This window comes from Chiloscyllium plagiosum, unplaced genomic scaffold (genome assembly GCF_037043375.1).
Source record: "Chiloscyllium plagiosum isolate Xiang-an unplaced genomic scaffold, Cpla_swu_hap1 HiC_scaffold_3, whole genome shotgun sequence".
Taxonomy (NCBI): Eukaryota; Metazoa; Chordata; class Chondrichthyes; order Orectolobiformes; family Hemiscylliidae; genus Chiloscyllium; species Chiloscyllium plagiosum.
In genome coordinates, this window is record NW_028270141.1 from 61,333,334 (window position 1) to 61,477,512 (window position 144,179).

The window sequence follows — 144,179 nt, forward strand, 5'->3', positions numbered from 1 at the left end:
CTCTGATGTAGGACAAAATTGACGTACAGCAGTTACCAATCATTGTACAATTGTCAATTAAGGCCTGCACCAGAGGAAAGCATGTAGATCCATCAAAGCCACATGCTCATTCCACCTGCTTGTCTCTGATAAACAAGGAAATGTTAGTAAGCAATGAATAAAGTATCAATGACCCCTGTTAAACAACACTGTGAAATGTTACAAATTCCTCCTGCTGCAATCTGGAAGGAGTTAGATGCATAAGAGTTCATGGCTACATTCACTTACACAGCCAGTGGCAATGTTAGACCATAAGACATAGGAGCGGAAGTAAGACCATTCGGCCCATCGAGTCCACTCCGCCATTCAATCATGGCTGATGGGCATTTCAACTCCACTTACCCGCATTCTCCCCATAGCCCTTAATTCCTTGTGACATCAAGAATTTATCAATTTCTGCCTTGAAGACATTTAGCATCCCAGCCTTCACTGCACTCTGTGGCAATGAATTCCACAGGCCCACCACTCTCTGGCTGAAGAAATGTCTCTGCATTTCTGTTCTGAATTTACCCCCTCTAATTCTAAGGCTGTGTCCACGGGTCCTAGTCTCCTCGCCTAACGGAAACAATTTCCTAGCGTCCACCCTCTCCAAGCCATGTATTATCTTGTAAGTTTCTATTAGATCTCCCCTTAATCTTCTAAACTCCAATAAATACAATCCCAGGATCCTCAGCCGTTCCACATATGTTAGACCTACCATTCCAGGGATCATCCGTGTGAATCTCCGCTGGACACTCTGCAGTGCCAGTATGTCCTTCCTGAGGTGGGGACCAAAACTGGACACAGTACTCCAAATGGGGCCTAACCAGAGCTTTATAAAGTCTCAGTAGCAGAACAGTGCTTTTATATTCCAACCCTCTTGAGATAATTGACAACATTGCATTCGCTTTCTTAATCACGGACTCAACCTGCATGTTTACCTTTAGAGAATCCTCAACTAGCACTCCCAGATCCCTCTGTACTTTGGCTTTACGAATTTTCTCACCGTTTAGAAAGTAATCCATGCTTCTATTCTTTTTCCCAAAGTGCAAGACCTCACATTTGAATTCCATCAACCATTTCCTAGACCACTCCTCCAAACTGTCTAGATCCTTCTGCAGCCTCCCCACTTCCTCAGTACTACCTGCCTTTCCACCTAGCTTTGTATCATCGGCAAACTTCGCTAGAATGCCCCCAGTCCCTTCATCCAGATCATTAATATATAATGTGAACAGCTGCGGCCCCAACACTGAACCCTGCGGGACATGTTCATGTCCTGCTCAAACACTTCATTGTAGCTTCAGGAGGTGACATATTTCAGTGAAGATGACCTTAATGAAAAGCAGATGTCATAAAACTGTACCTGGCTGAAGTACTGAGAAAGGTGAATAGCTCTTTTAATGAGTTAGATTTAGATTTTATATATTTTTGTTACGTGTACTCAAATACAGGAGTATAGTGAAAAGTGTATAATGTTGCCACACATGGCTCCATCTTTCTGGCTTTTATTGGTAGAGGAATCGAGTTCCGGAGCCCTGAGGTCATGTTGCAGTTGTATAAGTCTCTGGTGCGGCCACATCTGGAGTATTGTGTGCAGTTTTGGTCGCCATACTATAGGAAGGATGTGGAGGCACTGGAACGGGTGCAGAGGAGGTTTACCAGGATGTTGCCTGGTATGGTAGGAAGATCATATGAGGAAAGGCTGAGGCACTTGGGGCTGTTTTCATTGGAGAAAAGAAGGTTTAGGGGTGACTTGATAGAGGTGTACAAGATGATTAGGGGTTTAGATAGGGTTGACCGTGAGAACCTTTTCCCACGTATGGAGTCAGCTATTATGAGGGGGCATAGCTTTAAATTAAGGGGTGGTAGGTATAGGACAGATGTTAGGGGTAGATTATTTACTCAGCGAGTCGTGAGTTCATGGAATGCCCTGCCAGTAGCAGTGGTGGATTCTCCCTCTTTATGGGCATTTAAACGGGCATTGGATAGGCATATGGAGGATAGTGGGCTAGTGTAGGTTAGGTGGGCTTGGATCGGCACAACATCGAGGGCCAAAGGGCCTGTACTGCACTGTATTTTTCTATGTTTCTATGGTACCAAGGTACCTAGATACTACGTTGTACCTAAGCTTTTTATGTAAGAGAAAGAAGTTAAAAAGTTAAGCATTACTTCATAGAATAATAGAAAAATAACGAAATAGATAATAATTTATGCTTAAGTCTTTCGTAGTTTAAACTAGGAAAATAAGGGAATAAGCTAAAAGTTGTAGTCTTTGATGAATCCTCTGCAGATACTATCGCTGCTGCTGAAATTGCTGCCTCTCTGATTTCCTTCGGTGCCTCAGGAACATGCCCGACCAGGATCCAATTGCACACAGAATCGAGACGCCGCCAAGAGACTGGCTGACATACCACTGAGAGGCCAGGCTGAGAGCCACCATAAGCTGCCAAAACACCAGGCCGAGAACCACCATGACCCTCCGAGACACCAGGCCAGGAACCACCATGAGTTGCCGACAGACCAGCCTGACTTCCATCACAAATTGCTAGGAAGCCAGGCCAGGATCCACCATGGGCCAAGAGACCAAGCCAGGACCCACTACAGGCTGCCAGGAGACCAGGCTGAGATTAAGAGGTACAGCCTATCAGATTCTGTCAACTTTGACTGTAGAGAGGCATTCCAAACAATGGAACATCCTAGAAAACCGCAAAAACCAGTCACGTGAAAAAACTGCAGCCTTTTGAACAGGACATTCTGTCTCTAGTTCTTAGTCTAACACATGGTCTGCATGAACGTACGGGTGCTGTAGGGCTAAGACTTCATATGATTATGACCCAAACGATTTGGATCATTTGTGAGCTATTTGTGAGCAAATAATAATGAATACTTGCAATAAATGTCTCTTCTAATTGAAGACTGCCGACTCATCAATAAGTGAGATCTTATGCCATCTCAATAACCTGCTCACTAACCTTCAGATTCAGTTCCACTCAGGCCACTCAGTTCCTGGACTCATTACATGTTTGGTCTGAATTGTGGATAAAGAGCTGAACTGCAGTGTAAGGTGAGGGTGACTGCCCTCAACGCCGACACAGTATTTGAATATTCGTGGCACCAAAGAGACTTAGCAAATTAGAGTCAATGGGAACTAGATGAAAAGAAAATCAAGGCAGAAATAATTGATTAGTAAAAGGAGATATCTTGTACTCATGCAGATTATGACATGAAACAAACTTGAAAAAGGGGAAAGTGAGGTCTGCAGATGCTGGAGATCAGAGCTGAAAATGTGTTGCTGGAAAAGCGCAGCAGGTCAGGCAGCATCCAGGGAACAGGAGAATCGACGTTTCGGGCATAAGCCCTTCTTCAGGAATGAGGAAAGTTTGTCCAGCAGGCTAAGATAAAAGGTAGGGAGGAGGGACTGGGGGGAGGGGCGTCGGAAATGTGATAGGTGGAAAGAGGTCAAGGTGAGGGTGATAGGTCAGACTGGGGTGGGGGCGGAGAGGTCGGGAAGAAGATCTCAGGTTAGGAAGGCGGTGCTGAATTCGATGGATTTGACTGAGACAAGGTGGGGGGGGAGGGGAAATGAGGAAACTGGTGAAATCCGAGTTCATCCCTTGTGGTTGGAGGGTTCCTAGGCGGAAGATGAGGCGTTCTTCCTCCAACCGTCGTTTTGTTGTGGTCTGGCGATGGAGGAGTCCAAAGACCTGCATATCCTTGGTGGAGTGGGAGGGGGAGTTGAAATGTTGAGCCACAGGGTGGTTGGGTTGGTTGGTCCGGGTGTCCCAGAGGTGTTCTCTGAAACGCTCCGCAAGTAGCCGGCCCGTCTCCCCAATATAGAGGAGGCCACATCGGGTGCAGAGGATGCAATAGATGATGTGTGTGGAGATGCAGGTGAATCTGTGGCGGATATGGAAGTTTCCTTTGGGGCCTTGGAGGGAGGTGAGGGGGGAATGTGGGCACAAGTCTTGCACCTCCTACGGTTGCAGGGGAAAGTGCCGGGACACAACTTTATACAGCATGAGAAAAGGATGCTAATTGGCTCGACCATCATTGGCATGGAAATGCAGCAAGAACGGTCAATCTGAATTCTAAGATCAGGCAGGCAGACTCTGATTGGTCAGAGTATTGCCAAGGGATGCAGCAGAGATTGACAGTTCTATTCAAGAAAAAGATACAATGCATGTAAAAGTTCCTTTTGTCTACATAAACTAGGATCTTGTCGATTAACACATGTAGCTTCCAGCACAGATAAATGCAACACACTGCAAGCCCAACTGATGATCTTAAATTGATTTATGGTGTACTCCTAGCACAGTTCAGATTATTTAATAAATGATGCTCAGCATCAGAATCATATCTAACAGTGGTGTACTTTTATGAGACTTGAAAGAATGGGCTGGCTGATCACAGTCAGCATGCTGCCTGCTGAGAACGGTCAAAAGCATTGTTGCTTGATATGCTCTACCTGTCTTGGAATGCATGGCCTCCATATCTGGCATCACACCAGCATCCACATCCGGAGGATCATTAGCCACCATTTCTGCCATCTCCAGTGAGATGAAAATACCAGATAGATATTGCCCTCCCCATCAGCTTTCTGCAATGACTGTTCCCTCTCGGGCACCCTGATCCATTCCTCCTTCACCCCCAATATCCCCCAAAGCCCCATAATATCTTGCCCTGATTATGCAGAAGATGTAACAATGACCATTTAGTTCCACTCTCCTCAGTATCCAAGTACCAAAACACACCTCCAGGTGATGCAGCACTTTACCTGTTCTTCATTCAACTGATAAGGTTCCCCACGGTAGGCTCATTCAGAAAGTAAGGAGGCATGGAACACCGGGACATTTGGCTGTCCGGATACAGAATTGACAGGCCCATAGAAAACACAGGGTGGTAAGTGATGTAAAGTATTCAGACTGGAGCTCAGTGACCAGTGGTGTTGCACAGGGGTTTGTTCTGGGATCTCTGCTCTTCGTGATTTTTATAAATGACTTGGATGAGGAAGTGGAAGGGTGGGTTAGTAAGTTTGTTGATGTCATGAAGGTTGGTAGAGTTGCGGATAGTGTAGATTGGGCAGTTGTAGACTGTAATGGGATATTGACAGGATGCAGAACTGGGCTGAGAAGTAGCAGATGGAGTTCAACCTGGAAAAATGATTCATTTCGGAAGGTCAAGTTTGAAGGCAGATTACAGGGTTAAAAGGCAGGATTCTTGGCAGTGTGGAGGAACAGAGGGATCTTGGGGTCCACATCCATAGATCCCTCAAAGTTGCCACACAGTTGATAGGCTGGTTAAGGTGTGTGGGCTTTCATTAGTAGGGGAATTGAGTTCTAAGAGCTGCAAGGTTATGCTGCAGCTCCATAAAGCCCTGCTTAGACCACATTTGGAATACTGCGCTTAGTTCCTTATCGGAAGGATGTGGCAGGTTTAGAGAGGGTGTAAAGGAGATTTACCATGTTGGTGCCTGGACGGGACAGCATGTCTTATGAAGAAAGGTTGAGAGAGCTAGGGCTTTTCTGAGTGAAGCAAAGAAGGATGAATGGTGACTTGACAGAGCTCTACAAGATGATGAGAGATATAGATAGAGTGGATAGCCAGAGACTTTATCCCAGGACAGAAATGGCATTAACAAGAGGGCGTAATTTTAAGATGATGGGAGGAAGGTTTAGGGAGATGTCAAAGGTAGGTTCTTTATGCAGAGAGTGTGGGGGTGTGTAGAATGCACTGCCGACAGTGGTAGTAGAGTCTGATACGTACGGACAATTAAGCGACTCTTGGATAGTCAAATGAATGACGGTAAAATGTTATGTATGGAGGTTAGTTTGACTTTAGACTAGGATAAAAGGTCGGCACAACATCGAAAGCCAAAGAAACTGTATCCTGGTCTACTGTATTCACTGCTCACACTGTGGTGTCCTCTACGTTGGAGAAAAAGCGTAGATCAAGTGACCACTTCATAGAAAACCTATGTTCTGTCTGCAAAAAAGACCCTGTGCTTCCAGTTGCCTGCCACTTCAACACACCAGCTTGTTTCCTGGACAACATCCCTGTCTCAGGCTTGCTGCAGTGCTCCAGTGCCGGTCAGCATATGCTAGAATATGCACTTCATTTTCCACTTAGGATTTCTATGGCCTTCTGAACTCAATATTTTAGGGTTTGAGGCACTTTCTCCCAACCCCCAAACACCAGGCCTTGTTTTCACATGGTCTGCTACTACACACAACCCATTGTTCATCACTAATTGCCCCCATTAGTCACTATTCATTTTCCTAGGCTGATTATTATCCACTCCATTGACTGTCCAACTGATTTTCTCTCTTTTAGCTCCATCTCCACATTTCATTTATTCCTTTCCCCCTCCCCCATGTACCACATAAAAATCAACATTTTCCTAGCTAGGAGGAGTTTTGAAGGGTCTAGATCCAAAATGTTAACTCTGATTTTTCTCCACAGATGCTGTCAGACCTGCTGAGCTTTTCCAGCGATTTCTGCTTTCATTTCCAACACCCATTTTTTTTTTTACATGGAATGTTGGATTGGGTGGAGATTATGAAAGGATGGCAGAGAAACATGGGGCAGATGCAGTGTAATTTAAATAAATGAGAGGTTATCACTTTGGTAGCAAAAATAGGAAGGCAGGTTATTATTTGACTGGCTGTAAATTGGTAGGAAGGTTGAATGAGACCTGGGTGTCCTTATATGGTTACTTTCAGTGAAGGCTGCACAAATGCAGCATCAGTAAAGAAAGCAAACTGTATGTTGGCCTCCATTGCGAGAGAATTTAAGTATAGGAACAAGGATGCCTTGTTGTAGTGATACAGGGCACTGGTGAGGCTACACCTGGAATATTGCATGCAGCTTTAGTCTCTTTGCAGGATGCTTGTGCTAGAGAGGCAGTACAGCAAAGGTTTACCAGATTCAAATCTTGGGATGATAGGTCTGATCCATGATGAGGAGTTGAATCAGTTTATGATTATATTGGTGGAGTTCAAAGGAATGAGGAAGAATCTCATGGGAACCTATAAAATCATAATAGGACCAGACAAGGTCGATGCAGGGAGAATGTTTCTGATGGTAGAGAGTCAAGAACCAGGGGCTACTGTCGAAAAATAAGGGTAAACCATTTAGGAATGAGATGAAGAAAAATTGCTTACATCGGGAGCAGTGAGCCTATGGATTTCACCACCAGGGAAAGCGGTTTGAGGCCAAACCATTGCATGATTTCAAGAAACTAAATAAAGCATTGGGGGTGAAAAGGATCAAAGGATATGGAGGAAAAGCAGGGTATTAAATTGATCAGCTATAATCATAACGAATGGTAGAGCAGGCTCGAAAGGCCAAATGGCCTACTTCTGTTCCTTTTCTTTTACTTCAACGAGTGTTGAAACCAACAGTTTCCTTTGTTACATTCTGTGGAGTACAGTCAAGGGCATGAAACAGGATCCAAAGGAAGATAGTGAGATTGAGGCTGGAGATGTGAAATGAAAATGGCTTGGCATTGTAGGTTTGCTGTTGTGGACAGTCAAGCTAAGAAATAAGGGTTAAAGAACATTTGCAACAGTACTGTTAAAATGTAGAGGCCCCTGGCATTGTCCTTACAGGGTGTGGAGACCATTGTCAATATTTCAATTATTCACACTGATTTGTTCTACATTTCAATTGTTCCCAATGAGAGTACATCTGGACAAAAGTTTCTGCAATGGAATAGATGGGAAGGCCAGTCCTGTCTCCGTAGTGACTACAGCAATGGCTATTAAAATATATATCCAAAAAACAACAAGGTACATTCCCACCCCCTCCCCCATCACAATAAAGAAATGCCCCTAATTCTCCTGTAATCAATGTGCGTCAACCATGAGTCATGCCAGTAAATTTAATTCTCTGAGCTAACCTTAACAAATAATGATGATATATGTGAATAATTAGATTAGATTAGATTACTTACAGTGTGCAAACAGGCCATTTGGTCCAACAAGTCCACACTGACCCGCCGAAGTGCAACCCACGCAGACCCGTTCCCCTACATTTACCCCTTCACCTAACACTACGGGCAATTTAGCATGGCCAATTCACTTAACCTGCACATTTTTGGACTGTGGGAGGAAACCGGAGCACCCAGAGGAAACCCACGCAGACACGAGGAGAATGTGCAAACTCCACACAGTCAGTCACCTGAGGCGGGAATTGAACCTGGATCTCTGTGAAACTAATTTAAAGTGAAATTTAAAATTAAGATGACACCATGCCATTTTTGTGCTTTCTACCTGCACAGTTTCCACAGATTGAATCTAGATATTCTGATCTTTATTAGATGAATGCCAGGTGGGATTTCCAATTGATCAAGTTGAGGGTGTAACCCATCACCATAGAAATTTGCAAGCTCTTTCAAAGATTTTGGCAATAGTTATTCATTTACCACTTCGGATAAATTAGGGGCAAGCAAAGCAGCACATGATCCATTATGACGTGCAGCCTCATCTTTAATAAATACACCTACCTTGGCCTGGAATCTGTGACAATAACAACATGCACCATCCTCTACATGAAAACGTTGCCCCTTAAATCCCTTTTAAATCTTTCCCTCAACCTATGCCCTCTAGTTCTGGACTCTGCCAACTCTCTTTTTCTAGAATGGTCCTAATATTGCATCCGCTATATTTTGCTTCTCTTTTCTTGATTTGCTGCAAGAAATCTTTTAACTTTTTTAATTCTCACAGACATTGCTCACTGGCCAGCATTTACTGCCCAGTAGTCCTTGACAAGGTGATGATGGTGGTGGTGGTGAGCTACCTTCTTGAATGGCTGCAGTCCAAATGCTGTGGGCAGACCCATAATGCCTTTCGGAAGGGAATTCCAGAATTTTGACCTCTAGCAGTGATAAGTCCAACAACAGAGAATCTAACCATCACCCCAAGATGTTCAATGGCAACACCATCACTGAATTCCCTCATTATCAATATCTTAGGGGGTTACCATTTCTAGAGCGGAACTGGAATAGCATATAAATAGTTTGGCTACTAGAACAAGTCAGAGGTTAGGAAATCTGCAGCGAGTAACTCATCTCCTGACACCTAGAGGTTTATAAAATCATGAGGAAAACGGATAGGAAAAATAAACAAAGTCTTTTCCCTGGGGTGGGGGGAGTCCAGAATTAGAAGGCAGAGATTTAGGGTGAGAGGGGAAAGATATAAAGGGACCTAAGGGGCAACGTTTTCCACACAGAGGGTAGTGCATGTGTGGAGTGAGCTGTCAGAGGTGGAGGAGGCTGGCGCAATTGCAACACTTGCAAATGGGTATTTGAATGGGAAGGGTTTGGAGGGATGTGGGGCAAGTGCTGGCAAATGGGACATCTGTTCGTCATAGATGAGTTCGACTGAAGGGTCTCTTTGCGTGCTATACATCTCTATGACTCTAAAGCTTGTTAAAAAAGCACATATCAGAAGTATGATGGAATACTCGCCACTCACCTGGCTGAGTGCTGCTCCAACATCACTCAAACAGCTTGATATCATCCAGGAAGAAAAATGTGCTTAGCACCACATCCACAAACATTCACTTCCTCCACACTGATTTTCAGTAGGAGCAGTGTGTACCATATATAACATGCACTGCAGACATTTACCAAAGCTCCTTAGGACAGCACCTTCCAAACCTATGGTAACACCAACACCTGTAGGTTCCCCTTCAAGCCATTCTCCGCCCTGATTTTGAAATATATCACTGTTCCTTCAGTACAGCTGGGTTAAAGTCCTGGAATACCCTCCCTAAATGATACTGTGGGTATATCTACACTGCTGCAGTTCAAGAAGGCAGCTCACCATCACTTTCTCAAAGGCAAGTGGGGAATGGGTTCGATTCCAGCCTCCTACGACTGTGTGTGGAGTTTGCACATTCTCCGCATGTCTGTGTGGGGCTTATGCCCGAAACGTCGATTCTCCTGTTCCCTGGATGCTGCCTGACCTGCTGCGCTTTTCCAGCAACACATTTCCAGCTTCCTCCCACAGTCCAAAGGTGTGCAGGTTAGGTGAACTAGACATGATAAATTGCCCATAGTGTTCAGGAATGTGTAGGTTAGGTGCATTAGTCAGGGGTAAATATAGGATAATAGGGTAGAGGAATGCAACTGGGTGGGTTATGCTTCGGAGGATCGGTGTGGCCTTGTTTGGCCAAATGGCCTGTTACCACACAGTAGGGATTCTATGATTCTAATGGGCAATAAATGATAGACCAGTCAGCAGAGCCCACATGCCAAGGATAAATTAAAAAAAAAAAAGAAACTAAATAGGTTTCAAGCCAAATTTAATTGGGAGAGGCTTTTTGGACCTCTTGCTTCAAAAACATTTGCTCCAGAAGTAAAAATGTAGAATAATAATTAGAAAAGGCAATTGTTTCTGAAATTGCAAACTGAGTAAATGAGTGAATGATCAGTTCTCCATATCCAAAATATATTTACAAATTTCATTTTATGCATTTAAGAGAAATTGTTATAACTTGGTTTTAAACACATTGCTTAACCAGTCGGTTCTCAATAATCAATCTTGCTGCTTATGCTTAATTAAGAACAGCAGTTGCATTAAGACCACTGTTTGATAAAGAAGTTTAAGTACATATTGCTTGTAAAATAATTCATCGTTTGGAAGGTTTTCAATAAGAAATGTGCACAGTTTCTGCAAGCCTCAACACTTCTGTTTCTTTATTTTCTTCTTCCTTCTTTCTGTTGAATCATGACAAGATTGAGAAATCTCATTCGTCAAATATGGCACCTTCTTAATCTTCTTCTGTTTGTTCTGATCCTCTCTGCATTCCTGTTCATTGTGCATCTCTGATGACTCATTGACCATTGAGTACTGATCAACTGGAATCATTGATTCAACTTCTTCTAAAGGACAAACTTTCTGATCGAATGACACCAAAAGTTTTGCACTATTTTTTCTGGACGACTTTTTACTTCGGCAATTTTCCTTAACCGAGCTATCTTCAATCAGATCATTATTTATCTCCACATATTCTCCACTTTTGGCTTGCTTTGAGAGTATGGGCTGTTTGTCAAGACTGCAAACCCTGTTGGCATCTCCTCTGCTACATTTCTTTCTCTTCCTTTTTACTTCTTGAAATGAACTCTCATCATCTCCTGCAAGGTCTTGAGTAGCACAAACTTGATGGATCTCATGCTTTGCTTTAGGTTTTTTCAGTTGTGCCATCCTATTAGCAAAGTACTCCTGCATTGTAAGAGAACTGGTCACAGTATTTATTTCAACTTTGGGCTCTGAGTCACCAGGAACTTCTGGGTCATTGTCAGGCATGAAACAGGTGTCACTCTGAAATTTCAACACAAACATATATCATTAAAACATACTTCTTTGAATATCAATGAACAAATTATGAATATAAACCATAACTTCCACAAGATTTAATATGCTTAAAGCAATATTTAGGATACCTAAAGGTTCAACACCTCACATACAAAAATCACTTGCTCAAGAATCTGTTATTTATATTTGGTAAAATCAGTAATAATACACAAGTCTAGTGCATAAATATATAATACAAACAATAAATTCCATAAATATATATATCAGATTTGGCACAGTATGTGGAGAGAGGAAAACTTAATGTCTTAGGTTACTGAACTTTTGCCAAAATCAGAAGAAGATATCGATGTAACAAATTTTAAGTTCAGAAGTAGTGGAGGAGGGAATAAAAGAACAAACAGAAAAGTCTATGGTCAGATGGAAGGTTGGAGTGATCAAAATAATAAAAGGAATAATCGTTGCAAATTGAAAAAGAGATAGAATCAGTCAAGAAATAAAGGCCAATGGGAACTGCAGAATAATTGCAATACAAAAGTATGGAGAAATAATTGAGTTCAATAGTTTCAGATCGTAATGTTGAGTCTACAAGGTTCTAAAGTGTCAATGAGATGCTGTCAAGCTTTCTTGGAGCTTGACTAGAAGGGCATAGGAGACTGAGAGCAGTCAGAGTGGAAATGTACACAGAATTAATGTGGTAAATAACCTGAGTTCAGGGTCATACTTGCAAGATGGTCAGAAAGTAATTATCCAATCTATATTTGGTCTCCCAAAGTTTATAGTGTGACAGTGAGGTCTAACATTTTCCTCTAACATCAAAATTGAGAGAAGAACCTTTGGCCACAATCTTTGGCACAATTGACTCATGTGCAACCAATGAATGTCTCCACATCCAGTCTAATGATGGAAGGAAAGTTGTTGATGAAGCAACAGAACAGGAAGTGATGGCCTCATGGTATTATCACTAGATTATCAGATCAGTGACTCAAATAATGTTCTAGGGACCCAGGTTTGAATCCCTCTACAGTAGATGGTGGAATGTAAATGAAATTAACAATATCTGGAATTAAGTGCCTAATAATGGCCATAAAATAATTGATTGTTGGAAAAACCATTACCCTCTGGGTAATTCAGGATGGACGACTGGTAAGGACAAAATCAAGTAGATTTTTGTTGCTTGTTGTCGTCTAACCACCTGTTGCTGGTCCTGTATGGCAGTTACAACTTTCTAGACTTAGTGAATTTGGTCAGCAGAGATACTGCAAGCTATAATCCAAGTCTTATTGCCCTCTGTGCTTCTTCCAAGTGGTGGTCCACATGGAATAGTGATTAATCAGTTAAGGGAAACCAACAAACAATATTACCAGGTGGTTTTCTTTTCTGTGCTTGGCCTCAATTTAAGGCATCCCAACTCAATATTGAGGACTCCGAGAACCATTTCCTCCTGACTATATAATCACTGTGTTGCCATCTCTGATGGGCTTGGTGGTGTCATAAGACATACCAGGAATGGTGAAGGAGCAATATGCAGTATCAGGTGTAAGGGATGAATCATTGAATAAGACGACTTCAGGATTTTGCTCAAATAGTCTGTGTTGCAATTTTGGCAGAGTTTGCAGGGTTACAGGTTAAGAACGCAAATTTAAATACCACTTTGATTAGATTAGACTACTTACAGTGTGGAAACAGACCCTTCGGCCCAACAAGTCCACACCGACTCTCCGAACAGCAACCCACCCAGATCCATTCCCCTATATTTATCGCTTTACCCACCACTACGGGCAATTTAGCATGGCCAATTCACCTAACTTGCACATCTTTGGACTGTGGGAGGAAACCCACGCAGACATGAGGAGAATGTGCAAACTCCATACAGACAGTTGCCTGAGGCAGGAATTGAACCCTGGTCTCTGGCACTATGAGGTAGCAGTGCTAACCACTGTGCCACTGTGCTGCCCACTTTATGCTGTATAGAGAACAATTTGTTAAAACCACAAGCTCCTGAGATGGGGGAAAAGATAGGCAAAGAGAAAAACATTAAATCACATCTCGCATCTCCAAACTATGCAAATTTTACTTGCCTTCTCTAGATCTACCAGCAAGTAATGCCAACAAACAGTGGTTCCCAAAGTTGAATAGCTCACAAGGGCATGGTGCACTGCATGACTGTGGGTGGGGGGAAGCAGTGGCACATGCATTAAAAAATGCTATTGCCCTACAACAAATAAATATAGACACAAAAATACATTTGATCAGAGAATTTTGCTGTAGTTACCATGGCCACTCAAAGAATAGGCCTCAGCTTTAAACAATTTGGTTTATCTTAACATTAAAAGATAACAAGTGTTAAGGTTTCAGATAGGATTCATTCCTAAAAAAAAAGAAAGATCTAAACTTCAATTTTTCATTCAATTGTCAGAACATAATTTTAGATGAACATTGTAATTTGTATTAAAATATTGAAGGGATTATCAAACATCAAGATCAGGAGATTGAAATAAGTTATTCACAAATCCACAGTGATACGAGCGAATCAGGATATCAGGAATACCAGCAAAACTGTAGAGTCTGAATTATATTACTGAAGCAAGCTGTTCAGTATTAGAAGAAACCACAAATTTCTGGGAGGGTAGGAACAGAAGCTGAAGCAGACAAGCACGACTGAAGTCACAAGTCCTGCAAGTTTATAAAATATTCTTGTAAAGACAGAACTTTAGGCTACAGGAAATGTGTACAGCACTTTGGCTTCAACCATAAGTACAATGTAACCAATCTGGATGGCATTCCAGACTTGCTGTCTGGTTTGATTATAATATATCGAGTACGCATTCACCAAGTACACCTTCATCTCTTACTTTTGGATGAAAAATTCCACAGTAAGTAATTGTAATGAATCACCAAGTACGTTTAACATGACTGAAGCTGACGGAAGATCCAAAAGAACACAAATGGTGGGATTTTCCTTTGGCTTGCAAGTTGTGTACTTTTGTACTTCTTAAATCTCAGTACTGATTTGAGTATGGGGGAGAATCTGGAGGAGACATTTGGATGCTTACCTGGCCCTGGGTCAACTGAGGTGCTTAAATGACTCACATGCCTGCTTGGAGTGTCCCGTGCCAACCAGAAGCATTCCCCATCTTTCCCTAAGGTCATGCTCCCCTACTTTTAAACTTGCCTCACCACCTTCATCACTGGGTTGTCTAGCCAGTCAAAACCTGCCAATACCCCAAACCTAGCTCCATTCACTCCTCCTGTTCACAAACTGCCTGTAGGTCCAGCATGGCCATCACTCAAACCAGCTGGATTAGCTGGCAGGACTGCAAGGCAGTAGCTCAGTTAGATTAATTGAATTTTTGGAGGAAATAACAGGGAGGATTGATGAGGATCGTGCAGTGGACATTTGCGACATGGATTTTGACAAGGTATTTGACAAGATCCCATGTTGCAGACGAGGACACAGGGGAACATGGCAAACTGGATCCAATGCTGGCTCAGTGACAAGAAAAAGAGTAATCGTCAACAGCTTGTTTTCCATTTGCAAGAGCAGATTCCAGTGTGATCCACAGGGCTCAGTATTTTATTACTTGATGTTTGTGACATTTATTAATGTGGAAGGCATATTTGGGAAATTTAAAGAATACAGAAAAATTGTCTTATAGCTAAATTTTGAAAAGGTTGGCTGCTGACTGCAATAATGTATCACTCAATTAGTTGACTGGGCAGAAAAATGGCAAATAGAATTCAACCCAGAGTGCAAGTTTACGCAGTTGGGGAGGTTCCAACAAAAAAAGGGAATTGGAAGGTACTGAGGGAGATAGCAGAATGCATGTTCACAGGTCCCTGAAGGTGGCATAACATGGACATAAAGTGGTAAAGACATAAGGATGCTTTACTTTACGATGCAAGGTATCAAATACAAATGCAGGAACCACAGAAGTCATTAGTTAAGCCACAGCTGGAGTTTCATGTACAATTCTGGTCATCACATTATAGGAAGGACATAATTCTATAGACAGGTGATTTACAAGAATGTTGATAGGCTTGAAGATTTCATCAATGAGCAAAGCTAGGAGAGGGTTCTTTTCCTTAGAACAAGAGGAAGCTGAGGGGCAACTTAAGTGATGCGTGCAAAATGATGATGAACTTGCAGAGAGTTAAATTATCAAGGGACACAGATTTAAGGTGATTGCTTTTTGTCACCCTAAAGGGTGTTGAGTGTCAGAATTTGATTCCCAGTTTGATAGTTAAGTTGTTTTTGATAAATGCCCAATGAGAAATGATTGGAAGATGTAAGAGATATAATACGATATGGTAATTTCCTAAAATTTCAGTATTTATATATCTTAAAATATTTAATGTCGAAAACATTAAATCCTCTCACCTTTTCAGTCATCATGCCATATTTTTAAATGAATATAACCTAGTCAATTACCGCCCTAAAAGACCAACACTCAAACATCGGTAAATGAGATTTACCAGAATGCTGCCTGGACAGGAGGGCATGTTATATGAAGAAAAGTTGAGGAAGCTATGGCTTTTCTCATTGAAGTGAAGAAGGATAAGAGGTGATTTGATTGAAGTGAACAAGATGATGAGAGGCATAGATAATGTACAGTCAGACACTTTTTCCCAGGGCAGAAATGGCTATCACAAGGAGACATAAACTTAAGGTGATTGGAGGAATGTTTAGGGGAGATGGCAGAGAGTGGTGGGTGCATGGAATACACTGCCAGTGGTGGTAGTAGAGTCAGATACATTAGGGATATTTAAGCGACTCTTGGATAGGCACATGGATGATAGTAAAATGAAGGGTATTAGGATAGTTTGATCTTGAGTAGGATAAAACGTTGACAACATCAAGGGCTCAAGAGCCTGTACTGTTCTATGTTCAATGATAGATGTAATTAACATGATTACAATAACCTGACAACCTTCAACCAATAACCGGTTTATAAACGCCAGTGTGAATTCTCCAGGACCATTATTAAAGCCTTGGTCTGAACACTGACATGGACAGAATACAGAAATTCCAGGAAGTTGCCTGTAATATAGATTGCATTTGAAAAACCATGACACCAAAAGAATCCTGGAAAAATTGATTGATGGAATTTTTTTTTGATTGGGGGTTGCGGGGGGTAGACACACAGGGGATGCTGCACAGGTTTAAGGCATAGCTGTCTTCCTCTGTGCCAGCTATGTTGTTGATCATCAATTATTTTTTACCTCAGGACTTCGCCACAGGAGATTTTCGTACCATTTTATTCCCATTGTCATTTTCTTTTAATTTCCAAGAAATGGTTTAAATATTAGTGCCCTACCAAGCCAAATCTTAATCAAATCCAGCTCTATAGCCAGAATGCATTGACCACATTTCCTTGCAAGTTCAACTCGTGTCCAGAAGCGAAGGCAGTAACTTGCCAAAATAGCTACCTAACGACAGAACTATTTCTAAAATAAACTCTTGCTTTTTCACTGCTATATAAAGCAGCATTATTTTTCTAAATATGCAAGGTTCATAGATGATATTAACACTCCAAATCTGATCTAGGCATATTATATGATTGTTTTCACTAAAAAAAAAATCACAGAATCATAGAATCTCTGAGCGTGGAAGCAGTCTATTCAGCCATCGAGGAGATAACAACCCTCCGAAGAGCATCTAACCCAGATCCACCCCTGTAACCCTCCATTTCCCATCGCTAATCCACATAGCTTGTATATGCCTGGACACTAAGGGCAATTTAACATGGCAAATCCACCTAATCTTTGAATTGTAGGAGGAAGCCAGAGGACCAGGCAGAAACCCATAAAGACACAGAGAATGTGCAATCTCAACGCAGGTAGGCTGCAACCAAACTCGGGTCCCTAAGCTGTGAGGCAGCAGTGTTAATCACAGCAGTGCGAGTCACCATGCCATCCAATGTTGTACTAACTTCCAACAGTAATATAGCACTGCAAAGCCATGATGGTCAAAATAATGTTATTAAATTACTAATTTTGTGCAGCACTGCAGAAATGTCATGGCCAAGCTGTTCTTTATCAGTACTGTTCACATTATTCAACTGCAAACCGCTGCTTGAAAATAGTTCAAGTTTATATCTTAAAGTAGAAAAGCTTGATCACGCGTAATGTGCTCTCAGAAAAAAAGTTAACTATCTTTTCAGGGATAAAGATCAGGAAAGGCTTTATAAGAATCAACTACTGGTGATTTGTTTACCACATCCCATAATAGTTACATGATCCAGAAATGGAACAAAAGCCAAAAAAGCTCTTTAGCATTAGTTACACAACAGTAATTGTTTTGATCTCTGATATAGTAACTCCAGTAGCATACACCTGAATTTATGGGAATGCTGGGATTTACGCTCCACTAAGCACAGAGCTAGCAGGGCATGGAGACAGGTAGGGGACACCTCCCTATAGTCAAACAAATTCCTGGCAGATGAATATGGAATATTTTAAGTTATCAGGGAACAGTTGAGAGTTTGTTTTAAACAAACAAAAGCAGGCCATGGAATATTGTGACTATTATAAATTGAGTTCACAATCATTAAATACTTAAACTATAATCTTCAAAGTTTCACTGCAACCACGGGGATCATTAATGTACGAATGTATTCTAGGCTATAATATTTTCAAAGCTCTGCTTCCTTAAACAACTTCAATCCAATACCTTTTTAATTATGCCTCGCTGAAGAAGTTGGGGTATAATAATTTTTACATCATTATATAAATGGGTTGTTGCTGTCCTTGCTTTCCATAAACTGTTTGATTAAGCACAGACTGGAACATCTTGTTTCATAGCTCTACAGACAATTAAAAACAACAATCTTGGTTCAAAACAATAACCACTTTCTGCATGGTTATTACATTCGCAAAACATTAATAGGTTGAAATTGTTCAGAGCAAGTAAAAGTTCAGTTTTTTTCTACCACAATTAAAATAAATAGATTAAGAATAGTAAGCCAAAATATCAACCCTATATCTCCTAGCTCAATCTGAACCTGAGACACAAAGAAGTCTGTGTTGGTCAACAGAGGTGTTTTAATGAACAGCTTAAAACTAAACTAGTAGTAATAGCACAGCACTTTAGGCAGCATCCGAGGAGCAGTAAAATCGACGTTTCGGGCAAAAGCCCTTCAATAAAGCTTTATTCCTGATGAAGGGCTTTTGCCCGAAACGTCGATTTTACTGCTCCTCGGATGCTGCCTGAACTGCTGTGCTCTTCCAGCACCACTAATCCAGAATCTGGTTTCCAGCATCTGCAGTCATTGTTTTTACCTAGTAGTAACAGCAGAATACAGGGGACTCTTCCACCAAGTGTGAAGTAGGAACAGAATGTCAGACACCAATAGGAATACACAGCAGTCTGGGAGAGTGTGACATTTTAAAGTCCTCCACCTGCAACTCTGAAGGCTTTGGGCTCTGACTTGTTGCCTACTTGACAGGGAGCAATTGAGGTGTTGAATGGTCCACCCATTTTTAGACCTCCTATGGTTCTATTTGGCCAATTAATGGATTGGTAGCCCAGCAACATTAATTACCTGTGCTGAAAGTGGGATAGGAGAAGGAGGGGAGGGAAGCAGAGCATGAACTCAGAGGTGTCCAACACCATAAGGAGACAACTCCCACAAGACCTGACACCCCTTCAAACATCACCCCCGATCCTCTCAAAACTGATCCTTCACTCCCCACTTTCCCCTGACTGGGTTAGCCAGCTAAGTTTTGTTGATTGCCCAGATTAACCTGAAGTCACATTCCCAAAAATAATCTTGTGGTTCTGCCTCTGATCCAGCTGTCTGAAGGGCTTTTGCCCAAAACATCGATTTTACTGCTCTTCGGATGCTGCCTGAACTGCTGTGCTTTTCCAGCACCTCTAATCCAGAATCCAGCTGTGTCAGCCTTATCTTACACATGTGGCATACAATCAACCAGTCTGATTGGCTGCTAGTTTTGTAGTCCCAACAGCATCAGTTTTGAGGGGTGACCATTGCTGGGAGAACAAAACTAGTGCCCAATGAGACCAGCTGGTACATCTCTTAAGACAGGCCTCCCTCCTCAGATAGAAGTAGTAGTCTCTATTATAGGCAATTGACACACATGAAATGTTAAACAGCTGTCAATTCTTCAGATGGCAGGGCGAGAAACCCTACCATTCAAAATACCTTCCTACTGGGAACGGCAGTTGCTGCAGAAGCAGGACAAGGCCATGGAGAGGTCAACAAAAATGGTGTCTGCTGGTACTAGTGATCAGTGAAAATATGGTGATGATGATTCTAAAAGACCAAACACTCCCCACCCACCTACAGCATGAGACTGGGTGTGAGACTCTTTCCTATTCTCCAGGCTACTGTTTGCAATTTGGTCTACCTGTTCTTAGTAGGAGGGAATAAATTATTTTGCAAGTACAACATTAAGAAATTCAAAAAGAATTACAAAACAAGTATTCATTATTGTTTGAAATGTAAAGGCTAAATATTCTACAAGTACAAACAGAGTTTCCTTTAAATAAATAACGCATTGACTAAGCAAGGTCCATGTTAAAATAATGAGCTTTAACCACCATAGCTACAGGGCTCTACTGGTCTTTTGTATTTAGAAGAGCAGGAAAAAAAAAATCAGCAAGAATCTCTTTGCTAATACAGTCTATGGCAATTTGTGACTTCCTACTTTCAGTCAAAAAATTGTGCCTCAATTTATCAGTAAACTTGGACATACAAGATCAAGCTATTAAGTCATACAATTCAAAATCATTAATGTAAATAGTATAAAGTCGCACCCAAAAGCAGATCCCTGTGGAACACCATGTTACAATCAGTAAATAAACCCATTATTCTTGTACTGTCTTCTAGCTCTCATCAAATCACCAACACTTCCATTTCGTACTAGGTACTCTATTGTTTACTAGTAATGTTTTGAGCTGAAGATCAATGTATATCTTCTGCAAGTTCACACACACAGAATCCATAGACAATCCCCCTATACACAAATTACCACTAAAAATTCAACTAACGTAGTCAGACACTGTTAACCTTCAAACATCTCTGGAATCAGTTGATAATTGTCCAAGTGCTCAGCCACTACCTCTGAAACATTCCTGCAATTTCCTTACAGCTGATCCTATAATGAAGATGTACATAATTACTTGGCATCTCCTTTCTCCTTAGATAATGGAGTGGCATTTCTATTTTCCAATTCAAATGCACAACTGCTGGAATCTTTTAAATTATTAAATTTCCTCACCAACTTATCGGAATACTCTGCAAATCTTCAAATTCTAAAGTTTTGCCTTTAACTTAAGCCCCACTCATTTTCTCCATTACCATTTTAAAGAGAACTGTTATTAAATCTGCTGAGTTCCATTACTGATGTATTTTTTAAGTCTTCTGTACTGCTACCATTTTGCCTCTTCCTTTGCTGTGAAGATGGATACATTTTAATAAGCATTACATTGCCTTATTCATTATATCACATTGAGGTTCTATTGGACCTTTGTGAGGCCTCTTCTGCTGTACAGTGTCCAGTTCTAGTTGTCCAGCTACAGGAAGAATATTATTAAGCTGGAGAGGGGTCAGATGAGAATTACCAGGTATGGAAGGTTTGAGTTATAAAGAAAGGCTGAATAGTCTGGGACTTTTTTCACTGGAGCGTAGGTGGTTGAGCGGCAACTTGAAAAGTAGTTTATAACATAATGAGGGATAGAGAAAGTTAGTGGCAGTTGTACTTTCCCTAGCATGGGAGATTTCAAGAATGGGGTGGGGGGGGGTATATTTTAAGGTGGGTGAGAACGAGAGCGCGAGATGTAAAAAAAAAAAGGCTTTTTTTTTAAAAAAGGAAGGAAGGTGGTGTGTATTTGTGGAATGAACTTCCAGAGGACGTGGTGGATGTAGGTACACTTATAACATTTAAAAGACATTTGGTGAAGTACATGAATAGGAAAGATTTGGAGGGATATGGGCTAGCAGCAGGCAGGTAGGATGAGTTTAGTTTGGGATTATGGTCAGCATGACTAACTAGACCGAAGGGTCAGTTTCCATGCTGTGTAGCTCTATGACCCTTGCCTGCATCCACCTTTAACTGGGCTGCATTCCTTTTTCATCACACACTTACCCTAAACTGGAAACTTCAAAAAGGGTAGTCACTAATGACCTGAGGAATTTAGACAGGTACCATGGCGAAGTGAACCTCAGAGAAAGAAATTGGCCAGTGAAACCAAGTCATGTTCTTGTTGTCATTTTAAGGAATCATCAGGATCAAATGCAATCAAAAAAAGGTACATAAACACCCTTAAAAAGAAAAGGCAACTGAATTGGCTTAAACTTCAAGTATTTAAAAATTCATCCTAAAAGGGAGGATGGCAATAAACTGGTTAGGTCATTATAATAAAAAGTGATGACTTTGAAGTTGAGGAGGCTCTTACCTGACAAATTTACTACAGTACAGAAGAAAATTATAGGTTTCCTTGACAGCATATACTCAGTGTAACATGTTCACAGATTCCAGCAAAGCTTTTGATTGCACTTCAGCAATCAGTCTGGATGATAGAAAAAAGGTAGATTAGGAAGCAGATGTTTGAACTGGACTAAAAAGTGACTACAGAAAGCAAAAGGATGCTTACGAATGGAGCTGCTGTGAACAATCAAGATGCAACTCACATGTTGCCACTACTTTCTACAATGAACATGAACTTTACAGAAGTGGGGTCATCATTATACTGTGATACATTAAATTTGGCCAAAGATATGACCGGAGATTGGGAACAGACCAAGTCACTCTATTTCCGTCATTTAGCACTGAAACTGATACGTTATTTTCCAATCTAATTAGGCTTGTACTTAAGATGAATTTTATACCATTTTATCATGCTTGTATAATGTGAATTTTGTCTTAAAAATTGTTAACTTTGTTTGGAATATCAATTATGAATTCACATTGGACATTAGTGGTTTCCTCTGGGTGCTCCGGTTTCCTCCCACAATCCATAGATGTGGAGATCAGGTGAATCGGCCTTGCTAAATTGTCATAGTGTTAGGTGCATTAGTCAGGGGTAAATATAGGGTAGGGCAAGGGGTCTGGGTGGGTTACTCTTCAGAGGGTCAGTGTGGACTTGTTGGGGCGAAGGGCCTGTTTCCATACTGTCAGAATCTAATCTAATCTAATTAGTTATTTAGAAAAGGGCTAGAAAGTGGGCTACATGTTCATATCTTATTTGTGAGTGACAAGACTCTGGTTTCATATTAGTGATGACCAGAAGAAAAAACCCATGAAAATCATGATCTGTAATTAATTTGGGATTTCACATTTAGATCAGGTTTTTCTGGATTATACATTTTTAAAAAAGCTATGGAAAAAGGTGCAAAATTATTTACAAGGATGATAGCAGAACTGAGAGGTTTTACACAACTGGAATGATTGATAAGCTGAGACCTTAAGACAACTGAAGTGACTTAGTACAGGTTTTTAAAATGATAAAAGAATTTGAAATGGTTGGGATAGAAAAGTGGTTTCCACTGTGGAGGAGAAAGTCTATAGCATAAGAAAAAAAAGCCAGTAGCATATAGAAGACACAAATAATCCCAACAGGGATTTCCACAGAAATGTTCTTTATCCAGAGAATGGTTAGAAAGTGAAATTTGCCATCACAAGTAACAGGTGATTTGAGCAGTAGAGCCATATTTAAGGGGAGGCAAAATAAACACATGATGGATAAAAGAATACAGGAATATGTTGAAGTGGTTAAGTGAACAAAAGAAATATGCTGTTTGGATTAAGTGCAGTGGAGAAAGGGCTCTGAAAAGCATAAACATCAGCATGGAACAGTTGGGCTGAATTGGACTTCTTTCACTGGAGCATGGGAGATTGAGAGGCAACCTTATAGTAATTTATCAAATAAAGAGGGTTATAGATAGAGTTAATAGTAGTTGTACTTTACGTAATTTTACATGGTTTGAAGTGAAGGCTAAATATCTTCAGCAGCAACAGAAAGCAGGTTTTTGATTGAAAGGAATGGAAGTTACAAAGTCACAGATATTGGTTTAAACGTGTCAAATGGTATTTATTGAAATATTTAAATTGGTGAACCAAAAGCTCCAACAGACAACATATCCAGATAATAACCATATTTCCTTTGTCGTCACAAGCCAACCTATGTGGTGACAAATAAGACGAACTGCTAAAATCTATGTTGTATGCAGGAGGAAGCTTTATTTGCGAGTTAAAAAAGGAAATTAAAATCACTGGCTATCATTACCAACATATTCTTCCTGTGCTTTCATCCTTCAAAAACTGCTGATTCCAAATATTTCTTGCAAGAGTTTAACATATTATGCTTGAAACAGAAGACATCCATCTCACATGTATACAAGATAATGAGTGGAATAGATAGAGTAAATAGCCAGATACTTTTCCCCAGGGCAGGATGGACTGGTCCGAGGAGTCATAGTTTGAAGATATTAAGAGGAAGGTATAAAGGAGACGTCAGAGATGGGCTCTTTACGCAGAGAGTTGTGAATGCATGGAATGTATTGCCAGCTGTGGTGGTGGAAGCAGAGTCATTAGGGACATTTAAGCGACTGCTGGACATGCACATGGACAGCAGTGAGTTGAGGGGTGCATAGGTTTAAGTTATTATATTTTACATTAGGATTAAACCTTGACACAACATTGTGGGCCAAAGGGCCTGTTCTGTGCTGTACTTTTTTATGTTCTATTTCTTGTTGCTGTTTAACTCCAGTAATATCAGTTACCAAATAGCTCACACTATCAACAGAAACAAATGCAATCACCAGGCTCCATCAGATAAAACTAGATACAAGATCACATGACATTATTTGAAATTGCACATTTCCATACTTCACAAATACCTGGTAGGCAAGGAGTGATGAGATGATTTGTAAACCACATTACGGCTAAACATATGAAACAATCCAAAGTAACAACTAAAAATGTAATCATAATCAAAACAACTAGGTGTGGTTTATTTTAAACAATCCTATATTTTACCATCTCATCCATGCTGCAAATAATCATTGAAGTGCCTATTTCATAACATTACTTTTATAAATTAAAAATTAACATTGCAGTACAGGATTCTGAGGAATGCAGCAAAAACAGAAAAATACAACCACCAGAACATGACAATGTTCGAAACCATAATGTACACACCTTGGTCAGGGGCAACAAGAGTTAGGCTGAAATTCACATGAAATGAATACTAATTTAAATTTCAAACTGGCAACAGATTTTTCCCAAGATTCAAATCATCTAAACCAAATTGTTAATTTGGTCAGGATTAAACTTGCTTTCAATCTAGGAACAGTAGCAAGATACCCCACATTTGATTGAAGTTCTGTTTTCAGTAGTGGACTTCAACTGTTATTCTAGATTGCACCTGCTTTCTATGGCCCAAAAAGCAATAACTCCCACTACGGATCTAGTTTGCACAGTTTCTATTGCACATGGGTGATTACTGAATACCATCTTCCCTGGTCCTCCTAGCAGTTCTCAAGTCCACACCAGTATAGTGCAGCAGGACCAACCACAATGAAATTCACTGTGACTGCAGTAACCCTCCTGTTTGCTAGATTTCCATAAAGAAAGTCTCCATTTATCTTCGGAACAGCCTGAGTTTACTACTACCTCCCCATTCTGAATGTCTTGACAAACCAATAGGGAGAGAAAATGCAAGCGTGCTTTAAATGTAAAAAAAGGAAATCACCCTCAGTCTTTTCATCAATGGTCAGGAGCTGCTAGTTTCAGACAATATAATGTTCCAGTTTACTGCTCAATTACAATTTAGAGACTTCAGTATTTGCTGCTTTCTGTACCTGCCCTTGGAAATTGCTAGTGTACCAGGCTGAAAAAGGTTGTTGGTCTGATGTTCTACAATTTACTTATTTTGAAGTTTGTGAAAAATCAATAGGCAAGACATTTTGCTAGAATGCCTGGCCTGTTTGCAAAAAGGGTATTCTGCTGCAGGTTAATTAAAGGGAAATTTTACTTATGTGCCAGAAAAAGTATATTAAACTGTTAAGACAGAGTTTGGATGAGTCTTTCTCTCATCCCACTCCCCCCTGGGCACAACATAAATATAAACGCGTCACCCATTTACTGATGAAGCCAGATATATACTTTATCTAATTTTGGTTTAGAATAAACAAGGTCCATCAACCAAGCTTTTTCTAAATAAACATTGATTTGTAATAGAACCAGACCTTTTGACAAGGATGCAAAGCTATTTAGCAGAGTTTGATATATGCAAGTATAAATATTTATCCTTCTAAATAACCTACACAATTAAAGAAATAGCCTTCTCTGCAAAATTAATTTTGGAAGAAGTTGAACATTAAGCTCTTGAAGGAAAAAAGGAAAGGGTATGAAATGTTCAAGTGGCTTGCAGTTGGCATTATAGTACACTGACTAGTGCCACTAAAAACAGGCAGTTGTCACGGGAACTTTTGAAAATTCAGGAACTTTCCATAAGTAATGGAGGTTTCAGATGTCACACAGACCCTCTTGAAGAGCTTCCTAAAAGGCAGAAAAGCAGCTAGAATGCTTTTCTTTCTCTCTCTCTCTCTCTCCCTCTCTCTCAACGGACTGAAATGGTCAAGAACACCAGATCTGGACAGCTCTTGTAGCCATACACCCAGATATGTGACATCCAGTAAATCCGGCAGCTATCAATCTTAGCTTTAAGAATGTAATTTCCACTAAGTACTTTTAATTTAAAAATGCTTACTGTCATTTTAATCATTTTACCTTAAAAGAAAATCAGTTCAGGCACCTAACATTCCCTCTGAGCTACACAGCCAAAGGATCCACTCATGCCAGTCAGGGGGCTGACAATGCCCCAGCATTGATTTCATATTTGCAAGTCACTGCCATGCATGGAGGTCCATGCAGGAGAAAACAAATTAGAAGGAACATAGCAGGTATCTTGGTCTTTTGAAAAGAACCGCTATCCACAATCCTTTAAACATTGACCCCCAAATAAAAAAAAAAAGCGCTGTCATAAAGTGCATCCAGAAAATCTCGCTTACAGCGTGGCACAGTGGCTAGCACTGCTGCCTCACAGCTCCAGGGTCCCAGGTTTGATTCCAGCCTCGGCCGACTGTGTGTGGAGTTTGCACATTCTCCCCGTGTCTGCGTGGGTTTCCTCCGGGTACTCTGGTTTTCTCCCACATTCCAAAGATGTGCAGGTCAGGTGAATTGGCCATGCTAAATTGACCATAGTTGTTAGTCAGAGGGGGGTGGATTACTCTTCAGAGGGTCGGTGTGGACTTGTTGGGCCAAAAGTCCTGTTTCCACACTGTAGGGAATCTAATCTAATCTTCAACATCATCCCTGAGACAGGCAGAAACTTGCACAGGATCACTCTGTATAGTACAGATAGCAAATGCAACGGATTGTCAACAGGTCCTGGTCAACAGGAAACACAAGGTGGTGATTAGATCTTCTGAGCACGCAAGTTCTTGGGCAATACTAAGTAAAGCTATAATCAGAAATTGGTAGTCAAAATATAAAAGGGCCGTATTGTTCCAAAAGGAACATCTTTACCAAGAATGGTGATTAGCATAAGTACATTTAAGGGTAAGCTAGACAAGTAAATATGAAAAAAAAGAGATAAAATAACTTTGACAGGGTATAATTCAAGAAGGTTCATGTGCAAGACAAATACCAGCATAATCTAGTTGGGCTGCATGGCCAGGTACTGTGCTGCAACATTTTCATTCTTTGTAAAACAATTTGACACTGGGGTAGTAACTTAGTTGCCAGTTATCCCAGTGGTATAACCTCAATACCAATTAATGCACAGCATTGAGCTGTTTTGTATACAATCTCCAACATGAATAGACTTCTGGGAAATGAAAGTTGGCATTCTGGAGAAATAGTGCACTATCACAGACAGAACAGCACTATATTTTTCAATAGTTAAATTCAACAACCTGTAACATAAACTTTAGAATCAATCATTCACATGCTGATTATTGCAGAATACCAAACGAAATATGATCGCGAGTCACAAATCCATAATTCTCATTACCCATAGGAGTTGAAAATATTATTCCTAGAAAAGCAGGTCAAAAAAAAGCACTGAAGCAATAAAAGTAATGGTTCAAACAGCTCACACATAACATGAAATAAACAAGATGCATATTTTAGGTGTGTATAACTCTGTGTAGTTTGATGATCTAGCCTCACACTATGAACACTAAATAGTCAGCTGAATATCTTATGAATGACAATGGTTCTCAACTGCAAGAATTGCTGCAGGAAAGCCTGAAATAAGAGAGACTGCTCACAGCACAGATCCTGTCCTTGATGACCAGGTGGACTTTCCACAGAGTTAAAGTGACCTGTTAGAAATAGCTGTTAAACAAAAAAAGATTTACAAGGATATTACCAAGGTTGCTATAGGGAGAGGCTGGTTGGTTGGTTTTTAACCCCTAGAGCATTGGAGATGGAGGAGTGATCTTATAGAGGTTTATACAATCATGAGGGGCATGGGTAGGGTGAATAGCCAAAGTCTTTACCCTAGGATAAAGGAGTCCAAAACTGGATTTTGGTTCAAGATGAGAGGGGAAGATTTAAAAAGGTTGAGGGATAACACTTTCATGCAGAGTGGTGTATGTATAGAATAAGCTACCAGAGGAAGTGGAGGAGGCAGGTACAATTATGATAGTTAAAAAGCATCTGGAGGGATGGGTTTATAAATAAGGATTTAGAGGGATATGGGCCAAATAGTCTCCCAGAAAGATGTTGTGAAACTTGAAAAGTTCAGAAAAGATTTACAAAGACATTACCAGGGTTGGAGGGTTTGAGCTACAGAGAGAGGCTGAATAGGCTGGGACTATTTTCCCTGGAGTGTCAGAGGCTGACGGGTGACCTTCTAGAGTTTTATAAAATCATGAGGGGCATGGATAGGGAGAACAACCAAGATCTTTTCCACTTTTATGGGAGTCCAAAAACAGAGGGCATAACTTTAGGTGAGGGGGAAAGATTTAAAAAGGGACCTAAGGTGAAACACTTTCATGCAGAGGATAGTGCACGTATGGAATGAGCTACCAGAGGAAATGGTGGAAAGTGATACAACCACAACATTTAAAAGACCTCTGAGTGGGTACATAATTAAGAAGGATTTGAGGAGGATATGGGCTAAATGCTCGCAAACGGGACTAGATTAATTTAGGATGTAAAGTCGGCATAGAGGAGCTGGACCAAAGGTTCTATCTCCACGATGTACATCACTATGACCATATAAATGGGACTAAGTCAGATTGAGACGTCCGATTGGCACAGATGAGTTGGACCGAAGGGTTTGTTTCCATGTTGTATGACTCCAAGTCTCTTGTGGTACAGTGGTAGCAGTTGGTTGATTTTTGGTGGGTCCAGTTTGAAAACCTTTGCCTCTTTTCAGTTCAAAAATCTGTACCAGCTAGGTATATTCTAATTGTTAAAACATGTTAAAATCTTTCAGACAATTCTGCTGACATCAAATTGTCAATGTGAGACATTAACAGTATTTGTCTGCATGTTATGTATTAATCAGACAAAATGCTTAAAAAAAATACGAGAATTAATTCTATAATCAACAAATGGACATTTGAGTCCTCCTAAGCTGCAGAGAAGTGTGCATCAGACAACATCTTATTAACTTTGGAAAAAACAGGGTTAAACAGCAGACCAATTAGCACTTGACTGCTCCTAGACTTTAACTCACAGGAGGGAGGAAAGCCTGATAAAGCTGATGTGCATTTTTAAAAAGCTTATCTCTGAGAACCAAGCAAGAAAATGAAAAATGACCCCTTCCTCTCTAGGATTAAACATATAAACTCTCCTACTGACAAAATGTATTTGAAAGGTCACTTTAGATTGTTTTGAATAGGATTAATCCCTTGGGAGGTTTCCAGCTCTCAAAAGTGTACACAGGGGAGTGGGATACTGATAAACCATTTAAACTTTGCAAGTTCAAAAATAATCATTGCATTATGTTGTACATGAAGGTTGCTGCAAACTTTCAAGAAATCAACAATATCTTTGGCTCCGTTGTCCGATTAAGGCTATATTCCTACTGTTTGAAGCACCAGTTACTGATCGCAAAATAAGAACAGCAAATTCTAAGAATATGCATCTTGTCAATCAGCTTCCAAAATCACAAGGAGAAAGGTTAATTTGTCTAGCATCTAGCAATACGCAAGGAGGTACTACGTCAATGATCTTTTCCTCATCACTGTTTTGGATGGAACCTTTGGACAGATGAAACAACCAATCAGATAATTTAATCTGTAATTGCTAACCTTAATATTGACTAATCTGGTGTAAATTTTCAAAATGTGGTCTGTTCTCCCGCATTTGGACACTTCCTTTCAATCATAATTATTCCATTAGAAAGAAAGAATGTGAAAAAACAGAAATGCTTAATTTAGATTAGATTCCCTACAGTGTGGAAACAGGCCCTTCGGCCCAACAAATCCACACCGGCCCTCTGAAGAGTAACCCACCCAGACTCATTTCTTCTGACTAATGCACCTACCACTATGGGCAATTTAGCATGGCCAATTCACCTGACCTGCACATATTTGGACTGTAGGAGGAAACTCACACAGACATGGGGAGAATGTGCAAATTCCACACAGACACAGTTGTCCAAGGCCAGAATCGAACCTGAGTCCCTGGTGCTGTGAGGCAGCAGTGCTAACCGCTGAGAGCCCACTTTAAAAAGTCTTTGGTACATTCTGCAGAGCCATTGTTTTTCAAAAAAAAAATTTACAGATCTTGAGATTGTCCCCTCTTAGTTGACTCACGCCACAATGCTTGGTTTTCCATTCCCATTGATGGAGAAGTATAAACAGAGAGGAGGTGGTCCCAGATATGCCACCAGTGGAATGGTTTGCAATCTAAAATGTGGCCATTCATAGAGCCAAGCATAAAAGGTAGTGGGGGTAGAGACTCACCAAGGCCAGATCCCAGACGGCTGTTATGATAGTGAAGAGGTGATTCTATGTGAGCAGGATTGGGTGGGTTGGGGGGAGAAGGAGATGAGCCTTCAAAGTGGGCACAGGGGGTCCATTAAAGACTTATGCTGCCCTGCCATCTGCCCAAGCAGGGAAACCTCCCCTCCCCCAGGATCCTGATAAGAATGAAAACGTGCTCCTGAAATAAAATGTTCCAAGTTATGTATGTCATCAAATCTCACGTTTCCAACATAATTGTTGCTGGTCAAGCATAGGTAAAAACAATGACTGCAGGTGCTGGAAACCAGATTCTGGATTAGTGGCGCTGGAAGAGCACAGCAGTTCAGGCAGCATCCAAGGAGCTTTGAAATCGATGTTTCGTGCAAAAGCCCTTCATCAGGAATAAAAAGGCAGTGAGCCTGAAGCGTGGAGAGATAAGCTAGGGGAGGTAGGGGTGGGGAGAAAGTAGCATAGAGTACAATAGGTCAGTGGGGGAGGAGATGAAGGTGATAGGTCAGAAAGGAGAGGGTGGAGTGGATAGGTGGAAAAGGGGCTAGGCAGGTCGGACAAGTCATGGGGACAGTGCTGAGCTGGAAGTTTGAAACTAGGATGAGGTGGGGGAATGGGAAATGAGGAAGCTGTTGAAGTCCACATTGATGCCCTGGGGTTGAAGTGTTCCGAGGCGGAAGATGAGGCGTTCTTCCTCCAGGCATCTGGTGGTGAGGGAGCGACGGTGAAGGAGGCCCAGGACCTCCATGTCCTTGGCAGAGTGGGAGGGGGGAGTTGAAATGTTGGGCCACGGGGCGGTGTGGTTGATTGGTGCGGGTGTCCCAGAGATGTTCCCTAAAGTGCTCTGCTAGGAGGCGCCCAGTCTCCCCAATGTAGAGGAGACCGCATCGGGAGCAACGCATACAATAAATGATATTGGTGGATGTGCAAGTAAAACTTTGATGGATGTGGAAGGCTCCTTTAGGGCCTTGGATAGAGGTGAGGGAGGAGGTGTGGGCGCAGGTTTTACAGTTCCTGCGGTGGCAGGGGAAAGTGCCAGGATGGGAGGGTGGGTCGTAGGGGGGCGTGGACCTGACCAGGTAGTCACGGAGGGAACGGTCTTTGCGGAAGGCGGAAAGGGGTGGGGAGGGAAATATATCCCTGGTGGTGGGGTCTGTTTGAGGTGACGGAAATGTCAGCGGATGATTTGGTTTATGCGAAGGTTGGTAGGTGAGCACCAGGGGCGTTCTGTCCTTGTTACGGTTGGAGGGGTGGGGTCTGAGGGCGGAGGTGCGGGATGTAGACGAGATGCGTTGGAGGGCATCTTTAACCACGTGGGAAGGGAAATTGCGGTCTCTAAAGAAGGAGGCCATCTGGTGTGTTCTGTGGTGGAACTGGTCCTCCTGGGAGCAGATCCGGCGGAGGCAGAGGAATTGGGAATACGGGATGGCATTTTTGCAGGAGGTAGGGTGGGAAGAAATGTAATCCAGGTAGCTGTGGGAGTCGGTGGGTTTGTAAAAAATGTCAGTGTCAAGTTGGTCGTCATTAATGGAGATGGAGAGGTCCAGGAAGGGGAGGGAGGTGTCAGAGATGGTCCAGGTAAATTTAAGGTATGGGTGGAATCTGTTGGTGAAGTTGATTAATTGCTCAACCTCCTCGCAGGAGCACGAGGTGGCGCCAATGCAATCATCAATGTAGCGGAGGAAGAGGTGCGGTGTAATTACGGAAGATCAACTGCTCTACGTAGCCAACAAAGAGACAGGCATAGCTGGGGCCCATACGTGTGCCCATGGCTACCCCTTTGGTCTGGAGGAAGTGGGAGGATTCAAAGGAGAAATTGTTAAGGGTGAGGACCAGTTCGGCCAAACGAATGAGTGTGTCGGTGGAAGGGTACTGTTGGGGACGTCTGGAGAAGAAAAAACGGAGGGCTTGGAGGCCCTAGTCATGGCGGATGGAGGTGTAGAGGGATTGGATATCCATGGTGAAGATAAGGCGTTGGGGCCGGGGAAACGGAAGTCCTGGAGGAGGTGGAGGGCGTGGGTGGTGTCACGAACGTATGTGGGGAGTTCCTGGACTAGGGGGGATAAGACAGTGTCGAGGTAGGTAGAGATGAGTTCAGTGGGGCAGGAGCATGCTGAGACAATGGTCGGCCAGGGTGGTCAGGCTTGTGGATCTTGGGAAGGAGGTAGAACCGGGCAGTGCGGGGTTCCCGGACTATGAGGTTGGAAGCTGTGGGTGGGAGATCTCCTGAGGTGATGAGGTTCTGTATGGTCTGGGAGATGATGGTTTGGTGATGAGGGGGGTGGGGTCATGATCGAGGGGGCAGTTGGAAGAGGTGTCCTCGAGTAGACGTTTGGCATCAGCGGTGTAGAGGTCAGTGCGCCAGACTACCACTGCACCCCCTTTATCCGCTGGCTTGATGTTGAGGTCGGGATTGGAGCAGAGGGATTGGAGGGCTGCGCGTTGTGAGGGTGAGAGGTTGGAGTGGGGGAGGGAGGCAGACAGGTTGAGGCGGTTAATGTCCTGGCGGCAGTTGGAAATGAAGAAGTCGAGGGCAGGTAATAGGCCAGCGCGGGGTGTCCAGGTGGATGCAGTGTGTTGGAGGTGGGCGAAGGGGTCCTCGGAAGGTGGGCGGGAGTACTGATTGTGAAAGTAAGCTCGGAGGCGGAGGCAACGGAAGAATTGTTCGACGTCACGGCGTGTATTAAATTCATTGATGCATGGACGGAGGGGGATGAAGGTGAGTCCTTTGCTGAGGACTGATCGTTCGTCCTCAGTGAGGGGGAGGTCTGGGGGGGATGGTGAAAACTCGGCAGGGCTGGGATCTGGGATGGGTGTAGAGCTGGGAGTGGGGGCGGAATCTGTAACTGGAGTGGGTGTGATGGTGGGGGGAAATGGGGGTGCAGTCATGAGCAGGGGTAGTGTTCCCCTCAGGGTTCTGGGGCGTTGGGGATAGTGACAGTGGGGTCTGTGGGGGGCGTGTCAGCAGAATGCAGGTGAGTGGCGCTGGTGGGGGCGGAAGTGGTGGTGACCATGGCAGTAGGGGTGGCGGAAGTCACTAAGCATGTGGCATCAGCGATGATGTGAAGGGCGGAAGTGATGTCACGTGTGATGCATGAGGAATTGTGAGGGGTGGAAGTGGCCATGATGGGGGCAGAAGTGACATCAATCAGCGAGGGGGTGGCAGTTGCATCAGCCGCATGGCTAATGTCGTCTGAGAACATTCTGAGGCCAGGGGAATCTTCTGGAATGTTTGAGGAGCGCTGGTTATGGAGGTGGGTAGATAAAAGTTTGTTGTACTTCCAGTTTTTGATATTTGAGATGGAATTGAAATACTGTTTGTTGAGAGTATGAATTCTCCTGAGGATATAGTACAGAGTGGGTCCTTTGCAATTCTGAGAGAGTGTGGCTCTCAGCTGAGGCAGGGATGACTGTAGAGAGGTTAGGTGCTGGTGCATTGCTGCAAGCGTGGGGTGGAGGATCTTGAAGGAGAACTGTTGCTGGTGTTTTCTATACTACTCTCTCCCCACCCCCACCCTCCCCTAGCTTATCTCTTCACGTTTCAGGCTCACTGCCTTTATTCCTAATGAAGGGCTTTTGCCCGAAACGTCGATTTCAAAGCTCCTTGGATGCTGCCTGAACTGCTGTGCTCTTCCAGCACCACTAATCCAGAAGCTGGTCAAGTACATTCTACCCTCCATAAATTTGAACCATATGCTGTCCATATTTTAGTTCACAACCAAGTCACAACCCTCTATCACTCTTGTTCTCACTGACCTTTACTAGTTCAGAATCAAAATGATGGGGAGGCAATGGCCGAGTGGTATTATTGTTGGACTGTTAATTCAGAGATCCTGATAGTGTTCTGGGGACCTGGGATTAAATCTCACCATGGCAGATGGAATTTGAATTAAATAAATTCTGGAATTAAGGATCTAATGATGACCATGAATCCATTTTCAATTTTGAAAAAACCCATCTGATTTGCTGATGTCCTTTAGGCACAGAGACTGCCATCCTTACCTGGTCTGGCCTACATGTGACTCCAGACCCACAGCAATGTGATTCACTCTTAACTGCCCTCTGGGGCAATTAGGGATGGGCAATAAATGGTGACCTGGCCAGTGATGCCTTCATCCCATAAATAAACAACAAAAAAACAAGGTCTTTATTTTAAAATTTGTATCCTTGTTTTCAAATCTCTCCATGGTCTCAGTCCTATCTCTAATTGCCTCAAGCCTCTCAACTTATCTTCCACTCCTTTAATTCAGATTTCCTGTACATCCCTTATTTCAATTCCATCACTGGTAGCTGCACATGAAGTTACCTAGGCCCTGAGCTCTGGAATACCATTCCTTGTAAAAGAATGTAATCAGCACAAGAAACAAATATCTGAACATAAATAAACGTGAAGCTTGAAAATGATTGTAACCAGCCTGGGCTCAGCCTCGTGAACCTTATCCTGACCGCCTCCGATGTCAATATATCTTGGGTAAGGGTACCAAAACAAGTTATCTATCATACTTATTACCTCAAGTTTCAATAAATTTATCAAGCATGATTTAGGTGTTTATTGTCTAGAATTTAGTAGGTTAAGGAGTGATCTAATTGAGATTTTCTGAGACATTAACAGGGAAAGAAAGGATAGATAAAGGTAAACTATTTCTACTGGTTGAAGATTCTTGAACCAGGGAACATAGTCTAAGAATTAGGGCCAGACCATTCAGAAAAGATGTTAGAAAGCACTTCTATATGCAAGGAACAGTGAAGGTTTGGAAGTCTCTTTTCCAAACGACAGTCAGTGCTAATTCAATTGTTATATTTAAATCTGAGAAAGACTTTTTTATTGAAATATGGGCCCAAGGAGTTAGACTACAGATCAGCTATGATCTTATTGAATGCTGGAGCAGGCTCAAGGGCTAAATGACCTACCTATGTTCCTGCGATTTCCCCTTTGTAAAGCTATGTTGACTCTGCTGGATTATACTATGTTTTTATAAATACTCTGCTATTACATTCTTCATAACAGAGTCTAACATTTTCCGAATAACAGATGTTAAGCTAACTAACTTTTTTGACTCCTCTTTTAAAATGAAGGGCCCTTTTGCTTCTATTGCAAATCACATCAAATGAATGTCCTCTCATTTTTGCTCCATTTACAAATGGGAATAGTTTCTCCCTTTCTCTTCAACCTAGCCCACCCATGAGTTTGAAAACCAATATCAGATCTCATCTTAACTTTTTGTCCAAGGAGAACAGCCCCAACCGTTCAGAAAAGATTTACAAGGATGTGGTTAGGGTTGGAGGATTTGAGTTATAGGGAGAGGTTGAGTAGCTAGGGCTGTTTTCCCTGGAGCATTGGAGGCTGAGGGGTGACCTTATAGAGGTTTATAAAATTATGAGGGGCATGGACAGAATAAATAGACAAAGTCTGTTCCCTGGGGTTGGGGAGTCCAGAACTAGAGGGCATAGATTTAGGGTGAGAGGCGAAAGATATAAAAGAGACACAAGGGCAAACTTTGCATGCAGACATTGGAATGTGTATGGAATGAGCTGCCAGAGGAAGTGTTGGAGGCTAGTACAATTGCAACATTTAAAAGGCATCTGGATGAGTCTATAAATAGAAAGGGTTTGGAGGGATATGGGCCGGGTGCTGGCAGGTGGGACTAGATTGGGTTGGGATATTTGGTCGGCATGGACAAGTTTGACCAAAGAGTCTGTTTCCGTGCTGTACATCTCTATGACTCTATGGATCTATTCATCTTTAGACTCTCTCTTCTACCAGTCCACAATAATTTTGAGGTATAATGATTCAGCCTCATCTCTCAGAACGTATGTAAATCATAAATATATTGGTTCACTCGGATTTCTATAAATTATTTACTATATTTATTTATTGGATTTGAGTATTTTATAGACACTTTGTACATTATGGACCACATGGGATGTTTTAAATTCTGTTTTGCCCTGCTAAGGGCAGATAATACTGCAAAATGGATTTTGTTTCTGGTCGAATCACTAATACTCAGTAATCGATATTAACAATTTTCGCAATTGAGAGATATGGAGCAAAAGAAATGCCCTAACATCAGATTATGTCAGGACTACATGAGACGTCACATATAGCAGCATAAAATTTGAACTACCGGGGGTTTGTTACTTTGAACACAATGTGCAAACAGAGAAGTAAATTATATATAGAGCTCCCTTGAACCTGGAATTGTATTTTATAGTGTCAGGAACAATGAAGGAGCACAAGGGAGGGGGCATCCTGGGTAAAGAATAACACAGATCTAAACTGGGAGGAGAAGAAAACAACATTTCCCAGTATTCTCCCCTCTCATTTTGATAAGCAGATTTTATAATTCAACAAAGCCATATGCCAGATACATACAGCAACTGTTGTTCTGCCATTCTATGCAGTAAAAAAAAACTACTGGGATTTTCAACTGTCTTTCAAAAGAACCTTTCATTTCAAGGAAATAACCAAACTCAATACTGCTGCCAAGTCACCTTTTCACCTCAAGCTACATTATTAATACAAAATCTGAAATTCATGACAGGACCAATGAAATTAATCATTTACTGTTCTCAAACTGTGCAACAACACATGATAAGTTTAACTGTCATTTTCAGAGGCAGTTGTCCCTTGATTTGAAGATGGCACCTACTCAGGCTCAGCAGTTTGTGTCTTGGGTCTTCAAATGACTGAACATGCTGACTTGTCACCTCTAGTAATTTTGGGCATGTAGGATGCCCACAAAGTAGTGAAATCCAAAGTGCAGAATCTGTTTTCTCTTCTTTCCTTCTCTGCTGTCGCTCATTGTTAAGATATGGTGACTCAAGTCAGGATACAACTTGATGGACAAGCTATACCATTCTAAATGACTGGTATAATTTTCCACCCATTCATGTTAACTGCTTAATTTCATCAATTTAACATCTCATTAGAAAGACAGAACCATAAACTGTGCGGCATGGCCTTAATACTGCAGAAAATGTCAGCCTTGATTTTGTGCTCAATCTGTAGAGTGAGGTTTGAACTCAAATATCTGACACCGAAGACGGTGGTCAACTTTGAATGAAGGTTAACATAATTGAAGAGAATATGGACCAACTACTAGAGAAAACTGAAGAACTGGTTTGATAAAATAGAGACAGAAGCAACACAACCCTCAACAAGCGCATTACATTACATGACTGTAAAATAGTTAATGTACCATTGTTGCTGAAACGGAGAATAAATGGTACTGTTCAAATTGAGAACTGGTTGAAAATGGTACATCCAAGAGGATCCAAGTTGAGTCCAATATGACTCTTCCTCGGAACCACCATGTGTAGATCACAGGAACAAAAGGCATTTTGTGGTGGAGTCATATCTGACACAAAGGAAGATGCTGGTGGTTGTTGGAGGTCAGTTATCTCAACTTCAGGGCAACTCTAAGAGTTCCTCAGGATACTGTCCTTAGCCCAACATCTTCAGCTGCTTCAATGACCTTCCCTCCATCGTAAAGTCCGAGCTAATGACTGAAGTGTTCAACATCATTTGCAACACCTCATATACTAAAGCAATCCATTTCCAATGCACCAAGATCTGGACAATATCTAGGCTTGGGCTGACAATTTCCAGGCAATGATCATCTTCAATTAATGAGAATTTAACTATTATGTCTTGACTTTCAATGGTATCACTAATTTTGAATCGCACATTACCACTGACCAGAAACCAAAGTATTCTGGTTACAAAAACTAGTCAGGCGATAGGAATTTTGCAATGCGGAATTCACATCCTGATTCCCCAAAGTCTATCCATTACCTACTTATGCCATTATAGATAATGGAATATTCCCCTGGATAAATACAGTTCCAACAACATTCAAGATGCTTGACACCATTCAGAACAAAATGGACCACTTGATTATATCCACTATATCCACAAAGATGCAGTCCCTCCATCACATTGTAGCAGCACTGTAGAAATTGACCAAGGCTCCTTAGCAGCTTCCAAACCCATAACTGCTATCTAGAAAGGCAAAGGGCAGCAGCTGCTTGGGAACACCACTACCTGCAAGTTCCCCTCCTTGCCACTGGGATACTGTAAACTTCAAAACTTTAACAAACGCAGGCAAGTGAGATCAGTTTAGTTCGGGAAACTTGGTTGTCGTGGACAAGTTGGACCAAGGGATCTGCTTCTGTGCTGTATGACTTTATGACTGTTCAGAGATTGAAGGAGTCAGCAATAACTCTTTCCAGAATAAATTGCTTAAGATGAAAGGTCTAAGGATAAACTTAAAGGAATTAAAAGCAACATGCTAATTAATCTTTGCAAGAAGGAGTCATTGAAGCAATATAAACAAGTTGTTTCCTGGGACAGAGAAGGTAACACTACTTGATAATCTGCTGCCTTGTGACAAATGGGCAATGCCTGCAGAAGATGCCTTAAGGGAAAGGGGTTAAATTGCAGCAAAGTTGTGTTTTGAACAGACAGTTAATGCTAAATGTAACAAGGAACAGGAAAGCTACTTCTGATAAAGGCAGCAAGCTGCAGGCTTGATGACTCCAGATAATTTAATCAATGTTAAGGATGAACAAATATAAAGGATCAATAATGCCACAACAGAAACTTCACAATACAGAAATTCCTGTAAGAATTCAACTTCTTCAGTACCAGAACACTACTGCACAAGTACCAAACCCTGGACTAAGTCCAGATAGCTAAAGTCCACTATTAATTGGATAATAGTAAGGTTGGGTTGTGAGGCTTAACTTGTTTACTAGAGGGGCCTTATTTTGTTTGTTATATGCAATAACTATTTCAGTATTTGTCTGAGAGATTTCTTAATGAGTAGCCAAATTAAAAGGTAGCTGATAGAGGTTTATAAAATCATGAGGGGCATGGATAGGGTGAATATCCAAGTCGTCTTCTTCCTAGGACAGGGGAGTCCAAAACTAGAGGGCATAAGTTTAAGGTGAAAGGAGAAAGTTTTAAAATGGACCTGAGGGTTAACTTTTTATGCAGAGGAAATGGAACAAGCTGCCAGAGGAAGTGGTGGTGGCTGGTACAATTACAACAGTTAAAAGGCACTTGGATGGGTATATAAATAGAAAGCGTTCAGGGGAATATGGGCCAAATGCTGGCAAATGGAATTAGGTAAGATTGGGATGTCTGGTTAGCACGGATGAGTTGGACTGAAGGGTCTGTTTCCATGTTGTATGACTAGCTTGTGGTAATTAACAGAATACCACTCAACAACTTGACTTGGAAACAGATCACCATTCCTTCTATGTCACTGGGTCAAAATCATGGACTTCCATCCCATCAGCATTGTTGGTCTATCTTCAGCACATGGATTGCAGCTGTTCAGGAAGGCAGATCACCATTACTTTCTCAATAGCAACTGGAGACAGGCAATAAATGCTGGCCCAGCCAGTGATGGTCACCTCTCATGAGCAAATGACTTTTGAAAACAAATTAATCCCCTGCACAGAAGCAAGCGGAGGTAGTAAGGGACCCCACCACTTTCCATCCTCTGCCCCAATTTAGTCTGGAACAAGAGGACTTACTGATGGCCTTCCCAGTCCACTGCTAACAGAGTTCCTTTTGTGGGTGGTTAAAGGGTAAAAGTAAAGTCACTGTAATCTTAGCAGACCATAGGGATGTTCTCTCATTAGAAAGAGGCAACTGCTGGTGATTTAGCCTGAAGGTCAGCACACTCAGGCGAGGGGAGAGGCTGGGAAGGAGAAGCCTCAGATGGTAGGAGATTTTTTCATATTGTTGGCGTTGCTCTGTATTGCAAACCAGCCACCAAACCAACTGAGCTAACCAACCCGCTGGGTAATTGATGCCTGATGACAGTCACCCAGTGGCAGACAGGATCTTGCAATGTGGGAAATTTAGAAATGGGTGTCAAAGGCACCCAGTGACTGAATAACAGACCCAGTATTCGGACAGGGGAGACCTGCTTTGAGCCAACCCACTGTCCTTAACACACTCCAGGATATCGTTTCCACCAATGAACATGGTGACTGCATTCCTTAGCAAACTTGGGTTTTCGCTAAGGACAACACGGCAGCTTCTGCTATTCCTTCAATGGTAATGTCAAGCAATGAATAAGTACCATCCTCTGATAGGATGGTTGTACCCAGAGGGCATTATAATCCCTCATTGACTACTTAAGTGCCTGACTGAACTTAATTCAATGGCCTTCACTGAAAGAGGCAATACAGCGCTCTCACTGGGCGAGACTACTGATCTTTCTCCAGCATTAAATACCACGTAAAGTTTCCAGAATGAAGAGTGAAGTCTATTAGATCTGAGAAGATTATCAATGCATTGGTCTATTGTACTGAGATTTCTATGGAAACCATAGGCTCCTCTCACTTCAAAAAGGTTAAGAGTACCCAATGCGACCACAAATTCCTCCTGTTTTGATCTTTACCCAGTTATAAAGATACAACTGTTTTCCCAAAATTTGCATTCAAATTTGTTAGCTTGCTACTCGATAAAACTGCAAATCCACGCTCACTATCTGATCAGTCCTGATATAAATTTAATGACTTACAAAAGAAAAGCTAGATTGTAGAGAAATTGAGTGAGTGCTTGGAAAATGTCCTGTAGGTTTTCAGCAAAAAAAGCCTCAATCGTCTGAAGATTGTCTAAAAATTCAATTTCTTTCTTTTGGTAATTCTTAGTCTAATCCCGCTCATCTTTAACTGCATAAAAAGTACCAGTCACTGTTCAATGAAATTTATATTGAGGTGATTGTACTGTTCAACAAGCTAGTTTAAACCTACCAATGAACCAAATGAGTCAGAGACATACTTTGTGAACAACCTCCCAGGTTTGGTCAAAGTGACAGCGAACAGACTATAGCAAGTAAACAGAAATCAATTTAAAATTCTGGATTAAAGGAACATGTAAAATAAGCACTGTAAACAACATCTTGGAAAACTGACAGATGACAATGTTAACAACTGAAATAAGATTCTACTTTGATTCAAACATTGAAGCTGCACCAAAAAAAAACTGACTGTCTCTTTAAAATGTGCTCTGAGCTTGAATAGGTAGCCCTAATACAACTGCCAGAAAATAAAGTCACGTCAACAGTGACCCTTGGCAACAGTGATTGCTGAGCATTCCTTCTGAATCCTGTAACTAAGTTACACCATTCAAACAGTGATTACAGGTTACAGAAGCTAAGCAGTGGAGGTCCAGAGTAATCAATGTGTGTCAGAAAGTTTGCAGTCCAATTAACATGAGAAGTATTGGTTGTCAAAAATGGTTCTTGTTTCCAGTGCCTGTTCACCAACAGCAATGCAAACAGTCCACACAATTTACTTTAAATTGAAGACAGCCACTTCATCACTGGTTAAACTGTTTCATTAATTGCAAATGATTGTTAAATATACCATTAATAAGCTTTTCAAAACAAACTTGTAATTAAGTGGAGTAAATTAGATTACATTTTTGAGGAGATTGCTGAGAAAATAGTATTGTGGTTAAAAGATTGGGGATCCTTGATCTAGGATAGGGACGGTTCTGATATAACACAATAGGCCCGTTCTTGTGCGGTCCCACGGTAAGAAAATCGCACAATAGCCATGCCACTTATACTAGTGGGGCCAGAATCAGGTTATAGTCAATACAGGTAAGGAAAGTTCATGTTCTACAAAGAACAAATTCTTGAATCATGTTAAAGCCAATTCGCATTGAAGCAACATGCGTTATAGAAGAACTGAATTTGCATTAATTCCTTGAGCATCAGAAAATTGTTTGGACATTGAGCCAAACAATGCAACTAAATTACAAATATTAAATTTTATTGAAAATGATAACTCTTTTTTGATAGTTGAAAGCATCTTCACAAGCAATGCTTTAGATTTAATATTAAATGTTGCATTTGAAAATTTCAGAGAAGGATATCAGGACTTTGTGGACATTCTTAACAGCAATTTATATCTCTAAAGCACCTCTTGTGTACAGCATAGCATCTCACTTTTTCTTATATTGAGAAATAAAGGACTGAGTGCCAAGCAGGAATAAAGGCAAAGAGGAACGCTGGCCAAAGGTATGCAAACACATTAATTTTAAGGACAAGTCAAGAAATTCCCCAAACATTTTATATCTCCAGAATCATTCCAAACATGAAATCAAAACCATAGAGGAACTGATTCTTGTAGAAATAAAATGTCATATTATTCCAGCATTCAAATGGACTTTGCTTGTGCTCTCATTTATATTCCCTATTCCCATAAATTTGCCTAAACTAAAATACTGCTAAAATTTAAGAGTGACTGAAACATGGCATAAAATTAGTCTGAACATTTTAACATAAGCACCCTAATATTCTGACTGAGGCAAAGGTGTCTTATAATTTGATAAATCAGATGACAATTTTCCATGCACTTCAAATGATGAAACATAAATGAGGTTTAATTATTAAGATGCTATAAAATTGTGGTTTTACATTTTGTTCAGCTACCTTTGTTAAGCTGCCACCTTGACTGATGCGTCCCTTTAATTTCTATTTTTGGAGCAGGGTACAATGGCAATAAAGAGTGTGGTGGCAACAGTCTTGGAAAGAGTCTGAAGAAATATACTAAAGAAATTGTCAAAATACAAAATAGACCTAAAAAAAAAAGGAACTGTCCTTTTATTTTAAAGGCAATAACTCATTTATTTTTGGAACCTATAATGTAATGAAATATTCCGAGGCACCATCAAACAAAATATGATACCAAGCCAGACAAGTGATATTAGGTCAGACAATCAAAAGCATGATCAAAGGTGTATGTTTTAAGGATGATTTTAAAGATAATTAGTGGAGGTAGCAAGGAGTAGGGGTACAGGATGGGAACTAGGCAACTAGTTATCAATGGATACATTTAAATTTGGGGGTGTTCAGTATATCAGAATTAAGACAATTATTGAATCAATTGTAGAAACACACTTCAAAAACATTGAATATGGGTGACATGCTGGCTCAAAATAAACAAATTAATTAGCTAATTGTTCCAATTTGGTTTGGGTCTAATAAAACTGTTTATGCAAAACTTTCAGGTTTCTATGACTTGAGAATCAAACTAAAAAGCTTTAATCAGAATGAACTACCATCACACTTTCTCCATACATATGTACCAAGTTTTGTTTCAACAGCCTGGAGCTGAAAATATATATGTCCCAGACAAAATGAACAGTCAAGTACGCATATTTGTTCTTTGCCTAAAATCTGCAGTGCAGTAAGACTTCATTTCAAATTTAGAAGACAAAATTCAAGAGCAAATGGCACATTTTAATTTACACACCAAAAATAATAAATTAAATGAAGCATAGATATAGTCCATCATACTTAGCTATTGTCCTTTCTTCATGAACAAGAATTTGGAGAATTCATAACCTACCCAATTCAGAAAAAATTGCTTGACTGTTTTATTAACAGTAAGGCCATAAACACATCGATCAGTATTACAATGTTTGTTATTGCATTAAAAATTTCAAATGCTTTCTGGAAGATCATGATATAAAATGCAGATTAACAGACTTCCAAGTGCATAATACATGTTAAGATTAACTCTCTTCATACAACAATTGTACCATTTGTGCTTAGTAATAACTTGACTGAAATATAAAAGATCCTGAGAGGTTTTGACAGACAACGTGGAAGGGATGTTTCATTTGTGGAATAATCTAGAATTAGGGGTCACCATTTAAAAATAAGGTGTGGCCCATTTAAGATAAAGAATATTCCTCCCCCGAGGGTTGAGTGTCTCTGGAACACTGCTTTCGCTGCCTTTTTGGAGGAAATCTGAATATTTTCAAAGCAAAAGTAGATAGATTCCGAATAAGCCTGGGGTAAAAGGTTATTGAGGTAGACAGGAATTGAGAATACTCAAATCGGGCATGACATTATTAAACGGAGGAGTGAACTACACCTGCCCCTAACTTGAATGTTTGTATTTATGTATTATAGCATGTTACTTTACATATAATTTCCATAGTTAAAACACTGCCAATATGCTGCCTCTGTTCCACTAACAGATAGTCAGTCTATTCTTTTTATTCGCTAAGAAACCATCTTAATACAACTACAGAAATTAAAATTAATTTCATTTTAATCAGTATTTTAGTATGCAATTATGACGATGCTGGACTAATCCCATTAAAATTTGTCATATTTTAAAATACTGCTTTTATGAATTTCTCAAAATAATAATCCCATCCTCCTCAGTCTTTTTTTAAAAAAACTCAACTTATACTTTCTATATAACTAAGATGCAATTCGCAGAGTATGGAATGCAAAACAGCAATTAATCAGAGGGAATTTACATCTGCAGCCAAGGTGTTCCATTGATCTCAGTACAGTAACTAGGATGCAGAGAAATCCCATGCTTTCTCAAACCACTTCAATTGTTCTGATTAGAATATTAATGAAATAATAGAGTTATCACTGCTATCCAATTACAGCAAACCTTGATAACATCTGGAAGCAAACATCTCTAAGTACCACCTTTAAAATGTAGATTCAATTGTCAAATTTATTACTAGTTGGTATTAACTTATCTCACTGGCAGGGCTTCATCTGGAAATTATACATACCTCCCAATAATGTTTTGATATCAAAATCAAATGGCAAAAAATTTAAAAAAAAACTTGACAAAGACAAAACTAAATTGACAGATTTACTTTAAATCCAATTACGGGCAATTGGGCTTCAAAAGCTTGAAAATTAAAAGGAAATAAAGAAATAGAGCAGGAAAGAGTTTACAAATTAAATCATATGATGAGACTATGCAATGAGTTTTATTTTCACAATAGCAGGGGTATAGAAAGGAAGTAGTGTAGGCATAAGGTAACAGTAAGTGTAGAGATAAAGAATAAATAAGGAATAATATTCCAGCCTTGGATAGATTTGAACTTTATAGAATTACTAATTGTTGAACAGAAGAGGTATTTGACAAGGAAGAAAGAAATTTCCTGGATGCATAAACACAGAGGATGGGAGTACCACGCACACCCATTTGTGGAACCTTTGTCAGTAACAGAGGAGATCAGATAATTCAGCTTAGACTGGGGATCAAGACAGTAATTTTTCAGTCTGATTGACACAGTAAATAAGCCTACTGGGTCATGGGAGCAGAGACCAAACATTTCAGTTCCAATTCCAAACTATTCATTAATGTGATGCATTGCTGTGCACTAAAATTCATAATGCAGCAAGACAAACATTTTACTAATTGGAAACGACATAATACAATTCAAAAGCAAAATGTGATCTTGACCCTTTGGCTTGTTAATGTCAAGATATTTCAGATCAAATTCTTTCATCATCATGTAAACTCTATTAAATGACAGTTACTACTTATGATAGTCAGAACCTTCTTCCTCTCCTTAGGCAGTCCCATGGGATCGAGGGTGGCCTGCTTCCACCCCAGTTCGAAGAGTTCTGAATGTTCTGAACAACTGAAACAACAACAGCCCACCAGGAAACAATTGGAACTAATGAATCAGCTTCACAAGTTAATCATTGATAGCTTTAATATTCAATCTGAAAGGTGTAAATTATTTTAATGAGATGGAAAATATGTTCTGTTATTGGTAATCTATCCATGGTGCTGTCAAAATATTTAATGCCAAAAATTTGTTCAAGTCCATTTTTGGATGCAGGGTTGTCACAAAACACAATCTACCCATTACCATTGCAGCAGGCAGCACGCAAGTGCACCTGTGGCCTCAGTGGGGCACGCACCTTACAAGTACACAGCTGGGGGCCATACAATATGCATTGATATTATGAGGTACTGATAGTCTGCTCCTCCCAAAGGATGTCTGTTTCTCCTAAGGTGGGTTACACCCATCAGAAAGGGTGCTAGGTGCCTACATAGATACAGGTTACACAAAGCACCTACAAAAATGAAGGAACAGGAAAAAGAGAAATAATGCAGTGCTAGAGGCGTTGGTAGCAGAGGCCAATAGGAAGAGAGAAGTCATGTTGCTGTAGGAGGTCCAGAATGAAGAGAAATAACAAAATTAGTAAATTTTTACTTTTAAAATTTTTACTTAAGAAAAACCAAAATTTCACTGCTGGCAAAACAAAATTAGAGCTCACTGCAGATGCTGGCGATCCAAAACAAAAACAGAAATTGCTGGCTACTCAGGTTTGGCAGTATCCATAGGGAGAAAACAATGATTATTTCAAGTCTGGTGAATGTTTCATCAGAATTTGGAGGGTGGGGGGAGCAAATAGGTGGACACAGAGCCCAGACAGAAAGAGAGATATGAAAGGGGTATACAGATGAAAGGTTCTTGATTGTAGGCCCAGGACAGAAGAGAAAGTGAAACAGTCATAACAACAACGGTTGGCTCTGCTGAAAGCAACTCACGTCACGACAGAACAACATGGAAGCTCAGAATCAGGCTCTAAAATTAGTGAACTCAGTGTTGAGCCCTCGAGACTGCAAGGTCCCAAAGCATAATATCAGATGCTGATCTTCTAGGTTGTGCTGAGGCTAATTGGAATAATGCAGCAGGCAGGCATGTGACAGATATGCCAGTGTGGAAACACAATGGTGAGTTGAAATGGCAGGCAACTAGAAGGTCCAGGTCATTTTTACAGACAGAACATGGGTATTCTGCAAAGCAGTCACCTGTTTCATCTCCCCAATGCAGAGGAAACCACACTGTGAACAGCACATGAAATGAAGTGCTAGTAAATTGTTGCTTAACCTTGGAGATGTCTGGAGCCTTGACCAATAAGGCAGGTAGTGGTGAATGGGCAGGAGTTACACTCTATGATTGCATGGCAAGGTGTTGGGAATAGAAAGCACGTGGACCAGGGTGTCCCAGAGGAATCGGTCCCTGCGGAATAGGCAAAGGAGGGGAGAGAAACATGTGTCTGGTCAAGACATCCTGCTGGTTGTGATGTTTTCTGATGAAGAGTCACTGGATTTGAAACATTAACTCTGTTTTCTCCCCACAGATGCCGAGTTTCACTAGAATTTCTGTTTTTGTTGCAAGTTACTCAGGTTAGAACAAAAGTTTGAAATTCCTGCTGTGAGACAGTGAGGACATTTTTATTTATCTATTTGGCTGTCAAAATACTATAATTTATAGCCTTGTTGCCCATTACATCTAAATCTAACTCACCACTTTTAGCTGATTAATTACATTCATTTTGATAAGACACAAGTCACCTATCAAGCTGTGTGGATGATTCCCGTGACACCAAAAAAACTTTTAACTAGATATAGTGGAATTCATTAACTTTTAACAAGATTACAGCATCAAAATGTTTCCTAATGGGATTTGACAGAAAGGGTCTACATAATGTTAAATTATTAAAATGTATGGATCAGTTATCGAATTGTTGTTTGAGACATTGCCACGCCAGATCATCATATGCCACGGTCACCAAAAAAACAAAAACACTTCGAAGGAAGTGGTGAAGGCTGGTGCAATTGTAACATTTTAAAAGGCATCTGGATGCGCACATGAATAGGAACGGTTTAGAGGGATATGGACCAAGTGCTAGCAAATGGCACTAGATTAGGTTAGGGTACAGCACAGAAACTGACCCTTTGGTCCAACTCGTCCATGCTGACCAGATATCCCACCCAATAGAGTCCCACCTGCCAGCACCCTGTCCATATCCCTCCAAACCCCTCCTATTCATATACCCATTAAGATAGCTTTTAAATGTTGCAATTGTACTAGTCTCCACCACTTCCTCCAGCAGCTCATTCCACACATGCACCACCCTCTGCATGAAAAGGTTGCCCTTAGGTCTCTTTTACATCCTTCCCTTCTCACCCTAAACCTATGCTCTCTAGTTCTGGACTCCCCACCCCAGGGAAAAGACCTTGTCTATTTACCCTATCCATACCCCTCATGAATTAATAAACCTCTATAAGGTCACCCCTCAGCCTCCAACGCTCCAGGGAAAACAGCCTCCACCTATTCAACCTCTCCCTATTCTCAAATTCTCCAACCCTAGCAACATCCTTGTAAGTCTTTTCTGAATCCTTTCAAATTTCACAACATCTTTCCGATAGGAAGGAGACCAGAACTGCACACAATATTCCAAAGGTGGCCTAACTAATGTCCTGAACTGCTGCAACATGACCTCCCAACTTCGTTACTCAATACTCTGACCAATAAAGGAAAACATACCAAATGCCTTCTTCACTATCCTATCTACCTGCGACTCCACTTTCAAGGAGCTATGAACCTGCACTCCAAGGTCTCTTTGTTCAGCAACACTCCCTAGGACCTTACCATTAAGTGTACAAAGAGAAAGTGAAGACTGCAGATGCTGGAGATCAGAGCTGAAAATGTGTTGCTGGAAAAGCGCAGGTCAGGCAGCATCCAAGGAACAGGAGAATCGACGTTTCGGGCATAAGCCCTTCTTCAGGAATGAGGAAAGTGTGTCCAGCAGGCTAAGATAAAAGGTAGGGAGGAGGGACTTGGGGGAGGGGCGTTGGAATTGCGATAGGTGGAGGGAGGTCAAGGTGAGAGTGATAGGCCGGAGTGGGGTGGGGGCGGAGAGGTCAGGAAGAAGATTGCAGGTTAGGAAGGCGGTGCTGAGTTCGAGGGATTTGACTGAGACAAGGTGGGGGGAGGGGAAATTAGGAAACTGGAGAAATCGGAGTTCATCCCTTGTGATTGGAGGGTTCCCAGGTAGAAGATGAGGCGCTCTTCCTCCAACCGTCATGTTGCCATGGTCTGGCGATGGAGGAGTCCAAGGACCTGCATATCCTTGGTGGAGTGGGAGGGGGAGTTAAAGTGTTGGGCTACGGGGTGGTTGGGTTGGTTGGTCCGGGTGTCCCAGAGGTGTTCTCTGAAATGTTCCGCAAGTAGGCGGCCTGTCTCCCCAATATAGAGGAGGCCACATCGGGTGCAGCGGATGCAATAGATGATGTGTGTGGAGGTGCAGGTGAATTTGTGGCAGATATGGAAGGATCCCTTGGGGCCTCGGAGGGAAGGGGGGAGGTGTGGGCGCAAGTTTTGCATTTCTTGCGGTTGCAGGGGAAGGTGCCGAGAGTGGAGGTTGGGTTGGTGGGGGGTGTGGACCTGACGAGGGAGTCACGGAGGGAGTGGTCTTTTCGGAATGCTGATAGGGGAGGGGAGGGAAATATATCCCTGGTGGTGGGGTCCGTTTGGAGGTGGCGGAAATAACGGCGGATGATACATTGTACATGGAGGTTGGTGGGGTGGTAGGTGAGGACCAGTGGGGTTCTGTCCTGGTGGCGGTTGGACGGGCAGGGCTCAAGGGCGGAGGAGCGGGAAGTGGAAGAGATGCGGTGGAGGGCATCGTCGACTACGTCTGGCGGGAAAATGCGGTCCTTGAAGAAGGAGGCCATCTGGGTTGTATGGTTTTGGAACTGGTCCTCCTGGGAGCAGATGCGGCGGAGATGAAGGAAATGGGAATATGGGATAGCGTTTTTACAGTGACAAAGTATTGTTTGCCTCCCTTGTCTGCTGGTTTGATAGTGTATAAGTCCTGCTAAGATTTGCTTTCCCAAAATGCAGCACCTCACATTTGTCTAAATTAAACTCCATCTGCCACTTCTCAGCCAATTGGCCCATCTGATCAAGACCCTGTTGTAATCTGAGGTAACCTTCTTCGTTGTCCACACACCTCCAATTTTGGTGTTATTTGCAAGCTATACAACTTATGCTCACATGACCAGATATCCCAACCCAATCAAGTCTCACCTGCCAGCACCCAGCCCATATCCCTCCAAACCCCTCCTATTCATATACCCATCAAGATGACTTTTAAATGTTGCAATTGTACTATACATCTTATGCTCACATCCAAATCATTTATATGTATGATGAAAAGTAGTGCACCCAGCACCGATCCTTGTGGAACTCAACTGGTCACAGGCCTCCAGTCTGAAAAACAAACCCCCACCACCCTCTGTCTTCTACCTTTAAGCCAGTCTGTATCCAAATGGCTAGTTCTCCCTGTATTCCATGAGATCTAACCATGCTAAGCAGTCTCCCATGGGGAACCTTGTTGAATGCCTTACTAAGGTCCATATAGATCATGTCGACCACTCTGCCCTCATCAATCCTCTTTGTGACTTCAAAATAAAACTCAATCAAGTTTGTGAGACATTATTTCCCACGCACAAAGTCATGTTGACTATCCCTAATCAATCCTTACTTTTCCAAATACACGTACATCCCGTCCCTCAGGATTCCCTCCAACAACTTGCCCACAACCAACGTCAGGCTCACCGGTCCATAGTTCCCTGGCTTGTCCTTACCACCTTTCTTTAATAGTGGCACCGTATTAGCCAACCTCCAGTCTTCTGGCACCTCACCTGCGACTATCGATGATACAAATATCTCAAGCAAGAGGAAAGGATGACCAAGAAAAAGGATAAGAAAGGGACGGTTTTGCTTTTATAGGAAATGGGACTTGAGTTTGATTGGGAGAAAGTGAGGACTGCAGATGCTGGAGATCAGAGCTTAAAAATGTGTTGCTGGAAAAGCAGAGCAGGTCAGGCAGCATCAAAGGAACAGGAGAATCGACGTTTCGGGCATAAGCCCTTCTTCAGGAATCTGGGTTTGATTGTACTGGGAATTAAATCCGATTTAAGAACCCAACATCATCCCATTCCAGGTATGATTAGGGAACAATGGATGAATAGAGGCATTGAAGCTCTAATCAAGGATATTTATCAAGGATAAATAATCTATTAGATATAGACAACTGGGACCAACAACCTCTTCTTAGACAGTAAAGAGTGTCGGGTCAATCTTGAGGAAATCAGGAAGGCCAGAGGGTATGAGATAGTCTTGGCAGATAATGTTAAAGATAATCCAAAACGACTAAATCTATTAAGAGCAAGAGAGCAACTAGAGAGAAAGTAGGACCCACTAAGATCAACAAAATTGTCTTTGTGTTGAACAGCAGGAGAATGAGAGAGCTATTAATATTTCATGTCAGTTTTTATTGTTGAGAAAGAAATGGAGGCGAGAGAACTCTAGAAAACAAATATTGATGTTTTGAAAACAGTTCATATTATAGAAGAGAAAATGCTGGACATCTTAAAAAGATGAGGTAGATAAACTTCCAGGACCTGATCAACTGTATTCCAGGACATTGTGCGAAGTTAGAGAGAAAAATCCAGGCCACCTAGCAGAAATATTTGCATAATCTATAAACATGGGTGAAGTACCGGAAGGTGGCTACTGGTGCGGCCTTGCTTAACAAAGGCTGTAAAGAGAAGCCTGGAAACGACATCTGAAAATCTGACATTGGTAGACATGGTTGGAGATGCCGGTGTTGGACTGGGGTGTACAAAGTTAAGAATCACACAACACCAGGTTACAGTCCAACAGGTTGAGTTGGAAGGACTAGCTTCCGGAGCGCCGCTCCTTCATCAGGTGGTTGTGGAGGACACAATTGTAAGACATGGAATTATAGCAAAAGTTTACAGTGTGATGTAACTGAAATTATACATTGAAAAATACTTGATTGTTTGTTGAGTCTTTCATCTGTTTGAATACTATGATAGTTTCACTTCTTTCATATGTAAATCACAAAACTTTGTTTAAAAAATTACATTCTCAGGTTAACTGTAACAATTGGTGTTAGCCCCGTGTTTCCTGTCTGTGCCATAATGTTTAGACTGATTCTAATCTAAAAAGTGAGTTAACAGAGTCTAACATGAATTCATGCAGTTTTTGAGCAAAGTACAATGTAACTAAGTATAAATTCACTCCACAAACGTATATGTGTGTGTGCGCGTATGTGTGCTTGTCTGGGGTGGGGGGGGGTTGAGAGTGAGAGTGAGAGTGTGTGCGTGTGCGTGCGAGTGCGTGTGTGCGTATATGTGAGTGTAGAGTGTCTAAGTCTGTGAGAGGGTGCATGTGAGAGTGTAGGTGTGTGTGTGTCTGTAGGAGTGTGTGCGCCCGTCTGGCGTGGGGGGGGGGGGGGGGGGTTAAGTGTCTGTGAGAGAGTGTGTATATGTGTGTGAGTCTGTGAAAGTGGTCTAAGTCTGTGAAAGGATGCATGTGAGTGTGTCTGTGTGGAGAGGAGTGTACATATGCATGAGTATAGGAGTGTGCATACGCGTGTGTCTGTGAGAAAGAGTGCGTGTGTGTGAGTGTAAAGTGGTCAAAGTCTGTGACAGGATGCATGTGAGTGTAAGAGTGTGTCTGTGTGTATGCATGTATAGGAGTGAGAGTGTGTGTAGGAGTGTGTGCGCGCACGCGTGTGTGTAGGCGTGTGCGTGCGTGTGTATGTATAGTGCAATACATGTAGTGTCACACCTGTAGTGTGACATGAGCCCAAGGTCCCGGTTGAGGCCCTCCCTATGGTTACAGAACTTAGCTATCAGCCTCTGCTCGGCCACTTTCCGTTGCTGCCTGTCCCGACGTCCGCCTAGAAGGATGGTCATCCAAAGGTCTGAGGTCGAATGTCCTGGACCACTGAAGTGTTCCCCAACTGGGAGGGAACACTCCTGTTTGTGGATTGTTGTGCGGTGCCCATTCATCCGTTGCCATAGTCTTTGCTCGGTTTCCCCAATGTACCATGCCTCAGGGCATCCTTGCCTGCAACGTATAAGATAGACAATACTGGCTAAGTCACACGAGTACCTGCCATGTACATGGTGGAAGGGGTCCCCACATGTAATGGTGGTATCCATGTCCACATTCTGACACGTCTTGCAGCGCTTACTCTGACAGGATTGTATGGAGTTGTCCTGAAAGCAGGGCAGCTTGCTACGAACAATGATCTGTTTGAGGTTTGGCAGTTGTTTAAAGACAAGTAGTGGAGGTGTGGGGAAGATCTTGGTGAGGTGCTCATCCTCTTTGATAATTTGTTGCAGGTCACGAAGAACATGGCATAGTTTTTCAGCTCCTGGGGAGTACTGGACAACGAAGTGTACCCTGTCGGTTGCAGCACGTGTCTGTCTCCTGAGGAGGTCATTACGGTTCCTTCGGTAAAAACAAGGACTGCAGATGCTGGAAACAAGAGGCTAGATTAGAGTGGTGTTGGAAAAGCACAGCAGGTCAGGCAGCATCCTTGCTGTGGCACGTCAGAACTGGCGGTCGACGAGTTGAGCATCGTACCCAGTTCTTATGAGGACATCCCTGAATACTTCCAGGTGCCCGTCATGTTCCTCCTCATCTGAACAGATATGGTGTACGCGTAGGGCTTGTCCACAGGGGATGGGTATTCTAATATGTTTGAGTGGAAGCTGGAGAAGTGTAGCATTGAGGTTATCTGTGGGTTTGCAGTGAGTGTAGTGCAACGTGTCCAAGAATGAGACAGATAGTCGAGAGTAGTCCATGGTGAGTTTGAAAGTGGATGAAACTTATTGATATCACCGTGTGGTTTTAACGGTGACTCCTCGCCATGAGTCCAGAGGACAAAACCTACATGCACACATACATATACGTTTGTGGGGTGAATTTGTACCTGCAGAGTTACATTGTACTTTGCTCAAAAACTGCATGTAAGACTCTGTTAACTCACTTTTTAGATTAGAATCAGTCTAAGTTCAAACTTTATTGCTGGAACAGCACAGCAGGTCAGGCAGCATCCAGGGAACAGGAGATTCGACGTTTCGGGCACAGGCCCTTCTTCAGGAATGAGCAGAGAGTGTTCAGCAGGAGAAGATAAAAGGTAGGGAGGAGGGACTTGGAGGAGGGGAGTTGGAAATGTGATAGGTGGAAAGAGGTCAAGGTGAGGGTGATAGGTCGGAGTAGGGTGGAGGCGGAGAGGTCAAGAAGAAGACTGCAGGTCAGGAAGGCGGTGCCGGGCTGGAAGGATCCGGCTGAGACAAGGTGGGGGGAGGGGGGATGAAGAAACTGGTGAAGTCCAAGTTCATCCCCTGCGGTTGGAGGGTTCCCAGTCGGAAGACCTCTCCGCCTCCACCCTACTCCGACCTATCACCCTCACCTTGACCTCTTTCCACCTATCACATTTCCAACTCCCCTCCTCCAAGTCCCTCCTCCCTACCTTTTATCTTCTCCTGCTGAACACTCTCTGCTCATTCCTGAAGAAGGGCCTGTGCCCGAAACGTCGAATCTCCTGTTCCCTGGATGCTGCCTGACCTGCTGTGCTGTTCCAGCAATAAAGTTTGAACTTTGATCTCCAGCATCTGCAGACCTTACTTTCTCCTAGAATCAGTCTAAACATTATAACACAGACAGCGAACACAGGGGGCTAACACCTTCAACATATTATCTGGCTGACACCAATTGTTACAGATAACTCGAGAATGTAACTTTTAAAAAAAAGTTTTGTGATTTACATATGAAAGAAGTGAAACTATCATGGTATTCTAACAGATGAAAGACTCAATAAATAATCAAGGTATTTTTCAATGTATAATTTCAATTACATCACACTGTAAACTTTTGCTATAAATTCTGTGTCTTACAATTGTGTCCTCCACAACCACCTGACGAAGGAGCAGCACTCCGAAAGCTAGTGCTTCCAATTAAACCTGGACTATAACCTGGTGTTGTGTGATTTTTAACTTTGACATTGGTAGAGGGCAAGTTGTTGGAAGGGATTCTGAAAGATAAGATCGACCTGCATTTGAAGAGGCATGGTTAGAGAGAGTCAGCATGGTTTTGTGCAAGGAAAATCATGTCTAACAAACTTGACTGAATTTTTTAAAATGAACATAACAACTACGAGCAGGAGTAAGCCATCTGGCTCTTGAAGCCTGCCCTGCCATTCAATAAGATCATGGCTGATCTTTTCATTGACTCAGCTCCATTTACCTGCTTCCTCATCGTATCCTTTAAATTGTTCCAAAAAAATCTATCTTTGCTTTAAAAATGTTTACTGAAGTAGCATCGACTACTTCTCAGGGCAGGGAATTCCATAGAATCACAACCCTCTGGGTGAAGAAGTTTCTTCTCAATTCAGTCCTAAATCTGCTCCCCCTAATTTTGAGGCTGTACCCTCTTGTCCTAGTTTCACCTGCCAATGGAAACATCCTCTCTTGACTTTATAGTAGGAGATAGAGAGGTGATGGTGGGTTGTTTTTCAGACTAAGTCCTGTGACTAGTGGTGTTCCACAGGTTCAATACTTTGTTTGTCACTTATAAAAATGATTTGGATGAGGATGCAGGAAGCATGGTTAGTAAGTTCGAAGGTGACATCAAATTCGCGATTTAGTGGACAGTGAAGAAGTTTATTTAAGATTACAAAATGAGGTTTAATCAATTGGGTCAATGGGCTGAGGAATGGCAGATGGAGTTTAATTTGGATAAGTGAGAGGCACTGCATTTTGGTAATACAAACAACGACAGGACTTATGAAATTAATCATAGGGTCCTGGGTAGTGTTATAGAAAAGAGCAGCCTAGGGGCTCAGGTACATTATTCTTTGAAATGTGTGTTCCTGGTATGCAGGGTAGTTAAGAAGGTGTTTCACATGCTTGCCTTCATTGCTTAGGTCTTTGAGTACACGAGTTGGGACATCATGTCGGGGTTATACAGGCCTCTTCTGGCGTACTATGTGCAGTTCTGGTAATCCTGTTATAGGAAGAAGACTACTAAACTGGAGAGGATTCAAAAAAGATTTACCAGGATGTTGCTGGGAATGGAGAGTTTGAGAAATGAAAGTATACTGGGACTTTTTTCACAGAAGCATAGAAGGTTGAGGGGTGACCTTATTGAGGTTTATAAAATCATGAAGAACATAGATTAGATAAATAACAAGGGTCTTTTCTCCAGGACAGGAGAGTTCATAACTAGGGAGCATATTTTTAAAGAGGAGGAGAAAGATTAAAAAAACAGACAATGTGGGGCAATTTTTTTTTAATATGGTTGTTCTTGTTGGAATGAATGGCCAGAGGAAGTGGTGGATGCAGGTACAGTTACAAATGTTTAAAAGACATTTGGATAAGTTCATGAATAGGAACGGTTCAGAGGGATAGGAGCCAAGCACAGGCAGGTGGGACTAGTTTAGTTTAAGAATATGGTCACTGTGGACTGGTTGGACCGAAGGGTCTGCTTCCATGCTGTATAACTATGATTTCTCCCTGTTTAGCCAGGGGTCTTGATTTTAGAAGACCTGTTTCCCAAATATCAACAACTCAAAGCACTGAACATACAGCCTAGTGAAACTATTTAGGGAGAAGTAAACCGATGGAGGGAAACATGGAGGAAAATTTGGCTTGGTTAGCAAGTAAATGGCCTCAATCTTTGAGGGAATGATTTCTCAATGTTTTGCAGATCTCTAAGAACACAGTAAGTCAAAATTCTTGGCAAAATTATCAAACTTATTGAATGACATAGATAATACAGTACTAATGTTTCTATATTGAAAAGCAGGTTTTAGTCAATGTCCGTACTACTATCAGGAGCGACACAGACACGAGAGCACTCTTAGATTCGGGATCAAGGGATTCAAATTTTACTAAAACTTAAACACAAAAGTTCAGGCTGTAACCAGAGCAAATGAGTCACCATTGACTTCTGCAACAATATTTATCCTCAATCAACATCACAAAAAACTTAATTTGACATTATCACTACTGCTGTTCATAGGAATTTGCAATATGTAAATTGGCTACAGCTGGTCCTACATTACAAATCCAACTACACTTGCAACATTTCATCAACCCTAAAGCACTCTTAGGAATGTCTAGGTCATGAAATGTGCTTTATATTTGCAAACCTTTCTTTCTTTGCTTTTCATCTTCTACCCATCTAATTTCTTTTACAGCTTTCAACTGTATTTTTAATATTTGTTATGTTAAACAAAGCTGTTCCTTTAGAGATTCACTGTTTCAAAAAACTAACCTAAGTCAGCTATAAAAATGTTTTTAAAATAGTATTTTTAGATTATGAGTTTTTGAACAATTAATCACTTTTAGTTTAAAGTACATGACGTAAAAAGAGGCACAACATATAGGGCCAGATTTTCCCAGGGCAATCATATACCGATTGTCATCCTACTCCTTTTTATGTAATGAATGAGTAGCTCATTTCTGACAGGAGATTCCAATTGGGGCTCTTTCAAAAGTGCAGAACCAAAGTTTCATTCTGGTGGGTCCCTCAGCACAAAACAGAGTCAGGAGAAGGCAAACTATCCTCTTTTCTTCATAACAGTGTTATGTGATTTCAAGGTCCAACATGACAGACAGCTACGTTGACAGCTCCTGTGAAAGTTAATTATATAAGGCAAATCTGAGATTAGGATTTGGGAGTGTAGGTGCCATGGTCATGGGTGGGAGGGGACAGATGTCAGGTAAGGAGTGTTGGATTCTGGTGACAGGAGAAGGCATAGGTCAGATCCTGTAGGGGAGACAGGGGTGTCAGGTCACGGGCCTAGAGAGGGTCTATCAGATCAGATGCCGGACAATATGTGGGGTCTGTGAAAAGTTTTATTGTGGAGGTTTGTGTTAAGGAGAGGTCAGTTTAATTGTTAAAAGTTGTCACCCAGTTTGATAGGGTTGTTAAGAAGGTGTATGATGTGTTGGCTTTCATTAGCGGGGGAACTGAGTTTAAAAGCCATGAAGTTATGCTGCAGCTCTATTTAGACCACACTTGGAATATAGTGTTCAGTTCTGGTCACCTTATTATAGGAAGGATGTGGAAGCTCTGGAGAGTGTGCAGAGGGAATTTACCAGGATGTTGCCTGGACTGGAGGGCATGTCTTATGAAGAAAGTTTGAGGGAGCTAAGGCTTTTCTCCTTGGAGCGAAGGAGGATGAGAGGTGATGTGATAGAGGTCTACAAAATGATGAGAGGGATAGAGTGACTAGCCAGAAACCTTTTCCCAGGGCGGAAATGGCCATCACGAGGGGGCATAATTTTAAGGTGATTGGAGGAAGGTTTAAGAGATGTCAGAGGTAGGTTCTTTACACAGAGTGGTGGGTGTGTGGAATGCACTGCCAGCAGTGGTAGACACATTACGAACATTTAAGCGACACTTGGATAGGCACATGGAAGTTGGTACAATGAAGAGTATGTAGGTTAGTTTGATCTTAGAGTAGGATAAAAGGTCGACAACATCAAGGGCTGAAGTGCCGTATTGTGTTGTATTGTTCTGTGCTTTATGTTCAGCAGTTTGACTATATTTTCAACAGTCTAATCTTTTCAGAGTAACAATTTACTTAACAGTAGTGGAACCCGCTGAATGATCAGATTTAAATGAATACTTTCAGGGGATTCCACGCTTAAAGGAATTGCTCTGCAAACTCTTCAATTTCCTGGGCAATTCCTTTGGAGTCTGCTGTAATGGGGATTCCACAAGCTCCCTATGGTCAACTCCCATCAAGGCTACCAAAATCACAGTCCAGCCATTGGAAAATCTGGGCCAAGTTTTTTTTAGAAAAAGAAATGGCTTTAGTTAAACATGGTAATTTTAAAAATTGAGTTCAACTGAACTAGCCATTGCATCAAAGCTCCCACACTGTTGAAAGATAGTACCTTGAATATATGTGAACTGTTCACTATAATGAAGCTCAAGAATAGGGTCAAGTTTCATTTTGTAAAATTTCTTTTGCCCTGAACGGTGATCCTTTTTACATCACAGATACCAGTACATTCACTAAAACACAATTTCGGGGAATTCCTAAGTAGTAATTAGAAAGTTCAAATGCTGTTACTACAAAGCACAATTTCATGTCAAGAAGTTTTATTATTATGCTTCCGTAATTGCAATCCTAAAAATCATTATAGTGTAACAAATGTCAGTTTGACCTGTCTACAGTACATTTGATAACTTCTATTGCTACCATTTATTATTTCACTAGTGGCTAAAAATCAATTTATTTTTGAGTAATATTAAGTTGTTGGAAATGTGAGCTAAGAATCGAGTGACCCAATTGCTCTAACTTTTTTTAAAAACACATTTATTTTGCAACAGGTATAATTTCATCATTGTTTTCAGACCAGCTTCCTTCTATTATTATTGTGACAAATTAGTGTGACAGAAATATAATCTAACTTATTTTTAACACATTTCTATCCTTGTTTCATTCAAAATATTTGGTTTCAGGATCTCAAACTATAAGCAGTCCCCAGAGTCAAAATTTGTGCCCACTCCTACATTGAATTTCCACCAGCCATTGAAAAAAATCTGCCTCAAAATAAAAACCAGAAGAAATACGTGGAATGAGCAATTTCTCAGTTCTAAATCAAACATTTAGAATAAATAAAAATTTTAACTTTGATACTATGCAGATGGAAGACACCTTTCCTAGTTTGGCAGAAAACATAAAACTCAAGTGTGCAGCTTAAAAGTCTGAAGAAGTTTTCATGAATCCATTAAGATTCCCATTAGGGTTGGATTTTCCTTTTCAGCTTTTAAATTCCATCACCAGTGGACTGCAATGTGTGCTCATGTGCTCCAAGGGCCAATTCTTTGCCATAGGACAGTTTCAATGTGTAATTCCACAAGCTGGCAGACCAATAGGAGGCCTTCCAACTTGAAAGAAAGAGCACCATCTCCACCCTTTTCAAACATGTAATTGAAAAATAGCTTTTGCAGCTGCGCCAACACAGTGGAAAGCTTGAACACCTCTACTGGGGTCGGGCAGAGTGGTTCTGAGACAGGCAGTTTTTGACAGCCTCTGGATCTACCTGGCGTGCTGGCCTTTCTACATCTGAAAGATTGGCCACCTCCAAGCAGCTAAATTGATCCAATTAACTCAATCGCATCAACACCCAATCACATCTTCAGGAAAACAACCATTGAGTGGATCAAAGATGGTGAGCTAACACAATGTCACTGACCACCTTGCTTCCTGTCTCAGCCTCAACCCCACAGGTCCTCGGAATCCAGTACCTATATTCACGCATACAACTAATTTGTATTACTGTACTTTGTGGATCCATGCTTTTTTTTAATTCCAGCAATTAAAAACAATGTACATTTATCTCCAAAATGATAACTTTTTAAGGTTTAGGAAATCCAATATACATCTTTGGAAAATCTAATTACAACACATTGAACTGCATCACACTGAAGCACAACTACTTAAAATGCTTGCTTTGCTATTTAAATATCTTAAACCGAATTTGAGATATAAAAGTATCTGGCAATGTTTGGACAAAACATAAATCAATATCAGTCAGATTATATGTAATTTTAAAATGTTAACTCCATTTGCATGAAACAGCATTACACAACAACATGCATAAATTATTTTCTACCTCCTCCAAAAATGGAGCTGAAAGGGACACAGGAAGTAAGGTCCCTTCTCAAGTCACATGACCTCACATGTGATTAGATTAGATTAGATTAGATTAGATTAGATTACTTTACAGTGTGGAAACAGGCCCTTCGGCCCAACAAGTCCACACCGAAGCGCAAACCACCCATACCCCTACATTTACCCCTTACCTAACACTACGGACAATTTAGCATAGCCAATTCACCTGACTTGCACATCTTTGGACTGTGGGAGGAAACCGGAGCACCCGGAGGAAACCCATGCAGACACGGGGAGAATGTGCAAACTCCACACAGTCAGTCGCCTGAGGCGGGAATTGAACCCGGGTCTCTGGCGCTGCGAGGCAGCAGTGCTAACCACTGTGCCACCGTGCCGCCCACTATGCTTACTGCAGTAAATTTTCGGTTTTATAGAGTCAGAGCTGTACAGCATGGAAACAGACCCTTCAGTCCAACTCATCCATGCCAACTAACATTCTAATTAAATCTAGTCCTTTTTGCCAGCATTTGGCCCATATTCCTCTAAACCCCTCCTATTAGTAAAACCATGTTGGAATTGTACTAACCTCTACTACTTCCTCTGGCAACTCATTCCATACACTCACTACCCTCAGTGTGAGCAAGTATCACCTTAAACCTATGCCCCCCCAGTTTTGAACTCACCCACTCCAGGAAAAAGATTCTGGCTATTTATCCATGACCCTCATTATTTTATAAACCTCTACCAAGGTTACCCTTCAGCCTCAGACACTCCAGGAAAACAGCTCCAGCCTATTCAGGCTCTCCCTATAGCCCAAGCCCTCCAACCCTGGCAATATCCTTGTAAATCTTTTCTGAACCATTTCAAGTTTCACATCATCCTTCCTATAGCAGAGGAACCAGAATTGCATGCAGTATTCCAAAAAATGGCTGAATCAATGTCCTGTACAGCTGCAATATGACCTTCCAACTCCTGTACTCAATACTCTGACCAATAAAGTAAAGCATACCAAATACCTTCTTCACTATCCTATCTACCTGCCAGTCTACTTTCAAGAAGCTATGAACCTGCACTCCAAGGTCTCTTTGTTCGACAACACACCTCAGGACCTTAGCATTACACATATAAATCCTGCCCTGATTTGCCTTTCCAAAATGCAGCGCCTCGCATTTATCTAAATTAAACTCCATTTGCCACTCCTCGAACCACCAGCCTATCTGATCAAAATCCTGTCGTACTCAGGAGGTAACCTTCTTCTCTGTTCACCTACCAATTTCTGTGTAATCTGCAAACTAACTATACCTATGTTCACGTCCAAATCATTTATATAAGTGACAAAAAGCAGTGAACCCGGTACCGATCCTCACGGCACACTCCATTCTGAAAAGCAACCCTCCATCACCACCCTCTGTCTTCTACCTTCAGTTCTGTATCCAAATGGCTAATTCTCCCTGTATTCCATGCTTGCTAACCAGTCTACCATGATGAACCTTGTTGATGCCTTATTGAAGTCCATGAAGATCACGTCCACCGCTCTCTATCACCAATCCTCTTTGTTACTTCTACAAAATCTCAATCAATATTTCAATGTTTTAATATTTACAAACCTCATTTATATCCCAGCTCAGAAACCAGCACAATTGAACTTATCCACAGGAATTTGATCGGCCGGACAGTCCTGTGGTTGGACAGCACGATCTTCAAAATTGTGACTTTAAATACTTACATATTACTGCCTCATTTTCACACACTTCAATATGATTCGCAAATAAAGACTGTGCTCACAAAAGTACGCTGGTTTAGTTGCTGCCACATCCAACACAAACAAATGCATAAGCTTTGAAAACTAGTGCACTGGAAGTATTGCGGTGTCAATTATTGTTGTAACTACTGTTCAATGCAGATGCGGTTTAATAACCACAGCAAACAAAAGAAGAAAGCACCATTTTCAATCTGCCTTCACGCAAAAACTCAGGTAAAAAAATTTACTAAGAATTTGTGATATATGAATTCTGGAACAGACCATTTATCAATAAGCTTGGTTACCGCAGCAGACTAGTCCCTCAAGCCAAGCGCCATGTCATTCCCCTTTGACTGATTAATTAACCAATCACAGGACATTTTTCACAGGGAGCAGGATGGTTTATTTCAGCTAATGTTCAGTATCTAACAGCGACGTGTTACAGCCAACTCTGCTTTCTGGTCGGATAAACTGACGGAACAAAGGGCTGCCAATAAATCAAACCCTCTCCCTTCAGCTCTGCAGTGGAGCTTAACAAAGCCCCAAGGAGCAAACAACCTGGGCCAAATCACCGCCAAAAAACTGCCACAACTGTCCGATTAAAAGTGGTGTTTCCAAGGTTTTCAGATGTAGATCAGTCATCCACTGAGAATAATTGTACTACAAAGAGTAGAAACCAAAAACAAAAAAAGGTCCGGTCTGGCTCCTCGTGCTATTAACACAAATGGAGTGAATAATTTGAAACCATTTGCCCACTACACTTTGCTGACCAACTCAAGAAAACATAGAGGGAGCTAATGTTACTAATTCAACGAGAGCGAAGACTGCATTAAGTCACAAGCAGGAACAAAGCACAGTAAAAGAGAAAAGTTCAGATAAAATACAAGCTGAAACAGAATGAGTTACCACAATAAGCTTAAAAAAACCCTCAAGCTTTCAACATTTGGTCTGCAAGTTTTAAACGCACCAAATCGATTGAAAACAAAACCGAGTGACCGTTTAATTACTCCATTTGGCTTATTAGATCACAAAAGTACTTGCTAACCATTACTGCTCAAGTTGCAAATCTCATACTTGTTACTAACCCCATCCTGCCCATCATCTTGTCTACATTTTTTAAGCTTTAACTGGGCTTGCATGAAGACTGCAGAAATAGTACAAAGACAAAGTTTCAAAATATGGACCAAAATTAATATCATGAAGACTGTGTACTTTTTTCTACCAACTGAAAGGCTTAGAATTTATATGCTTTTTGTTTGATAAGATACAAAGGAATTATGTGCCTGTTGTGGCAGGATCACAGGCTGAAGTTATCAGGTAGGAGTCCTATAAATAGGTATTTATGATAATTATATGCACATGCTGGTTTTCTGGCAGCTGTTTCATGTACAGTTTCAATTTATTGCTGATACTGGCTACTAACTTTATAAAACGTTAAACTTGATAACTGATCTGTTATAAGCACTCCTTTTCTTCCACCCAATTCTCACAAATGAGAACATTTTAAATAATTTATTTTGAGATCCTGTTCATAAACATTTTGACCAATTTCACTTAGGTCGTGTGCGGGTCCCATTTCAAATTTTAAACACTATTTAGGCGCTGCATGCGTAATTTGACAACACCTGGCATTGCCATTCAGTTCAATAGCAGGGATTTGGCAGAAGGATGGAGAATCCAAATTGTTCTGCTTCTTCCCTTCTCGTTCCTCCTATACTTAAATGTAACGACTCATTGCTGCGAAACTGTTCGAGAAGCTATTCAGATATCTTGCACCACCAGCCACAAGGACAAATCAGGCTAATGGAATCCCTGTAGCACACACTACGCTCAATTGACATCAAGACAATCTCACTTCTAATACAATCCCTTGGACACCATGGAGATGCAAGACATGATTAGAGTGGTGCTAGAAAAGCACAGCAGGTCAAGCAGCATCTGAGAAGCGGGAAAATCGACGTTTCAGGCAGAAGCCCTTCATCAGGAATGAGTACTTGATCAGTTTTTTTTTATTTAAAACCTCAATCCAGGTGTACTGAAGCCAAGCAGTATGGAAATAAATTAGCCTAGAGTGGCAATCCAAGTAGTAAGTTTCCATGTCTGCACATCTCAGATTTTCCATGGATATGATCCATTTGGAAGCTCTAATTGGAATTTTACCCACAGTTGTGCTGGGTCCAAAGCAATTAATCACTTTTCATGCTTATTTAAAACTACATCAAGAGATGAAATATTTTAAAAGGCATATGCACTGAAAATTCAAGTTTTGACTTTCAAAAACAGAAGCAGTTATCTCTAACATTTTGATTTGCTGTCTTAGCATTACTTCCAAATTCAAGCAGTTATAACAAAAATGCAGTTTGAATTAGACAGCAAGTTACAACATACAGTTTTCAATACAATTTTCTTCGAAAAAAATTATTGATAGAGCAGAAAGGAAAACAACCAAGTTATGTATTTAAATTGAAGAATGTCAAAAGTCATCATCTTGCATCTCATTAAAACTTTGGGTTATAGAAATGGCTCCCTCTGCTGTTTACAACCATAAAATTGACAATGAAATTCATCATACCAAATATAGAGAATGAACCAAAACATTCGGGAAAATTTCCTTCTTGGTATTTGCCTCAGATATTCAGTCTTTAAGAAATCAGATATATTTTAAATAAAAGCTGGTTGAGACCTCCCATGGTTATGCTGTCAACAGTGGTTTGCCCAGCTACTAGCTAAACCTACATCTTTTTTGCTGGTTTTCATTTGGTCATCATTTTTAATTTTAAAATGAGTCCAGTTTTGATGACATCATTTCCATAGCCTAGACATAAATTAAATTTTTTGATATTGTAACTACTAATAAGCATCAATCCAGAGATATACTGGGTATGTCCATATGGAATGCATGCTTTAAACAAGGAGGCACCACCACACTTGGAGGAATTCTCGCATGTGTGTTTCTCACTCCTCCATTCTGCGCAGCATAATAAACTGAGGTTTGAATTTTTCATCCCAGGTTGGGAGCCCATGCCTGCAAACCGGACTCAGAAGTGACTCAGATACTGATTTGATGTTTGGGTATGTGGGTGTCTACATTTCCACCAATTTTGTTTTTCCATTCCAAGTATAGAGAGAAGAAACATCAAGAAACAACACCTGATCAGCAAAAGTATCACCTCAGCAAACCAATGGACAGGAACCACTAAACTTCCTTCCCAGTGTTTTCCCCTCTGTCCATACTACCAAAATTTAATATTTTTGGTGTCTGTCAGCATGTGTGTAAGGAATAAACTTGAAGAAATCTGGAATGGAGCCCATGAGAAACGATGTCTAAATAAGTCATATTTCCGGTATACTCTGCAACCAAGCCAGGGCCATCTATGGTGCTTTAGATGCCATTTGTTTTTTGATTCAACTCTTTCTAGTTACAATTATTCTCAGTGGATGACTGATCTACATCTGAAAACCTAGGAAACTCCACTTTTAATTGGACAGTTGTGGCAGTTTTTTGGCAGTGATTTGGCCCAAGTTGTTTGCTCCTTGGGGCTTTGTTAAGCTCCATTGCAGTTTAAAAATAATGATGGAAAAAGATAGACCAGATCTAAAAGCTGAAGTTCTAACTTCGAGGAATTTGACGGTATTAGACAAGAGCTTTCAAAACCTGACTGGGAGCAGATATTTGTAGGTAAGAAGGGACAGCTGGAAAATGGGAAGCCTTCAGAAATGAAATAACGAGAGTCCAGAGAAAGTATATTCCTGTCAGGGTGAAAGGAAAGGTTGGTAGGTATAGGGAATGCTGGATGACTAAAGAAATTGAGGGTTAGGTTAAGAAAACGAAGGAAGCATATATCAGGTATAGACAGGTTGGATCGAGTGAATCCTTAGAAGAGTATAAAGGCAGTAAGAGTATACTTAAGAGAGAAATCAGGAGGGCACAAACGGGACATGAGATAGCTTTGACAAATAGAGTGAAGGAGAGGCCAAAGGGTTTTTACAAATACATTAAGGACAAAAGGGTAACTAGGGAGAGAATAGGACCCCTCAAAGATGAGCAAGGCGGCCTTTGTGTGGCACCGCAAGAGATGGGGGAGATACTAAACAAGTATTCTGCATCAGTATTTATGGTGGAAAAGGACATGGAAGAGATAAAATGTAGGGAAATAGATGGTGACATGTTGAAAAATGTCTCTATTACAGAAGAGGAAGTACTGGATGTCTTGAAATGCAAAGAAGTGGATAAATCCCCAGGACCTGATCAGGTGCACCCTAGAACTCTGTGGGAAGCTAGGGAAGTGATTGCTGGACTTCTTACTAAGATATTTGTATCATCAATAGTCACAGGTGAGTTGCTGAAGACTGGAGGTTGGTTAATGTGGTGCCACTGTTTAAGAAAGGTGGTAAGGACAAACCAGGGAGCTATAGACCAGTGAGCCTGATATCAGTGGTGGGCAAGTTGTTGGAGGGAATCCTGAGGGGCAGGATGTATGTGTATTTGGAAAAGCAAGGACTGATTAGGGATAGTCAACATGGCTTTGTGCGTGGGAAATCATGTCTCACAAACTTGATTGAGTTTTTTGAATAGTAATGAAGAGGATTGATGAGGGCAGAGTTTCAGTAAGGCGCCCGACAAGGCTCCCCATGAGAGGCTGGTTAGCAAGGTTAGATCTCATGGAATACAGGGAGAACTAGCTATTTGATACAGAACTGGCTCAAAAGTAGAAAACAGAGGTGGTGGTAGAGACTGGAGACCTGTGACCAGTGGAGTGCCACAAGGATCGGTGCTGGATCCACTACTTTGCATCATTTATATAAATGATTTGGATGTGAACCTAACAGGCACAGTTAGTAAGTTTGTAGATGACACCAAAATTGGAGGTCTAGTTGACAGCGAAGAAGGTTACCTCAGAGTATAATGGGCCAATGGGCTGAGAAGTGGCAGATGGAGCTTAATTTAGATAAATGTAAGGTGCTGCATTTTGGGAAAGCAAATCTTAGCAGGACTTATACATTTAATGGTAAGGTCCTAGGGAGTGTTGCTGAACAAAGAGACCTTGGAGTGCAGGTTCATAGCTCCCTGAAAGTGGAGTTGCAGATAGATAAAATAGTGAAGAAGGTGTTTGGTATGCTTTCCTTTATTGGTCAAGAGTATTGAGTACAGGGGTTGGGAGGTCATGTTGCGGCTGTACAGGACATTGGTTAGGCCACTGTTGGAATACTGCGTGCAATTCTGGTCTCCTTCCTATCGGAAAGGTGTTGTGAAACTTGAAAGGGTTCAGAAGAGATGTACAAGGACATTGCTAGGGTTGGAGGATTTGAGCTATAGGGAGTGGTTGAATAGGCTAGGGCTGTTTTCCCTGGAGCGTCAGAGGCGGAGGGGATAGAGGTTTATAAAATCTCAGAGTCTTGGATAGGATAAATAGACAAGTCTTTTCCCTGGGGTGGGGGAGTCCAGAACTAGAACGCATAGGTTTAGGGTGAGAGGGGAAAGATGTAGAAGAGACCCAAGGGGCAACCTTTTTGCACAGAAGGTGGTATATGTATGGAATGAGCTGCCAGAGGAAGTGGCGGTGATTAGAACAATTGCAACATTTAAAAGGCATCTGGATGGGTATATGAATAGGAAGGGTTTGGAGGGATATGGGCCAGGTGTTGGCAGGTTGTACTAGATTGACATTGGGATATCTGGTCGGCATGGACGTGTTGGACTGAAGGGTCCGTTTCCGTGCTGTACACCTCTATGACTCTAAGACTATGTGCAAAGGTCCGACAAGTGAAATGCAACAACGTGTGAAAGACAGACTGATCAATGTGGAGCATAACAGGCTGAACACTGTCACAGGCTCTTCATCTTTGATATGCCTCTCAACTCAAAGATAGTCAGTTAACCTCATGAAAATTTAACACACTGCTCCACTGTAGAAGTGAAAAACCAATTCAGTGAGGGTCTTTACATTTATCAGCACAATCCCTTTCAGGGAATTTCTACACAAGATTGGCCCTGACCATAAGACATAGCCTGCAACTTGATTGTACAGTCAAGATTCAGGATTCTCAGAAGTGTAACTGTGAAATGGAACATACTTGGAGACACCCATCTATAGCACTGCAACCTCAACATACAAGAAGCAAAAGCAGAGAAATGTTGACTGATCCAAGGCTAACATCACGGTGATAGAAGCTGTCATTGAAACAAAGTGGTCTGCTCGCTTGGTACATGAGAAACCAGAGAGAGAATAATGTGAGTGCACTAAAATCCACTTGAAGTAAAGTCCAAGGAAGCTCCTAGGTGCAGTGTTGGGCTTACAACTTGAAACTAATATCTAGATTTTCTTCAGTGCAGAGAACATTGGGGTGCTTATGAAAAAAAGTCAAAAAGCAACAATTCAATCAGAATTGAGGCCATCACCAGAGAACACTATCAGTCACAGACAGATATCAAATCCATAGTGCAGGAACTTAGCCAAGTCATGGATGAACCTCCAGATGTTGATGCGTTACCCTGATTCCTATCTACTGGATAAGTCATGCCTTAGACGAAGCTTGTTTGAGGTCAGTCATCTCAACTCCAGGATATCACTGCTGGAGTTTCTCAGGACAGCATCTTAGGCCCAAATCATCTTCTGCCGTTTCACAACGGTCTTTCCTCCAGCATAAAATTATTAAGCGGCTGTTTACTGATAACTACATAATGACATTCAACAGTATTACCATCACAGAATCCCTCACTATTAAAATGGAGTTACCATTGATCCGAAACTGAACTGGACTAGCAATATAAGTACCATGGCTGTCAGAGCAGGTCAGAGGCTGAGATTCCTGCAGCAACTAACTTCCCAAGGCCTGTCCAGCATTTAAAAGGTAAAGTCATCGTAGTCCCAGAAAACCATAGGATCATCTTTCATTAGACAGAGATGAGTGTTGGTGATTTAGTCTGAGTGTCGCCATGCCTCAGGCAAGAGAAAAGGTAGAGGGGAGTCCTTCATGGTAATCTTAGCCAATTCCTATGTATATGAGAAGCCAGAGGGTTACTAGAGAAACAGTAGGTCCACTCAAGAACAAATGAGGGAATTTAGGCATACAGTCACAAATGGATGAAGTCCTTAATGAATATTCCACATCGGTTTTTAGCAAGAAGGACATGAATGATGCAAAGATTATTGAGTTATGCTGATATTCTGGAGTATGTTGATATTAAGATGGTGGTGTGGGGGTTTTAAAAAAACAAAAATGGTAAGTCCCCAGGGCTTCACTGAGTATATCCAGGACACTGTGGGAGGTAAGGGAGGCGATTTCTGGGACATTGACAGAGATCTTTGTATCCTCTTTAACCACAGGAAATATCCCACAAAACAGAAGAATAGCCAACATTGTTCAAGGAGGGCGACAGGGATGATTCAGGGAATTATAAGCCGGTAAACCTTACATCAGTGGTTGGGAAATTATTGGAGAAGATTCTTAGCAACAGGATTTCCTCGTATTTGGAAAACAAAGGACATATTAGGGATAGTCAGCAGGGCTGTGTGAGGGGGAAGGCTTCTCTCAAATTTAATTTAATCTTTTGAGGAAGTGTTGACTTGAGTGTGTAGGGCAGCAGATATTGTCTACATGGACTTTACTAAATCATTTGACCAAGTCCCTCATGGTCAGCTATGGCAGAATATAATGCTGCATTGGATCCACAGTGAGTTGGTAGGTTGGATACAAAATTGGCTTGGTCATAGAAGCCAGAGGGTATTTGAGGAGGGTGTTTTTCTGACTGTAGGTCGGTGACCAGTGGTGTTCCACAATGATCAGAGAACTCTGATGTTTTTGTGTAGCATACATATATACAAAAATGATTTTAAAACAAATATAGATGGTTTGTAAGTTTGCAGATGATATGACAAATTGGTGGAGTTGTTGATAGAGAGGTTATCAAACAATACAGCAAGAAAATGATCAGTTGGAAAGCTGGGTGGAGATTGCATTTGACCCCCCCCCCCCACTTTGGGGGGGGGGGGGTCAAATGCAATAGGAAAGTATACAATAAATGGCAGAAACGCAAGGAGTATTGATTGATATTGGGATCTTTGGTGCAAGCCCATAGCTCCCTGCAAGTGACAACACGAGTGAATAATTTGGTGAAGAAAATGTACGGCTTGTTTGCCTTCATGTTGCAGCTGTATAAAACTTTAGTCAGGCCACATTTGGAGTACTGTGTGCAGCTCTGGTCACCACACAATAGGAAATGTGTTCTGAACAGGGTGCAAAAAGAGGTTTGCCAGGATTTTGCCTAAATTGGGGTATCGCACCTGGAAGGAGAGGTTAGATGAATTTGGATTGTTTTTGATAGGGCATGGAGGCTGAGGGGAGACCTCATAAAAGTCAACAGAATTATGAGAAGCATGAATAGGATGGATAGTCAGAGTCTTTTCCCTAAAGTAGAAATGCCAAATATTAGGGGTCATAGGTTTAAGGTGGGCTGGGAGATTCACAAGGCGACTTGTTTTATGCAGAGGTTGGTAGGTGCCAAAAGCATGCTGCTGGTGGGGAGGGGGTGATAGAAGTAGATATATTAGCAAAGTTTAAGAGGCATTTAGACAGACATGAACAGACAGGGAATAGAGGAATTTGGATCATGTACAGGAAGATGGGATTAGTTTACAATGGCATCATGGTCGACATAGACCTGGTGGGCCTGTTCCTGAGATGTACTATTCTATATTCCTGTCCAAGCTACTCACATATTGCAATTTCTTTACTGTCCTTGGTTTAAAATCCTGTCTCAATATTACATTCATAGTTTTTCCAACCTTGGGCTTAATTATGCAGCAACACAAATGCAAAGAAAGTAGATATACTGCCAATAGAATGAAGAATCTTTTTTAAAAAAAACTTAAGACTAATGTATCAGGAACTAGTTAAGTTACACTGAATTCATGACATGCCATTTTCCAATATTTTGCGCAGTGTAAATGGCTTTATCCATTTTTTCATGGAAACTCAAAATTTCTGACAACAGTAATAACTTTACTTCCCATAAATAGGAAATCCGTATAAACATACAACATAAGAGTTATAGAAATAAAAATTTAAAATGAGGTATCACAACATTTCATTAGCATAACTGTTTCCTTCTCTTTTGTTTGTCATACCTGTTATTGAATTTGAAAACTGCTCTACAAGAATATCATAAATAACCATTTAAAGAGAATGTCTCTTCAAATCTGTGTGCATTTGTTGATATTAACAAGAATGGCTGAAGTGGAGATTTCCTGTGCCAGTCAAGATGGGCCCACCTTTACAGCCTACTGTCATTTTATTAAAACAAAAAGGTTTTGTTGAACATCTGTACCTTCCACATAGACCAGGGATGTTTTTGCTTAAATAGGCATTAGAAAATAATAAAAATCTTAAAGAACTGCAGATGCTGTAAATCAGGGAAAAAGACCCAAAGTTGCTGGAAAAGCTCAGCAACTGTGAAAAGTGATCAGAGTTAACTTTTTGGGTCCAGTGACCCTTAGAACATAATTCTTAGAAAATTATCTTTGTTTGCCTGAAGACTCTGCCGAGTTTACCAATCTCACAAGAGCAGTGGCAATGGAGAGTCAATAATTGCCCTTGGTAACGGTGGTCTTGTGTGTTTGCAGGGGGGTCGGGTTAAGAATAAAATCTTTAGGTTGCGGTTAACCAAATGCTTCCTCATGGTTCTCAGATGAAAGGTCCACTAATTCATTTGCCCATCAACAGCAATCAAAATGGGCATAGCACTGGACAGCATCCGGACCCCATACAAAATGTGCCAAGTTCTCAAACTTTAAGGGAGATTAGAAAATCTTACGTGAAGCAAAATTAATGGTTTGCATTTAGCAAAGTTAGTTACACCTTCATCTTGCAAGAGCCTACTGTTTAACTTTGGATCAATGTTCACTGTAAAACCAGTGACTAGAATATGTTGAAACCAGTGAATCAGTAACCACAGTATTTGAACCACAGTAACCTGAACATTCTAATTGATCGATTAAATAAATGAACAATTCCAAATGAAGGAAATTTCATCTTCAAAAGTTCATGGGGATAATCAATACAGAAGCCCGAATTTCATAGAAAATTTGAACACATTCGTACATACTATCAACCTTCTGAAACTTTTATAAATTCCGTTTTGAACCTCAACTATGTCATTACTTAAAGTCACTGCATTACAAGTTTTCAGGTAATCTGTTACAGTGAGAATTCATGCCATTGAGACATTTATGTTTTTAGTATCCCACACTGACAGAGTAAATCAATTGCATAGTTGAAAGTAAGTTCCTGCATTTGCACCACTCAGATGAAAATAATAGTAGTGATGGGGTCATCAAGCAGGTGAAACCTACTTTTAAAATAAAGCAAGATGAATAATTAAATTGTAGATCTTTATCAAACCAATATTATCTTCCAAAACTTTATGAAAATTATTCTGAAAAAGCAGCAGCAGCTTGCACGAGTAGATTATAGTGTTAGCAATATAAGCACAATCATAGTAACTAAAGTCATACTGTACAGTAAATTGTAGCTGCCTTCCTCAAAAGCACAATCTCAAGTGAAATGACTAAGTGAACCTGATTCCCAAGGCATCAGTGTTAAAGTCAGTTACATTCCTGTGGATATTTTTCAAAGAAAAGCATGCTCAGGTTTAGATTAGATTACTTACAGTGTGGAAACAGGCTCTTCGGCCCAACAAGTCCACACCGACCCACCGAAGCGTAACCCACCCATTCCCCTACATTTACGCCTTTTCCTAACACTACGGGCAATTTAGCATGGCCAATTCACCTGACCTGCACATCTTTGGACTGTGGGAGGAAACCGAAGCACCCGGAGGAAACCCACGCAGACACAGGGAGAATGTGCAAACTCCACACAATCAGTCGCCTGAGTCGGGAATTGAACCTGGGTCTCTGGCGCTGTGAGGTAGCAGTGCTAACCACTGTGCCACCGTGCCGCCCACAGGTTGAAACTCTGTACCATGTCAGTACAACACTATACATTTCTAACTGAAATAACTTTCAAAATAATGTATAACAAATAGGAAATAAACAATATACTCTCCAAACAATATTTTAAAATTATGTTCAAACATATACTCGCCAGTATTTTTAGACTGACCAAGTTCCATCTAGTGGCAGGATTTAGTCAGTGCAGAAAACTGCACAGTCCCAGCATTGGCCAAATTTCCACCAGATGGCGCCCTACAGTACATGTTCAGAAAGGTGCTTCAACAATAAAAGGGAGCAGCCTAAGGTAAGGAGAGGGTGAGATGCAAGACCGGGCCAACAGCCAAGGGAAACAATGTTGGGGAGATCACAGAAGCAAGGCTATATGTGGAGATGACTGGAAGACAATGCCAGAGGGAAGAAAAGCCAGGGTAGGGGTATTATACTGTACTAATAGCATCTTCTATATCATTAATATATATTGTAAAAAGCTGCAGTCCCACCACTGATCCCTGCAGTACCCCACTGGTCACTGCCTGCCATTCCGAAATGGAGCCATTTATCACTACTCTTTGTTTCCTGTCAGCCAACTAAGTTTCAATCCAAGTTATTACTTTGCCCCAATACAATGCGCCCTAACTTTGCTCACAATAAAGTTATGTTAACAGTACAATGTTAAAAGAAGGTACTTCAAGTGAGAATTACTGTACCATAACAAAAAGGAAATTTTATACTGTATTTTAAGAATCAAAGACCCATTGTCCAATAAAGTGACATGAAGGATATTTTGGCTGCTTAAAACTAGGTCACTGTTGTAACATATTGAGAGGATTCCCTGTCCCAGTTCTGATTGGTTAGCTAAGCAGCTATTCTATGACAAGTTTACAACTGATCATAGGAATGAACAAAATAAAGCTTACAGTGTTACATATTGAGAGAGAATCCCACAGTCAATGTACACACTGAGAACTTGATTCAATCTGGATCAATGTACTTTGCTGCAATATCAACCAACTTTGGCTACTAAAATTCTAATCACACTAGATAATGGAATACATTACCAGCCTTAGTACAGTATAATGGGCTGGATTTTACAGGATGCTGTGGTCCCTGCACCCCTACCCACACTCCAAGCAAGTTCAGTGGCGAGCTCGACAACATGCTGCATAGCAACCTAACTCAGAGCAGCATTAATTGCTTTAAGACGAGACTTAGCCTTATCACAGGAGGAAGTCCAGCCTTAGAGGACTGCCAATCAATCTGAAGATCAGTACCTCCATAATCCAAGTAATGGACGAGCGGTAGCAGTCACAACTGCTGGGACTACAGCTACTCTCAATGAAGAGCAGCCGAAACTCAGTGGTAAATCCAGGATATCACCAGGCTGTGCTAGCAGGCAATGTGGATAAGAGGGTTGGGAACCTGGGTCTGAGATGCAGGAAGGTGGGTTAAAGGGGGCAATGAAGTCTGAGGTGGTCAGTGGAGGGGGGAACATGGCTTCTGCCAGGCCGAGGGACCCTGTGAAAAATGTTCCTAGACTGTTAATTGCCCAAAAATGAAGCTAAAGCTGCCGGGCCTTTTGTGTAGTATGGCCTCCTCCTGCCGTGGATCAAATACCACAATGGTTAAGCTTCTGCAGATCGGCCAAGACCAGGCAGGCTGTCTGATGCTTACTCCACCACTCAAAATTTCAGACAGGTCTGGGGTTGACAGGTGGAAAGACACTTGCTGGATTTTGCAAATACTCCCCACCACTGCCCTTAAAACCACCTGCAGGGGAGTGTAAAGTTTAGGAGAAAGTGAGGACTGCAGATGCTGGAGATCAGAGCTGAAAATGTGTTGCTGGAAAAGCGCAGCAGGTCAGGCAGCATCCAAGGAGTAGGAGAATCGACGTTTCGGGCATGAGCCCTTCTTCAGGAGTGTAAAGTTTAGCCTTTTATATAAACATTGTATATTTAACCAGAACAATCAAACTTTGTCATTCATATGTTATGCAGCTGGATCTAATTCTTCCTTAAAATATCAGTACTGCTTTAACATCGACTAGAGATATTAAAATGTTTCAACTGAGCATTATGTCAGATTGGTTGAATTTCTCAAATTCTCAGAACTGCCCAGAGCAAACATATGCACTATATATATATTGAGTCACAAATTATCACAATGAAAAATTATGAACTTTAAGGATTCAGTCTAATTAAAATTGACATAAGATACCCACCTTCCCCCCACCTCTCCAGTCATAATTCTCCTTCAGGAACATATTATTTAGTTATAAAGCTCGTGTGTGGTCTGTTCTAAGCTCCTGTCTATTGGACGTTATTTTCTCCAGTGATAAGACCACATCAGGAAACTTAACTGAGAAAGGAAGGAAATGGTGTCTGGACCAAGTGGAAAAACAAAACATGGGTTTCAAGAAGTTCAGCTTGTTAGGAACTGATAGAATTGTACTTTGCATTGGTTTACTCGATTTGAATACGAGAGCAAGCATGCAAAATCTGACAGACTGAACACTGCCTCAGACGTGCATCTGGGGAGCAATTGCAATTTTAATTCACTACTTTTCAATTTATCCAATCAGCTTTGAGAAGTTTGCAGATGGTTCTATTTTTGTTTCTGTTGAGACATAGAAGCAGTCATTTGTATTTAATACAAATAAAGAATAAGTCTTAGACAAGATTTCCTTTAAAAAAAAAGTGGAAAATGGCCCAACATCTACTGGGTGCGACAGAACAGCACTGAAACAAACAATTCAGGCTATCAATTCTGAACAGATGGTTTTGCCCTTCATGAATTTAATCACTTGCTCTCCATGCTCTTTAAACATCCTCAAGCAACAATCCATTTCTCTATAAAATGTATGTATTGTTCCAGCCACAGTTTGCTGCAAAATCTCTATAAAAGCTTTCTTCCCTCTAAAATTCATTACTTGTACTCTCTCACTCCCATTTCACCAACCAATGAAAACCATCTGTCAGAATTTGCTTCATCATTACTTTTCTACACTGAATTTAACAGGACAAACAGGAATATTTACTTAGCCAGTGAAACAATCTGTAGAAACAATCTGTAGAATTGTAATTGGTCTCTAAATAAAATGCAGTGGAGGAAGGGAAATTAGTACATTAACAACTAAATGTCAAAAACCAATACATCTTACCATCACTTGCTCTTCCTGACCTCTGGATCCTTTGACCTGTTTGCCACGCTTTCCAAAAATGCAGGCAAGGTCTATCGCACTACGAGAAGAGAGATCCTTTCCTTCAATCCAAACATTTAAACAATACATGTATTTATAAAATGTTAATGCCAAGTAGAAACCATATAGAAACACATTAAAAAGGCCTAAATTAATTAGGTCACTTTAGAGACAGATAATCATCATTAATTTAAATGTTATATTTTACCAAAAATGTTCAGTTAAGTCTAGGACTAAGTAGACTCCAATCAACTCATTTAACTGTCAAATTCTTAACCAAAAAAAAACTTATTTTAAAATGTTTCCAATATAACTTTAAATATAACAGGTTGCAAATACTCCCAAAAGGCACTGTATTTGCAATCAGCATATCCCCTGATATTTGCTGGATGATATGGAACTTTTGATCTTGCTAATGGGGTAGAGAGAAGGGATGATCAAAAGGGCTACTGCTCTAGATGACACAAAGGGCTGTTCAAAGTACTGATACAGAAGCATGCCATCCTGAGCACAAGGGAGTTTTGCAATGCTATAACAGAAAACAAAGATATGTTGGATGTAAAAAAAATTGCTCTCATCACAATGAGGTACAAATGTATTCACCTACTCAGGAAATAATCAGAAAAATCTTGTATCAACATTTAGTTGTATTAGACTTCTAAATCCTAAGCTTGACATTCACAAAACCAAGATATCATCTATAATTATCGCTGATTTTTGAGAAGCTACTAAATGAACCAGCGTGGTTCATTGCAAAACAAGGATTTTTGAATCAGAGCTATTTGCAGCAATTATGACATGCAATAAGAGTCAAGGTTTAAGGTGAGGATATTGGTTTCAAAAGACAATATATGTAAAATTGCAAAATGAAACCAAATGATTTCTCATGCTCATATTTTTTAGGATTTGGTTCTAAAATAATAGAGGCAAAAGAAAATCAAACAGGTAGGATTTGGGCAAAAGGGATAGAAGCCAACATCTTTTATAAATTAGATATTATTCAGATTCAAGGACCAACTTTAGTTTTTCCACAATACGCAAAACCTTTGAACTCAGCTATGCCAGATGTGAAAAGTATTTGCTCAAATTTGCTCAGATATCTGATCTCCCAGCATATTAGTAACCTCTCCAATTTAAAATCTAGCAAACAAAATCTCAAAAAGTTGGAATCTTCCACACTGCAATGTCTACTGTGATAACTTAAAAAGTGTGCTTAGGATTTGGGCAACACTACCTCAATGCTGCACTTATTGTCAATCCTTTATTGTCACCATCACCCTCAATGGGACATTCTCCTTGGGACACTGTAGCCTTATTGTTACTGGACCACTTCAGAGGGCCTTAGGAGTCAAAGTATAAGGAGACAGGTTCCATCCCCCAACAGACAATGCTGAACCAATTGATTGCCCACTTCAATTTTCATTGTCAGCCCCAACCCACTCTTTCCTTTTATTGGCATTTTACAATGTTGTGTGATATTAGAAGACTTTAAGATTATTCTTCATCACTGAAGAAAATTTGATTGAATAAAGTTCTAATACTCCATTTTACCTCAGGATCACTTAAGCTGTAAACAACTAATGTTGTAAACAAATAGCTTGATGTTAGTCCAGGCTCTCATGTGCCTCATGAATGTAGAGTTTGTATGTAACAATTATTAAACATCTGAGCAGTGCTAACCATTGAAAGCCGTGGCTCAATGGTTAGCACTGCTGCTTCACAGAGGCAGGGTCCTGGCTGCGATTCCACTTTTGGGCAATCATCTGTGGAATTTCCACATTCCATCAGTGTCTAGTGGGAGTTTCCTCCCACAGTCCAAAGATGCACAGGCTAAGTGGCTTGCTCATGGGAGGTAGGGCTGGGGAATGGGTCTGAGTGGGATACTCTTTGGAGGGTCAGTGTGGACTCAATGGGCTGAATGGCCTGTTTCCACAATGTAGGGATTCTATGATTCACCAATGCCACAATATTCACACGTTGCAGGACACAATATTAGCATTGCCGCATCTGAAAATATCTTAGAGGCTAACTCACACTAGCACTGATTCCAGCAGAATTAGTAAATAACCAGGATAATAGGCTCATTTGCGAGACGCCGACATACCTTAATGGGGAAATGTACAACAACCGTCCTATGACAACGGGATCTATCAGATCAAAACATTTTCTGCATTTTAATCTACTTTTGTGGAGCAGACACAAACTATAATACAACAATCTAATTATGTTTAACAATTCACAATCGATACCCTCGAGCCTCAAGTTATCTTTTCTAGTTTTGATCTCCTGTTGAGAAAGATCCCATGGGAAACTGGAAATATGGCTCTTCGTCTGCACAGGGGGTCTATGAATCTATGACTTATTATCTGGGCTGAAGGAGTCATTTTGCTAATTTTGTTCTCTATTCTGTCATCACGATCACAGATGAGGACAAAACCTGGATCACAGACCAAAGTCAAATTGAAAATGAAAACCTAGGTCTCAAAAGAGGACCAACAGTACAATAATTAATTATTGTTCTAATTAAACAATAATTTTTAATTAAACCATTCTGCAAGGGTGTTACTGCTTTAAATTCATCTGCTTCCTTCATGCGAATTGAGGCATCCTACCACGAGCTTTGAGGAAAAATAATTATTTCAACAAAATGTCTTGAAGTAGAGTGTTTCACACTTCCTGCAAATTCAAATCTGTTGCAAGACCAAACATAAATCATCTACTTCACAAGCTAAAATTTTAAATAACACCCAAGTTAGGTTAGGTATACATTTTACCCATAAATGGAATATTAAATGATAACTAACAATATGTATTTTAACGAGTAGCATTTGAAATTGCAAAGTCTTATCCAAAAGCATTCTTTCAACTTTTAAACCACAAGACACTCTCGAGTCGCTTGTTAAATAATCAAAACGTCCAGAATGGCAACATTTCAATAATTACTAGACTTAAGGGGGTGTGCAATGACCACCTGAGGTAAACAGTTTACTTGAGTATTCTGGAAATAATAACCATGATCTGCTCCTATAAAACAGCAACTACAAATATTCATAACTTGTCCATAAGTTACACTGACACATATCATACTAGATATATAAAAGTTAAAAATCTGCTGCTTAATTAGGAAATATCACACCACAGGTACTTCAAAGATATCAATATTTGAAACTCAAATGTCAGCATCTGGATAAATTAAATATCTATTTTAATTATATTGTACAAAATTTTGTTTCTCATGGAGTCCTAAATCACTTAAGTCATTGTTGAAACATTAACACTGTTTCCCTCCACAGATGCAGCTGGCCCTGCTGAGGATTAGTCAGCATTTTCAAATACATTTCCAGCACCTCCAGTATTTTTTGCTAGACCTCACCTTTGGTAAATTTCTGGTAGTGAACTCGTTTCTTGGAAGATTTAGATTTCTCTTCAAGACTAAATGCAGTTTTATCCTCAGCCACTGATGAGCCTGTTAAAAACAAGAGTCCATAATATTTAAAAAGGATTAAAATTATCTACTGTAGAGTTAATTGATGCTATGATGGTACTAATTGAGGCAATACTATAGGGGGAACTCAGAATTATAATTTATGAGCATTTAACCAATTACCCAGCCTTACAGGTTGCAATGAAATAGAATTACATTAGGTGTTGATGATCAATTTCAACCATAACTTCCATTCCCATTTCCTGACTCCCTTTCCAGCCCTTCTCCCTCCCTTCCAAAAATCTAACTGACCCTTCCTTCCAGCTACCAACCAGATTCATTCCTCCCATCAGTCAACCAGATCATACCCTCTACTTATATTCACCTATTCCTACCTTCCCTCCCGCCACCCTCCCCCCCCCCCCCACCAAAACCCTCCCCTTTATCTGTAGTTCCCCTTACACCCACCCTCAGTCCTTAAGAAGGGTTAAACAAAAAAAAGTTAACTTCTCCACCTCCTAATTCTGCCTCCTGCTTGTCTATCTTAGTTCTAACCAGTAGAAAGTTCAAAAATAGTTTTGTAACAGTACACGGATCTCTCAGTCAGTAATTATTTTGTGAAAGTAAACTTTTATTTACTTGTAATCAGTGCTTGGGGAACTAAACATACTATTTTACTCCCACTGCATTTTGTTCATCAGTGTAGAAGTGCTGTTACAATGGACATACTTGCTAATAAATTGTAAACTAGATTAACACATACACATCAACATTCAGGATTAGTAAGAGCAAGATTTCCAAGCAAGATTCAGGAAATATGATTTCAGTGAGCCATTTCATATTCATGAATAATTTGATACTGGATTTTTTGATGTCGGTTATCTGTTTGGTTCTAAACACATTATAGATCATATTTAACCCTTTGTTTGCAAAAATATTCTTTTTGCTGTACTCATTCTTTTGTAGTCAATTATAAATTAACATTCTAAACTTAATTCAAATGATTTTTAAAATGAAATAAGGAGAGGTGCCTTTCAATGTCAATTGGAAGATACAAATAGTAACGGATCTGATGATGTAAGTTTTCAAAGGTTACAAACACAAAAGTAACTCACATATTTGACACTAATACTGTTGAAAAGAATCTAAAATTAACCCATACCATAAATGCTTGCTCAGAAGATGACTGCAGGAAAACTGATTTAGTAAAAATAAAATCTGTTTAAATTTGGTTTCTGGAATATTTCCAAATACAGAATTAGATAAAACGTATACTTGAACACACTGCATATGTAAAATGCAAAGTTATTCAAAATTAGTCAACAAATAACTTTGGAATAACAACAAATAAGTTAAACAACAGTTGGAAATCTCAACAGAGAGTTGATTAAAATGCCAATCTACACTGAAGTAACTCAACAGATATTATTAAACTTCCTACAGAGGACTGCTCCAAAAAAAAATGAAGACATTGTCCCAGATTTTGCAATCAATGGCAAAAATTATGTTTCTGCTGTTCACTAATCTGGCAATTGCAAATAAATTTTTCACATGCTTTTGAGCAACAAAATAAGTCATTCGGAGACTAAAAAGATTTTAAAAAAAGAGGGGTTATGGTATCTGTAAAACAAGACTAATAACATTGTTTCCTCACAGTGAAGAATCCGCATTGAGGCAATGTACAAACCAAACAATAAAAACCAAGTTGAAACATTTCATTCAATTATAAAATTAGAAATCAAAAATAAATAGATGGGGAAAAAATGGAATTAAGACAGAAGAAAAAATAATATTACTTAAATTTTTGAATATTCAACAATAATCAAAATCTGAAGCAATGAAAGCTGACATTCCCCAAAATTTTCTTTGGTGCTGGAAGAATGCAGACTCTCTTCCACTCGAATGGACACTCGTTCCATGTGAAACGGCAACTTTCTTGAATTTCTTTTAAAAACTGCATTCACTCCTCACAATGCAGTCTCTCTACAGTGGGAAGTCCAAATGCAGACTAGGATCACCTTTGCTGCTGAATTTCTAGTCACCTGTCATTTTAATGTTCCGCCCATTACCACTCTTGACTTAGTGTCCTTGACCTCCCACACTATTCTAATAAAGCAAGCTGAAGGATCACTTCAACTAATGACTTGGCACTTTACAACCTTGCAGAATTAAACACACAGCTCAACAATTTCATAAACCTGTCCCCAGTATCTTGACTACAGCTGATTTTCTTCCTGTTTACACTTTTGCACATCTTTTGATTTTCTCGGTGCCCAATACCATCTCTTTTTGCCTTTCACTATCTTCCCTTCTCTCCTTTGATCACAGGCATTTTCCACCCTATCACAGATCTTCCCGGTGTTCTATCCTTCTCTCCCATCTTTCCCTGTCTTGCTTAAAAACTCACATCTTTAAGCCTTGCCACTTCTGGCTCACATCATTGACCTGACATTATTTAGAGAGGCTGAAACATTCCTGATTCCTATTTTGCATGGGTTAACTTTCAAAGATTGAGAAGTGATCATTTTGAAACAGAAACTTCTTTACACATGGAAAGGCTAGAACTAGGGAACGTAGTCTCAAGTGACATTCCCTCTTAGATGTGCAATTGGTCCATGCAAGGCGATTGGTGTGCCTCCGTCATTTGCAGCACTAATTTCTGGTTCCTGAAGTTACTGCCACATTTGGGCCTCAGGAGGCCCTGGCAAGTGAAAACTAAATTAATCGGACATTGGTCACTGCGTAAAGGGTCAGATATTTAGGACTGAGAATAGGAGAAATGTCTTCTCTCAAAGGATTAGGATTTCTTCATAATTCTCCATCACAATTTTGTGGATGCTCAGTCAATGAGTCTAACAAAGTGATGGGATAAAAGGGTTGGGTGGAATGGTAGAATTGTAATAATCATGAACAAATTGAACATAGAGCCAGGTTCAAGAAATACCATTTGGCCTACTTGTTACCCAGTTTCTTGTATTTTCTGTTCACTTCAGATACCATATGGTGCAAGATGTTAAATATGAAAAAAAAAATGAAGATGCTGTCAGTCTCTTTCTGGAATCCACCAGCAACACTCCTTTGAAGTCTGCACGAGTAATGGTGCTCTTTAAAACTGGTTGCAACATAAAATCTATAGGACAGTTCCATTTCCACCATGTTCCACTTCCTCTTAAAATGTCATAACATATTATCCTCCCTTCTTGCATATTGGTCAGCATGAAAAAGAAAGTATTTCATGACAATGTAAGATGCCTCTCAAAGAGCACCAGTGAATTTCCCACTACATCCATAATCTAACTTTGGATGCAATACAGATGGCCGGAATGAAACCCGAATAAGAAATGGATTCCTAACCTTTTACGTTGCCAAATAATGAAGACAGGACATAAAGAATATATAATACAATGCCTTATTTAAGAAGCATCTGCTCCAGACAGTGAAGATATCCAGAAATGCCAAAATGTGAAGAATCATATCAAGTGTTGGAAGAGTCTGTTTAAAAAAAAAGTAACTTCTAAATACCAAAACAGATTTATTCCTCAGAAATAATGAGAATACTGACAAACCAAACATTTTCCTGTCTTCTGAAATAACTTTTAAATAAACAAGAACTATTTAAAGGCTGAGATTCTTTTAATGCTATGGTACATTTCCTCACACTGTTTCAGTTCCTAGTGATTAATATGTAGATACAAAGGACTGCCAGCATAATTAGTTGTAAAGGAACAAGATTAATTCAGAACATCGTCAAAGTAGATCTAACCTCCCATTGCTACCTAATCCAGGACCTGGCTTACGCCATGGGTAGTTATGTCTGTTGACAATTGACGTCTGTTCGTGCATAGGGATTATAAAATCACATTGCACTTTTTTGCCTTTGGCCAGCCAATCTTTTGCTATAGTTAGAAAGCACCAATAAATGAACTGCTATAAACAAACAATCAATCTTTTGAATCTACACCCAGTTTGAATTTTTATTCAGCAGCATGACAGAATTCGCAGTTTATTTGCACTTTAATCCATGAAAACATTGGCAGCAAGCTGCAGGCAAATCTGCAAAATGAGGATCTTTGAAATTGTTCCTTCTCCTTTCCATCAGAGAGCAGATTGTCTTGAAATTTGATGGCAGCACACTTACTTTATTCAGGAATAAAGTGTATAATACTATGGGAGCACGTGCACTGCTTGTCTGGTACCTGTAGCATTCCATCCTTCTCAATGATTAAGCATTCCTGTAGATTTTCAGGAGCATGTACCTTTAAATAATCGTTCTCTACCGAAAGCAGCCAACTGTACTTCCCTGGTGACCGTGAAAACACCCGCTGCAGAATTTATCATGATGTGCATTACTGTTTTGTTCATGGAACTGATTGCTTGGTCCACACTGAATGAGCTCTATTCTCTGCATGAAGCAGCAACACAAACTGGCAATGGACTCTTTCAATGGCCCTAAGCCAGTGCTTTCCAGCTGATGGACAGGCTGCCTGGTGTATCCAATATTTGCTGGTGCATGTCCATTGGTCTTCAGGCATGCAGTAACTGAATCTCATGGATACATGTAGTTTTATAATGAGATCCTTGGGAAGTGACAACAGGTAGTTAAGGAAAGAACAAAATCTGGACAGAGTCACTGATGGCTGTACTCATATGGCTTGTCACTTTGTTAAAAACATGCAGTGACACTGGTCAAAAAGCTACAGACAGTACACAGAAGGGGAAGATCAGATACCTTAGCATGAGAAGGTTCACGGCCTACCCAAAAAGATAATGTTATCTGTCTTCTACATTAAGAACTTTTGGTATCCAATTCATTTGGCTTATTTGCAAAGTGAGAAAGCTGCATATAAATGAAGCAATATGTGTCATTAATAATGTCCTTAGTGAGTAATAATCCCACCTTAATAGGCAATACGCCACTGCCTAGTGAGAAACATGCTTCATTGCCTGGCAGAAATGTCAAGGATGCAAAAAGTTGCTCCCGACATCAAGATAGGCCTCACAGGATTTCTTGTGCAATTCTATCATCAATCTCATGACAATCCACATTGTTCAATTCCCGGTTACATTTCATCTATAAACACAGTACTATAAAAGTAGCTCAGAGACTGAGAACTCTTGCCACCCAAATTCCCAAAACTTGTCTACTCCATACAAGATTTCATCAGGAATGCGATGGATTAGTCTCCACATGCCTTGATGGTTGCAATGCCAACAACACAAGAAGCTCAAAAAAAAAACAAAAAGTTCCGTAGAAACTGGAAATCTGAAATTAAACACTAAGTTCAAGAAATATTCTCAGGAGTGGTTGTATCTGTGGACAGCATGTCAGAGATAATACAGAGTCCAATGCAATTCTTCAGTTGTAACTCCCAATGTAGGAATCATAAATTTATGGGAAAGACAAACTCTCTTGAAGACATGGTCTTTGTAACAACCATGACCTAAAAGTTTTAAATGCCCTTTTAACTTGTAAAATAAAAGTCACAGTTAATAAAAACTCTCTGCTTAACAGCTTTGTTTGAAGGCTATATGGTACAAGTTAAGAAAAAAAGTATCATCTGATCTTACAGCTTCAAAAAGGTGCTCTTTGCTGGCATTTCCCCTAAGGACTGTTTAATCATTAGGAATGCTTGGCTGTGTTTCAAATGTCATAACTGTGCGCAGTTCTTAATTTACAGGTTGATTTACATTTTATAGAATTATTAAAGGATTAGCTGTCTTTGATGCAGCAAAGTTTGCCTGTTTTTATGATATTAACCACATTAAATGAAAAAGCTTTGAATAGATTTGCAGATGGAAGTTTTTCTCTGTCCTCCCCCGGACTCGAAACTATCAATTGTTTATGACGTAGGCTATGTCACATTGTCAGTTTCTTTTCTTATCTCTCTGTTTCCAGGGATTATCCCATGTGGATACTGGTTGAGTCAATATAGAGTTGGCATGAGGGGGAAGAAACAGCATGAGTTAGCACTGTTTTCATACAGGATAAGAGTGGTTGTGGAGCAGGTGGGAAGTGGTGGTGAGTCATTATGGGTGAGGACTAGAGAGCCTTACAGCCTTTGAAACAAAGAAGTGAGTCTTCTGACTAGCCCACTGCTGCACTCCCCTGTGGACACCTGTGCTCTTCTTCAGTGGTAAGCAGGCTCAAAGCCATCAACTATGCTGTACTCAACTCTCCTACCTAACCTTGGCTGGATATACTCACCTTGGTAGTGAGAATCTAGTTCCTGGTCTCTGAAACAAACAAAACAAACAAAAATTCTATAAAATGTAAAAACAATGACTGCAGATGCTGGAAACCAGATTCTGGATTCGAGTGGTGCTGGAAAAGCACAGCAGTTCAGGCGGCATCCGAGGAGCACGAAAAATCGACGTTTCGGGCAAAAGCCCTTTTGCCCGAAACATCGATTTTCCTGCACCTCGGATGCTGCCTGAACTGCTGTGCTTTTCCAGCACCACTCTAATCCAGATTCTATAAAATGTGCCAGTTTAATCATGAAAACCAATAGAAGTTACACAACAGTGCCCTCTTGTGTCAAACCTCAAGAATTGTGTTTCAACATAGTGTGCACAGTTGAAGCTCCCAAGTCTTTTATTAGACTGCTTTGAACATTCTTGGAAAAGGTAAACCTTTGTGAATGAGAAGTAATCGGATTTTTAAGAGCATATTATCATCATAGTTGCTGAGCCTCAGCCACAAATTCCATGGCATGAAATGTTAAATTGCTCCATTCTGATGAAAAATAATTTTTGAAGTTTATGATATTACAAATTATATCTTGTTCCAATCATTTATCTTTTCTTCCTGTAAGTTTTTAATTAAACAATTGAAAAGTTCAGTCTATTTTACTTCCTGATTAAAATATTCCCACAGAAAACCAACATAATTACATGCCAATTGATAATATATTGTTGGATATTTTAAGCTTCTTGGTTTAGCAGTAAATTCTAATTAAAATCAAGATTTATACCACAAAGATCACTAAAATGTTGGGGGTAGCTTTTTCAAGGGCAGTTGCTGTGCTGCTGACTGTGAAATTTGAGCCATTGTGGCCTAGAAACTGAATAAAGGGCAATGAACCAGAAGTGGTTCATATTCTTCACCTAGCAGCAAAAGCATGTTTATAGCTGCTTTCTTCTATAAGCTGTGGTATAGTGAAAGATATGGGGAAATCTAGTATTGCTTTGGACAAATATAAGGAGCCAATACACCAATACTCACCTTGAAAAGTTAGTAGTATTTTTTCATATGCAGAATACAAATCTAAACAAGCACTTTGTAACTCAAAATTGTTAATACTTCGATATCAGTAAAACAAATGTAATTCCAGACGTATGCTACACCTGTCAAGAATAGAATATGACCAAACAAAGGAGCACTGAAATTAGAAGTGATACATTCCATGGCAGGAAATACTTTTACACCACAAAACATACAATACCAATGCAGAGGCACCAATTCAAGATTGAGAATAAGGCAAATTGAGTTTCTATTACAATGTTGATTACTAATATCATTAAGCTCAAGTTCTATTATTTCCAACAGGAAACCAACCATATCATTGACCCTCACCACTTTTAAATGTTCAGGTGAACTATAATATACATTTGATCTCCATTTTACATTTACGCACAAGATGTGGGCATTACTGGCAAGTTCCCCAAGTTGCTCTCAGAAACTAGTTTTAGATTCTACTTGAACTAGTACAAGTAATTTTGTTCAGCTGTTCAGTACAACAGATTCCAAAAATCCTGAAGACTGAACTGCATGGTGAGGAACTACAGCTGCACATTGCCAGATCTGGTTAAGAACAGTGGCTCTCTTTCACCAAAGAACAAAAGAAGTTGAAATGCAGAAGGAAATGGGAAGTAAACGTATCAGATTGAATGCAGATAGTAGGCAAACTAGAAAATGTGTACACCAATACTGAGAAATGGAAGCTGCGTTGCTTGGGAGGATTGTTCAAGTGGCTAGGATATTGGGAGCAGTGTACTGAGGTGTAGTGCATGGTTTGCAAAGGCAACAGAAAGATCAATATGTGAATCTGAGAATTTGGACACATTTAAGAATAATAAACATATTGACTTTTATAAGATAAACCAACTTTCCATTCCAGAAAAAGGTTTAATCAGTAATTCTGTTCAAAAGCAACATAAGAAATGTCTATTTTGAGTATAACCAGGGAATATACAAAATTTTGCCTCAATCATATCACTCACTTAGGAGGGAGGAAATGGTGACCTCTGGGCTTCATTCTAGCTGAGTTATTACAAAGTGACTTTTACTGTATCATCAAGATGGACTAAATTAAATACTGACCATTCTGTTTGTGGCAGACGTTGAGCTCAGACAAAAGTTGATTAAACTCATCCTGGTGCGCAATCCAGTTGTCCTATCAAAAATAAAACAGATCTCCACTGAAACTTCATTGCTTTTATCAGAAAATATTCATAGTCAAAACTTAAGACTTGAAAACAAAACACACAGAGTACAAAACAACTTAATCAGCATCAGAAAGGGGAATGAGCAATATCTCTGGTGAAATATTTCACCGAAATCTCGATTAAAGAATGAAACCAGAACCACTATTTTTCTTTCAGATAATTGCAAAATATCAAAGGTATTGAAATCTGAATAAAAACAAAGCACTGGAAATGGTTCTTTTAAAAACAGGGGACAGCATGTTCAAGAAACTTAACTGTTCGATGTCAGTTAGACTCATTAACTCTCGCTGAGCCCAAGGGAAGCATAGTTTCATGTGTGCGCATGTTGCATCTCTTATACACCATTCCAGTGGTGCATAATATCATCACTGAATAGGTCGATTAAAAAAATCTCTCAAGAGGTTAACTGAGAGCCTTCCCAGTTGGCCTAGCAAGCCAACTCCTGGAAAGCAAGGATAATTCTTTGTTATCAGACACTGCAGGCCTAATCAAAAAAAACATTCAAACATGGAATACGAGGAGACCATCCGATCACTTGTGCCTGCTGTCATTTAAAAAGACTATGGCTGATCTGATTTTAAACTACAAATCCATATCCCCACCTACCGATGACCATTCATCCCCTTGATTATCAAGAATCTATTTACCTCTGCCTTAAAAATATTCAGAACCTGCATCAGCATCTTTTCAAGAAGAGAATTTCAAAAACTCATTACACACAGTGGGGAGGGGGTGTTTGAGAGAAGCTGCCTCATTGGTTTTAAATGGATGATTGCTTATTGTTAAACTGTAACCATTATTTCTAGATTCTCCCAAATAGGAAACTCCTTTCCACAACTATTCTGTCAAGACTTATCAGGTTCTTACGTATCATAATCAAATTCACTTCTTATTGTTCCAAACTCCAGAGAATACAAGTCTAGCTTGTCCAACTTTTTCTCCAACAACCCACTAATTCCAGCTATTAGACTGGCAAACCTTTTCTAAACTGCTTCCAAAAATTTTAAATTCTTAAGAGCGAGCAACCAATTCTGTATACAGTACTTCACTGTTCTCAGTGTCTTGCATGATAATGAAACATAAGCTACACAATTTTGTATTCAATTCCACACTCAATTAAAACATTCCATTGGCTTTCCCAATTACTTGCTACATCTGCACATTAGCCTTATGAGGATACCTAGGTCTCTCTGCACCTCACCACCTTGATAACATGCTTTTTCTTCCTGCCATAAAAAAGAGCAGCACTGTGAAGAATGTGGGCCACTGAAATCCATTCTTGTACTCACCTTCAGACCCTGTGCATCTCCCTCACCAACGAATGTCTCCCTGCAAATGCTTCTCTGCCTCACTTACCTACATGATACGATCCAGTGATGTTCCCAGCAGCACAGCCGACATGGTCAGACCTGATCGAACAGCAGCTCTTGGTGGGTGGGAATCCACCCCAAGGTTCTCAATCTCAAGAAAGGCCTGACACCTGCTAGTTACATGCTTGATGAGTTCTTGATAAAGGCCAAGCTCCCCACAGAATAATGCAAGGCTGTCACCAGTTCTTCAACAGATGTGGGAGATGCCCATTGACATAGTAAATCCTGTAAACTTGACCTTTAAGCAGAGGGTTGGGATGTCATGGCGAAGTTGTACAGGATGTTGGTGAGACTATTCTGGAGTACTGTGTGCAATTCTGGCCGCCTTGCTATAGCAAGGCTGTTACTAAATTGGAGATGGTTCAGGAAAGATTTACCAGCATATTGCTGGGAATGGAGGGTTTGAGTTACAAAAATAGGCTGGGACCATTTTTTGGTGGAGTGTAGGAAGTTGAGGGGTGACTTTATAGAGATTTATAAAGTCCTGAAGTGAATAGCAAGGGTCTTTTCCCTAGGTAGGCAAGTTCAAAACAAGGGGGTGTATTTTTAAGATGAGAGGGGAAAGTTTTAAAAAGGACAGGAGGGGCATTTTTTGTTGTTGTTTTTACACAGGGTGGTTAGTGTATGGAATGAACTGCCAGTGGATTCAGGTACAATTACAACATTTAAAAGACATTTGAATAAGTACATGAAAAGGTTTAGAGATATATGGGCTAAACACAGGCAAGTGGGACTAGTTTCTTTTGGGAACATAGTCGATGAGGATTAACTAGATCTAAGGGTCTGATTCCACGCAGTATGACTCTATGACTGTGTTTCTCTCACTACAGATGCTGCCATACCTGCTGAGTATTTCCAGACTTCTCTTCATCTTTCAGACATTGGTTGTGTTCCAACAATTTTTGTTTTAAAATATTTGGTATTTATTGGTTCAGCTTACACGCTATGTTATTTTTAATCCCAAGACTATATTATTTACGTTTTATTTGCATAAAGAAGTCTTTCCAGCACAATTTACTTGCTGAATTATTGCACTTTTGAATGTACATTTGTCTTCACTGGATTCCTTCTTAAAGGCACAGTGAAGTACTTTTTAAATGAAAACAAACAATTATTCAGGAATTAAAATTTGGACTTGACAATCTATTCTGTAACGCAGGAATACTTTGTTTTAACACAGCAGAGGAACTTCATTTTAAAGTTCCATAAAGGCTTTTGGTTCCAGAAGTACTTGGAACTATAAGCCTTCATTTTCTTATTTTTCCAAATATCATCAAAAACCCTTTATACCTAAACGAAACTTTATTTTTGGGAGAAACTAAGAAAACTAAAAGAACAAAAGACCACACACCCTGGTGATTCTAATGAGGATACTTAGGGGCACTACACTAGTTTAAGAAATGAATTTATATATCTATATTATTAGAAGTTGGAGGTTTCTGACTTGTTTCCTGAGTGATCTGCCCATACACATAGTTGGCAGGGAGAAATTAGATCAGTCATAGTCCAAAGCAAACACTGAAAGTAATTATTATCAAAAAACTGAAAAGGTTTATTGAAATTATATACCAGAAATGTTAAAGCTTAAAGTAAGCAAGTTAAGGCACTTGCAAACGTCTGAGCTCTACAACTCAATACAGAACCTGCAATTGATTTGCATTGGTAACCACTACCAATAGCATCAGCTATTTTTCAATCTTGGGCAATAAACAAGCTCATGCAAGATCAAAGACATTAAATACTTGAATACATTCAAGACACTTAGGAATTCTCAGTTGTGTAGCATATTGGAATCTTGGCAACAACACTGCTGCCTCAGTGGCAGGGACCCAAATTCAATTCCACCCATGGGAGACTGCCTGTATGGAGCTTCCATGTTCTCCCAGTGTCTGCGTGGGTTTCCTCCGGGTGCTCTGGTTTCCATCCACAATCCAAAGATGTACAGGTTAGGTGGATTGCCATGCTAAAATTGCCCATAGTGTTCAGGAATGTGTAGGTTAAGTGTTAGCCATGGGAAATGCAGGGTCATAGGGAGAGGGTAGGGATTGGGTCTGGGCAGAAGGCTGTTCAGAGGGTCAGTGTAGACTCTTGGACCGAATGGCCTGCTTCCAGACTATTGGGATTCTACGGATAACTTAACATGCTACGAAAATCACCTCATGATCTTTTGTTGCTCCCAGGCCCACTGTGTTGTTCTTTATTTGAACTTTAATGTTTTCTGTAGACCCCTGTTCATGAGCCCCAAGACCCTAGGAACAAGAAAGAAAAAAAAAATCACTTATTAATTAATTAGGGACACAAATTAAGTCAACAGTTCAAAAGTAGCTTTAGTAGCCTACCTTCCTCATTCACTAATACTAGGTAGATTTCAATTGTAAGGAAGATTAGCGTTTGCCAGTAAAATCAAGGCACTCGCACTCAGTATATCATAACTATCTCCAGACCATTTTGCCTCTTCTCAAATTACCCAACAAGTCAAAAACTTCAGACTCTTAACACAAAAATCGCTCACTGAATCAGTTTCCAGCCCTAATGATCATCTGATTCAGCTTGCACAAATGAATAAATATTTTTCATACTTCACAAATTTGTCACAAGAATATATCAGTGAAATATACAGCAATCCACAAGTTCCATATAAGTGAGGTTTCACAATGTTGGAACAACTCTACAAAGGCATCTGATTACTTTCAGAACAATCTATTATAATCTCATGATGCATAATTCCTATCTCGATGTTACGGATTAATTTCTAGTAATTTATTATAAAAATATTTCGATTCGATTTTTGAAATCCACTTCAATCATAAATAATTCTTCTATGTTGACAGATTTGATTTTATACACTGAGCAGAGGAACATGGAGGTGTGGAAAACGATTTTGTCCTCAAAAGCACAAGAAACATATCTTAACATCCAAATACATGCAGTTTTATTTTCTTCACTCGGGCTGTTTTCCCTGGAGAGTCAGAGGCTGAGCAATGACCTTATAGAGGTTTATAAAATCACAAGAGGAATGGACAGGGTTATTAGACAAGGTCTTTTCTTTGGGGAGGGTAAGTCCGGATCTAGAAGGCATAGGTATAGGGTGAGGGGGGTGGTGTGGAATTTAAAAGGGCCTTAAGGGGCAACCTTTCATGCAAAGGATGGTGCGTGTATGGAATAAGCTGCTAGATTAAGTGGTGGAGGAGGCTACAATTACAGCATTTAAAAGGCATGTGGATGGGTACATGAATATGAAGGGTTTAGACGGCATGGGCCATGTGCTGGCAAGTGGGATTAGATTAGGTCAGGGTATGTGGTCGGCATGGACAAGTTGGACTGAAGGGCCTGGTTGCATGCTGTGCATCTCTGTAATGTAAGCAACTTATTTACATTGTTTACTTTTGATTTTTTCTCAAATGATGAAGCTCTCCTTTTTGCCCTGTTCAGTTTAAGATTTTAGCAACTTAACTGTTGCTGATTCTAGGAGCCAAGCAGAGGATATTTTAGATGGAAGCGCCTTGAAAACAGTGCATATCATAAGGTTTAAAGCAGATTTTGAAAAGGTCAAGAAACAATTAAAATTTTAAAATATTCAAATCAAGGACAGCTAATTTTAGAGTAAAAAAGGGATCAAGACTGCCAGGTGAATTGGAATCAAAGCATGACAAATAAAAAACAAAACAAGTAATATAATTTCTTCAAAAAAGGATTGGCTCACCACAGAAAAGGCAAGGAAACACATTTAAGTTAGAGCTCTCAATGACTGAGATTACATAGATTGAAATTAAACAGAAAAAGAAAGCTTCTGACATACTGCAGACTTGTAATGCAATATACTACCAAGCTGAACACAGAAAATGCAATAGAGAACCAGAAATAAAGGAGGGAAAAAAAATCAGTATATATGAGATTTATATTTTTGGCAACACGGTGGCTCAGTGGTTAGCACTGCTGCCTCACAGCACTGGGAATCCGGATTCAATTCCGGCATTAGTTGAGTCTGCACATTGTCCCTGTGTTTGCATGGGTTTCCTGCCACAGTTCAAACATGCGCAGGTAGGTGGATTGTCCGTGCTAAATTGCCCTTGGTGTTCAGAGATGTGTCGGCTAGGTGGATTAACCATGGAAATGCAGGATTACGGGGATAAGGAGAGTCTGTGAGATGTTCTTTGGAGGTCAGTGCAAACGCAGTGGACCAAATGGCCTCTTTCTACAATGTAGGAATTCTTTAATTCTAACATAAAATGGAACCAAAAAGTATATTTTTAAAATACAAATAGTAGGCAGAGACAAAGTAAGGGTGGGAATAATTAGGGATTAACAAAAGGATTTTATAATGAAGAAAAGCACACGGTTGAGATAACAAATAGAGACTTTGCATTCATCTTCACTGGAGAAGAAAATATTGCTAATGTCAAAATCGAGGTAAAGACACTGAGAAGATGAAATAAATAAAGAGCAAAAATTTAAAAGATTGACACTCAAAAACGAAAAGTCACTGGCCTCAGTAAAGGGCAGAGATAGAAGTTCTGACAACAGTTTTCCAATCTTGTTTAGATATAGGAATTATGAAATTAGAGGATTACAAATGTTAGTCCTGTTCAAAAATAAGGAGAAGAATAAACACAAAGATTATGCTGGAAGATTATGCTGGAAAAACTTTTAGAATCAATAATCTCAAGACAAAAATTTATTGTCACTTGACTATCATCAGCAAGTGAAAGAAAAATTGCCTTCAGCTATATGGTTTGAGTTATTTGAAGTTACAGAAAAGTTATATAGAGGGTATGGTAATATGTAGTGCAGCTTTCAAAAAGGGTTTGAGAAAGTCCCACACAATAGACTGATTTGTAAAGTCAAATGCCATGTGAAGAAAAGAGTGCAGCAGCATGTATATAAAACTGACTCAAAAAATAGCTCTAGGTGAAAAGTACATAGTGGTATTGAGATTGTTAATTGGACTACCGTTCTCTCTGATGTACATTAATCATTTGGTTTTAACTTTCCAGTGTAAAATTATAAAGTTATACTACAGTGACCTTGGAAATTTATAAAAACAATTAAAAGGATAGAAACAGATACAGGAAGATTCACAATAATGCAATTTAACAAACAAGAGTTTGAAGCATGGAGGGATCCAGATAGATGATGAGGATCTGAAAAGAGGTGCCTAATGATCTAGTACATTTGGTTGTGCTAATTTCCCCTGATTCAGGAAAAGGTTCCACTCAACTCAAAAAAGAGTAAATATAAACCCTCTATTCAAGAAAGGAGGAGGCAGAAAAAAGGAAACTATAGGCCAGTTAACTTGATGTCTGTCATGAGATTATTAGAATTGAAAATTAAAGAGATTAAAGCTGTGCACTTAGAAAATGAGGTAATCAGCAAGAGTCAGAATACTTTGTTAAAGGAAATCATGTTTAACCAGTTCAAGACTTTGAAAGACTAATGTGTTATGGATGAAAAGGGAGCCTTCTTATGGTACAAGAATTTCTAGAAATCAATTGATAAAATGCCATTTCAAAAGGTTACTGTGAAAAATAACAAAATCATGCTACAGGGCATAACATGAATGGAAAGATTTGCTGGCTGGCAAAAAAATACAGTAGGCATAAATGGTCTTTGTCTGATTGCCAGAATATAATGAGTGGAGCTCTGCATGGGTCTCAGCTTTTTTACAATTTACATCAATGACTTCAATCAGGGAAGCAAAGACGTAATAGCTAACTTCACAGGCAACAAGATAGACAGTATGCTGTGAAGATAATATAAGGAGACTGCAGATGGGAATCATAGGTTTCATGGCTGATAGAGTACAATGATGAAAAATGTGAATTGTTCCCTTTGGTGTGAAGAATAAAAAGAATACATAAATGGAAAATGACTGCAGAATTCATAAGTGAAGACTCCAGATGTTCCAATCCAAAAAAATTAACATGCAGCTACAGCAAGTGATTGAGAAGGTTATTATGAAAAAAACTGAACATGAAATAAAAGATGGTATACTTCAATCATACCAGGCATTGGTGAGACCACATTTCAAATATTAAACGAAGGACTAAAGCATTAGAAACAATTCAGAGAAGGGAGAAAGTGAGGACTGCAGATGCTGGAGATCAGAGTCGAAGAGTGTGGTGCTGGAAAAGCACAGCCGGTGATGCAGCATCTAACAAGCGGAGAGTCAATTCTCCTGCTTGTTAGATGTTGCCTAACCGGCTATGCGTTCCCAGCACCCCACACTTCGACATTTCAGAGAAGGTATCTGGAACGATCAAATTGTCTTGTGAGAATAGGTTGGACAGACAGAGCTTGTTTCCACATGGGGTTTGAAAGAGTGAGGGGTGACTTAATTGAAGTTTATACAATCCTGAATGATCTTGACAAGATAGGCATGGAATAGATGTTTCCTCTTGCAGGTAAGCTCAGAACTAGAGAACTAGGGGTCATCCTTTCAGAACCAAGAGGAGAATTTTTTTTTTTCTGAGGATAAATCAACTTTGGAAATCTGCCTCACAAGGTGACTACAGAACCATTAAATATTTTTAAGGCAGAGATTGATTCTCTTGCCTCCCAAGAATATAAGGTTATTGGGGGATAGATGGGAATGTGGAATTCAACATACAAACAAATCAGCCAGGATCTGGTTGAACTGCAAAGCAGACTTGACGAACCAAATGGTCTACACATCTGTCCCCCTTTCATATGTTCAAAGGTTTTATTCTGGTAAAATATGAGTTGAAGCAACACTAACTGATACAATTTCAAGAGGGGTAAAAGAAAGACTGTTGTGTGTACGAACATTAACGTTGAACTGAGAGAGGGCAAGTTGGAATGCCGTTTAAAAAGGAAACAAACAGGAATGTTCATGTTTTAAACAGCAGCAAATTACTGAAACAAAGAGGTCATGGGAATAGCACAGAAAATAACATTGAAGTAGACAACAATCATGATCTAAAATGGTGCAGCAGACGTAAGGGGTCGAATGGCCAACTCCTGCTCCTATGTCAGTGTTATGTAACCTTTCCAAATAGTTATTTAGGTTCCAGCTAGAAAATCACATTGGATACTTCACGAAGGATGTAAAGAAGGTGTAAAGAGATTTTTGCGAGTGACAGAACCAGAAGCTTAAAGAAAAACACCTGTTTGGTACTTCACAGCTTCCTGGACTCAACAGATTTTAATTATGTCAGATGCTTCCTTTTTTGAAAGAAAGCACCTATTAGAAATTATTCTGTTTTTGTCATTTTCCCTGCTCTACACCTATCTTTTGCTTCTTTTCCTGTCTCATTACTTACCCTTATTTGTACTGTGATCCTTTGCTACTAAAAACCACCTGCCTGTCACCCTATCACAGACCTACCATTTTCTTCTTTCCTTTCTTTCCTTCAAGCACTAACTCATCCAACTTACCAGCCGCTGTACTTACCTAAACATGAATTATTTCTAATTTCTTTCACATCTGCTGATTCTGACAACACCCAGCTGGGCAAGTGGCAGGTGACATGTGCCAAGCAATGATCTTCTCCAACAAGAGAGCATCAAACCATCTTCCCTTGACATTCTAAGGCAGTACAATTGCTGAACCCCACACTATCAACATCCTTGGGTTACTATGGACCAGAAACTGAACTGGACTTGCCATATGATCTGCCCTTGTAGTTACAGCCCCTGGAGTCTGCTCAGATTTTAGATAGATTATGGCTGATCCTTCACATCTTTCCTGCCCTTTTTCCATACCCCTTGATTCCTCCTCTATCAAGAATTCTACCTATTTCAGCCTGTGAAATATACACAAGAACACTGCCCCCACATGTGTCTGTGGCTAGAATTTCTAAAGACTCTCAACCCTTTGAGAAAAATTCCTCCTCTCCTCAGTCTTTAATTTGCACCCCTCAATTCTGAGACTTCACCTTATGGTCCGAGACTCTCCCAAGAGGTGAAACATCCTTTTAGCACGTACCCTGTCAACCCTTGAAGAATCTTGTATATTTCAATGAGCTCAGAAGATAGCAGCAAATAACTCACTTTCTTACTCTCCAAAGCCTGTCCACCATCTACAAAGCACAAATCAGGAGTGTGATGGATTATTCCCTACTTATCTGTAGGTATGCAACTCCAACACCACTCAGGATTTTGACATGATCCAGGACAAAGCAACCCACTTAATAGTACTTCCTCTACAAACATTCATACTTTCAAACTTTGATGCTCAGTAGCAGCAATATGTACCATATTCAAGATGAACTGCAGAAAATCACAAAGACTACAGCATATTCCAAATTCATAAGAACAACGGGTACATGGGAACTCCACAACCTGCAAGTTCTCCACCAAGGAATGTGCCTTCCTGACTTGGAAATGTATCACTGTTCCTTCATTGTTGTTGTGTCAAAGTCCTGGAACTCCCTCCCAAATGAATTTGTGGGTCTACTTACACTAAATAGTTTGCAGCTGGTCACGAAGGCAGTTCACCACCACCTCTCAAGGATAATAAGGGATGAGTAGTAAGCTCTGTAATGAAGCCCATATCTCATGAATAAATTACAAAGAAGCAATCAACTGGAAATATTAATTTTTCTCCTTCTCTCCACAGATGCTGCAAGGCCTGTTAAACATTTTCAGCATTTTCTGCTCTTATTTCAATTTCCAATATCCACAATACAGTATTTTTGACTAGGTGCCAAGGGTACAAACTTTCATCTACATGAAGTAGTCCAGGAAGCTATGATTGTTCTGTTTAGAGCAGAGAAGGCAAAAGGGAGATTTATTCAAGATGTTCAAAATTAGAGGGAGTTTAGACAGAGCAAATCAGGACAAACTGTACCTGAGAAGGTGGATAATGTTTTAAAAATCATCCTTAAACATTCTAATAAAAACCAAACAAATTATTCATAATTCACACATTTCACTCCGCTTTCACCTTTCCTTTTGACCACCCCATTTTTTCCAACATCTTCTGCCCAAATCTGGACTCATCATTGCTCCAGGTGTTGTTCCTTGGATCCACAGACCACTTCTGCTTTTTACGGGCTACAAAATAAAAAAGGAAACCCGATTGATATTCCATCTGGTCTTGCAAATTCCGTTTCTGTTATACTTACACCAGAGACATTAGTCCCACATCTGTCACTCCACACAAGTCCCCAAGTACAAGTCAAACAAGATAATAAGTGGGATATCAAGGGAAAGTCAATAAAATGTGGCACTGCAAAAAGCATAGCAGGTCAGGACCTGATGAAGGGTTAAGCCCAAATCGACTGTCTTGCTCCTCAGATGCTGCCTGACCTGCTATGCTTTTTCCAGCACCACACTTCATTGACTCTAACTTCTCCAGCATTTGCAGTCCTCATTATCTCCTGGATATCAAGGGAAGGGAAGGAAAAAAAAGAGGAGAAAAGTGAAGGGAGTCAGGTTAGAAAGAAGCAACTTATTTTGCACATCTGAATGTACATTTGCTTTTTCTCTTCAAATGACATATTTGCTGTGGACAGCAGATTTAGCTTCACATTTCTTGTTTTAGCTCAAAATGTACTGAACAGTGTTACACAAGTTGCAGGATTATATATCTGGTTGCACATGTCTGTTGGAGATGAAGGCATCAGAGTCAATTAATTCTTTAACACTTTCAATCAGTTTTCAATTGATGCACCTGAGACTGTTATTTTTAAACATAACTAATTTTTGACATGTTTAATGCCTAAGTATTTGTAACAAAGCACAATGGTACCATTATATCCTGTACTGAAGTGATTGCTGTATAATTACTACCTAAATTATGTGTCCCAAGTACTGTCATGTAGTCAATGCAACAGCTCATACAAAGTACAAAGAACAAAGAAAATTTACAGCCCAGGAACAGGCCCTTCAGCCCTCCAAGCCTGAGCTGATCCAAATCTACTGTCTAAACCTGTCGCCCAATTCCTAAGCATCTGTATCGCTCTGCTACCCACCTACTCATGCATCTGTCCAGATGCATCTTAAATGAATCTACCATGCCTGCCTCTACTACCTCTGCTGGCAACATGCTCCAGGCACCTACCACCCTCTATGTAAAGTAATTGCCGTGTGTATCCCCCTTAAACTTTTCTCCTCTCACGCTGAAAGCATGATCTCTTGTTATTCAATCCTTCACCCTGGGAAAAAGCTTATCTCTATCTACCCTGTCTATACCCTTCATAATTTTGTAGACCTCAATCAAGTCCTGCCTAATCTCCTTTTTTCTAATGAAAACAATCCTAACCTACTCAACCTCTCTTCATAGCTAGCATCTTCCATACCAGGCAACATCCTCGTAAACCCTCTCTGCACCCTCTCCAAAGCATCCACATCCTTTTGGTGATGTGGCGACCAGAACTGTACACACTATTCTAAATGCAGCCGAACCAATGTCTTATACAATTTTAACATGACCTGTCAGCACTTGTATTCAATATCCCGTCTGATGAAGGCAAGCATATCAGATACCTTTCTGACCATTCTATCCACCTGTGCAGCAACCTTCAGGGTACAATGGATCTGAACTCCCAGATCTCTCTGCTCAAAGTTTTCCCAAGGCTCTTCCGTTTACTGTATAATTCGCTCTAGAATTAGACTTCCCAAAATGCACCACCTCACATTTGCCTGGATTGAATTCCATCTGCCACTTCTCCGCCCAACTCTCCAGTCTATCTATATTCTCCTGTATTCTTTGACAGTCCCCTATGCTTTCTGCTACTCCACCAATCTTCGTGTCATCGACAAACTTGCTGATCAGACCAACAGTGCCCTCTTCCAGATCATTTATGTATATCACAAACAACAGTGGCCCCAGCACTGATCCCTGTGGAACATCACTGGTCACCTTTCTCCATTTCAAGAAACTGCCTTGAACTACTACTACTACTGTCTCCTGTTGCTCAACCAGTTCGTTATCCACCTAGCTAGAACACCCTGCACACCATGTGACTTCACTTTTTCCATTAGTTTACCATGGGGAACCATATCAAACACCTTACTGAAGTCCATGTATATGACATCTTCACCTGTCAATTTGGTCACTTAGAGTCATAGAGATGTACAGCACAGAAACAGACCATTCAGTCCAACACGTCCGGGCCGACCATATATCCCAACCCAATGTAGTCCCACCTGCTAGCATCCGGCCCATATCTCTCCAAAACCTTCCTACTCATATACCCATCCAGATAGCTTCTAAATGTTGCAATTGTACTAGCCTCCACCTCTTCCTCTGTCAGCTCATTCCATACACATACCACCCTCTGCGTGAAAAAGTTGCCCCTTAGGTCTCTTGTATATCTTGCCCCCTCACCCTAAACCTTTGCCCTCTAGTTCTGGCCTCACCCAACCCAAGGAAAAGACTTTGTCTATTTATCCTATCCATGCCCCTCATGATTTTATAGACCTCTACAAGGTCATCCCTCATCCTTCAACACTCCAGGGAAAATCGCCCCAGCCTATTCAGCCTCTCCCTAAAGCTCAAATCCTCCAAACCTAGCAACATCCTTGTAAATCTTTTCTTAACCCTTTCAAGTTTCACAACATCTTTCCAATAGGAAGGAGACCAGAACTGCACGCAACATTCCAACAGTGGCCTAACCAATGTCCTGCACAGCTGCAACATGACCTCCCAATTCCTGTACTCAATACTCTGAAATAAAAGAAAGCATACCAAACGCTGCCTTCACTATCCTATCTAGTTGCAACTCCACTTTCAGGGAGCTATGAACATGCACTCCAAGGTCTCTTTGTTTAGTAACATTCCCCAGGACCTTACCATTAAGTGTATAAGTCCTCCTAAGATTTGCTTTCCCAAAATGCAGCACCTCACATTTATCTAAATCAAACTCCATCTGCCACTCGCACTGACCCATCTAATCAAGATCCCATTGTAATCTAAGGTAATCTTTCTAACTGTCCACTATACCTTCGATTTTGGTGTCATCTGCAAACTTACTAACTATACCTCTTATGTACACATTCAAATCATTTTTATAAATGATGAAAAATAGTAGACCCAGCACCAATCCTTGTGGTACTACACTGGTCACAGGCCTCCAATCTGAAAAACAACCCTTCACCACAACCCTCTGTCTTCTACCTTTGAGCTAGTTCTGTATCCAAATGGCTAGCTCCTCCTGTATTCCATGAGATCTAGGTTCTGGATTCCTGATTAAGGGCTTCTGCCCGAAACATCGATTTTCCTGCTCCTCGGATGCTGCCTGAACTGCCCTGCTTTTCCAAAACCACTAATCCGGAATCTAGTTTCCAGCATCTGCAGTCATTGCTTTTACCTTCCATGAGATCTAACCTTGCTAACCAGTCTCCCATGGGGAATCTTGTCAAACACCTTACTGAAGTCCATATAGATCACGTCGACCATTCTGGTCTCAATCCTCTCTAAACTATTTGCAGTAATTCAGCTGTGGTTGGAGTCGTGCCTTGTACAGATTTAGTAAAACCTCCTGAGTTTTATACTCCATTCCCTTTGAAGTAAAGGACAACATTCCGTTTGCCTTCTCAATACTCACGGAATCAGGATGCCAGCTTTTTGTGATTCATTGATGTGAACTCCCAAAGCCCCCTCTTCTGTAGTCTCTCTTTATTTTAATAATATTCAGCTCTTTCGTTTTTCCCACAATAGATTCCATCTGGCAAATTCTTGTCCACTTCTTAATTTGCTTATCCCTCTGCAAAATCTGTGTGCCATTATTACCACTTGCCTTCCCACCTATTTTTGTGCCATCTGCAAACTTGGCCATAGTACATCCACTTTCGTCATCCAAGTCATGAATACATACTGTAAATAATTGTGGTCCCAGTATTGATCCCTGCAGCACACTACTAGTTACAGGTTACCATCCTGAAGTTATTCCTTTTATCCCAACTCTGTCTTCTATTAGTTCGCCATCCTCTATCCATGCTAATTTACCACCTCCAATGCCATGAGCTCTTATCTTAATCACGGGTGGTACCTTATCAAACAAAAATCCAAATTCGTTACATGTAATGCTTTCTATCTGTCCTGCATGTTACCTCCTCGAAGAATTCTGGTAAATTTGTCAGGCAAAACTATCTCTTCATGAAGCCATGCTGACTCTGCGTTACCATATGATGCATTTTGAAATGGTCTGCTATTACATTCATTATAACGGATTCTAAAATTTTCCAACAACAGATGTCAAGCTTAGTACGGAAATGTGTTGCTGGAAAAGCGCAGCAGGTCAGGCAGCATCTAAGGAACAGGAGAATCGACGTTTCGGGCATTAGCCCTTCTTCAGGAGAAGGGCTAATGCCCGAAACGTCAATTCTCCTGTTCCTTAGATGCTGCCTGACCTGCTGCGCTTTTCCAGCAACACATTTCCATCTCTGATCTCCAGCATCTGCAGACCTCACTTTCTCCGTCAAGCTTAGTAGCCCATGTGTAATTATTGTTGTAAATTTCTTTCCCTTTTAAATCGAGGTGTTACTATTGGCAGGTTTTCCAATCCGCAGGGATTGCTTCATATCCTAGGATGCATGCCATTAGGTCCAGGCAACCTATCAATTTTTAGCATTAGTTTCCCTAGCACTTTTTCTCTAGTGATAGTTATTTTGTTTACTTGTTATCCTTCTTTTGCACCTTGATTATTTCATAATTTTGAAATACTGTTAATATCTTCTACTGTGAAGACTAATGCAAAGTATTCATTCAACTCCTCTGCCATTTCCTGGTTCTCCATTATTATTTCTACAGTCTTTTTCTTTAAGAGGCCTATGTTCACTTTGGCTTCTCTCTTTTTACATATTGAAAGAAGCTCTTGCTGTTCATCTTGATATTACTTGCAAATTCTGGCATGTTGCCATCGACTGTCTGGACTCAGACACAAATAATGATCCCGAGTGAGAATCTGATGGGTTGTATTTATGAGTGTAACCGCATACTGAACACAAATCTTTGTCTCCATGTTGGGTGCAGAGAAGAGGTGAACCAAATAAATTTTAAAAATTAAAAATTGCAGTACTTAACTGAATCAGTTAAAATATTTCTCAATGAGTTTTAAAAGAAACATAGGAATAATAACAATAACACATAACATTATTACAGGAAAATAAAATGTACAAAAAACATATTGGCATGTCATTTTTAGAGTAACTCACCATGGTCAATGTCTAGTTCCCAGAACTTACAGTAAATAACAGAAATGTTCATAGGAGAAGTAGTCTGTAATTTGATTTGTATCATCTTCTTCCTCCAAAAGGACAGAGCTTGTAGGACTTCCTCAAAAACTCTATTAAGTTGGTTCAGCACGATCTCCGCCACACAAAACCATGTTGCCTGTCACTGATAAGCCCATTCTTTTCCAAATATAAATAGATTTTATCCCTCAGTACCTTCTCCAACAACTTTCCCACCACTGACATCAAGCTCACTGCTCTGTAGTTACCTAGAATATCCCTACTACCCTTCTTGTACAGGGAGACAACATGAACAACCAAGTAGGCAAAAGTGAGAACTGCAGATGCTGGAGATTAGAGTTGAGGGTGGGGTGCTGGAAAAGCACAGCAGGTCAGGTAGTATCCGAGGAGCAGAACAGTTGAAGTTTCCAGCAAAAGCCCTTCATTAGGAAGGGGCGATAAGCTGAGGGTGTGGTGAGACAAGTGGGAGGAGAAGGTAGCTGAGAGTGCGATAGGTAGATGGAGGTGGGGGTAATGGTGATAGGTCAGAGAGGAGGGTGGAGTGGATGGGGGAAGATGGACAGGTACAACAGGTCATGAGGACAGTGCAGAATTGGAATAAGGTGGGGGAGTGGAAATGAGAAACTGGTGAAATCCACATCAACCCCATGAGGTTGGAGGGTTCCGATGCAGAAGATGAGGCATTCTTCCTCTAGGCATCGGGAGTTTAGGAAGTGGTGATGGGAGTTGGCCCAGGATCTGCATGTCCTTGGCATAGTGGAGTTGAAGTGTGCGACCATGGGATGGTGCGGATGTCCTGGAGATTTTCTCTGAAGCGCTCTTCGAGTAAGCGTCCTGTCTCCCCAACAGATACAGTAAATGAAGTGTGTGGAAGTGCAGGTGAAACTTTGACGGATGTAGAAGTTTCCTTTGGGGCATTGGATGGAGGTGAGGGGGGAGGTGTGGGCACAGGTTTTGCAATTTCTGCAGTGGCAAGGGAACATGCTGGGAGTGGAGGGTGTTTTGGTGGATCTGACGAGGAAGGCGCAGAGGGAACAGTCTTTATGGAAAACAGATAGGGATAGGGAGGGAAATATCTCAGGTGGTGGTGTCTGTTTGTAGGTAGCAGAAATGACAGAGGATGTTGCGATGTATACAGAGGTTGGTGGATGGAAGGTGAGGACCCGGGGGAGGGGGTCTGTCCTTGTTCAAGGGCACCTTTGAACCCCACCCCTCCAACTGCAACAAGGACAGACCCCCCCCCGTCCCAGGTCCTCATCTTCCACCCCAACAACCTCTTTATACATCACACCATCCTCCGCATACATCACACCATCCTCCGCCATTTCTGCTATCTACAAACAGACCCCAGAGATACATTTCCCTCCCATCCCTATCCACTTTCCATAAAGACCGTTCCCTCCACAACTCCCTCATCAGGTCCACATCCCCCACCAACCCTCCCCCCCCGGCACCTTTCACTGCCACTGCAGGAATTGAAAAATCTGTACTCACACCTCCCCCGCCAACCACCACCACCTCTGTCCAAGGCCCTAAAGGAGCCTTCCACATCCAAAGTTTCACCTACACTTCCACAAGTCATTTACCGTATCTGTTGCTCACAATGCGGTCTCCTCTACGCTGGGGTGACAGGATCCTTGTAGAGCACTTCAGAGAAAATCTCTGGGACACCTGCTCCAACCAAACCCACCATCCCAGGGCCGAATGCTCCAACTCCCCCTCCCACTCCACCAAGGACATGCAGATCCTGAGCCTCCTCCATCACCACTCCCTCACCCCCTGCCACCTGGAGGAAGAACACCTCATCTTCCACCTCATTAATAGCATCAATGTGGATTTCACCAGCTAATACTAAGTGCTTACCTCTTTTTATATGTTCTCAACATAGCTAAGCCTGTGGGGGCTTATTTAACCAATCATTTTCACACTATTAATTGAGCATCTCAATTTAACAACAACTGCCCACCCAAACCAGGTCATAAAATTCCTGGCTTTTCATATTTAACTCCTGTCAGCTCACAGGCTCCCCCCTCACCAAACTCAGCTGGCTAGATGGTTTGTGTGTGGTTCAGGATAATGCTAACAAGTGGGAGTTGCTACCTTTTTGATGGGATGTTAAACCAAGGCTCCGTCTTCCCTCTGATAATGTAAAACATTCCACAGCACTATTTCAGAAAGTGAACAGAACCCTGGCCTACAGTATTAACCCCTCAAATGGCAGCGAAAAAAAAAAGTCAGACAACATTGCAGTTTGTGGTATTTTACTGTACGGATTTTTTACATGACGACAACATTCGGATGAGAAAAAGAACTCCATGGGCTATGAAGCATTTTGGGACATGCTGGGATTGTAAAACGTGCTGTACAAATGCACTTTTCAGTGAGACACTGTAATGAATACCCTCACCCTCACCCTCACCCTCACCCAAACCAGTAACTCCGCGGGACCTTCTAAAGCGGTGCACGTGCCAGGCCTATACTCACGTTCTGCCAGCATCGCCATCGCCACCACAAAATGAATAACCACAAGGAGTTTTTTCGGAAATGCACCACTTTGTCTCGAACCAATCGTTTCCTTGCCTCGGAACGTAAACCAACCTGAGACCGGTAGGCCAGCGATGAGACTGCGCATGTCCGACCTGTGGCGTGGGCAAAGTGCGGTGATTGCGCATGCTCCGGTTTCCAGCTGGAGCTGCATGTTGAGAATTTTATCAATGTCATGTGTGACTCAATTGAGTGACTTTTGGAATTTTATAACTAGCCAAACGCAGAATTCAATCAAATATGCCAATATTTTAAATATCTTACGTTTTTTTTAAAATGAATGGGAATTAGAGAAAGCATTCTCAATACCATTACATAAAACAAACAACTACAGATGCTGGAGATCTGAAATTAACAAAAACAGAAATTGCTTGAGAATCTCAGCAGGTCTGGTAGTATCCGTGAGAGGAAGCAGAGTTAACCTTTCAAGTCCAGTAGCCATCACAACTAGGAGCAGCAACGAATAGTATTCGTTCTGTGAGACCATGGGGTGGAGTGAGAAAGGAATCATCCGCCGTCAATTCCGCTACCTCCAAACGGACCCCACCACCAAGGATATATTTCTCTCCCCTCCCCTATCAGCATTCCGTAAAGACCACTCCCTCCGTGACTCCCTCGTCAGATCCACACCCCCCACCAACCCAACCTCCACTCCCGGCACCTTCCCCTGCAACCGCAGGAGGTGTAAGACTTGCGCCCACACCTCCCCCCTCACCTCCCTCCAAGGCCCCAAAGGAAACTTCCATATCCGCCACAGATTCACCTGCACCTCCACACATATCATCTATTGCATCCTCTGTACCCGATGTGGCCTCCTCTATATTGGGGAGACAGGCTGGCTACTTGCGGAGCGTTTCAGAGAACACCTCTGGGACACCCGGACCAACCAACCCAACCACCCTGTAGCTCAACATTTCAATTCCCCCTCCCACTCCACCAAGGATATGCAGGTCTTTGGACTCCTCCATCGTCAGACCACAACAAAACGACGGTTGGAGGAAGAACGCCTCATCTTCCGGCTAGGAACCCTCCAACCACAAGGAATGAACTCGGATTTCACCAGTTTCCTCATTTCCCCTCCCCCCACCCTGTCTCAGTCAAATCCATCAAATTCAGCACCGCCTTCCTAACCTGAGATCTTCTTCCCGACCTCTCCGCCCCCACCCCAGTCTGACCTATCACCCTCACCTTGACCTCTTTCCACCTATCACATTTCCGACGCCCCTCCCCCAAGTCCCTCCTCCCTACCTTTTATCTTAGCCTGCTGGACAAACTTTCCTCATTCCTGAAGAAGGGCTTATGCCCGAAACGTCGATTCTCCTGTTCCCTGGATGCTGCCTGACCTGCTGCGCTTTTCCAGCAACACATCTCCGGCTCTGATCTCCAGCATCTGCAGACCTCACTTTCTCCTCAAAGATAACCATACTCCTGGAACATACCTTGTGATGTTTCAGGCACCACCATCGCCATCTCTGGTATATTCTGTCAATTGTTAAGACAAATGCACCAGAGATGAAGGAGTGACTATGGTAATCATAGCATTGACTCGGGACCCCATGAAACATATTGGCATCAGGTCAGGAAGTCTCTTGTTGATTACCCCTTACCATTCTCCCATGGTTGGTGAATCAGTGCTTCCTCATAGTTCATGCCCTAAGGGTGGCAATGTACTCTGGGTTGGGAAATCAATGACCATCACCAAGAGTAACTTGGCAGCATCACTACCAACCAACACTGAAAAGACACAATTGCTAGACTGGGTCTGTGGATATTGGTAAGGAAACCACAGGCAAAGGAAGAATATAAGGGAAGGGAAGGGAAACACAGGTAAGGGAAAAATGTACTTAACTTCATTCTTATCAATTGGTCTATTGCAGATGCATTCATCCATTACAGTATCAGAAGGAGTGACCACCACGTAGTTCTTGTGGAGACAACATCTAATCTTCTCATGAGGATACCCTTCATCATGTTGTGTGTCACAAGCACCCAGCTGAATGGGACAGACTTTGAATGGATCTAACAATGCAAAACTAGCCATCCAAGAGGCACCTGTGTACCATCAATTGCAGCAGAATTATATTCAACAGCAATCTATAACTTCATGGCCCAACATATCCCCCACTCTGTAATTACCATCAACCTTAGGAGATTAGCACTGGTTCAGTGAAGCGTGCAAGAGGCTATACTAGATGCAGCACTAGTGAAACTACAGCATAGGGACTTTTGCATGCCAAACAGTGGAAGCAACAAGTGATGGATAAAGCTCTTCAACTTATCCAACTAATGGGTCAGATCTAAGCAATGCATTCCTGTCACATTGAGTTATGAATGGTGTTTGACAATTAAAGAACCAACAGATGGTACATGCTCCACAAATATCTCCATTCTCAATAACTGGATACGCAGCATATCAGCACAAAAGACAAGACTTAAATATTTGCAAATATCTTTAGCCATAAATGCCAAGTGGATGATCCATCTCAGCCTCCTCCTGAGGTCTGCAACAAACACTCGCAAGTTGTCAACCAACCCAAATCTATTCACGTCATATGAGATGATAAAACTGATGGAGACAATAGTACTGAGATTTATGCTCCATAATCAGCTGTGCCACTAGTATAACTGTTCTAGTACAGTTACAACACTGAATCTACTTAACATTGTGGAAAAATGCCCAGGTATTTCCAGTACACATAATTCAGGACAAATTCAACTTGCCCAATTATTGTCAAATTAGTGTATTTTTAATCATCAGCAACATGATGGAAGTTGCAGTCGACACTTATCAAGCAGCATTTGCCCTCATTTGTTCAGTTTGGGTTCTGCCAGAGCCACCCTATTCCTGATCTCATTGCAATTGTGGTCTAAACATGAACAAAAGAGCTGAAATTCAGAAATGAGGTGAGAATGACTAGTCTGCCTGGACTCAAACAACATCAACTGCTTCCTTCTCTTCATTATAAGGCCAGAAGTGGGAATGTTCACTGATGATTTTGCAATATTTTGCACCATTCATGACTCTTCAGATCCTGAAGCAATCCAATCCAAATGTAGCATGGCCACATTCAGACTTGAGCTGTTAGACACACAAGGCCAAGACAAGGATTAACTCCAACAACAGAGATCACAACTCTCTCCTCTTGACATTCAATTTCATTACCGATGTTGAGACCTTCTTATCAACATCCCAGAAGTTACCATTGACCAGAAACTAAACTGGATAAGATAAATAGGTCCAGCAGGTTGGAGGTAGGAATTCTTCAATGAATAGCTTGAGATGTAAGAGATAGTCATTCCCTGGCAGTTGTGTAGCATGAATGTAACTTCCCACTGAGAAGCCCAAGGCTAAACATTGTCCAGACCCTGCTGCAAACAGACATGAACTGCTTCAGTATCTGAATAGTCACAATTGGTGCATCTTGTACAATCATCACCAAAAATCCCCAATTTTGACATTATAATTGAGGGAAGGTCATTGATAAAATAGCTGAAGGTTTTTGAGCCAAGGATACTACCCTGAGGAATTCCTGCAGGGATGTCCTGCAATTGAAATTACCAAGCTCCAACAACCATTCTGTTTGCATATCAATATCAGGCTGCAGATCTTTTACATTGAAAAATATAGGTGTACACATGACTTATTAGCTTTTATCAATAAATAGTCATTGTTTCATCTCAACAGATACCCACCATATTGAAACATATTCTGGAAAGGTTTCATTGAATGAGGTTGCTTGATTGCTCGTTCAGAGTTACAGCTTTTTTCAAGCACTCAATGAAGTTGCTCCATAATACATGTGGTGTCTCTAATGTCACCAGAACTAACTGGCAAAATGTTGTGTCTCTGGTGAGTTGACAAAACATTGATTTTTAAAAATCAGCTAGACACCATTTTGAAACCTTTGTCTCAGTAAATGGATTGTACCAGAACTGAGAGTTTATAACTATTAGAAAAGATAAAACAGGCTAGTCCTCTTTTTCTCTCAAAAAGAGAAAACAAAAGAAGGTATTTAAAATTATGTAAAATGATGTAGAGTAGGCACAGAGAAGATGTGTTGCACTAATTGCATGAATAAACTAGAAGCTAAAATATAAGTTATGCACAAACAAATTCATTAAGGAAGTCAAGGAAAATGTTTTTATCCAGAGAATGGTTAGAAACTGCCATGCCTAGCCACAGTGTATTTTAACTCTTACATCTAGCAAAAGAACTATGATTCGACTCTTAATAATAATAAATAATAATATTTATTTGACACAATTAAGCACAACAAAATTAACAATTTACACTACAAATCTATCTTGTGCTTTAACTGAACTCTGGAAGATCTTGACCGTACTCAACATGGTGATGTCATCTGGTCTTCTCCCAATGTTCTCAGTGGTTATTCTTAAGTTACCACGCTGACTAGTGTTGCTACAATTCTTATACCCAAACACCTACGCACCCTTTTGGGAGGGTCTTCACTGTTCACCAATGGATTGGGGCTCTATCACCCTGATCGATCAGACCCAACCAGACATTAGCATGTCGATGGCAGAGTGATCTTTTGGTATCAATTCCTGGAGGTGCTGGGCACACATAGCCTCCTGCAAATAAGGGTTTGAGGTGCCCCCATGTCTGGTGCTCACCCCAATGTTTCTGATCACCCTGAGGATGACATTCCGTTGACTCTATTCAAACCCAAATTTGGGTGTGTATTGTAGGGTCTGCAGCCACCAGGTTGGTTGCAAACTGTCTGTTGGTAGCTGCAGTCTGTCTGGATTCTGTAGTATGTTTATTAGCACATTCACTTTGGTCTAGGCTTGACTTAGTTTCCCAGCATGCCTTAGTCATTGACCATTCTTGTTAAATTCATCATTTTCAGTAGCCTGTCCAGCCACAGTCCCTCCTTTTGACCCTAAATGCGAAGTGTGATGGATCACATAATCAGAGACCAATCTCCTTGTGGTGACTACACAATCATTCAGACTCAAACAAAGCACAATATATACTTAAACAACTAAACTTTTACAGATAGCAAATGAGAAAATCACACTAAACTAAGAGCAAGCAAACATGGTAAACTAAAATAAATAGGTAACAAAACACAATATATACTTAAACAACTAAACTTTTACAGATAGCAAATGAGAAAATCACACTAAACTAAGAGCAAGCAAACATGGTAAACTAAGAGAAATGAGAAATACAAAAAAAGTTCATAACGAGTAATGGAAAATAAAGTCTTAAACAAATGTTATAAAACCACAAAAAATGTCCATGATGTAAAATTGAAGAAACATTAAAGATCCGGGGAACGTTTTGTACAAACAATGGTAACTAATACTCACTAGTCTTAAACAAACGTTTACAATGTCACTGTAGCATTTAATAAGCTCAGGGAGACCATAAGTTGAGTAAGGTCTCCAGGTCCAACTTGTTTGACAGTTCATTCTTCACCGGGCAAATTTAACAGTGAGAATGTGAGGTATGCCAGCATAACCAGAATCAGCAAGTACAGATGTGACACAAGATGGACCCAGGGATGGATTTGTATGTTGGAGCCCCACTCCCAGAAATCCTCCCGCCAAGTCATTACTTTAATTTCCTTTATTCGCTCTTTGGCATCATTGGGCTGTTGTATGACCTTGATGAAGATTCTACGGGCTGTGGCCAAACGGGTTCAAATCTGATGTAACTCCTCTGGCAGAGGCTGGAGACCAGTGTTATACTTCTCCAGATATTCCCTTAGAATTTGTCGGAGTTCCTCACTCGCATTGAACTCCACCACCTCCCTTTTATGTATATTTATCAGCTGAGTTAGGCCTATCCTGTCAGGCATGTGTAACCTAATACAGAAGGTGGTGTTGGTGACATGACATTGGACTGTCCCATACTGATATGTGTGAAGTAAGGGTTGTGAGGCAGTATTCCCCTTCTCCCCTGTAGGCTACCCTGGATTATGTCGGTGTCCAGATTGCGAGCATCTGTGGCGCAATTCAGCCTGGTGTTTGTTTTGAAGCCACACCATGCGTGTTCATTTAAATAAATTGGGTAAAGGCATGTTATCACCGTGTGAGTTTGTTGACACTCATCCTAAGTGGTGCCTATGAGCTTGCCTTCTTTCTCTACTGTGTACGGTAAGGTGCCGTCATATCCTATCCATAGACGGTCCTGAATAGTGCCGATAGAACATAGAAAAGTACAACTCTTTGGCCCATGATGTTGTGCTGAGATTTAATCCTAATGTAAAATATAGTAACAACCTACGCACCCCTCAACTCACTGCTCTCCATGTGCCTGTCCAGCAGTTGCTTAAATGTCACCAATGGCTCTGCTTCCACCACCACCGCTGGTAATGCATTCTATGCATTCAGAACTCTGTGTAAAAAACCTAGCTCTGATGTCTCCATTATGCCTTCCTCCTAATATCTTCCAACTATGGCTTCTTGTACCAGTCAATCCTGCCCTGGGGAAAAATCTCTGGCTATTGACTCTATCTATTCCTCTCATTATTTTGTACATCTCTATCAGGTCTCCTCTTCCTCCTTCTCTCCAGAGAGAAAAGTCTGAGCCTATTCAACCTTTCTTCATAAGGGAAGCCCTCCAGTCTAGGCAGCATCCTGGTAAACCTTCTTTGCACAGTCTCCAAAGCTTCTGTATCTTTCCTATAGTAGGGTGACTAGAACTGGACACAATATTCCAAGTGTGGCCTCACCAGGGACTTGTAGAGCTGCAGCAAAACCTCACGGCTCTTAAACTCTATCCCCCTGTTGATGAAAGCCAAAACACCATATGCTTTCTTAACAACCCTATCCACTTGATGGCAACTTTGACGAATCTATGTACTCGCACACCCAGATCCCTCTGTTCCTCCACACTGCCAAGAATCCTGTCTTTAATCCTATATTCAGCATTCGAGTTCGACCTTCCAAAATGCATCACTTCACATTTATCCAGGTTGAACTCCATCTGCCATTTCTCAGCCCAGTTCTACATTCTGTCTATGTCGCGCTGCAGCCTGCAGTAGCCCTCTATACGACACGTCCAACCTTTGTGTCATCTGCAAATTTACTAACCCACCTGTCAACCTCATCATCCAAGTCATTTATAAAAACTACAAAGAGCAGAGGCCCAAGTACAGAACCCTGCGGGACCCCACTCAACACTGTCCACCAGGCAGAATACTTTCCATCTACAACCTTCTGTCAGCCAGCCAATTCTGAATCCAGATAGCCAAATCTCCCTGTATCCCATACTTCCTGACTTTATGAATGAGCTTACCATGGGGAACTTTATCAAATGCCTTGCTGAAGTCCATATACATCACATCTACTGCTCGACATTGTCGACCTGTCTTGATACCTCCTCAAAGAACTCAATAAGATTTGTGAGGCATGACCTGCCCCTCACAAAGCCATGCTGACTGCCCTTAATCACACTATGCTTTGCCAAATAGTCATAAATCCTATCCCTCAGAATTCTTTCCAAAACTTTGCTGACCAAAGACGTAAAACTAATTGGTCTGTAATTGCCAGCGATTTCCTTATTACCCTTCTTGAAAAGAGGTGATAATGTGTTGCTGGTAAAGCACAGCAGGTCAGGCAGCATCCAAGGAACAGGAGAATCGACGTTTCGGGCATAAGCCCTTCATCAGGAATGAGGAAAGTGTGTTCAGCAGGCTAAGATAAAAGGTAGGGAGGAGGGACTTGGGGGAGGGGCGTTGGAAATGTGATAGGTGGAAAGAGGTCAAGGTGAGGGTGATAGGTTAGAGTGGGGTGGGGGCGGAGAGGTCAGGAAGAAGATTGTAGGTTAGGAGGGCGGTGCTGAGTTCGAGGGATTTGACTGAGACAAGGTGGGGGGAGGGGAAATGAGGAAACTGGTGAAATCCGAGTTCATCCCATGTGGTTGGAGGGTTCCCAGGCGGAAGATGAGGCGCTCTTCCTCCAACCATCGTGTTGTTGTGGTCTGGCGGTGGAGGAGTCCAAAGACCTGCATATCCTTGGTGGAGTGGGAGGGGAAGTTGAAGTGTTGAGCCACAGGGTGGTTGGGTTGGTTGGTCCAGGTGTCCCAGAGGTGTTCTCTGAAGCGCTCTGCAAGTAGGCGGCCTGTCTCCCCAATATAGAGGAGGCCGCAGCGGATGCAATAGATAATGTGTGTGGAGGTGCAGGTGAATTTCTGGCGGATATGGAAGTTTCCTTTGAGGCCTTGGAGGGAAGTGAGGGGGGAGGTGTGGGCGCAAGTCTTACACCTCCTGCGGTTGCAGGGGAAGGTGCCGGGAGTGGAGGTTGGGTTGGTGGGGGGTGTGGATCTGACAAGGGAGTCACGGAGGGAATGGTCTTTACGGAACGCTAATAGGGGAGGGGAGGGAAATATATCCCTGGTGGTGGGGTCCGTTTGGAGGTGGCGGAAATGACAGCGGATGATACGCTGTACATGGAGATTGGTGGGGTGGTAGGTGAGAACCAGTGGGGTTCTGTCCTGGTGGTGGTTGGAGGGTAGGGGCTCAAGGGCGGAGGAGTGGGAAGTGGAAGAGATACGGTGGAGGGCATCGTCGACCGCGTTGGGGGGGAAATTGCGGTCCTTGAAGAAGGAGGCCATCTGGGTTGTACGGTTTTGGAACTGGTCCTCCTGGGAGCAGATGCGGCGGAGACGAAGGAATTGGGAGAATGGGATGGCGTTTTTACAGGGGGCAGGGTGGGAGGAGGTGTAGTCCAGGTAGCTGTGGGAGTCGGTCGGTTTGTAGTAGATGTCGGTGTTGATTCGGTCGCCCGAGATAGAAATGGAGAGGTCTAGGAAGGGGAGGGAGGAATCTGAGACTGTCCAGGTGAATTTGAGGTCGGGGTGGAAGGTGTTGGTGAAGTGGATGAACTGTTCAACCTCCTTGTGGGAGCACGAGGCGGCGCCGATACAGTCATCGATGTAGCGGAGGAAAAGGTGGGGGTGGGGCCAGTGTAGTTGTGGAAGATGGATTGTTCCACATATCCTACGAAGAGGCAGGCATAGCTGGGGCCCATGCGGGTGCCCATGGCTACTCCTTTCATTTGGAGGAAGTGAGAGGATTCGAAAGAGAAGTTGTTCAGGGTGAGGACCAGTTCCGTAAGTCGAAGGAGGGTGTCAGTGGAAGGGTACTGGTTGGTACGGCGGGAAAAGAAGAAGCGGAGGGCTTTGAGTGTAAAGGGACTGGATGTCCATGGTGAAGATAAGGCGTTGGGGACCGGGGAAGCGAAAATCATGGAGGAGGTGGCGGGCGTGGGTGGTGTCCCGAACATAGGTGGGGAGTTCTTGGACTAAGGGGGACAGGACCGTGTCGAGGTATGCAGAGATTAGTTCTTGAAAAGAGGAACAACATTCGCCTCCTTCCAATCCTCCGGTATGACTCCCGTGGAGAGTGAGGAGGCAAATATCCTCGCCAGCGGCTCAGCAACCTCCTTTCTCACTTCCCGGAGCAGCCTCAGATAAATCTGGTCTGGCCCTGGGGATTTATCAATCTTAATGTTTTCCAAAATTTTTAGCACATTAACTTCATCAATCTTGAGCTGGTCAAGACTGTATGCCAGCTCCTCTAAGTTTTCATTTATAACAAGTTCCCTTTCCCTGGTGAAAACCAAGCAAAAAACTCATTTAGAGCTTCCTCTATCTGCTCAGACTCCACTCACAAGTTCCCTCCGCTATCCCTGATCGGCCCTTCCTTCTCCCTGATCATTCTTTTATTCCTCATGTATGAGTAAAACGCCTTTGGATTCTCCCTAATCCTTCTTGCCAAGCCTTTTTCTTGCCCCCTCCTGGCTCTCCTCAGTCCATTTCTGAGCTCCTTTCTAGCAAGCTGTAATCCTCTAAAGCTGTGCTAGATCCTTGCTTCCTCCACCTTACACAAGCTGCCTTCTTCCTTTTGACGAGAAGTTCCTCTGTTCTCATCATCCAAGGTTCCTTAACCTTACCTCTTCTTACCTGTCTCAGAGGAACAAATTTGTGCATCACTCGCACCAACTGTTCCTTAAACGGTCTCCACATGTCTGCTGTGCCCTTTCTATGGAACAATTGCTCCCAGTCTATACTTCCCAACTCCTGTCTGATAGCATCATAATTTCCTTTTCCACAATTGAATATCTTCCCTTGGTAATTGCTCCTTTCACTTTCCAAGGCTATGCTAAATGTGAGGCAGTTGTGATCATTGTCACCAAAGTGCTCTCCCACTGCAAGATCTGACACCTGTCCTGGCTCATTGCCAAGCACCAAATCCAAAATGGCCTCTCCCCTCGTCAGTCTGTCGACATACTGAGTAAGGAAATCCTCCTGAACACAGCTGACAAAATTGGCTCCATCCAAACCATCTACACTTAGGAGGTTCCAGTCGATATTGGGAAAGTTGAAATCACCCATAACAACAACCTTGCTACTTTTGCATTTTTCCAAAATCTGCCCGCCTATGAGATCTTCAATCTCTCTACTGCTATTAGGTGTTCTGTAGAAAACTCCCAATGTGGTGGCTGTTCTCTTGCTGTTCCTAACTTCCACCCATACTGACTCAGTAGACAAACCTTCCTCAACAACCTTCATTTCTGTTGCTGTGACGCACTCTCTGATTAACAATGCTACACCCCCCTCTTTTTTTCACCCTCCCTGTTCTTTTTAAACGTCCTAAACCCTGGAACATCAAGCAACCATTCCTGCCCCAGTGAAACCCATGTCTCTGTTATGGCCACAACATCGTAGTCCCAAGTACAGATCCATGCTCTAAGTTCGTCACTCTTATTTCAGATACTTCTTGCATTAAAGCATACACATTTCATCGCGTGAGAAACCTTCCTTTTAGATTCAATATATCCTGTCACTGTCATGTCTGCAACTGACCCCCTCTCAGACATGTGACTCATTCCCACCACTACTTCTACTTCGAACAGCTGTAGTCCAATTCTGTTGTCTGATTATTGGAAGTCCTAATACCATCCCTAAAGCAAGATTTGAGAAGATTTGTAGCTCAGGTTATGGTTCTGGATGTAAGTTTGCTCGCTGAGCTGCAAGGTTTGTTTTCAGATGTTTGGTCACCATACTAGTTAACATCATCAGTGAAGCACTGGTGATATGGGCCAACTTTTTATTTAAGTGTTTAGGTTTCCTTAATGTCATTTGCTGTGGTGATGTCATTTCCTGTTCTTTTTCTCAGGGGATAGTAAATAGGATCCAAGTCAATGTGTTTGTTGATAGAGTTCCGGTTGGAGTGCCATGCTTCTAGGAATTCTTGCACTTGTCTCTGTTTGGCTCACTTCTCTGAATGTGTTGTCCCATTCGAAGTGGTGTCCTTCCTCATCTGTATGAAAAGGTATTAGTGACAGTGGGTCATGGCTTTTTGTGACCAGTCGATGTTCATGTATCCTGGTGGCTAGTTTTCTGCCTGTTTGTCCAATGTAGTTTTTGTTACAGTTCTTGCAAGGTATTTTGTAAATGACATTAGTTTGCTTGTTGACTGCATAGGACAGCAATGGTTTCCCATTTTCTATCGGACAGCATTGGTTTCCCATTTTCTATCGGACAGCATTGGTTTCCCATTTTCGAGCCAGTTTTAGCATATTGCGCCCATAGGTGTTAGTGAGTTTTGAGAAGGTTTGTAGTTCAGGTTAAGGTTCTGGATGTAGGTTTGCTCACTGAGCTGGAAGGTTTGTTTTCAGATGCTTCATCACCATACTAGGTAACATCATTATCATGAGCCTCTGGCCCAATTTTTATTTATGTGTTTAGGTTTCCTTGCATTGGTGATGTCATTTCCTGTGGTGAAGTAATTTCCTATTTCTTTTCTTCTCAGGGGGTGCTCAGTAGGATCCAACTCAATGTGTCTGTTGATAGAGTGTGTATCCTTCCTTTTCCCTGCTTAATGTTGGTGTGACTGCCTGTCTGATGCCTTACTGGCAGAAAATTCACTAAAGAGGAGGAAAACAACAACATACTGCCATTCCTAAATGTTGCAGTCGAGCGAACAGCCAATGGGAACATTCAAACCAGTATGTACAGGAAAACAACACACACAGACCAAATACTGAACTACATCCCAAATACTGAACTACCCACAAACGGAGTTGCATTAGAACCTTATTTCAATGAGCCACCACACACTGCAGCACAGAGGAACTATGCAGAACAGAGAAAAATCACCTATACGGTGTATTCAAAAAGAACAGGAACCCAAAGAACACAGTCTGCCGATTTCACAGCAACAAACCCAAACTAGCAGACAAAACGCGTCCAGAAACCTTAGCCACTCTCCCCTGTGTTAAAGACATCTCAGAAATGCCTGCCAGACTACTCCACCCTCTTGGCATCATGGTAGCCCACAAACCCACCAACACGCTAAAACAGTAGCTAATGAGCTTGAAAGATCCTATACAGACAACAAGCAAACTAATATCATTTACAAAATACCTTGCAAAAACTGTAACAAAACTAGCCACCAGGATACATGAACATCGACTGGCCACAAAAAGCCATGACCCACTCTCACTAATACCTTTTCATACAGATGAGGAAGGACACCACTTTGACTGGGACAACACATTCAGAGAGATGAGCCAAACAGAGACACGCACGAGAATTCCTTGAAGCATGGCACTCCAACCGGAACTCTATCAACAAACACATTGACTTATATCTTATTTACCATCCCCTGAGAAAACGAACAGGAAATGACATCACCACAGCAAATGATATCACCAACCCAAGGAAACCTAAACACATAATTAAAAAGCAGGCCATGCCACCAGTGCTTCACCGGAGGCTCACTGATGATGTTACCTAGTATGGTCACGAAACGTCTGAAAATGAACCTTCCAGCTCAGTGAGCAAACTTGCTAAACCATCCCTAAAGCTTTCCCAGGAATTTCTTTACAGTCGTCAGTTGAGCCAGATATTGCTCAGTTGGCCTCAGTTAGCAGTCTGCTAATTTGGAGTGTTTCTTTCCCCTGTTCTATCTGTTCATCGCTGATCCAGGATGGAACTTGTCCCTGTATAACCTGGTGAGATTTTCTCTCAACAGTCTTATTATCCATTGTCCAAATATGCTGCACAGGATCTGGTTCTGTAGTCTGCTGTCATCTTCTAATTTCCGTTTTATTATCTGGTTTATTGTTTTGGCATGTCCTTCTAGCACAGCTACCATTAGGCTTTATTCTCAACTGGTTCCCTTTCAGCATCCTGCCAACTATTCTCATTAATTGTTTCCAAAGTCTGTTTTACTTGCTGGGTCAGGACTCTGTGTTTATTGTCCAGGCCGGCCAAATTAAGGGCAGTAATACCCTGACCCATATCTTGTCGCTAAGTCATTCAGTATTTCCATTTTATGTCACTTCTCTGTTCAGGGTTTGGTCTTCCTGTCCCCTGTCCTATCTCTCATCCCAATAATCTATTTGTCAAATGGAGGTATACAGTCTTTTAAGTTGGGAGAGCACCACTCTGGCAGTTGGGTTCCTGCTAAACTCACTACCACAGGTACCAATTCATGGTTTCTTGTTATCATACAAGAATTTGCTAATATGTTTTAAAGCTAGTCCATTTCGTGGACCTTGGGAATGGCTCCAGGGCAAACGGGTTAGGGTTTCTCTGCAGCTGGTTTTAGGCCCTTCATAATTCCGTACAAAATGAACTTCCCCTCTATGAATTTCCCGGGTTATCATTGCCCGAGTTCTAATCCCTTTTCTGGGACACTTGCTAAGCATCCTATCTTGCAGTACCCATTGTTTGAGAATCCCCACGAATCACCTCTGATTTCTATGCTCAGGTAGCAATCATCTGAGATCCCTTTTTTATATATATATATATATTGCCTGCTGGTTACTGCATCCAAACATTACACTTCTATTGAGGTGTTCTCATAACACACCATCTTCACATTCGCCTGCATCTGGTGGGCCAAACCATAAGTATCCTGGGTACATATATCCTGGTCTGTTTGGTGTATCGTGCATGTTGTTCCTGATAATGATGACGATCCCGATGAGGTATATCTTGATTGTGTTTTGTGTGGTCATGGTTGTCCTGGGTAAGAGATCAAGGTTGTTTCTGTTATTATCCTTGTCTGATATCTGAACAGTTTTGAACTGGTGTAATGCATATGCCCAACCCTCTCCCACTTTTATTTTTAACAAGCACAAATAACAAAAAAAAATAGGAATATGAACCCTATGTGGAATGTTAAGTTGGGTTTAGAGGCCTGGAGGCTCCAACCTCGGTTTCTAGTGATAGGGGTTAGGGTGGCTTAAACGACCTGACTGTGAAATGGTCAGGAAAAACTGAAACAAGGCGGTCATCATGACAAATGATTTAAATATGTGAAAATGAGTGGAAAACCAGAGAATCGTAATCTGGTTAATCCTATCAGCACATACAGGAATAAGAGTTGGAAGACGTGTGAGATACATGTGAGTTTGGACCATCAGAAACAATTGCACCTCACCTTGGGTGCTGTCAGGAGCTGTTTCATCACCTGGAATACTGAATGAGTGCATTTGTTAAATATGCACCCAACAGAGTCTCATCAGTGTGTTCTGAATCCTCGGTCTCTAGGAGCATGGCAACATTGAATCCTCCTTGTTCCCATGTTCGTGTCCTGTCATTCTCTCTAGTGGTGACAGCCAGAATTACCGTTTAAAGTTAAAAATCACACAACACCAGGTTATAGTCCAACACCTGACTATCACCTGATGAAGGAGCGTCGCTCCGAAATCTAGTGTGCTTCCAATTAAACCTGTTGGACTATAATCTGGTGTTGTGTGATTTTTAACTTTGTACACCCCAGTCTAACATCAGCATCTCCAAATCAGAATTACCGTTTGATAGTCTGAGTTAGTCTGTTTCTCCATAGTCCATTCTAGCCTTTTTGTAGTGTCATATGTCCTTAGTGTGGATATGTCATTAGGGGTCTGAGTTATAGTGACTCAGATATGTCCAATTTCCCTGTCTGTCAGGGGGTTATTGGGGATTTGTGTCAGGTCTAGCCTGAAGGGAGTGTGTAACATGTCCGTAATGTTAGTTATTAGCAAGTCATTCCAATTCATTAGATGATCTTTCATTGAGTCATTTAAAATGTCCGGAGGTCCCTTGGATGTTGAAGCTGCAGTCGCTGGCAGTGATGAGAGAGTATAAGTTTCGTCAGGGGGAGCAGTCTGACTGAGAGGATGTGTCTGGGAGTATTCTTAGTCTTGTCATTTGTTCCAGGGCAGTGTCATCCATCATATATATATATAATATATATATTAAGGTGGTGAGAGTGATTATGTTGTGTGCCATAGGCTTTTAACTGGTTTACATGGCACCAGCCAGATTTTCCCATGGCTAATAAAACCTCCTACACGGAGGGGCTCACCTTATCCACTGCAGTGTATGGACCCAAATATTTAAGGGAAAGAAAGGAATTAGGGTTATAGATCTGGAGCATCTCCTGCTGTCCTATGGGGTATTCAACAAGGTTGACTTTGCTCTTGAAGTAAGCCTTACCTTCCTTTTAGATTAGATTAGATTACTTACAGTGTGGAAACAGGCCCTTCGGCCCAACATGTCCACACCGCCCCGCCGAAACGCAACCCACCCATACCCCTACATTTACCCCTTACCTAACACTAGGGGCAATTTAGCATGGTCAATTCACCTAACCTGCACATTTTTGGACTGTGGGAGGAAACCGGAGCACCCGGAGGAAACCCACGCAGACACGGGGAGAACGTGCAAACTCCACACAGTCAGTCGCCTGAGGCGGGAATTGAACCCAGGTCTCTGGCGCTGTGAGGCAGCAGTGCTAACCACTGTGCCACCGTGCCGCTCAGGTTAGTTCCTAACCTGACAGTTGCTGCTAACTGAGTGGCTTTTATATTCTCAGTGAGCTGCTGTACCACTTTTTTTATAGGTGAGGGCCGTGAATGCAGGTTCTGTGAGGTTGAGACTGAACAGGTAGTCGACTCCTTTCATGGGTCGGGCTGTCATCAGGATATGGGAGATATACCCTGTAGATCAGGAGATAGTGTTTCATGCTGTCATAAAGCTAAATGAAAGTACTGTATCTCAGGTTTTATTATTCTGCTGCACTGTCTTTCTAATCATTCTTTTTAGGGTGCGGTTTCCATGATCCCACTAGATTTGGGATGGTATGCAATGTGGAATTTCTGCTAGATACCAAGCATAGTCATTTCGTTCTGCATGGCTTGGCTGGTGAAATGGGTTTCCTGATCTAACTCAATATTGCAGGGTAGTCTTGTAATACTTGTTGCATCAGGATTTGTGTGTTTGTTTTGGCTGTATTTAACAGGAAAAGCCATGACACATTTTGTGAAAGTGTCTATGCTGACTAGGATATAGGCATATCCATTCTTATATAGTGGCAGGGACCTATACAGTCAATTTATAGATTTGTTCAGGGCCCTTCTACTGGATGGGTGTGCCTTAATTCGCCTCTTCGGGTGTATCTGTCTGGATTGTTTTGGGCACGCACCAGACAATTGCCTGTATAGTGTGCTACATTGTTGTGTAATTTGGGCAACGAACACAGTTCTTTTAATCGTTCTGTAGTAGACTCTATTCCCTGATGCCGATGCCTTTCATGGTACGGATAGATGGTTTGGTTCCTGTCTTGCATCAGGAGTACATAGACTCCTGCTTTTAGAATTAACCCATCCCTTACTTGGAAAGAACCTTTCCATTTGGCATAAATGTCTGGATAAACCCCTTCCACAATTTGTTTTAAGGAATCATCATGGTGTTATGCTTGCCTAGGGTCCTCTATATTGTCTGACTTACGGTGACTGTGTTCACCTATGGGTGGCTGCCAAAATTTACCTACATGAGAACCTCTTTTGACTAATTCATCTGCTCTGCAGTTACCTTCTAGGGATATTTTGTGGTGGCTTCTAATTTTAATTATGCCGTATTTCTTTCTACTGGCAGTTTGCAGTACATACTTTAATAAGAGATCTGATGGTAGGGGTTTCGCATTGTCAGAAGTAAAACCTCTAGCTTCCCAGAGTGATAAGAATTCAATGAGTCTGTTGCACACATACATGCTATCTGAATATATATCTGTGGATGAAGGGAACAGATTGGGATGGCTGCCTACATAGGCTACAGCTGTCAGTTCTGCTATTTGGGCACTTAGATGGCTGAGTAATTTTAAGGTTAGTTCAATTAGTGGCTGACCTTGAGTGTTGGTCCTGGATGTCCCACAGCCGGTGATCTGATTGCCATCCTTCATGGTGGAAGATCCATCTATATAAATTCTGATGACTGTGTCTGGTTATCCTCTTGTCTCATTCCTAACTGTTTTTCCTGCTGTTTAGGTGTAATAGGGCTGGTGGGGTGTTTAGTGCTATGATTTTGCAGTCATATGGGTGTCCTCCAAAATTTAGGTTAGGCTAGAAAAGTGGGCACTTTGGTACATTTGACCATGATGTCCCAACCTTGAAGCAGTAGAGTCCATCATGAAGCATGGTGGCTCAGTGGTTAGCACTGCTGCCTCACAGCGCCAGGGACCTGGGTTCAATTCCAGCCTCGGGCTGTGATGGAGTTTGCACATTCTCCCCATGTCTGTGTGGGTTTCCTCCGGGTGCTGCAGTTTCCTCCCACAATCCAATGATGTGTAGGTTAGGTGAATTGATTGTGCTAAATTGCCAATTCTGTTCAGGGATGTGTAGATTAGATGCATTAGTCAGGAGTAAATATAGGGTCGAGGAATGGTTGTGGGAGGGTCATTGTTCGAAGGGTTATTGTGGACTTATTGGATCGAATGGTCTGTTTACACATTGTAGGGATTCTATAGTTCTTTGAATCTGGCTCACTGAGTTGTTTTTGATTCAGCCATCCAGCAGGAGCTGGATTGGGGTGTGTTCAGTTAGTATGGTCAGTGGGATATAATCGAAGTACTGGACTGCCCAAAAGATTAAGGAGGCATTGTTTGCACATGGAAAACCTTTGCTCCACAGGCTGTAGGACCCTGGAGGTGTAGGCCACCGGGCCTTACCTACTGTGCCACTCTTGTAGTAAAACAGAAGCTATCATGTGGTCTGTGGCTGCAAATTCTAAGGCATATGGCAAGTCAGGGTTCGGAACTAATAAGGTGGGTGCTGTTGCGAGGGCATGTTTTAAATTAGTTACTGTCTCTGTGTGTTGAGATGTCCTATTCCAGGCAACATTCCTTTTCAATAACTCTGAGAGTGGGGCTTCTTTGGTAGCGAACCCATGAATGCAATTCCTGCAGTATCCCACTAATCGTGGGAAAGATCGAAGTGGACCAACATCTCTGGCGTGTGGGAGTCGTTTTATGGTCCCTATTCACTTTCAGTCGAGCTCCCTTTTCCCATGGATGCCTATCGTTCCCAAGTACATAATCCTAGGCTGTAGAATCTGAGCCTTTTTTGTATTTCTTTTGCATCCTCGCCTGTGTAACAGATTGAGTAATTCATTTAGGAGTGGAATGTGCTCCCCTTTATTTCTGTCTATAGAAGTAGGTTATCTACATATTGTATTAGGCAGTCAGGCTGGGAAAACCTTTCTAGTCCCTTGTCTAATCATCTATGGAAAATCAAGGTTGAGTTATGGAACTCTTGGGGTAGACAAGTTCAGATATACTGTTGTTCCTGGAAGGTAAACATGAATTTGTACTGGCAGGACTGATTTAAGGGTCTGCACCAAAAACCATTACTAATATTAAGTACTGTGAAGTACTTCAATTGCGGGACTAGCTTCGATATTGTGGCTGGGCTGGTAGCTGCTGTTGGTGCTGTGAGAGGGGTGACTTCATGAAGTTCCCGATAATCAGCGGTTAAATGCCATGAACCATGTGGTTTCCTGACTGGCCAAACTGGAGCATTATTAGTATGTCGCAGTACTCCTTGCTGTGACAGACGGTCAATGACCCTGGCCACCTCCCCCCATTCCCCTTTGGCCTCCCCCTCACTGAAGATGAACTATACACTATGCTGCTGGATAACACTTGCTCTATCTCCCCCTCTGCCTGTCTGTGGCTTTGTGGTTTTGGGTCAGGCCCCTCGATTATCACCTCTCCCAGGATACGCCCAGCCATGTTTATGCTGGGTGCATACCCCTTTGTGTTTCACAATCACGCCTCTCATTTACGGGATCCTTGGCTACTGTCAGGGGATTAATCCAAAAGTCTATTATGCTGATTTGATTAGCATAACTGCCCGTTGAAATGATGGGTGGGACGTTGCTGACTGGAGACAGTTGCCATATGCAGGCATTCGCTGGATCAAAAGTAGTTTGCAATTGGTCATGTAATCAATGCCAAGTATGTGTTCTGGACCTGGGGGAAGGCTGACTAAAATAGCAGAGTACTGACATGTAATGTCACCTAGTTTACATTCGATCGATTCTGTAAAAGCCAGTCAACCCATTTAAAACAATTGTCCCTCATCTTCTGCCTCAGAACACTTCAACCCCAGGACATCAATGTGGACTTCACCAGTTTCCTCATTTCCCCTCCCCCACCTTACCCCAGTTCTAACCTTCCAGCTCTGCAACTGTCCTCATGACCTGTCCTACCTGCCAATCTCCCTTCCACCTGTCTGCTCCACCCTCCCCTCTGACCTATCACCTCCATCCCACCTCCATTCACCTATTGTACTCTTTGCTACTTTCCCCATCCTCCTCTCTGACCTATCACCTCCATCCCCATGCCTATTCACCTATTGTACTCTTTGCTGCCTTCTCCCCAGCCTCCCCCCCCCCACACACTATTTATCTCTCCGCCCTGGAGGCTTCCTGCCTCTATTCCTGATGAAGAGCTTTTGGCCGAAACGTCGATTTTCCTGCTCCTCGGATGCTGCCTGACCTGCTGTGCTTTTCCAGCACCACTCTGATCTAAACTCTGGTTTCCAGCATCTGCAATCCTCGCTTTTGCCTGCCTGACTAAAAACTTTGTCAAGTAGGCCTGTTTTAGTGTCTTAGAAGAAGAAAGAGTTTTGGATGTAGGCAATTGAAAGCACAGGTGGAGACATTGTGATTTAAAAGAAATTAAAGAATTAAAATTGTGGATACTCAGAGCAGAATTTGAGAACCATAAATATCTTAGTGTTGTGGTACTGGAGGAGGCTATAGAAATGGTTATAAGTGAGACCACGGAGAGGTTTGAAAACAAAGATGAAAATTTAAAGATGAGATGTTGTTTGACTGAGAGTCAATATAGATCAATGAGCACAAGAGTGATAGGAAACTAGGACTCAGTTAAGTAGAACTTTGGATCTCTTCAAGTAGATGGAGGATAAAATAAGGGAATCCAGTCAGGGATGCAGTGAAATTGTCAAGTCCAGAGATAACAAATGCTTTTTGAGACTCAGGTGAAATTAGGAGATTTTATCAACATAGAGATAAGAAATCTTAGTGTCAAAACAAATAGGAGCTTGGAAGCTTATCTTGTTGTTAAGAGATTTGTTTCATCTCAGATTATTGGCAGGGAGAGTGATGAAGTCAGCAACAATGGGACAGAGTTTCAAATATGCAGGTGTTGACAGGGTGAGATGAAGGGTGCCTCATGTGGAGAATAAACACCAGGATTAACCTTTTGGGACAGTTGGCCTGTTTCTGAGTGGTAAATACGATGGAATAATAATTACTATGTAACAATAAATAAAATGTAATAATAGTCCATCATATTTGACATTCCTTTGACACAACCTTTTATACCAATCAAAATCAGAAACTGCTTTACAAGTTTATCAGGTTTGGCAACATTTGTTGAAAGAAGCAGGGTTACTGCTTTGGGTCCTGTTACTCTTCTAATCCTTTCTTCAAATCACACAAACTGAATGGGGCAACTTTGCTTGTATTAAATGCTCTGTGAATAGGTTTTTGAGCTGCTGCACATGAATATTTTCTCCAGTATCTCTTCAATTTGGTTGCATTGTAGCCTAAGTGTATTTGTTATAGTACAAAAGAAGGTTCTTGAATTTAAAGATTTTAAAAATCTTGATTTATTTTCTTCACAGCATGGAGTAAAATGACCAGTGGATGGCGACTGAGATCTATTGTATGTTTTTCCCACAAGCAGATGGTGATATCCAACCAAACAGACTTGACATCCCTCTGGTTAACAGTTAAAAATCATACAACACCAGGTTATAGTCCAACAGATTTAATTGGAGGCACTAGCTTTCGGAGCGCCGCTCCTTCATCAGGTGCTTCCAATTAAACCTGTTGGGCTATAACCTGGTGTTGTGTGATTTTTAACTTTGTACACCCCAGTCCAACACTGGCGTCTCCAAATCATGTTAACAGTGAAAGGCATTCATTTATTTATTTAATATTATAGTTTAAATATTTGGTCATGTTGCATTGAAAGTTAAATGCCAGTTAAGTGCAAACTACATCACTTGATGATTATAAATATCTATTTCAGATATTTCCTTTACTTTGAGCAGATGTGTGGGATGGAAGTTTACATATATAAATACAGGAATATTAGGCTGCCTTTTAATTTCTGTAATTAAAAAAAAATAATGAAGCCATGATCTAAAACAGCAGAGAAGGTCCGAGGTGCTGAATCTTCTACTCTTGCTCCTTTGTTAAATCAAAATAAATAATTTGATATATTAAATCAAAGGCTTTGCTAAGAAGAAGCAAAGAGCCAGCGTGAGCCTGATGGCAGCCATCTTACCTCTGAGCCAGACAAAAGCATGTAATTTGGACTGCTACGTCAATGCAGTGCAATGGGAATATTGCATTATTCGAAGCTTCATATTTTGAAGGAGATGCGAAGTCATGCCCCTATTTAGCTTATTCAAATGGATGTAGCAATTCCAAGACTATTCAATACCAGGATGTTGCCAAGAATGGAAGGTTTTACTTGTAGAGAGAGGCTGGATAGGCTGGGACATTTTTCACTGGAGCGTAGGAGGTTGATATAGAACATAGAACATAGAACATAGAAGAATACAGCGCAGTACAGGCCCTTGGGCCCTCGATGTTGCGCCGATCCAAGCCCACCTAAACTACACTAACCCACTATCCTCCATATACCTATCCAATGCCCTCTTAAATGCCCATAAAGAGGGAGAGTCCACCACTGTTACTGGCAGGGCATTCCATGAACTAACGACTCGCTGAGTGAAGAACCTACCCCTAACATCAGTCCGATATCTACCCCCCCTTAATTTAAAGCTATGCCCCCTTGTAATACCCGACTCCATACGCGGGAAAAGGTTCATACTGTCGACCCTATCTAACCCCCTAATCATCTTGAACACCTCAATCAAGTCACCCCTAAACCTTCTTTTCTCTAGTGAAAACAGCCCCAAGTGCCTCAGTCTTTCCTCATACGATTTTCCTTCCATACCAGGCAACATCCTGGTAAACCTCCTCTGCACCCGTTCCAATGCCTCCACATTCTTCCTATAGTATGGCGACCAAAACTGCACACAATATTCCAGATGCGGCCGTACCAGAGTCTTATACAACTGCATCATGACCTCAGGACTCCGGAACTCAATTCCTCTACCAATAAAAGCCAGTACGCCATATGCCTTCCTCACCGCACTATTTACCTGGGTGGCAACTTTCAGAGATCTGTGTACATGGACACCAAGATCCCTCTGCTCATCCACACTACCAAGTATCCGACCATTAGCCCAGTACCCCATCTTTTTGTTATTCTTCCCAAAGTGAATCACCTCGCACTTAGCTACATTGAATTCCATCTGCCACCTTTCTGCCCAGCTCTGCAGCTTCTCTATATCCTGCTGTAACCTGCCACATGCTTCCTCACTGTCAACAACTCCTCCGACTTTCGTATCATCCGCAAACTTGCTCACCCAACCTTCTAACCCCTCTTCCAGGTCATTTATAAAAATGACAAACAGCAATGGTCCCAAAACAGATCCTTGCGGAACACCGCTAGTGACGGCACTCCATGAAGAAACTTTGCCATCAACTACTACCCTCTGTCTTCTTCCATCCAGCCAATTCCTAATCCAAACCTCCAATTCACCCTCAATGCCATATCTCCGTATTTTCTGCAGTAGCCTACCATGGGGAACCTTATCAAACGCCTTACTAAAATCCATATATACCACATCTACCGCTTTCCCCTCATCAACCTCCTTCGTCACCTTTTCAAAGAATTCAATAAGGTTTGTGAGGCACGACTTGCCCTTCACAAAACCATGCTGACTATCCTTGATCACATTATTCCTATCCAGATGTGCATAAATCCTATCCCTTACAATTCTCTCTAAGACTTTGCCCACAACAGAAGTGAGACTCACCGGCCTATAGTTACTAGGGCTATCCCTACTCCCCTTTTTGAACAAGGGAACCACATTTGCTATCCTCCAGTCTTCTGGGACTACTCCTGTAGACAAAGAGGACATAAAAATCAAGGCCAATGGCTCTGCAATCTCCTCCCTTGCTTCCCAGAGAATCCTAGGATAAATGCCATCAGGCCCAGGGGACTTATCAATTTTCACCTTTTCCAGGATTTCCAACACCTCTTCTCTACATACCTCAAAGCCATCCATTCTACGTATTTGTGACTCAGTATTCTCATCTACAACAATGCCCTGTTCCTGAGTAAATACTGAAGAAAAGTATTCATTCAGTGTCTCCCCAATCTCTTCCGCCTCCACACGCAACTTCCCACTACTATCCTTGACTGGACCTATTCCTACCCTAGTCATTCTTTTATTCCTAACATACCTATAGAAAGCCTTAGGGTTTTCCCTAATCCTATCGACTAAGGACCTTTCATGTCCCCTCCTTGCTGCTTTTAGCTCTCTCTTCAGGTCCTTCCTGGCTACCCTATAACTCTCAATCGCCCCAATTGAACCTTCACGTCTCATCTTGAGATAGGCCGCCCTCTTCCATTTAACAAGGGATTCCAATTCCTTATTAAACCACGGCTCCCTCGCACGACCCTTTCCTTCCTGCCTGACAGGTACATAATTATCAAGGACACTCAATAGTTGCCCCTTGAACAAGTTCCACATATCCTTTACACTCTTGCCTTGGAGTCTACTTTTCCAAGCCACACATCCTAAGTCATGCCTCACCGCATCATAATTTCCCTTACCCCAACTATAACTCTTGCCCTGTAGTACACACTTATCCCTCTCCATCACGAGTGTAAAAATCACCGAATTATGGTCACTATCCCCAAAGTGCTCACCTACCTTTAATTCTAACACCTGGCCTGGTTCGTTACCCAGAACCAAATCCAGTATGGCCTCACCTCTTGTTGGCCTGTCTACATATTGTGTCAGGAAACTCTCCTGCACACATTGAACAAACACTGACCCATCTAACGAACTTGAGCTATAGCTTTCCCAATCAATATCAGGAAAGTTAAAGTCCCCCATAACAACCACCCTATTACTGTCACTCATCTCCTGAATCACCTTCCCAATCCTTTCTTCAATGATTCTAGGACTATTAGGAGGCCTGTAAAAGACTCCTAACAGGGTGACCTCACCTTTCCTATTCCTAACCTCAGCCCAAACTACCTCAGATGGCAAGTCCTCATCCATCGTCCTTTCCACCACTGTAATACTATCTTTGACAAGCAATGCCACACCTCCCCCTCTTTTACCCCCACCTCTGACCCTACTAAAACATTTAAATCCCGGAACCTGCAACAGCCAATATAGAGGTTTTTAAAACCATAAGGGGTATAGATAGGGTGATGGCAGGTGTCTTTTCCCTATGATGAGGTATTGTAAGACTAGGGGGCATATTTTTAAGGTGAAAAGAGAAAGGTTTTAAAAGAAAATAAGGCGCAAGTTTTTTACACGTGTGTCCAGAGGAAGCGACAGATGTGAGTATGGTTACAATGTTTAAAAGTATATGAATAAGAAATGTTTGGAAGGATAGCAGCCTGGAAGTATAGGCAGGTAGAACTAGTTTAGTTTGGGATTATGGTCAGCATTTGGGATTATGGTTGGACCGAAGGGTCTGTTTCCATGCTTTATAACTCTATGACTCTTTGAATTTAGCCTGGGAATTTGCCACATGTCCTGAACAGCATTCTTTCTCCAACCAAAACTACCAAAGGCAATTAACTGTATTTTTCTATCTCATCAGTATCATGCGATCTGATTCACATGAAATCACTGTTTTGTTTACCAGCATAATGCTGATTCCATTTAAACACACAATGTTTTGGATCTGAGCTATTAAAATGATGTATAAATGCAAATTAATTTCTCTTGTACTTGTAAATCTAACTTTCATAGGAATACAATGGAATACAATACGGGAAAGTGTGCAGTTACGCACTGTGGTGGGAAGAATAGAGGCACAGACAATTTTCTGAACGGGGAAAGGCTTCAGAAATCTGAAGCACAAAGAGTCCTAGTTCATCATTGTCTTAAGGTTAAACTTAACAGCTTCAGTTAGCAGTTAAGAAGGCAAATGCGATGTTAGCATTCATTATGAGAGGGCTAGAATACAAAAGTAGGGGTATACTGTAAAAGGTTTTAATCAGACTGCCTTTAGAATATTGTGAATAGTTTTGGGACCAGTATCTGAGGAAGGAAATGGTTTAGAATTCTGAGCCAGTACTCAATCGAGTTAAAAGAATGAAGGGCGAGGGGGATCTCATTGAAACTTACAGAACACTGAGAGGCTGAGATGGAATGGATATGGAGAAGATGTGTCCACAAGTAGGAGAAACTAGAAACCAACAGCACAGACTCAGAGTGAAGGGACAATCCTTTAGAAATGCAGAGGAATTTCTTCAACCAGAGGATGGTGAATCTGTAGAACTCACCACCACAGGTGGCTGTGGAGGACAAGTCATTGAATGTTTTTAAGACCGAGATAGGTAGGTTCTTGATTAGTAATGGGATCACGAGTTACCCAGAGAAAGCAGGAGAATATGCCAGAGAAACATATCAACCATGAGGAGGCCACAGGAGATGAAGGAGATATTAAATGAGTATTTTGCATCAGTGTTTACTGTGGAGAAGGAGATGGAAAATATAGAATGTAGGGAAATTGATGGTGACATCTTGAAAAATATCCATATTGCAGAGAAGGAAGTGCTGGATGTCTTGAAATGCATAAAAGTGGATAAATCCCCAGGACCTGATCAGGTGTACCCTAGAACTCTTGAATAGATAGATAGATTAGATTACTTACAGTGTGGAAACAGGCCCTTCAGCCCAACAAGTCCACACCAATCCGCCGAAGCGCAAACCACCCAGACGCATTCCTCTACATTTACCCCTTCACCTAACACTACGGGCAATTTAGCATGGCCAATTCACCGAACCTGCACATTTTTGGACTGCGGGAGGAAATCGGAGCACCCGGAGGAAACCCACACAGACACGGGGAGAATGTGCAAACTCCACACAGACAGTCGCCTGAGGTGGGAATTGAACCCGGGTCTCTGGCACTGTGAGGAAGTAGTGCTAACCACTGTGCCACTGTACTGCCCACTACCAGGTCAAAACACTTTCTGCATCTTAATCTACTTTCGTAGAGCAGACACAAACTATAGTACAACAATCTAATTATGTTGAACAATGTGCAATAGATACAGTAGAGCTTCAAGTTATCTTTTGTAGTTTTGATCTACTGTTGAGGAAGATCCCACAGGAAACTGGAAATATGGCTCTCCATCTGCATAGGGGCTCTATGAATCTCTGATTTATTATCAGGGCAGAAGGAGTCATTTTGCTAATTTTGTTCTCTATCACAATCACAGATGAGGACAAAACAGGGATCACAGACCAAACTCATAATGAAAACCTAGGTCTCAAAGAGGACAAACAGAATTGTTCTACTTAAACAATAATTCTTAACTAAACCATACATTTATGCCATCCATTATGCAAGGTGATAAGGAAAAGCCGCGGATGTGTAGAGCAGTGAACCTGACATCGGTGGTGGGCAAGTTGTTGGAGGGAATCCTGAGTGATGGATGTACATGTATTTGGAAAGGCAAGGACTGATCAGGGAGAGTCAACATGGCTTTTTGTAAAAGAAATCATGTCTCACAAACTCGATTGAGTTTTTTGAAGAAGTAACAAAGAGGATTAATGAGGACAGAGCAGTGGACGTGATCCAAATGGACTTCAGTAAGGCATTTGACAAGGTTCCCCATGGGAGACTGGTGAGCAGGGTTACATCTCATGGACTACAGGGCGAAGGATGAGGGGTGACTTGATAGAGGTTTATAAGATGATCAGAGGAATAGATAGAGTAGACAGTCAGAAACTTTTTCCCCGGGTACAACAGAGTGTTACAAGGGGACATAAATTTAAGGTGAAGGGTGGAAGGTATAGGGGAGATGTCAGGGGTGGGTTCTTTACCCAGAGAGTGGTGGGGGCATGGAATGCGCTGCCCGTGGGAGTGGTAGAGTCGGAATCATTGGCGACCTTTAAGCGGCATTTGGATAGGTACATGGATGGGTACTTAATCTAGGTTAGAAGTTCGGCACAACATCGTGGGCCGAAGGGCCTGTTCTGTGCTGTATTGTTCTATGTTCTATGTTCTATGTTCTATGTTCTAACCAGCCATTTGAATACAGAGCTGACTCAAAGGTAGAAGACAAGAGGGTGGTGGTGAAGGGTTGCTTTTCAGATTGGAGACCTGTGACCAGTGGAGTGCCACAAGGATCGGTGCTGGGTCCACTACTTTTCGTCATTTATATAAATGATTTAGATGTGAACACAGGTGGTATAGTTAGTAAGTTTGCAGATGACACCAAAATTGGAGATGCAGTGGGCAGCGAAGAAGGTTACCTCAGATGACAATGGGATCTTAATCTGATGGGCCAATGGGCTGAGGATTGGCAGATGGAGTTTAATTAAGATAAATGCGAGGTGTTGCATTTTGGGAAAGCAAATCTTAGCAGGACTTATATACTTAATAGTAAGGTCTTAAGGAGTGTTGCTGAACAAGGAAACCTTGGAGTGCAGGTTAATAGCTCCTTGAAAGTAGAGCCGCAGGTAGATAGGATAGTGAAGAAGGATAGTGGTATGCTTTACTTGATTGGTCAGAGTATTGAGTATAGGAAGTGGGAGGTCATGTTGCAGCTGTACAAGACATTGGTTAGGCCACTTCTGGAATATTGCGTGCAATTCTGGTCTCCTTCCTATAGGAAGGATATTGTGAAACTTGAAAGGGTTCAGAAAAGATTTACAAGGATGTTGCCAGGGTTGGAGGATTTGAGGTATAGGGATCGGTTGAATAGGCTAGGGCTGTTTTCTCTGCAGTGTTGGAAGCTGAGGGGTGACCTTGTAGTGATTTATAAAATCATGAGGGGTATGGGTAGGGTATATAGACAAAATCCTTTCCATGGGGTGGGGGAGTCCAGAACTAGAGCGCATAGGTTTGGGGTGAGAGGGGAAAGATATAAAAGAGACCTAAGTGGCAATGTGTTCACACAGAGGGTGGCGCGTGTATGGGATGGGCTGCCAGATGTAGTGGTGCAGGTTGGTACAATTGCAACATTTAAAAGGCATCTAGATGGGTATATGAATAGGAAGGGTTTGGAGGGATATGGGCCAGGTGCTCGCAAGTGGGACTAGTTTAGGTTAATACATCTGGTCAGCATGGACGAGTTGAACTGAAGGTTCTGTTTCCATGCTGTACATCTCTATAACTCTATGACTCAGTGAATGGTGGAGCAGGCTTGGTGGGTGAAATAGCTTAATTTTGCACTTATATCTTATGGTCTTCTCATCCTTATCCACTCACTATCTCCCACCAGCCTTTCCTCTCCCTTTCTTTCTTTCTTTCTCTCTCTTTCTCTGCCTCTCTCTCTCTCTCTCTCTCACACACACACACACACATACACACACACACAAATAAACTAGGAAATCAAATTCTCAGTTAAGTATTGAAGAATGCAAGGCTGATAGTTCTGATTGTGAATGCAAATATTTCTAGGCAGTTATACAGAATAATTCCAATTCATGTGTATCAAGTGACTAATCTCACACTTTCCAACACACCATTTCTGCACCAGTATTTTGGAAAGGAGACCTGCGCTGCGAATGCCAGTGTTACAAAACACACTGTCACCATTTTGAAGTTACATATCATAGAATATGAATAATATAAAAGATGTAATACAATTCAAAATCATCTTGTGTCTTTGACAAAAGTAGGCATTTAATTCCATTCTCCCAAAATACTTTCAATTTAAATATTTATAACATGCTGGGTTACAAAATAAAATTCCCTATTTTGCTAATGCTATTTTTTTAACCACCACATTAAATTTGTATACTTTGTTTACACATCTAGCAAATCTCCTCTCAACATTCCCTCTTCTATGAAGTGCGCAGACATTTAATCTTCCAATATGATCATTAATATAAACATTTCAATATGAAATTTAGAACTTTGAAAGATGTTATCCTTCAAAATCACAGTAAAGTTTGCCAGAATCTGAAAAGTCCTTGTAGCAATGTAATGGGCTGTCTGTATCACTAGATGCGGGAGACTATTTTTTAATGAGCAGACAGTTTAACAATGTCTTCAAAGTGCACAAATATATGTACAAATGTGTGCTGCCAAAGAAAGTTGTATTGTAGTGAAGCAACATCACTGACCCCATCAACATGTGCCAATAGCCCATTTGAAAATTGGAGTAATTACTTTATTTACATTGCTTCTCCCTCCCAAAATACAGCACTTCCTTTTTCTCTGGAATAACTTATAATTATCACATAGCTGCCTGTTTCACCAGTCTAGCTATGTCCTCTTAAATATCTGTCAATGTTTTCTTAATTGTTCAGCATAATATTGAGTTTCACATCATCAGAAAACATCTGGAATTTTGCCCCATGTTACCAAGTCCATGTCACACATATGTATATTTGTTTATTAGACATATATAAAAATAGACTAGCATTAATACCAATCTTTGGTGGACACCCTTTTACTTTCTTCCAGTCTGAAAAACAACTGTACACTACTGCTCTCTATTTTCAGTAACTTAAATAATGTCCAGTGCAACTCCCTTTTAATTCCATATGGGATTTCAATTTTGCTAAATAGTGTTTCACACGATCCTTTGAAAGTCCATATAAAAGATTCAATCAGCTTTGGCCTTCGTAAATTTACCTCTATTAAATTCATGGTGATCATCATTCATTAGACTGTACTTTTCCAAACATCAATTCACTTTATTATAGATTATTGTCTCGAAGAATTACTCTGTCATCTATGTTAGGCTGAATGGCTGGTAATGCTGAAATTATTTCTATCCTTGTATCTGAATGGGGTTATTATTTGAATACTCCAGTTCTCTGACGAAATGAAGATTGAAAATTTTGGCTACAAGAATCTCAGGGAGTCCCTCTCCAACTGCAACTCCCAGGTCATTTCCTCTGCCCTGAAGCTCTTCAACCATGTCGTGAAATGCTACTTTCTCCCCATCCCCACCCTCCTCTAGCTTATCTCTCCACGCTTCAGGCTCTCTGCCTTTATTCCTGATGAAGGGCTTTTGCCCGAAACATCGATTTTGCTGCTTGTCGGATGCTGCCTGAATTGCTGTGCTCTTCCAGCACCACTGATCCAGAATCTGGTTTCCAGCATCTGCAGTCATTGTTTTTACCTCGTTGATCTATTACCAGATGCTTGTTATATCATTTGGTGAAGGCAAAAGCAAAATATTTTTTTCATTTCATCCACCATTTCTCTATTACCTACTATTATCTCACTTTCTCCATGACCAACACTCATTTACTTACTTTTTTCCTTCCTGAGTACCTGTGGAAACGCTTGTATCTGTTTATACATTATTAACTAGCCTCTTCAAGTATTCTAATTTCTTTCTCCTGATTAATTTTCAAGTTATTCATAAAGTCATAGAATTTTACAATACAGAAGGAGGCCATTCAACTCATGTCTGTATTGGCTCTCAACAGAACTACTCAGCTAGTCCCATTCCAAAGCCCTATTTCCCTAAGGTCTCTAAGTTCATCGCTTTCAAAAATATCTGTCCTCTTTTGAAACTTCTTATGGAATCCATCTCTACCGCTCTTCCAGACCATGGATTCCAAATCCTAACAACTCTCTGAGTAAAGACGTTTCTCATCATCTCACTCCACACTCTCTTGCTGACAATCATGAAATTGTGACTCCTTGTCACTAACGTACCAACAAGTAGAAAAAGAATATCCTTCTTTACCCTGTCAAAATTGTTCATAATTTTGAACATCTCAATAAGGTTACCTCTTAATCTTTGATGTTCCAAGGCAAATAAGCCCAATTTATCTATTCTTTTGTTGTATCTAAAATCCCTCATTCCTGGTATCATTCTAGTAAATCTCCTTTGAAAAGGTGCCCAGAGCTGAACATAATAGTCCGAATGTGGTCTGACCAATGATTTGATCTTTATATTCTGTCCAGTCATCTGACCTGTCACTCATCTTTGTGCAATTATATGATTTCTCCCAAATGTTAATCCCTTCCTTGACTCCTTTAGTGCGCCATGAATAGTGGGTTCTTTGCTTAGAATCTTTCTTTAATTTTGGAATTTACTTTTTCTAATCTATCCATTTAAATGTCTTAACAGTGTTTCTTTATTCTCTATTGATCTGTTTCCTCAGCTAATAGCCACAATATCCTGTTCACTTCAACTTTCGTGAGCACATAGTTGGTTTATTTCAGTTTAAAATACTAGTCTGCGGTACAATCTTCTCCATTCCAAACTAAATGCAAAATTCAAATGCATCATAGTCACTGCTTCCTGGGGATGTTTTTACTGAGGCCATTAACTAATCCTGTCACATTACGGAATACCAGTTTGGATTTGCATTGGTAAAAGAACATAGAACAGTACAGGCCTTTCAGCTCTCGATGTGGTGCCGACCTTTTATCCTACTCTTAGATCAAACTAATCTACGTATCCTACATTTTACTATCATCCATGTGCCTATCCAAGATTTGCTTAAATGTCCCTAATGTACCTGACTCTACTACCCACTGCTGGCAGTGCATTCCACTCACCCTCCACTCTCTGTATAAAGAACCTACCTCTGACATCTTCCCTGAATCTTCCTCCAATCACCTTAAAATTATGTCCCCTTGTGAGACCCATTTCCACCCTGGGAAAAAGTCTCCGGCTATCCACTCTGTCTATGCCTCTCATCATTTTGTGCAGCTCTATCAAGTCTCCTCTAATCCTTCTTCGCTCCAATGAGAAAAGCCCTAGCTTCCTCAACCTTTCTTCATAAGACATGCCCTCCAGTCCAGGCAGCATCATGGTAAAACTCATCTGCACCCTCTCTAAAGCTTCCATATCCTTCCTATAGTAAGGGACCATAACTGAACACAATATTCCAGGTCTAACCAGGCTTTATAGAGCTGCAACATAACGTTGTGGCTCTTAAACTTAATCCCCCTGTTAATGAAAGCCAATACACCATACGCCTTCTTAATAACCCTATCAACATGGGTGGCAATTTTGAGGGCTCTCTGGACGATGACCCCAAGATCCCTTTGTTCCTCCACAATGCCAAAAATCCTCCCTTTAACCCTGGAATCTGCATTCAAATCCAACCTTCCAAAATGAATCGCTTTACATGTTTCCAGGTTGAACTCCATCTGTCACTTCTCAGCCTAGTTCTGCATCCAGTTGTGGGTGGCACGGTGGCACAGTGGTTAGCACTGATGCCTCACAGCGCCAGAGACCCGGATTCAATTCCCGCCTCAGGCGACTGACTGTGTGGAGTTTGCACGTTCTCCCCGTGTCTGCATGGGTTTCCTCCCGGTGCTCCCGTTTCCTCCCACAGTCCAAAAATGTGCAGGTCAGGTGAATTTGCCATGCTAAATTGCCCATAGTGTTAGGTAAGGGGTAAAATGTACGGGAATGGGTGGGTGGCGCTTTGGCGGGGCCGTGTGGACTTGTTGGGCCGAAGGGCCTGTTTCCACACTGTAAGTAATCTAATCTAATCCTGTCAATGTCCCATTGCAATCTACAACAGCCCTCCACTCTATCCACAACTCCACCAACCTTTGTGTCATTGGCAAATTTACTAAGTGGAACCCACCCTTCCACTTCCTTATCCAAGACATTTATAAAAAAATTACAAAGATCAGAAGTCCCAGAACAGATCCCTGCAGAATAGCACTGGTCACCAAGCTCCAGGCTGAATACTTTACATTAGCTATCACCGTCTGTCCTCTATGGGTCAGCCAATTTTGTTGTGCATTTCCCTGAGAATATCTGCTCCCAATTTATGCTCTACAGTTTCTGCCCAATAGCATTGTAATTCCCCCTCCACCAATTAAGTACTTTCCCATACTGTCTGCTTCTATCCCTCTCCATGACAATAGTGAAAGTCATAGAGTTGTGGTCACGTCACCGAAATGCTTTCCCATAAGAGATCTGACACCTGGTCTGGCTCGTTGCTAAGCACCAAATCCAATATAGCTTCCCCTCCAGTCAGCCTATCTACATATTGAATCAGTAATCCTTCTTGGACACGCCTTTCAAATCTGCTCCATCCAAATTATTTGCACAAGGAGGTTCCTGTTAATGTTAGGGAAGTTGAATTCACCCATGACAACAACCCTGGTACCTCTGCACCTTTCCAAAATCTGCATTCTAATCTGCTTCTCTGTGTCTCTGTTGTTACTGGAAGCGGAGCAGGGGTTCAGAAAACTCCCAATAAAGTGACGGCTCCTGTCCTGTTTCTGACTTCCACTCATACTGACTCTGTAGACAAACCCTCCTCAATGACTTCCCTTTCGGCAGCTGTTATACTATCCCTGATTAGCAATGCCACTCACTCAAGAGTATGCTAAATGTCAGGCAAGGGTACAATTGGAATTTAAAAGTGTTCATTGCCCATCCAAGAAATTAGTTTTAACGTTGTGACACAACCAAAATACTGAAAATGCTTTAAATCCAAAATAAAAATTGAAATCCACAAAGACAGTATTTGTGGAAAGTGAAACAGAGTTAATATTTCAAGTTTGTGTTCTTTCATCAGAAACAGACATTTTTTTGCAGGATTTCCAAAAATATACTTTATTCCTAAAGTTTGTAATCACATATGCAGACTTTGAAATTTGAATATTTGCAAGCATATTCAACAGTGCATACTCTTGAATCATACCATATTCTTTGTGAAACACAAAGGTATTACTGTTGCCTCTCAGTGTACCCTAGCTGAAAGGTCCTTGGCAACGACATGCATCCAAGCATGCAAGTGCAAAATGTATTTGTGACATATCTGTCTGTGAATAAATGCATAGCTAGCAGTGTTACTCTATGTCACTGCACTTAATAGATGCTAGAACAAGCTTGTGCAGATAACCGCTGCTTATCGAATGATTAAACGTAGTGTTAAAATTATAAGTACTTCTGGCCGTATCAAATTAACCTTTTGTCATTTACGTAATTTTTAAAATGAATCAGACTGACCACTTATGACTGATTCCATATTCATGTAAAATGATCAGGTGATAGTGTCAAAAATATTTTACAAAGGGTTACTGCAGATTCCAAATACAGAGTATTTAAATTGCAGTTGTCAAGCTAAACATTTTATGTGTCTTTTAAAAGTTGTTAAAGACATGATGGATGTCAATGATGGTTTTAAATTTGTCCTTGAACTCAAAATAGTAGAGAACAAATTTTGTTTTTGAAGAGAGTTAAAATAGTCTTGTGACATCTGTTACAAATTAACTTTGGATGAAGAAGCAATGTTAGTGTATCATGTAGAAAAACCTTACAATACATCCATTTCAGAAGCTACTTATTTCTCATGTTAAATCAATTGATATCAATTAAAAATTTATTTAAGACCCTTTTTAGTGAAGAGTTCCTTCTTTTCCATTTCCTGCAAAATGCACGTGTTCTATGCTGTTCTGAGTCTCATAGACAACAGTTGGAGAAAGAGAGATAGTGAGGACTGCAGATGCTGGAGAACTCACAGGCTGAATCGTTCATCAGGACTGGGGAGGGGGAAGGGAGCTGAGAAATAAATATGGGAAAAGGAGTGGGTTTAGGGGAAAGGATAGAAACGCCCTGGTTCTCACATTCCAGCCCACTAATCTCCAAATCCAGCATATCATCCTCCGCCATTTTCACCACCACAGTCAGACCCACCACCAAAAATATATTTGCCTCTCCACCTCCACCTGCATTCCGTCGGTATCATTGCCTGTGGCTCCCTTCTTAGGTCCACCAACCCCCTCTCTACACCTGGCACCTTTCCCTGCTGCTGTAAGAGGTGCAAGCCCTGTGCCCACACTGTACCCCTCATCTCTTCCAAGGCCCCAAATGATCATTCCACATCTAGCAGAGATTTACTTGCACATCTTTGAACCTCATTTACTGCATCCATTGCTCTCAATGTGGTCTCCTCTACACTGGAGAGATCCAGTGCAAACTCATGGAACAGTTCAGGGAACATCTCTTAGTCCATATGCAGCAAACAACACTACCTTCCTGTAGCCATCCATTTCAATTCCCCTTCCCACTCCCCCGTGACATGTCTATTCTGAGCCTCCTCTACTGCCTAAACAAAGCCACCTGCCAACTGGAGGAGGAACACCTTATCTTCCACCTCGGGAGCCTGCAATCACACAGCCTCAACACTGAATTCACCAGTTTCCAAACCTCCTCACCTCACCCCATTCCAGATCCAACCCTTCAACTGGGCTCCGCCCTCTTGATCTGACCTACCTATCCATCTTCTTTCCCACCTATCAGCTCCACACTTCCCACTGATCTTTTACAATCACCTTCCACCTTCACCCACCTATCGCCATCCCATCTATCTTTGCTCTAGCTACACCTCGTCCCTTTTTTAGATTAGATTACTTACAGTGTGGAAACAGGCCCCTCAGCCCAACAAGTCCACACCGACCCGCCGAAGCGCAACCCACCCAGACCCACTCCCCCACAATCACCCCTTCACCTAACACTATGGGCAATTTAGCATGGCCAACCCACCTAACCTGCACATTTTTGGATTGTGGGAGGAAACCGGAGCACCCGGAGGAAACCCACGCAGACACGGGGAGAATGTGCAAACTCCACACATAAAGTCGCCTGAGGCGGGAATTGAACTCGGGTCTCTGGTGCTGTGAAGCAGCAGTGCTAACCACTGTGCCACCGTGCCGCCCACTTTTATTTCTTAGTCCCCTTCCCCCTCCCCAGTCCTGATGAAGGGTTAACTCCAAAACATCAACTCTCTTGCTCTGTAGATACTCCCTGACCTGCTGTGCTTTTTCCAGCACCACACTTTATCAACACAGTCAGAGAAATGGTAAGACTATCACCATGCCTCTTTTCAGGAAGGTCTGCTGCATCTTGTGCCAATCGGTTACAACTCAGGATCTAGAAATCCAGGAGCAGAGGTACTGCTGACCAAGAGCTGCTGCTTAATCATAGGCTTGCAGCTCTGCTACACTGATCAGTATCACTGGAGAGGCTGTGGCTACTGACGGTAATACACTCCTGGATCAAAGGGGGATCGAGGCCTGAATGAATTATGGAAGAAGAGACTCAGGGTTTGGGAGTCACTGGAGGAAGATTGACAGGAAGAGCAGAAATTTGAGTGGCTCTCAGCAGCTTCCTGTTCCTGCTGCCAATTCCCTCAAACAGAGAATAAGTGTTTTTAAAAAAAGAACAGACCCCCAGCCCCACTCATGGGACCCTGAGGGAAAAAGTACCAGAGTTGCTTGTTATCAGCCATTTGCCCGTAACAGATATTTTACCAGTGTCCGTGAGATGAGGCTCTTTAGTGGGCATTAATACCATCCATGGACTTTACCACCACAGACTTAATCGGAGTGAAAATGGGATGGTATTTTGAGTGATGCCACATTAAATTTCCCTCTATTATGGAGGACGCACAAGATTCTGCCTCATGTCTATGTCTAAGATGTGGAGGTGCCGGTGTTGGACTGGGGCGGACAAAGTTAAAAATCACATAACACCAGGTTATAGTCCAACAGGTTTTCATCAGGTAGCCATCTGATGATGGAGCAGCTCTCCGAAAGCTAGTACTTCCAAATAAGCCTGTTGGATTATAACCTGGTGTTGTGTAATTTTGAACTTTATTCTCTCTAAGGTCAGCTAGACGAGTGTACACTGGAAGAGCTGCTTTGGTAAAACTGACAAGTTGGGAAAGCTGTGATCGGCTACACTGAAGAGATCCATCCACAGCGTTGAAGAGCCAGTTGTTCAAAACACATTTTACACATTTATCACTGCTTGTCAGATGATTATCAACTTATTGGCAGGCACGTCACCTGTTTCGCATTTCACTCGGTTTTAGTTGCAGTTGCCCACTGTCAAACCTTCACCACTATATAGGATAAATGCAGCTATACCAGGCACTAATATGATGCAAAAGCAGAAGCAACATTCTGTGCCAACAGAACAGCCATGGCCTTCTCCTTGGTTAAATCCCCCTCCACCACTTAGATGAGATGGAAAGCAAAATCCACTGGAGAGAGGTGACATTAACGCCTTTCTACCCACACGACATAGAGTAAAAGTAGAGGGTTAGTTCTCTTGATATGCTTAAGTACCAGTGCCTCAAAAGGCTGAGGCTGAAATGGTGAGTTATGACACCTGCAGTCTCCAAGTAAGCATACACCACCAAATGCATCCAAAATGCCTGTTATTGGAAGACCATTAAACCCATTAAGTGGAGTCTTTGCCTCTTATCAAGTTGTGCAGATGTGGGAGGTGCTGTGCAGGAGAAGGTAGATCTTCTCACTTGAAATTTCTGCACAACTGATTATTCCCAGAGATCCCGATGTCCTGGATCATAGAGTCATAGAGTCCTTCAGCAAGGAGACAGGCCCTTCGGCCCAAACTGGTCCATGCTGACCAAACTGTCCTCCAACACTAACCCCATTTCTCTGCGCTTGGCCCATATCCTTGGTCCATATCCTTTCCTATCCATGTATTTGTTCAAATGCCTTTTAAATGTTGTTAATGCACCTGCCTCAACCACTTCCACTGGCAGCTCA

General features: G+C 41.3%; 1 protein-coding gene across 1 annotated transcript; it reads right to left on the minus strand.

Annotated features, from left to right (window-relative positions):
• Nucleotides 1–10,306: 10,306 nt before the first annotated feature.
• pinx1 (PIN2 (TERF1) interacting telomerase inhibitor 1) lies at nt 10,307–106,320 on the minus strand. Its single transcript, XM_043682408.2, has 7 exons — nt 106,193–106,320; nt 98,454–98,563; nt 91,705–91,797; nt 88,054–88,126; nt 79,683–79,775; nt 76,271–76,371; nt 10,307–11,342 (listed from the first exon to the last, which is right to left on the minus strand). The coding sequence occupies exons 1-7, from the start codon at nt 106,209–106,211 to the stop codon at nt 10,701–10,703; spliced, it is 1,131 nt and encodes a 376-aa protein (XP_043538343.2). The 5' UTR covers nt 106,212–106,320; the 3' UTR covers nt 10,307–10,700.
• Nucleotides 106,321–144,179: the final 37,859 nt, after the last annotated feature.

Bases quoted from the DNA above. Each gene is read 5' to 3' on its own strand.
- pinx1 (XM_043682408.2), bottom strand. The intron at 88,127-91,704 runs GTGATTTTCGTA...TATTTTTGATAG, and splicing joins GAGCAACAAAAGATCATGAG to GACAACTGGATTGCGCACCA. The intron at 11,343-76,270 runs GTAAGATGTATT...TTGAAATTTCAG, and splicing joins GTCAGGAAGAGCAAGTGATG to AGTGACACCTGTTTCATGCC.